Source organism: Emys orbicularis, chromosome 9 (genome assembly GCF_028017835.1).
Source record: "Emys orbicularis isolate rEmyOrb1 chromosome 9, rEmyOrb1.hap1, whole genome shotgun sequence".
In the NCBI taxonomy this organism is placed as follows: Eukaryota; Metazoa; Chordata; order Testudines; family Emydidae; genus Emys; species Emys orbicularis.
Window position 1 is genome coordinate 87,051,042 of NC_088691.1, and position 144,179 is coordinate 87,195,220.

Below are 144,179 nucleotides of genomic sequence, written 5' to 3' on the forward strand. Positions count from 1 at the left end.
ATTTTATCAATTTTGTCCATAGAGGGGTCATTATTTCATTTTTACATGGCACAAATCAGTCAATTACCCCTTGCTTGTATTATAACTATTTGCTAGTGGATCTTTTAGAGTTCGAGTTTTTCATGGCAAATCTGCATACAATTACTGTCATCCAAAAGACATAAATGGCAATGTAATTGTTCAGACAGCAATTAAATAGCTATTTATGCTTTTATAAAAACATTTTCATACCACTGCATAATTGTAGTTCTCTTGTATGGTGTGGTATGGTATGCTATTCAAAGGCAAACATGCTAACACAGTTCTGACATCGTGTGACCCAAAACTGAGTCATTATATATAGTAAGACTTTACACTACATTAGTACTGTTTCTGCCTATTAAATACTTTATTCAAGGAAAAGTTGCTGATGCCTATGAAGTTAGGAAGGAAAGGGTATATATCCTTGCCAGTAAATATTCTTGGTGCTCTGTGGCTAAATAGAATTATAACATTAGAGATGGAACAGATGGATTGATCTAGTTCATTCTCCTTTCACGGCAGTATTGTCTTTATATTATGCTATGCAGGGCTGAGTGGTGGAAAGATTTGTCAACTGTCCATTTATGCAAACATCATCAACCCCTGGTTGCTAGATGTTTTTGTGTGAAATGGACCATGGTTCACAAGTTCAATAATCTTTGACCCAGCAAATAAGGTGGTAGCACTACTCATTGGTTCCCTTCTGCTTTACACAATAATCTCTTAGCAGAGTTACTTTTCTGTCATGAATCAGGCACAGGAACTCTCCTCTAGACACCATTGTTGTACCCATCAATTGGTCTCTAGAAATAGACTTGGATTCAGTTAGACCTGCATACCAAAAGACTCAAATGGAGGAAAAAGAGAAATCCAAATTAGAATATTGGTATACCATAAAGAAAAAAACTAAGCACCTTGGAATCCGGACTAATTTCTTAGTCTGTAAAAATGTGTGCATGTTCTGAAAGAAGCCAGTCCAGAGCTACATCTACCAGAGCTGTCTCAGAGGAGAAATCCCAAAGGAAGGGATTGGAGCAGGGACAATAGCTGTACTACAATTTTATTGTAAGAAGTCCAAGAAACTGAGAAAGATACTCCAAACTGGTCATAGGATATGGTCTGATACAGGTTCCCATGTTTCAAACTAGATAGAATTATCAGTGTTTGTTTCTGAACACAAACTACATTAAGGATGAATTCACTTCATGTGGGGGGCAGTACAAAGACTAAGTCCTTCAAGAGCACAAAATAGGGCTGTAAGTGATGCACATGTCTTGCTCTGGCATGCTTCACAAGAGTAGACTTCATCCTATGTACATTTTAATAAAGTATAATTTCTGTTGAAAGAGGTTTATAAATAATTTCAGGTGTTATACATTTTTTTGTAGGCTAGTTCTCAATACGTCAGTGGTGTGTCTGCAGACAATTACGTTTTACCTGATGTGTAGTTGCCTTGGTAGGTTATGGTCATGGAGGACAAAGTTGCCCTTAGGTAACTCCGGTCCACCCCTTTCAAGGATTTGAAGATTGAGGTCAGGACCTTGAATTGGATTAAACAATTCCAAAGGGAGCTAGTGAAGTAACCAGAACACTGGGATAATGTATTAGACAATAATTCGGACATCACATCTTGAACTAGATGGAGCTTCTTCAAAGTTCCTGTTTTCAATTCCAGTCAAACTGCTGACTTGCATTCAGTATAAAGTTTTTAATATTTTCAAATTAGATTATGGTGCCCATGATCCCTCCTCCCCCCCGCCCCTGTCCAACCAAATATCTCCAAGGCATTCTTCTCTCCCATGTATTTCAGTCTCACTCTTTAAGGAAATATGTGGTTTGTTTTTTGAGAACTTCCCACCCAATGGTAGCTTCTAAGATACTAATCCATCTTGCCTTCTTTTGGGACATTAATTTGATTCCTGCCAGTGGTTGCGTCTGTTAATTGACAGGAGATGCCATGTCTGCTGATGAGGTGATCAGATGTGATAGGTAGGAGGACGAGTGCAGAAATAAAACTCAGAAAGCTCTCAACAAAAGATCTGCTGTATTTCAAAATTCAAGGTATGTGCAGTGAAGAAACAGTGGGATGCTCCTGTGTGCCGGTGGTTGATACTGTACTGGTTTAGAGGCAGATAGTGATTCAGTTCAACAAGCTACCTCATGAGTTCTATTTTCTAACTTTAAATTTTTGTTTAGACACCAAAATGTCAGTTCTTTGATTACCAAAAGGGTTCAAGCCTGCATAATTCTTTGACAACAGGACATTACTCATGCATTTGGAGTTTCCAGAAACAAAATTCAAGCTACATAGGTCCAGATATTCTTGCCTTCTGATGCAAAATGATCTATAGTTATAATCTTCTACCTTTATAGTTATGGTCAGTGTGATGGAGTTAGTTCAGAAATAGCAGTAACAGCTCACTTGGGATCTACAGACCTTTGAGTTTAAAGATTTTTCAGTTCATTAAGAAATCAAAGTAAGTAGAAGGTGACCAAGTAACCAGTAAATTTCAAAGACTTCTTTATCAAATTAAATCTGATCTTCAGAAGCGAAGGCACTTAAACCCCTGTAAAAGTGTATTTGATGCTCCTTTCTTCCTTCTGAACAAGTCATTGTTCTGATCTGTCCACATGATATTCTTATAGTGATATCTTGTCTTATGTCCCATGGTAATCTTGTAAATTTATTGTCCTATTTTGGGGGGCATGTAGGGAGTGTAAGACAGGTTATGAGCTTTTTTTATTATTTATGCTTGATGTAGGGGAGGGATTTTCAAAGACATAACTGGCATATTGGCACCCAAGACCCATTCAAATAGGAGTTGAGCTCTTAACTTTAAAAATCTCTCATCTTTAACTGACAAATGTGTTGGCCTTTTCAAAACTTTCAGAAAGTATGTGAGGAGGGGGTCTACTACAGAAGTATTTATTTTAAAGACTTATCCCCACATTTGTGGGCAGAGGCTAGCAGGTGAGTGCCAGTTCAGAAACTTCAGACTTTCTAGTCTGAGGGGTGTTGGGTGTGTTTTTGCTGGTAAGCTTTGGATGCAGTTATTTGGTATCCAAGACTGGAAGATTTTCATTCTCTTCCTCTGTTCTCTTCTTCCTTATTACTTAGTTACACTCTTTGTGGCTTGTTGGATTTTTCTTGTTTGAGGGTGACTGGTCAAGAAAGATTGACTGAGTTGCGTCACAGCTCTTTTTTTTTTTTTTTTTAAATAGCTTTTTCCTTTTGTACCATTAAATTTCCCTGAGTTTACTGGAAAATTATGGGGGTTATTTTCCTAAACCAATATGGTTTTATTCCTCTGATAGCATTTTTCTCTGTGGTTGTATCACTGGATGGTCTCTGATTATAATATATAATAATAATATAATATATTGAGATAGGTATATCTCAGAGCTGGAAGGGACAAAAGGTCATCGAGTCCAGCCCCCTGCCTTCACTAGCAGGACCAAGTACTGATTTTTGCCCCAGATCCCTAAGTGGCCCCCTGAAGGATTGAACTCACAACCCTGGGTTTAGCAGGCCAATGCTCAAACCACTGAGCTATCCCTCCCCCTGCGGGAGGCAATATTATGTATAGCAATCTATCTCTTTATTAACATTGTCCCTAATTGATGTCATGGTATTTCATATTATGGATTCTTGCTTGTTGATGTGCTGAAGTTATTTGACACACCTCACTTTTCTATTGCCTTTTCAACTTGGAGACTCCTCTTCCTCTCCTCCTTGTCCCTCACGCTTTTCCTTGAGAAATTCCACTTCCATATCAGTGCCTCCACTGCCTCTTTCTACCTCTTGCTGACCTACTTGGTCCACTTGCTTTTCCACATGCTGTGCATCTGTGCAGAGCTGCTTCTAGGCTCCCTGGAGCAGAGATTGTATCTTCTAATTAATATTCTGTAAAGTTTTAATGGAATTTAAGTGGTGAAAAGGTTGTGCTAACCCTCTGCAGAGGAGTGAATTTCATCCTCCAAGCACATATATAGGGGGGACATTTTGAGAACTACTTTCAGATATTATGATTATGAAAGGTAGTGTGTAGAATCAAGTTGGATTAGATTTTTGTTTTCCCTCTATCTCATAATTTTAGGTGTCCCTATTTATAGTTAAAGCAGTCAACCATTGACCCATGTCCACACAAATATAATAAATATATTATTTTTATATTTATATAGATAGTGAGTGACAGGCTAATATCACAGTAATTAGGATAATTAGTTTGTTTTGCAAAGCTCAGTGTTGCAAGTAACTTTTCCAGTACATGGCTGTTATCAGACAGATTATAAGAGACTGGTCATTGATCCCATTGTTTTGGCAATTTCCCTAAATTCTTTGTAGAATGAGGCAGTTCTTCCTATGAATCAAATTCCACTCCTCAGATATTTACAGTTGCACTTACTATGTGAGTTACTGAACTGTTACTGCCTGCACAGAATTAAATGTCAGATAAAATCAGTGCCAATGTTTAATGGCATGAAATAAACTTAACTGTGGCTCAGGGATTTCTTGGTATTAGTATTGCAGTTACAAGAGTGGGAGCTAGAATGGAATTTAAATCTAGGTTCCTGCAATTACACTAATTTTCCAAGACATTTATTGGTTAGTAGAGGCACACTGAGTTTAATAAAACCAAGTAAAGAATTGTATTTCGATATTTATTGAGCTTTAATGATATTTGTACTCCTTGATGATCTCTCTTGAACTTAAAGTAATTCAAAAATGATTTTTTCCTATTCTGCAATTTTGTACAGTATATTTTGTTTTAATCAATGAATAAATATTCAAATTTATAATTTGATAGGCCATTATTTTGTCATTTCTTTAAAGCACCTATTATTGGTCGGGTCGCATGAACTTCTACAAATACTTTAAAATATACAGCAGGGTTACAATGTCATATTTAAATAAACTGTCTAGGCACATTAGCCCAGACTGATTATTAATATTGATATGTAATATGTTAATACCCATAAAATAACCGCACATCAGGCATCCTCTTTCCCAACTCACATAAATAAAACCTATCCAAAAGTTTGAGAAAATAGATAAGCTTTTTGGTGTGCCTTACAAGAGAACCTAGATTTGTTTAATTTTAACAAGGGAGGAGGCAAATTCCCATGTCAAGGGTCCCTCATTGAAGAAACTTGTGATAGCAACTATCCCCTTTTGAAACTGGACAGCTGTCAGTTTGTGCCTCCACTGGTCACACCTGCAGCAGTATCACACTCAGAGAAGCAGACTATAGTAGCTAGGTAGCTAAGTAATATAAGTAGCTAGGTCCAAATCAATTAGAAACCAGTTTAAAACAAACAAAAAATAAAACTAGCCATGTCACCTAGAAACCAAGGCAGATTACAGAAAACTCATCTTAGTTGCTCTCTGTGCATAGCCCAATTTAATAAACAGGCAGAGGCATTCTGCACTACTTTATGGCTCTGCTCCTGCAAATATGAGTAACTTTGCTCATACAAATAATCTCTGTCAATGAGACTACTCTCATCAAGAAGATTACCTATTTACATTGGGCTTGCAAGACTGGGCCACAAAGTGAATTGACTTGCTCAACTATGCAGGTGCTCAAGTGCTCTGCTGGATAGGGGCCTGTTGGTACAGCTGAGCCTGCCATTGCTGCTTGTTCAGTCTTTGCTCAAGCTCAGTTCTGGCTGAGGGGTGATCCAGAGAGATGGGTTGTTTTGTGAAAAGGACAGTGTGAAGTTATTCCAATGATGGAGCCAAAAATGTGAAAAATTGTGAAAGCACAATGACAAATGTATGGCGTAGGATCGACTGATTTGGAAACCCCATGGAGAAACGTGTTCTGAAGGGCTGGCTGCCAAGAACATAAAGCCTTCAGTGCTGTTGTGACCTTTAGAAACACCAAGAAACCTGAAGGGTTTTTGGAGAAAATCTGTTGATTTTTCAGAGCTTCAATGCTTGATTATTTAGTCTGGCAACATCCACACACACACTTCAGTCGTCTCAGCTGGTATATATGAATTGCAGAACAGAATAAAGTGCATAGCACTGCAGAAGATCTTATTCTTTCCTGTACAGTAGATGTGGTTTGAAAAGTTATAAGGCTTGAACCAGTACTAAATAGAAAATAGTGCCTTTGTCACGTTGCGTTTTCACCCATTTCACTGACTTGGCTGAGGATGTACAAGAGCAACTACTGTCAAAACTCAGGAGAAGGGATTAGATGGGAATTGATGAGTCAACTTGCCTGTGTGGTTCTCTAGCACTGATGTTTGCAAAGTAGGATTCTGATAGTCCTATATATGATGATTTGCTCCCTTGTAATGCTGTGTCAGGACACAACAGGAGAATGATTATTCAAGATCTTTCATGAAAGAGTCTGATTCCTACTTTCAGTCATAGTGGTATGTTGTAATCTTAATGAGTGGTGCCAAAGAAATGACAGATCACAATAACATTGTTGCACAGATCCAAAATCACCAACAAGGTGACCAACAGCCAGTTATCTCTGCCCACTTGCTCAGAACTGAGCCACTCCAGTAGAGTGGCATTCCTATTTCTCACTGCGAAGAAGGCCAGCAGGGGGAAGCTAAAGGTGGCATTTCTTGCCAGCTTCCTAAACAGTTAAGATTCCAGATGTGGAAAGGCCAGCTCCTCCAACCCCTAACCAATCACGAGCGTGGAGCACACTTGGCCCCTTCCAACATACCAGCCTTCTCGATGTACCTGCACCTAGAGCTGAGGTGGCACAATGCATCCCTATCTGTTCATTCTTCATCTGGGCAAGCCCCTTTCTGGTCCAGACCCATTTCTGGTATGTTATAGTTACACAGGAGTTCCTTTTGTTTGATTTTTGTTTTTATTGTAAAAAGATATTTCTGTTGGAGCAATTAAACCGCTAAAGGGAATTCAGCTTCCATTTTCCCCTTTCCATCTTTCTTCTTACATTTTCTCTAATTGTCAGGGCTCTAGCCTTGTTCTGGCTAGGTGTCCCCCTGTAAGGACTTGAAGTAGTACTCGGATAAAAGTTCTGAATCCATGTATATGATTCCATAACACTGCTCTACAGCCAAAATGCTTCTGAAATAAATGCAGTCAAACTTTACTAATTCTGGGTCACTGAGAACGAAAATGATGCTTAAAATCGTTGATTGGCTCTAGTTTTCAAGATATGCTATTGGGTCAGTATATACGACCCTTGACTTGGGAATGGCAGAGGATAAGTGAGTTATAAAGGGAAGGGATCTCAATTTAAACCAGAAATGACTAAAATACATCTTTGACTGGATCTATGAATAAATCTGACTGTTTTTGGACAGTACTTGCTTTTTAGGCAAAACAATGAATGATGCAATCTGAAGCTGGTATTGCGTCATACATGATATGAATTGCATCATGTTATTCCTAGAAGTCATGGATGATGCAATCATAACGAAGCTTACATCACTCTGAACAAATTGCCCTATATCAGCTCTAGAAATCATACAGTGTCGTGCTCTCATTTGTCAGTGTTTGATTTTGCAAAGGGACACATTTCTGTTTAGCCAAAGTGAGCAGAGATGCCTCGTACTTGTGTGAACAGTGCAGATAACTTCTGCTATGTTTGTGGTGAAGTGACTTTTGCATCAGAAAAGCGCAGTATAACCACTATGGTTAAGAAAGCCGATCACCTTTATTTTGGCTGCAAAATTGGAGATCAGGACAAGAGGTGGGCCCCACACATATGCTGCAACACTTGTGCAACAAATCTTCGCCAGTGGTTGAACAGGAAAAGGAAATCTATGCCTTTTGCAGTGCCAATGATTTGGAGAGAGCCAACAGATCATACCAGCAATTGTTACTGCTGCATGGTGCCTCCAGTTGGGAAAGGTGTGTCAAAGAAGAAAAAGTGGACTGTGCATTATCCAAACATTCCATCAGCTATATGCCCAGTACCCCACGGAGAAGGACTGCCGGTTCCTGATGCACCAGAATCATTCTCACTTGAGTCAGATGAGGAAGAGGAACAGGATGAAACTTTTGGTCCTGAACCATCAATGTCACAGGACCCACATTTTCTCCCATCCTCCTCCTCTGAACCACACCTCATAACACAAGGTGAACTGAATGACCTTGTCAGGGATTTGGAACTACCCAAGAGAAAGGCAGAGCTGTTGGGCTCCAGACTACAGCAGTGGAATCTCCTGGCAGATGATGTTAGGGTTTCCATGTTCCGTGACCGTCAAAAGGATCTCGTCCCATTCTTCTTCATGGAAGGTGATCTTGTAGCCTGCAACAACATCGATGGTGTGATGGCAGCCCTCAACATCGTTCACGATCCAGATGAGTGGAGACTGTTCATTGATTCATTGAAGACGAGTCTTAAAGCTGTTTTACTGCATAATGGCAATGTTTTGCCATCAATTCCAGTTGGTCATGCCGTCCATATGAAGGAAACCTATGACAACATGAAACAACTTTTGAGGTGCATAAACTATGACCAACATCAGTGGCAGCTTTGTGGCAATTTGAAGGTTGTTGCTCTCTTGCTTGGTCTGCAGACTGGATACACAAAGTACTGCTGTTTTCTCTGCGAATGGGATAGTCGTGCAAGAGATTCCCACTACATCAAGAAAGATTGGCCACTCCGGCAGTCATTGGAGCCTGGGAGGAAAAGTGTTCAGCATCCACCACTTGTTGAATCAAGGAAGATTTTGTTACCACCCTTACACATCAAGCTGGGTCTGATGAAGAACTTTGTCAAGGCCATTGACAAAACACAAGCAGCTTTCAAGTACCTCCGTGGAAAATTTCCAAGGTTAAGTGAAGCTAAGATAAAGGAAGGTGTCTTTGTTGGTCCTCAGATTCGTGAACTTCTTCGAGATGGTGCGTTTGACCATGCACTGCGTGGCAAGGAAAAGACGGCATGAATAGCCTTCCAGTTAGTGGCAATAAATTTTCTCAGAAACAACAAGGCAGACAACTACAGGTTGTTGGTGGAAAACCTCCTCAAGGCATACAAAAGCCTTGGTTGCAACATGTCACTAAAGATACATTTTTTGCACTCTCATCTAGATTTTTTTCCACCGAACTGCGGAGCAGTGAGCGATGAGCACGGTGAGCGTTTTCACCAGGACATTGCAACAATGGAGAAACGCTATCAGGGCAAATGGAGCCCATCAATGCTTACACACTATTGCTGGACAGTGACAAGAGATGCTCCATTTAATGAATACAAGAGACAAGCCAAGAAGCGCCGAGTAGACACTGAATAGGACTAAACTATGTACATAATTGTTTTTTGCCTTGTTTCATAATACATTTTATTTATATAACCTTTTTGCTGATTTTTAAAGTGTTACATAAACCGGACAGGTGAAATATTATCATGTAAAGCAACCATAAACACATGAAAAGACCTAGGTTTACAATTTATGATTATGATTAAAAATCTATCTACACAATATACATAGACATAAAATGTAAAAACTTAAATATCTTAAACAGTAGCCAATCAGTTGTTTTAATTGTCATATTTGAATTCAGCACATCAAAATACATAATAAATAGCACATTTTCTCTGAAGCAGACGACTTCTGAAAAATTGTAGACCAGTGTAATCCATCTAATTGGATCCCCTTCCCCTTTCCCTCCCACCCAAGCTTTAGTGAACAAGTTTAGCCCCCCTCCCCCCCACCCCCCAGACTGGAATTTTGTGGTTCTTTCAGAAGATCGTTGGAACCAAGATCTTCTGACGATCTCTCCTGTTTTTATCTGTGATGGTCAGCCTTTCTCAAAGAAATGAGTCTTCTAGCTTCTGTAATCAAGTTTCTGTCTGTGCCAGATAAGAACTCCACCAAAGCTGAGTAGAAAATGTAATGTAAGATATTTTAAAGGGGATTGCACAACATGAAGGGGGAGAGGGAGAAAACCTGCCTAAACTCCAGTCACATGCTGAATTTTGGAACTCACTACATCCTAGCTTTCATGGAAAGATTTGGAGGGAAAACTGGAGAATTTTAGTGCACTTTATTGTCTTTGTGGTCTGAGTTTTCAGTGTTGTATATTAAATTAAGAACTACTGAAACCAAGGAAATGTTTGACATTGCAAATGCTGTCTCACATATTGAGACTATCTCATTATTGTTAATGGTTCAAACTAAAATCTAAAACATGTTTACAGAACAGCTTAGTATCATATATTTAACATGCTTGTTCTAACATAATGAAGATTATATTTTTTTTCTGTTTTTTACAATGCTACTGTGGCAAGATGAGTTTCTATCTTAACTGAAGTTTGCACATGTAGCTTATGCTCTGCAAACAAATCGAGAATCCTAGATACTCGCAATGGTATCCTCAGGTAGTGCAAAGATTTGTACATCTTTAGAAGGAGATGAAGGAAAGTTTCCTTCAAATCCGACAAAGCATCAAGTTATCTATGAACACCCTAGGATCAGGGCAGTGGGTGTTTAGATAGATAGAATAATATAGTGCTGGTTTTGAAACTCAAAGTGCTTACTGCTTTCCTTATTTCCAGTCTTGTTTGGAGTTTCATTCTTCTGGTCCTACTTCTTGCTGCCTCTCACTTGCTGAAGTATTAGTGGTATTCCATATGCTCTAAAAATACCATAGGTAGATCAGTGATTATTGTACGATGTTCTTCCCTGTAGCAATGTTTTTTACCTGAACAGAAGATTGCTTCTAAAAGATATGCTCTATGAATTATTTTGGAGAAGTCCAATGGCCTGAGTTTTATAGAGGAGGTCAGACTAGATGATCACAATGGCCCCTTCTGGCATCTGGAATTGTACTGTTGCTTTCCTGATTTGGGGTGTGAGTAAATGTATAGCAACGATGGAGGGTTCTTTATTGAGGATGTTTGACAGTGACTTCTATTGTCTTGCCAGTGCCTTCCTTTCTCACCTATCTATTCCTGCCTTGCATCTTTCACCCTTGTTTCTCTCAGTGAGCGCCAGTAAGATAAGGTAGTACATGTAGACATCCAAATGGGATAGTAATAAATTTCAAGTCCTAGGAACACCTGCTTCCTTACTCATGAGAGCACAGGATAAGATAGGTGAGGGCCTGGTCTAAGAATGGATATAGCGCCTGAGGGAAGATGTCCTTGTGTACCATGTTCAACATGCTAATGTGGTACTTAGCTATGTGTTACCTTTGCTGGCCTTTCACCTAGGCCTACTGAGCAGGAATAACTCTGTGGTCATGTTACAGCATTCATTGATGCAACATTGGGTTCCCCTTAGTCTCCTATCCTTCTCACTTTTTTTTTTACCTTTTATTATACTCACTGTAAGGGCTCAAACCTAGGTATAATATCTTCCTAGTGTATCCAAAGCAGTAAGCTTCTGATTCAGCAAAGCACCTAAATGTACTCGTATGTCAATCACATGCTTAAGTCTCATTGATTTCAGTGCCTAAAGAACATGTAACTAAAGAAAATGAATGGGGTGTAGCTCCTAAGTGACTTAGGAGCTATGTTTCAAAAATTTACCCTTAGTGCTTTGCTAAATCAGGACCTGATTGCTGTGGAATAGTTGTAGGGAATGAAAAGTGGTTTAGCACTAAATTTTGCTCTGTTACTAATCTATTTCCCATGGAAGTTATACATGAATATCTCAGAGTAGAATTTACACCCCCATAAACTACATCAGCTATACGAGAGCACAATTCTCTATATATAATTTAATGAGGTCATATGTAATTTAGATTCTAAGGTTATTTAAAATAAATAAAACCTACAGATTTACATATGGGCAAAATTCTTGCCCTTCAATATATTCATATACCCCATTGAAATGAAAAGTCACAGTACATGCATATCTGCAGAAAGATTTCCACCCACTGTAACAGTTTCCCTCCCCCCCCCCCCCCCCCAGTAGCCCTTTTAAGTCTAGAACTGAAGATAATGATTTTTCAGGAGTATACACATACTTACACACAAGGTAAAAAAGCTCAGTAATGACAGTCCCTTTTTTCTGGGCCAGGCACAGACTTCTGAATATATAATAGGAGATAACATTGGGAGATTTTGTATATAATATGGAACATTAATTTTTTAAAAGAAAAGAACCATGTTACATAAAATTATCATAATCTATATCTAGATATTGGCAAAACATTGAGTAACAATCACAATCCCTCCCCCCCCCCCAAAAAAGGGGCGGGGGAGAACAAAGTACCCTGTACATGCTTTCATAAAGATGTATGCTGCCACCTATTTATACCAATTTCCTGTGGAGTATTTTAATACATACTTCTAGAAACACTAATTACATTTCTTTAAAGGCAACAAAGCTTGGGTTCAGAGAGATGCTTTCAACACTTAAGAGACCTCAATCTTCTTCCATTGAATTCAATGGGACTGTTGCCATGGCCATTAATAGGAGCAAGATCAGGCCCTAGAAGAGTCCAGTTGTGATTTCAGTTTTTTCTCTTACCTTCAATTCTTCCCAAGATGATAATTCTGATTTTCATTGTACAAATCCTGATTTGATGCTTTGAGGTATAATTTCTACTGGATATCAGATAAGTCCCTTAGCTCCATTGTACACCAAGAAAAGTGGCAAAGGATAAGGTGGTAAATCTGCTCCCCAAAGATAATCCTTCAAAGTGAAATGTGCGCCTAGGTATAAGCATACACATATGAGCATCCTATTGCTCAGCAGGCCTAAATTAGTAATAACCTGTGGACCGAAGTATTAAACAACCAGCAATCCCAAAGAATGTCTTTGAATTATTTGGGTCCCTACATTTCCGTCACTGAGTTACTCTGCAGCTCACTTTCTCCCATCTTTTCTACAGACCAGTTTCTAGAAGTGCTATTTCTGCCCTGATCACCTGTGACATGAAATGTAATGTGGATTTAATTGTTTGAGCCAGGCAGATTCATGATGCTCTTTCCTCATGTACATATTCCAGAAAGACCCTTTGCTCTATCCCCATATAAACTGAGCTACTTTGTTGTGGATAATCCAAATGTTTATATAGAGAGAAGCCTTGCAGTGTATTTGAGCATCTCAGGTGTACAGGGCAAGTTGTTCCCATTTAACCTTAGGACCTGACCGTTTGTGTGTCTTAACTGCAAGTACTTCTACAGTTGAGTCCATTCTGTGTCCTATTGCTTTTGCAACTGCAAAATGCTGTATATCTGCCCTCAGAATAAACTTGCCCAATTTCTAAAATGTCCTTCTGGGTCCAGGCTACCCAGCAAATTTCCCCATCTTTAGGCTTAATCTCTGGATTATTTCAGATGGACGCACTACAGCTTTCATGCCTGTTGGCCCTTGATATTGAAAGGTAAACTTCTCATGTAAGCAATTGTTTGTTGATGTGGATATTCGTTACTGTTAGGGGCTAGCTTTCTAGGTACCAGGTAGAGATATTCTTGCTCCACATTTTTTCTATATTTTAAAACCTGATCCAGTTACCTACAAGTTTTGGTATCCTGACAAAATGGATTTGGGGACAGTCCTAGAATAATCTACTTATTACCCCCTTAACCAGGCCTTCCTGGGGTGCAAGTTTCTGCGGTTGTTGAAGCGCTTTGTTAGAAATGGCCAGTTTGTAACAAATCACTGACAGCAGTTCTTAAATTATACATTAAGTTTTACATAAGTAAAATACAATTAAAACACACCTTTCAAGCGCATACACATTAAATACTATGCTGCGCTACACTAAAATTGTATTTTAAAAAACTGGCAGGCTTTTACTTTATAAATCCATTGGTATCGCTTTTAAAAATTACTATTGCTGCTTTACAAATCCTTTGGTATTTTTCTTTAATCTCTGTTGCTGCTCAGCTCCTCTGCTCGATTACAGTTGTTACAGTTGCAGATTGTTTCCAGCAGCTTCTTTATCTCTGTCCTTTCATCTGTTAGTTATTTTGTTTCAATGTTGCTGATGTTGTGGCCACTGCTGCTGATTACTGTGGCTTTAGGTATTATTCAGAATTCTGAACTGTTTCTTTTACCCAGCCGTTCTTCTGTCCTCTCGATCACCCCCTCCAATCTCTCCCTCCAGCAGTTCTTTCAGCACTTCTTGCTAGCTCCCCTTGCTGGCTTCCAATTTGTGTCTTCTCCCGATCGACGCTCTTTCTCTAATTCAAATCCTGCGTCTTGGCAGCCGGCCTTTTATGCTGCCCTCTGGCTGTCTTCTAATATATCTTTTCTATTCTTAGAAGCAATTACCTCATTCGCACAGGCTCAGTATCAACCATTACTTCAGAGATATGATTGATGGCTCTGAACTATGGAACAAGTTGTAACCAGTATGGGTGGGCTTTGACTAGCCAACATCATCTGACTGACTTTTCTGATGCTTTGTACTGCACATGCTCAGTAGCCACAAATTTTGGACAGGGTCACTCCTGTTCTGCATCTTAAAGACATTGCTGCAGTTTAAGTAGGGTTCCTTGGACTAGGTTAATGGAGTTGAGAATCACTAATTGTGTTGCAGGAGAGTCAGTTCTTAAAAATTCCTGTTTAAAATGGATTGATAGTTTGACATTATTACTAAAGTTTTGTTCCTGCTTCCATTGAGGTCAATTGCAAATCTCCCTTTGGCTTCAAATATGAAGCCCTCTGTGTGATAGCAGTGTTTTGGGGGGCTGTTTCAAAGTCCACTGAAGCCAATGGGAGTCTTTCCATTGATTCGATTGGGTTTAGATTAAGGCCCTTCATGGGAATTTTGCTCTGTTAGCTGCGTGGAGATGTGGGTTGGTAATTTGTACATTATTCAAGGTGATCAAGTGAATCCTAATTTTGGGAGTTTAATATTTTTAAGGGCTGACTTGTAAATGACAAGCAATAAAAGGAGTAATTTGCTTTATTTATTCCTTTATAAAGCAAATATAGGGAAATCCTCTAATCCCAGGACTTTATTTTACATATTATGGGTTTAAAAGTGGCTCTTAGTTCCACAGAAAGTGCATCTTCCTCCAAATTAACAGTTATCCAGTTTTAGAAACTGGATATCTTTTCAAATAGTCTAGAAATGTCTACAAATTTGGAGTTATAATCCTGAATAAAGTTATGAAATATCTTTATTTCATTACCATACAGTGAGATTAACAATAATTGAATTGTTAATCTCACTGTTTGAGAATCTTTTTGACCCAATGTTGGAATAGTTTACTGCTTTCACGTCTGAATGTACATTTTGCATCTAACACTGGGTATTTTGTTGACCTAATAAACTCTATCAGTGTGATATGATTTGATTTATATACCTTATTGAGCTCTTTATGTTGATCATGAAGTGTAATCTAAAATTGAAACATGCCAGCCAACAGAACCATTAAAAAAGCTGGAACAGATTCATGTCTACAAGCCTATAAAATATATCAGAGCTATAGAGATGTTTACATAAGTAAGCAGGCAAATGCTTCCAAAGAAGTAGTCTTGCTAAACTAGGTTCATCTAATCAAGTTGTGCTCTATCTACATAGTATTTTTTCCCCATCTGGAGATTATAGATGTATTACTAAATAGCATGACTCTCTGTATGTTTCAAATTAAATTAATGTTCGAATGGTGGTTGTCATGGTATCTGGCGTGGCTCACACCCACAAGTGCCAATCTCAAGACAAATAGTCAAGAAGCCAGACAGGGACCCCAAACTGGTTGTATGTTCTATAATTAGATTTCACCAACCCAATAACAAGTGTCAACTCCTAAAACACTATAACAGTCTTAGCATGGAGTCAGACTGAAATGCCCAAGTAGACTGTCTATCTTTCAACCCCGGTAAGCTGGACCTAATGATAGATGGTTGCTATACACCAAAGATCACAAAATATTCAGGTTGCTCCAAATTCCAAGAGACCAGTCGTTACCTCAGTTAATTTGTACCTTAGATGTCAAACCAAAGACCATGCTTGTAGTCATCCTATAGTAAATTATCTAAGGATTTATTAACTAAGAAAAGAAATGAGTTATTACAAGGTTAAAGCAGAGAAATACATATATAAATGAGTTAATTTATGGTTTCAAAAGGTGACAGAGTTGTAGTAATCTGTCAGTTCTGAATGACTTTTAGGGCTAACACAGGTTGACCCTGGGGATCTCCTACTTTTGTTTTGTAGTTCTGGCCCTGAGAGTCCAAACAGTAAAATAGCTGACGGGAAATTTTTTCATCTTTTGATTTCCTGCTTCCAGAATTCAAATTGGTGGGAGAAGCCCTTTTCCGCCATGGTCTTTTCATCGGTGCAAAGGGCAATTAACAAAGTCTTTGTATCGTGGTGCCCCACAATGGCCCATTTCGTTTTGATGGGGAGGAGACTGGTTTCCAGCAATGAATTGGTCAGTGCTTGGCTGAGGCCTAAAGCCTTGGCCCTGGTTCACCAGCATAAATGATGACTATTCTACTTCAAAGTATTTGGGAGATTGACTATATTAGTCTTTTGTACTATAATTGGTAGCTTTATAAGATAGCGTAATTAAATTATCAAAATTTGAAATATCTGACTGCTACCAATGCAAACACCATAAAATATGACTACTTTGAAATGCTCAGTAGCTTAACTAACTCTAACATTAATTGTTCATATGCTTTGGTATTACCACTAGCTTGGGATGCTGTCTCTTCAATAAAGAGCCCACTTCTAAATAGCCAGTACTCAGCACCAGAGCCAGGATCCAGGCCCTACCCAGCCTGGTCCCCACCAAGTGGAATTCCATTGAGGGATACAGCTTGAGGATATAGTCCTCCTATCTCCACTGCCTGGCACTAGCAATGGTTCTGAGAGCTGTTGTTCCACTTTAGCTTGCCTCAGTCCAGCTTGCTGCCCACCAATGACCAACTGATTTCCAGGTTCAGTTTATTGGTTCTCAGCTATAAAAGCCCTACATGACTTGGGACTTGGCAGCCTCTCAGGTAGACTCCTTCCTCATGCATTATTGTTGACCTGTCAACTGAGTTGTGCAAGCTGTAGCCCAGTCTGTACAAGAGAGAGCTACTGGTGTGATGGCTGAACCAGAGACCACCAAAGCTGAAAGGATGAACTGCTGTTACTTGAGCTAAACAGCCAGGTTCTCTAGTTGAGAATTGTAATAGACTCTCATTCTCTGTAGCTTGGGCCCAGAGGGGGAGAGGCAGCACCCATTGACCACTGGATTACAATGGCAGTAGATTATTGGCTAGTGACCCTTAGCTGTGGAATTTGCTTTCTTCTTTTGTCTGATATAACCTGAATCTGCTGTTTTTAGGGCAAACTAGTACTCTTGGGGAGGGCCGTGGGGATTGGTGTGATGGAATTTGGGGTGGGATCTATTTTGTATTTGAATTACTGATTGGTTAGTTTAGTTGTGTTGTATTATGTTGCTGGGTAGTTTATCTTGTGTGGATTGTTAATCTAACAAATTGTTAAAGCACCTAGAACTATGGAAAGGAGTATGTTCTTTATAGCTAAATCAAAATAAATTCATAAAATAGATCAAGTGCTCTCAATAGAAATGGGCTCGAACTTAAGTTCTGGATGCAAATACCTCCCAATTTTGATAAACTTCAGATCCAAAACCAGACCCAAATCTGAATGTTATGGCTGTTTCCTACCTTGATAGTCAATTGAACCAAAACCCCACAACTGTGTTTCTCTTCTGAAACGCAGGGAAGTTTGAATCCAAATCCTATCCAAATTTTGCAGATGAGGCCTACCTCTCCTCTGAATTGGCTTAATTGTAATTAACCTAAATGACAGCTTAAAAGGACCAGACAGACTGGGAATTTAAAGGAAAGTATAGGTTAACACTAAAATATTTTAAATTACAATGGCATTGTATTTAGCAATGTCATGCCATTATCTAGAGTACGATCTCCAATTTTGGTTACCACACCTTGAGAAAAATATATCTGACACTGAAAAAGGTTCACATAAAGGCATATTTGATGGGTAGGAGGAGGATAGGACTTGCATGTAATAAAGTGCAAAAATACGATTAACTTTGATTGGGGGGAAAAAGTTAGAAGGGACTAAATTGGGTGTCCAGCATTGAAACGATGGTAAAAATAGGTCAGACTTTCCTTTCTATACATCTCATAATATGAGAAGAGGGGAACACTTAATAGAATTCATGATCTGTATGTTTATACAGATATATTCATTTATGATAATTACTTATTTTTTTTGTTTTATAGTGCCGGAAGGGTCTAACTGTGATTAGGTCTTCATTGTGCCAGGCACAGTACAATTGTTGGATTCAAAACTACTTTTTGTTTTGAAATTTCCTTAAATTTTAATTTTTTTTAAAAGTTAAAATGCTCAAAATCTAAACACAATGGTTTGACCTGAAATGAAAGGTTTTTTGATTCTCTTACCAAAAATTTTGAAAAAATCCATTTTTGGGTCAACCTGAAATGATTTTTTTGTATTTTTCAAAATTGCCAGTGAACTAAAAATTATTTGTACAGTTATACCTGACACTAGAAGTACAGCTTCCTAGATCTAGTTGTAGTATATGAAGAGTGCTGAGTAAGTGGCACTAAAAGTTGATTTGTTGGAAATTCCTGGGCTGGGTCTCCATGTTATCTATTTCTGTCTCTGATACCAAACTGAGCATCTTGCACATAGGGATAAATCAGCATAGGTTTTGACTCAAGTCAGCACACTTTCCTATGGATTGCTCCAGGATTCTTGCCAACATATGCTTTCTTAGTAAATCATTTTTAATATTTACATTTGCACACAAAACTATCCAGCTGGTCAGCACGTGTTAGTGTCACCCTTTGTGCAGAAGATATGGGTCTCTTTACATGGGTCGGCTTGAGCTTGGCTCAATACTTTTTTAGCGTGACTCGTACTCTGGAGGTCCCTGGCGTTAGTCAACATAGCAGCTATCACATACGTATTTGTGTACATAGTTACCAGGATCTAATTTGTCTTCCTTTAAACTTGTTTTATAAGAGTATAAATCTTTTGATGGAGTTGCTTCTGATTTTATGTATATGTAAGCTAGAGGAGGGTTTGTCCTCCAGTATCTAACTCATTGCTAACTTCTCTGGGATACCTTGCATATTAGAGGTGCTATAAAGTCTAAATTGATGCCATTCTAGTCTAATTCCATACATAGATAAGGTGTAAATAGGCTAGAGAGAGAAAATGACTTATCATTGGCAATTATAAAAAACACAATAAATCCAAGATGTAAACTTTTTCTTAAACAGAGTGGTGAATTATTATTTGAGATTTCATCTCATTCATTTTCAAAATGTGAATAAAACATTTCCCTTGCACAAATCATTTTCCTTTATGGAGGTTAATTGAAAGGTTGCTGAAATTACCAGCAAAGGTAAAGATCTTCATGACGTATCTTGCTGGTGAAAAGCCATCTTAAAAAGCAAGACTATGAAACAAAATCTGTGGAAAAATTCCATTACACCTTTTCGACCTGACTGGTTAGCCAAAATTCAGGGCCACTGAGGATCGTTTCTGTTAGGAGCAGAAACTATGATATGGTCATTTACTTTCATGCAATCTTGTTTATTAACAAAAGCTATACAATTCCTGTTTCTTTGAACACAGGATGAATCACGTAGGACACAGTTTCTTTGTGCACTACTCCAAGCTCCTTTCTAGACAGTACTCAGTCCAAACCTTCTCTCACTTTTTTAAATTCGGCATCATGCTACCAATGCTGTTGTACTTAGTACTTCCTTGCTGCCTTCTCTCTTACGATTCTCTGATATTTCTCTTTACAGACCCACCAACTTTCACAAAACATTACCAACAGGGGCAGCTCTTTTTTTTGCTGCCCCAAGCACGGCAGGCAGGCGGCTTTCGGCAGTGCTGGTCACGCAGTTTCAGCAGCATGCCTGCCGGAGGTCCGCCAGTGCCGCGCCATCAGCGTCCCCGCCGCGGGACCGGCAGACCTCCCGCAGGCATGCTGCCAAAAGTCACCTGCCTGCCGCCCTCACAGTGACCGGCAGGCCGCCCCCCGCGGCTTGCTGCCCCAGGCACACGCTTGTTGCGCTGGTGCCTGGAGCCGCCCCGATTACCAAGCACAACGTGTCCACCCAAATGTGCCTCTTGTCTTTGTTCTGGATCGTGACATGTGCCTGTGTTTTGGAGAGAGGCTATTGTAGTTTCATCTACCTAATTCCATAAAGAAATATAATGGTTTCTTACAACTACTTTAAAGGTGGTGGTTATGTGAAAAGAAAATCACAGAAACATACATAATTGAAAATGTACGAGCAGTATCAGAGACACCTATTACAAATCTGATTTTAAAAACAATTAGTCACAGATTTACTTGTTCAATAGAAACCATGGTGGAATAATTTGAGAACACAAAACTTTACTACAAAGCTCAGCCCTAGGTACATAAATTATTACATGCTATGGTATGAAATTCCTTTGTACTCAAAGATTTATCTTTGCATTATCAGAGACCCCCCCTCCTTTCCTTCCATTTAATAGGGCTACAGTAACGTTAGCAAGAGTTTATTCATTTCGCATTGAATCAAAGAAAAAATGCTCATGATCTGTTTAACATTCAGTAAAACAGTGACAAAGATTTAAGGAGAATAAAACACATATTACACCCTGGAGACAATACTCACAGAAACAAAAGGAGAACTCCATTTAGATTGACAGTAGCCTGCATTGTCATTGTTTATCTGTGCAGTAGTATATAATTATGAATGCAGATTTTCTTTACCATATGAATTTTGCAATATTAAATATTGGGGTTCCCATGCCAAACCAAAATAAAAAAAGCTAGCATTTGTCTTTAGGCCAAGTATGATGAAGACAGCAGATGTACAACTCTCGCATAGCTTTTTTTTCACCTTAATGTATTGCAAGTTCACTTTTGTTATCATTCAAATAAAGTCACCAAAAAGCCTCTAAAACTAGAAACTCAGGAAAAAAAAATTTGCTGCTGCTGAGGATCTGGCCCTTAATGTTAAAATTTTTTAAATATGTAAAACATTCATGAATAAAACTAAGTAGAAAAGAAAACAAAACAAAAACACTGCTGCAATGTCTGGAGGTATCAACGTGCAGTCAGCCACTCTGTATCTGTGAATGTAGATAAGCAGGATCAAGCCAATCATTTGGTTTATGAAATAACATGCTAACTGGGTAGGGGAGAGAATCTCCATCATCTTGTTCTGTTAACAAAAGCCCTCAATCCTGTTGTTCCTTCCTGATTTCCACTGGGGTACAGCTATGTTTCCCTGCCTTTCCATCAGATATCTTTCTCTTCTCTGTATGAATGAATCATATCAAAGGCCCAGTCTTGCACACCCTCTTCTACTGATCCTGGGCCAAATTCCACCCACTTTACATCTAACTGGCCCTAAGCACTAGAGAATCGGCCCACAAGGTAATGGTGTGCAGGTGAACTGGCCTCCTATGTATCACCTAAGTTTGGGGATGGACCCCTTTTTCATTGGTAACAAACCCAGCCTTCCTGATGGGATAGTGTAGGGGAACTGCCACTTGGGTTTTCACAATTTAAGGGACTGATTCAAAGCTTGTTGGAAGGCTCCCTGTCATAATTCACAACAACTGTACCTATCTCCAGGGTCCCATTTTTAGGCTCCTGGCTCCTCAGCTGTTACCTCTCTTGGGCCGAGATGCATATCTCTGTACCTCCTGACCAGGTTTTTTCCAGGTTGCACAGTTCCCTGGCTACACTGAGTTTCCCCAGCAAGCCAGACTGCCTAAATGGCTTGTGTCTGTATTCTCCTCAGAGCTTATAAACCGCATAATTGACAGCAGTTATAAGTTGCCACACAGTCCTCTCTAAGTGAGCACTTTTATTCTTAAGGTAAAAGCATTATAGAGAAAAGGTGAAAATCTAAAAGAATCTACACACATGCTAATAAGCTTTCCAGAGATCACCACTGAATTCCAGTGAGGGATATGGCTGTTGATCAGACTTCAAACCCCACCAAGAAGTTTTTTTTCTTGTTACAGAACAGCTGTTAACTCAGAAAAAGCACATCCATGAATGTCATTCTCTCCTTTCTATGACTTCATACTTTGATCTTTAAATTCCTGGAAGAGAGAGCAGACAAAGGTCCCCTCCTCAGGGCGTAGCTGCAAAAGTCTGGGTTTTTGCTTAAGCAGAAGTGATACCTTTGCATACATCTCCCTGCCTAGAGATTTCCTGGGAGACCCACTTAACTTTGTTTTGTCCCAAAAGTTCATTCTTGTCTGGCCCATTGTTTCAAATAGTCCTCTGAAGCTCATAACACTTCCCAGGGAGTACACTGGCCACATCTTCCCCACTGCCCCCCAGCTGAGTAATTACATACAATCCCACAATAAGGCATGAATTTTGCATTTATAATACAATGGACTCCAAGGCTACTTAATTCAATAAGCTCTCCCAAAGATATTGCAGGAAATAGCCATATCTGTCATACTCCCAATAACTTACATGGGCAATTCATCAGGTCCCGAAACATTATTTTTCATTTACAGTACTTTTGTATGGTATTTCACTAAGACAACGTATTGAAAAGACCCCTGTCAAGAGACTGAAAGAAGATACCAATAGAATAGTTTGAATAATAAAGAAATACATAATGAAAAATTGTTTCCTTGGGTTCTAACCAGAAGACAGTGCTATGTTTCCACAAAGAGAAAGCAATATACATTACTACTACTATTAACAGGCTTTATTATCCTTGTCAAATGAGAAATCTGATATTAAGTTCTTTTTTTAGTCCATTTCTTTGTAATATATTAAATTAAAACACATAGGGCCAAAGTCATTCTAAGTGTACACCCATTGAAATCTATCATTGCATCAGGGCTGAATTAGCCCATTATTAATTATATTTGACAATATTTATTCTAACCCTAAAATATTATATATTACTTTATTTTCACATTTTGCTGACAGGCTAGGTGGCTGAAAAAAGTATACAACTGCAGGTGCCACTGATTAGATATTCTGTGACATTTTACATAACCGTATCCTGGCTAAATTTGGACAAATATATTTCATCTTCCAATAATTCTCCCAGAAATTTCAGTTGGTTGTTATTCTTCTCTACATTCTCCACTGTATTACTGATTTTCTGATATCAAGGAAACTGTATTTCATCCTCAAGGTGGTTACATTTCAATGTAAATTTAAGGTCCAGTCAATGGGACTGCTTTTGTGAGTAAATCTGCAGGATCGTAATTTGTTGTTTCCATCATCACTGGATGGAACTGTTTAAAATAAAAACATTAATTGGCAAACAGCAAATATTGGACCAAATTCATTCTTTGTATAACTCCTTTGAAGTCAAGGGAGTTACTATGACAGGGAATTAAGTCGGGAATTTTTTCCCCAAGACTCAACATTTTCTGTGTCTAAAGTGTACAATGCATCAATTCTGTTTTTACTTACTCTTCATATGTGTATTTTGGTTTAATGCATATATTTTAATATTTCTGCTACTACTTTTCACCTAGCATATTTTGTTTCATTTGTACATTGAGATATCTCAATCATCTGTGTAAAATCTGGGAAACTATAGTCCATGTAAGACCATTAACACCACTTAACAGCTGTTAAAGAGGATAATTGCCTGCTGTTATCCTCACATATCACTCTAAATGCTAATTGCATACAATTTACTGTCCACAAACCCACCCTTATTTCCAGGTAAGTTGTCCTCACTGTGGATTGGAAACTGAAACTGTGGGTATGGATGTATGTGTGACATACGCTCTGTAGATGTGCAGCTTGGGGGTTCCATGACTGTCAGTAAATCAGAGCAGAGTTATAGTACTATAAGTATTATCCCAGAAGTTCCAGCAAGACATGGTATCAGCTTGCTTGTGGATTTCAGTGAAGAATTGAAAAGGGTGGGGGGGGGAATCCACCAATCGATAGGTACCTAAACCTTTGTGGACGTATTTCGGAGAAAGTTGTCATGATGGTAATTGTTACCTTCTTTGAGCCTCCTCTCTGCACTCACAGAACTCGTCTCGACTTCCCTGGGAGGTAGAGTTTATTGGTTTGGACCCTAGATCAGTTTTCAAAACCAGACACTTGATGGCCTCAGTGAATTCCACAGGGTTCATAAATATTTCCGTTTTAGTTCTATATCCACCTACTAACATCAATCTAAACTTTTCCAATTCATATGAATAATTTAGCTTCAGTTAGGGTTAGGGTGACCAGACGTCCTGATTTTATCGGGACTGTCCTGATATTTGCTTGTTTGTCCCGCGTCCCGACCAATGTTCGGTCGGGACACTGGACAAACAAGCAATTTTGCCCTCCGCTCCGGCGCACAGGCAGAGCCCGGAGGGGCTCTCGCCATCCCAGCCCTGGCCCCGCCTCTTCCCCAAGCACGCTGCATTCCTCCTCCCGCCCAGGCTTGCGCTGATCAGCTGTATGGCGGCGCAAGCCTGGAGGGAGGGTGTGGCCCCCAGCACTCACCCTGCGAACTGCTCCAGTCCAGCTTCTCCAGGAAGGTGAGCACAGCCCGGCGCAGATCCTGCAGCGGCTCCCTCCGCCTCAGCCCCCGGTAGAAGGCGAGGCAGGCCTGGGCCTCCTGCGCCGTCCCCTGGTGGGGAGGGCGGCCGGGAAGCGAGCCAGGCTGCCCCGGGGATCTAGCGCAGCACGTGGGCTTGGCAGCTCCGGGCCGGGGTGCGCTCAGCTGTTGCGGCCACCATAGAGTTGGGTGGAGACGGGGCTGTGCTGCGTGGCGGCGGCAGCGGGGGGCACACTCTGGCGGCTTTTTTGTTGCTCCGCTGCCACCTTTTTTTCCTCCGCCAGCCCCCCTCCCGATATTTCATCTTTGTCATCCTAGTTCAGGTGAGCAGACATCCTGATGTTATTGGTACCATCCCAATACTAGGGATTTTGTCTAATATATGTGCCACACCTCCCTTCTCCCCCGTACTGTTTTTTTCACACTTGCTATCTGGTCACCCTAGCTTCAGTACAGGATTATATATTGAATACAACAGCATGAATTACCAGTATAGCTGCAATCTATTGAATGTTAGCATTTTACATGCAATATCAAATTGAAATAATTGACTTAAAAGGCAGTACCTTCAACAAATCATGGCCACTGGAAAAGGGAATCATAATTTCATATAAAATTAGATGCAGAGTCCTTGATAAGACATGCTAAATGAATAACTGATGAATGGATGGTTTATTTTGTAAGTGGAAATCTTATTCGTTTGTGTAGATTATGATGGCTGATAGCTAGAAAAATAATTGGTCCCCTTTTGTGAAAAGCAGGTAATCCATTAAAGTGTTGCATGTGGAGATCAAAGGAATTGTATGTATTCTATTTTAGTTTTTCCATGACACTTTAACCCTCTAAACACTACCATTTTTCAGGCTACCAGCCAAGTGTGAAAGCTTAGGAAGGCATCAGTGATCTACATGCATACAAAAGGATACCAACATATAGATTTGTGTGTGTGTATAGAGAGAGGGATTCCGCTATTTTGGGCTGTGGTATGAAGGTAACACTGGCATTTATTTGGGATGGCCACATTCTTGGTGGAAATTCCACTACTAGCAACATTTGAACAGATAGTTTTGTCTTCTTTATTTGTTTTATTTTAATGCTGAGTGTTTAAGCTGGGAGGGGTATTGGGATGTCAGAATATGTCCAGAAAGAGGTGTGTGTGTTTTTTTTCCTATTGGTATCTTTACTGTGGGGGGGAAGAGGAGGAAGGAGGCAAGTATGCATTTGTGCGAGGTTGTTCCATTGTCTTGTACTGCGGTGTCTTGAAAACGGTTAATTGTAGGCTCTCAGGTTAAATTTCAGGGGATTTCCTGGTTTACAGGTTCGGGAGCTCTGTAGGGAAGTGTTATCTGCATCTAGCAGCAGCCAGTCAGACAAAGCCTAGGCTGGGAAAGGTTGAGTGAGTGGTGCCTCTCTGCTTCAGGGAGCAGCCTGCTTTTTGTGTGTGTGGTTTTGTATTCCTGTGTGGTGGTCTGAATTCTAAGAAATAAGTAGTGTTAGTGTAATCTTGCAGCAGGAGCATGTTCTTTTTTTAATCTAACTGCTGTGTGTGTATTCCATGAACATAACATGTATATCTGTGCAAGAACAGCCAATCTCTACAGTCCTTGCACTTGTGAAGTGAGAGTTTGTGTTGGGGAGGGAGATGGCATGACTGTGGGCACAGGAATCCCCAAAGTGGCATGGTTGAAGTAAGACAATGTCCTCCATACTGTCCAGGAGTTCATGGCTAAAATGGATGGTGAACACATGTGGCACCAATTAAAAGCATTACATTAGGTAGCCTAGAATTCCTTTAGGACCTGCCACTGCACTTTTTTTGAACTGCTTTGCACCCTACCTGCCAAAGCCTATGGTAATAAAAACCACAATAGAGCCCATAAGATGTAAAACTGATGTTTTCTGTTTCAAACATTAAGAACAGTAAAATATTCCTCAAAGCTAAAATTCTAGGAACTTTTGTTTCCCAATTGGAGGAACTATTTTTACACATGGTAGATTATATTTTGCTGCTAGTGGTCTCAGAGGTAGTTGACATTTGTTTTGTAATTCTCCAGTGGGTGTCGGGAGGGAAGAGAGGTTCCCTGAGTGTAAGGGCTGGTCTACACTGGGGGTGGGGGAGGATCGGTCTAAGATATGCAACTTCAGCTACGAGAATAGCGTAGCTGAAGTCGACTTATCTTAGATCAACTTACCTCACGGCACGGGATCGGTGGCCGCGGCTTCCCCGTCGACTCCGCTTCCACCTCTCACCCTGGTGGAGTTCCGGAGTCGACCGGGAGCATGTTCGGGGATCGATTTATCACATCTAGACGAGACACAATAGATCAATTTGCTACCCGCCGATCCGGTGGGTAGTGAAGACGTACCCTAAGAGAGCAGCATTTGGGGGAGGAGAGCAAGTGGAATCATTAGGGAAGGAACCAGTGACTGAGGGAAGAGAGTCTTAGTTTGAAGAGTTGCCTTTGAGGAAGGAGGGATGTATTTGGGAAGAAGGGCATGTTCAGTTTGAGGGCAGAGACCTCCTTTTCACACTAGGAGCCATAGACAACTTGTGCCTCTTGATACTGGGGGGGGGGGGGCAGCAATGTGACCACCCCACATGTCTCCTCGGGGAGCAACTTCCAGCGCTACCTTCCTGGGCCAGGACAGCCAATCTCACCCTCTCCTGGGGTAACATGAGTGAGGAACACATGTTTCTGGGCCCAACTACCCTCTGGTTGAGCAGTGGACAGGGAACCTGCTCCTGTCACCTTCCCCAGTGGACAACCCCCCTCAACCCTAAGCCCAGCCTGGGGCCGCTGCAGTCTCCTGGCCCCACCAAATTACCTGCAAGGGGGCACTCTGTCATTCTCCTGCTCACCTACTCACATTCGGCCTCGCAGCCGGCCCTGGGTGAGGAGCGGAAGGCCAAGCAGAAATCTGACGTAGGGCCACTTGACCCCATATGCCCCTGTATACACCAACTATGACAGGAGCAAACTTGGTGGATGGACATTGGGGATATCTTCTCTTGCCCCCACTCACCTCCCTGAAGAAATTGTCATTGGGAAGGAGAATCTCTCAGAATATTCCCTCCAGCAGCAGTCAGGCTGGATAGCTCTGGTTCCCAGTTGGGTGGTCTTTCCTCTACCCTATGTGAGGTCAGATTGTTAGCTCCTGTCCACAGATAAGGTTGAGGACCATCAGCTCTACTTAGCTTGCTTCTTTGAATCACTGGGATGGGATATACAGGGATGTATAATTTGCAGACAAACGCTGGTATTTAGATATTAATGTGTTCATATCTGTACTTACAATTGATTTCAGAAGCAAAATTGCACCAGCAAAAAGTGAGGCTGCCTTTCAGAACAGTCTTGTAGTATCTAGTGTATGTAGACATAGATGTATAATGCATACAGACTCCAAAGAGTTAAATTTGAGAGAGCCGAACAATTACGTATTTTTAACTACCTAGTACTTCACAGTGACAACCCAAGTGACATATTGAAGCAACATTTTTGTACCTTGTATTTATATATGTGAAAGGAATTCAGAGCAAGAACATGAATAAAATATGTTCAATTTCAGTACTGGAAATAGCCAAAGTAACTGCTAACTGATTATTTCTGTGGGAGAAAATTGGTTGGAGTGGAAATGTTTCACTGACAATAATATATTTGCTATAGTTTTGAAAGAAATACAAAGATGTATCTGATCTATTCAGATGCCCTCTCGTATTTGGAGCAATTTTCCATGTGTACAATTAATTGAGTATCATTTAATTTTAGTAATGAGATATGACCTCAGCTGAATCCTTTATTGACTGATTCTTTCAGGATTATGACTTTACAATTGTTTTCAGTGGAACACATGAACTATCATGGAGTTGTATCTATGAAAATGTGTTTTGTGTTATATGCCTATATAAACAACAATGGATTTGTATGTTTCATGCAAACAAACAGCCACCTCATATAAACATAGCTGGAATTATGCAGTGGTTTTGTAGCTGTGTCAGCCCCAGGATATTAGAGACACAAGGTGGGTGAGGTCTCTCTCAGCAACAGAAATTGGTCCAATAGAAGATATTACCTGATCCACCTTGTCTCTCATAGTTGGAATTGTCAGATACTCTTATAAAAGTAGATAATCATCATTCTCATTACATGAAGAATAATATTAAAGTATAGGGAAAATCAGAATTAGAAAATAGCATATGATGCCTGGAGCTAAAGGCTAAAATGTTTCAGATTTGGGTGCCTAAAGTTTAGGAACTGAAATCCATATTTAGGCACCTAACAGAATAACCTCTCAGATCAATTTTGTCCCGTCGCTTTCTCCTGTTCCCTGGCTTATGGAGGACTTTTCCATCAAGTATTTGGAATGGTTTAATTGTTTTTAAAGGAATGTTTTTGAGTGAGTGACTGACATATAAGGTGCTGACATCACGTTAGATGCAAATCAACAAACATTCTTAATTCACTGAAGTCCATGTACCAATGCTATCTGTGGGCTTGATCCTGAAAGTGCTGAGCACCCCATGTCCTGAGTTCAGTAAGTGTTAATGATGGTTAGAACTTTAAAGGCTTCAACCTTATTTATGGCTCTGATTTTGTTGTTGGTGGGTTTTTCCTCTCCTTTTTCTTTTTAGTTGTGTGCGTGTGTGCACACATGCAGACTTGAATCACATCTCAAGTTACAAGCATCATAAGGCAGATTCTCTTACCACTTCTGAGCAGTGCAAAGGCAGTGGAACCCATCCACAAGTCCCCTGCTGGAGAGTCATGTCCAGCTCCTACAGAGGGCAGGGAGAGGGAGTGGTGGGAATCTGGGAGATGCTGTGCTCTGACTGTCCCCAGCTGACCTCCTTTTTGACCATGGTTAGCTGGTACAAGTCAGAGCAGCCACAAGTTCCATCGATTCATTGGTCCATTGCCTTCAGTTGACTAGCATGGTGTATAAAATCTACCTGAGTTAGATGCCTCTTCAGAATAGAGGCCTACCACTAAATATTTGCATTCTGAAATTATTAAATCTTCTGTTTAATAATGAGTCTACAATTTTTGGCTCAATTGTGTTTTGCGTTTGCTTTTTCCTGTGCATATATAACAGCTTGATCAGTGTGTAAAGCTATCATCATATATAAGGTTTAATAGCCCTCTACCATATGATTTAAATGCTTGAAGCTCTTTTGTGTTATAGTTAGTTTGCTTGTAAAGGTTATTTATCTCTTCTTGCAGTAGGAGGAAAAACCTTCAGAAGTTTGTAAAGTGTGTTAAAATTACTTTTCAGGGAATGGAAACTGTTACGACTGGAATAAAAACAAATGATATATATATTTTTTAAAAATATGCATATGATTGATCACAGCTATAGTATCCATGGTATAAATCTATAGATACATGAATTGAATTTTCTGAGAAATATCTGCAATGTCATGTTTGTAAAAGTGAGATTTTCCTAATGCCAGACTTAATTTATTATTTTTCATGTTACAATTAAAATGACAAACTGTTCTGTTTTGTGGTATGGCATTTCTTTCTTATGGTAATCATAAGAGGCTGTACCCGTGCCTATAGGTAAGGTTACCCAAGTGTTCCATTCTGTGGCTTCATTTTCAATTGTTCACGTTTTTTGCCTTTGGGGTGGAAATTTAGCAGGTTCCTTATCAGCCCAGGAGTGATGGCTTACATCTTTAGGAAGAAAGGTATTCAGACATTTTCAAAAATGAAAAGATTGGAAAAAATATACACTTATTGCCTTATACATGGTTGTTTTTTTTAACAGCTGTAATACCTTAGTGGTTTCAAAGTAGTATCTTAACATTTGACAGGGAGGTAGTACCAAGGTGTCAGATGAATCTTTCAATGGTCAGATAACTATGGGTTGCAATTGGTCAAAATTGAGGTCTCTACATGCATGCATTGAATTTTATAATGAAAAGCTTAGTCTGCCATCATTCTACTGGTTCTGTATGTGCGTTCCTAGATAGAATCCTATCACTTTTCTGTTGATGATGAGGAAGGTATGCAGGGAAGGATGGCAAATGGAAGTCACTCACAAAGGAAGTAAAGATGGGATCCTGAAGGAAATCTTGCCTGTAACGTAGAATGGCTTGCATGGAAAGAAGCCAGCACTCATGCTTCACTGGTTGCACATATTCCTCTCTGCAGAGTATTCTACTGTTGTCTTTATAAAAGCAGGAAGTGACCAAGTTAAAATTCATGTGCAACCTTAGGTTTGCCCCCTTGTGCATCTTTATGAAGATACAGTACTCGTACGTGATGAGAGAATGTTTTCCATGGGTTCCCTACCTCACGCCATACACACATTGGCCAGAGCAGGTATGTGTAATGGATTGGACTGGAATCCACAGCACCCTACTTCATTTCTTGCTGTTGTGCTATGATGTCTTGGGAGTGAGGCTATCATCTCCTCCCTCATTCACTGCAGAAGCTGTATGCTGTGTCATGAATGGGGGGAGGATGTTGGAAGAAGAATGGTTTAGTGGTTAAAAGACTGAAATGGGGTCCTCTGCCATTGACTTCCTGTGTGATCTTGAACAGGTCATTGAAACACTCTGTGCCTTAAATCTGCCTTTGTAAAATAAGGATATTAACATAAGGGCATTGTGAGAATAAATTAATATTTTATGAAAATACTACTGTAATGAGAGCCAGAGACAAGCCTTTAAAAGAGAGTAAAGTCCACTCTCAGTGCAGAGTTTGGAAAGTGTGCAGCACATGTCCCAGGAACTACATTGAATGGTGAGAATGAAAAAGCAACATAAACATCTGTTTTGTTCACTGTGCACTGTCTATCCTGGGCACAGAATGAGGTCATGGTCCTATTAAAAAATAGTGATTGTATAATAAAAGGCACGTTTATACTAGAAAATCACAAACAATCAGAGCCAAGTTGTACACTGACCTTTATTTTTGTAATTTTCTGTCTTTTCATTGTATTTAGAATCCTTAATTTAAAAATTGTTTATTGAATATGATGTATCATTTATCATTGTAGCAGTATATTATCTATTAAAATTCAAGGGTGACTAGCACGTGCAAAAAAATAAGGCCCAGATTCTCTCCTGTACTTGACACATGCTGAGCACAGGAGAGGGGAGTAAGCAGTCAGGGAATAAATTGCATCTTTGTGTTTCATGATGCATTTGCATTAACCCCCAGCCATTGTTGTAAATTATAGCATTGTAGGGGTGAATCTAATTTACAAAAACTGGCTATGGAATTTGACCATACACCAGTTTAGAACTGGCATGATGCAGGTGCACTCTGGCCACCTTCAACATGCTGCAGTTCGATCCCTATACCACAATAGGGGTTGAACTGCTGGTGCATGAACGGACTATATCACTTTGTACCAACTGAGACCTTCCCTGTGCTTCAGGACTTCTCAATGAGCCTTGTTAGAGCCAGTTTCTGCAACCTGGGGCCACCTGAGTGATGCAGAGTGGCTAGAATAGGAGGAGAAAATTTGGGCTGTCTTTACTCTGGGCAAAAGTCTTTGAAATTATCAACTGTCTAAAATACACCTCTACCCCAATGTAACGCTGTCCTCAGGAGCCAAAAAATCTTACCGTGTTATAGGTGAAACTGCGTTACATCTAACTTGCTTTGATCCACTGGAGCGTGTAGCCCTGCCCCCCCCATTGTGAGTCCTGAGTCTGACTTCGACAATTTGGAGGTCCCACCAAGATGGCAACCGTCTTCACTGGGGCCGTGTGATTCCTGACTGTTTTTGTAGGTCGACCGTGGCAGCCAGCACCTGGGCATTTGGCCTGTGCAGTGGTCCTCTTGAACGGAAGGGCGCACAACCACAGTGAAGACTACGCTATAGAACCTGTTGGTTCCCACTCTGTTCTTGTAGGGATCCCGGGATCTGACATCAGGAATCTGGTCAGGTAATTATTTCTGTGTTTTGTCCGGACTGAGGACTGTCCTGTCTGTCTATCCATACTCCCTGTGGAATGTTTGAGTCTGGGTACCATCTCGGTCCGGGGATCGGCCGACCAAAGGGTTCCTGTCCCCGCGGTCTGAGTGAGTGAAATCTGCACAATCGCAGCCACACTGTGCCTTGGGTAAAACCCTTGGTGTGAAAGCAAGGGCGATTGAGGCAGTAGCCTGTGGGCTCCTTTTGTGTGTTGCACCGGGCATCGCTCTGACGAACCCGAATTTCCTTCTTGTGCGATTGGTGTGAAGCCCTCCTGTATGGGTAACCAGATGTCTAAGTTGGGCCTCTGGTAAACGTGTCAAATTGTGAGTCCTGAGTCTGACAACTGCAAATGAACTGTATGGTATACAGAGACCTCAGATAATACAAACACAATCTGAGTGCAGTGTGGAGAGCCAGGAGAGAGAACTGCTGTATGAAGTTGAAGATATGAAGGGACCCTTTAATGAGGCAGAGGGAGAAACCTTTATTCCTATAAATATTTGAAATGATAGAACAGTCCATAATTTACATAAATTAGTTCAACTCAGATATTTAGAAGGCATAAAGTGACAGAAAACTGTTGGCTACATATTATGGCTACATTTACCAATGGAACCAAAACCCCCCAAAAGTGGCGCATACCTTACTGAAATTGTACATAAAGAACCAAATCTTGCTCACTGTGGTTAATTTTTTCCAAAGTCCGCATGATGCATTTGTAGGTGCAGTATAAATCCAAGGGTAATTGCTTTAAATACCACACACAAGGTGGCATATTTAATTCATGTTGTGATAGGCTGAATTTTGGGAAACTTTCATGCAGTCTGACAGGTTATATTTTTCAAAGGACGCCCTTGACTTGACTTCAGCCACTTAGATTGGATGCCTTTGTTCCTTAATTACATGCTTTGTGTGGTTCTTCCACAATCAGATGTCTAGAGCTTCATTTCAATGGGACAAGAATATCTTCCCTCTTTCTTGGCTTAGTCTGAGCAGAAGAGGAGGAAAACACAAATGTCACTAGCTCATATGGATAAAAGATGAGGAATCCCTGCCTCCTCTTTGCAGCTGGAAAGGAGAATGTCTGGTCTTGCTACAACTATTCCCCTCTGGGAAGGGAGATGGGATAGTCCAAAGATCCAATGCCCCTTGCACCTTCAAGGGCTGAAGAGAATTCTTACCATGCTCTCAGGCCGAAGAGCGAGGGGAGCTATTGTCCTGTTTGAGTAAAGCTCAATTTAAGGAGTGAAATTCTCAAGTTCTGCACAAAACCCAAGTAATCTGTTCAGGGGTTGAGGGACCAAAATCTACCCTCATAATCTTGAGGCAGGCCACATGGTCTCCTGCACAGCCATATACAGAAGTTACTTATGGCTATGCAATGAAGTAGTGGTGGTTTCTGCCCCTCAAAATCTTCCATTCTACTGGTTGTTTCTGGCTAAGTGAGTGTTCTGTAACCCCTCCGTAAATGGCTTTCTGTACCAGCCTATAGGAAGCTTGTTAGGGATCCCTGCTGGAGGGCACACAGGGTGTATGATTCCTTCATGTCATGAAGACTGCTCCTGTTCCACCCACCCTCTAGCAAGTCAGTTCTGCATGGGTTCACTGGGGGTAGAATGCCTTGGGCTGGCCCTCCACATTTGGGTGAATTATATCGGGTCTCTACTGAATATTACCCATCTACTTAAATACACTCACACTCACACTCTCTCACCTAGACATCTATGCCAGACTGTCTGCTTAAATCCTATAGTACATCTAATGAGAGCAGCAAGTTTTTAGCGTTAAATTTCTATTCAAAATGGTGGTAGTACCTAACAATTTCCCACCTTGCTAATTTGCAAATGTGGTACTTTATGCTAAAGCCAGCAATCTCTCCCAACATTCTCAGCAAACCTGTAAAAGCTAAGTGCTGTAGTGTTCATATACTATTAAGTCCTCTTTACTTTTGCAAAGTACACTACATTTACACCCCAATTTACCATCACATTAGGAAATATTGGCATAAGTAATTAAAACTAGAATAGAATTGCCCAAAGAAATGAATAAAGGCGCAGCATCCATGCTTGCTTTATAGTCAGGTTTGCAAAAATCTTATCTGCAGTTAGCTGGACTTTCAGAAGAGCTCAATTCCCATTTATGAAACAAACTGGCTGGATTTTCAGAAGAGCTCAGCACACTGGGTGCCAAGCTAATTTGCAAATCTGTCCATAAGTGCCACAATGGGAGCTGCTGAGTATTGAGCACTTTTGGAAATCTGCTCCCCACCCTGTCCAAATGGGTCTAGTCATTAGTGTAATTTAGAAAATGTCTCCTCTGTTTCATTTTGGCAGATCAAAACATATTCTTCCTCAGAATTAAAAAAAAAAAAAAGTATGCAAAATAAAAGCAGTTGCTTCACAGCTTGGGAATGATTACAATGAAAAATGTAGTCGTTTTTTTTAAAGTATACCCACTCAGTCTAGCTGTATATAGCCATCAGAGCCAAGAAGCCTTTTACATTTGTACTAGGGAGAAATTCTTGTGTGGGTAAAATTATCTTTGAACTTGTCAAATGATCACTTTTTGCTAAAAGAAAATGCTATGAACACATTGGGTGGTATTTTTTACCCCCTTTTCAAAAGCACCTAGGTGATTTTGAAGAATAAGTTGCATTGACTTTTGATGGGACTTGTGCTCCTAAGTCACTTGGTTGTCTTGAAAAATCTGTCATGACTGAAGCATCAGTTTCTCCATATGTGGCTCTTCGATCCTGGCGTTCATATTTGCAGTGACCTGCAGCTTAACAAAAAATGGCTTCTATACACCCTGCCAATAATTGTACTGTGTGTTTTTTTGGAAGTTTTTTTTTTCAGAACACTTTGGAGAAGATGGTCATGTTTCCCTCACTTCCAGCTGCTTTACCCCGGGCATTTCCCTTTCATATGGCAGTGTAAAGCCAGAGTAGCTGCTTCTGTGCTACCTAGTTTGTTCCCCATCCCTAGAAAAGGGGGTGGGCTGGGAATAGAAACAAATTCTTGACTTTAAAGTTCTTAACTGTCATTAAAAAGAGGAACAGAGGGGACCTGGGGAATTAGACCACTGAGCCTAACTTTGATACTTGGAAAGATACTGTAACAAATTATTTAACACTTTGTAAGCATCTAGAGGACAATAGGGTTATAAGTAATAGCCAACATGGTTTGTCAAGAGCAGATTGTGCCACACCAACCTAATTTCCTTCTTTGACATCACATTAGGAAATATTGGCATAAGTAATTAAAACTAGAATAGAATTGCTCAAAGAAATGAATAAAAGTGCAGCATCCATGCTTGCTTTAAACTGATTTAGTGGATAATGGGGAAGCCATGGATGTGATCTGTCTTGATTTTAGTAAGGCTTTTTGACATAGTCCCACATGATATTCTCACAAGCGAATTAGGGAAATGTGCTCTAGAAGAGTCTAGATTAAATTACTATAAAGAGTATGGTCTTGCATGCAATGCAATTATCAATGGTTCACTGTCAAACTGGGAGGACATATCACTTGGGATCCTGCAGGGGTCTGTCTTGGGTCCAGTACTATTCAATATTTTCATTAATGATTTGGATAATGGAGTGGATAGTATGCTTATTAAATTTGTAATGACACTAAGACGAGAAGGATTGCTAGCACTTTTGAGGACAAGATTAGAATTCAAAATGACTTTGACAAATTGAAGAATCTGTCTGAAATCATCATGATGACATTCAATAGACAAGTGCAAGTACTACACTTAGGAAAAACAAATCAAACACACAACTACAAAATGGGGGAATAACTGCCTAGGCAGTGGTATTGTTGAAAAGGATTTAGGGGTTAGAGAGAATCACAAATCTAATGATGCAATTGCAAAAACTACAATTCTGGAGTCTACTACTAGGAGTGTCATGTAAGACATGGGGACGTAATTGTCCCACTCTACTCTTCACTAGTGAAGTCTCAGGTGGAGTATTGTTAGATTCTGGGCTCCATACTAGAATATATATGTGCACAAACTGGAGAAAGTCCAGAGGAGAACAAAAAAATTGATAAGTTTTAGAAAACCAGATCTATGAGGAAAGGTTAAAAACTAGTTATGCTTAGCTTTGAGAAAAGAAGACTGAGGGTGCACTTCATACGTTATATCAAATATGTTAAGGGCTGTTGTAAAGATGAGATGAACAATTCTACTTTCAGTGGACCTGGAGAATGACAGGAAGTAATGGGTTTAATCTGCAGCAAAGGAGATTTAGGTTAGATATAGGGATAAACTTTCTAGCTATATGGATAGTTAGGCATTCAAATAGGCTTCTAAGGGAGATTGTGGAATCCCCGTCATTGGAAGTTTTTAAAAACAGGTTAAAAAACACCTGTTGCAGATGGTCTAGATATATGTGGTCCGCCTCAGCACGAGCGATTGGACTAGATGTCCTCTCAAGGACCCTTCCAGCTGCACATTTGTATGATTCTATCATTGTTGAGGAAAATCCCATGGGGGGGGGGGGGATGAAAATGTCCACATGGATGAGTAATATGTGTAATTGTACCTTGAGACAAATGTGCTTTAAGTGTATGTTTCAGCAGTGAGAAACAGTTCCACAACTTTTAAAGAATATAAGGCTGATTTTAAAAACGTGTATATGTGTAACTGCCTATGACAGTGTGGTAATAAGATCTTGTGTAATTTCATTACCATCAATGAAAAAAGTAAATGGCAGTTGTCATGATCATTTTTCACAATCTTACTTTATATATATATATATATATATATATATATATATATATATATATATATATATATATATATATCCTGAAAAGCAGAACACAGTCCTGCAAGCTCTGTGTTTCCACAAGACATTAATATGGGCAACCTTTCTCTTTGAAGCAGATCATTACCATATACTAAGATGTTTCAAGGTATTCTCATTTTAGTACAGAGGTTTCAGTCTTGTGACCTATTGGATTGGGACATTACCTTTTAAGGAATTGTACTGATGGTGAGGTTGTTCTGTCTGAATCTTGTTGATGTATTGCACTCAGTAATACTTTGCATTTATGCTCTTCCTCTGTGGATCTTAAACTGCTTTACAAATGGACTCTTAAAGTTAGGCAACTAAGTCTAGACTAGGATCTCCAAGACCGTCGTTTAGGAACAAATTTCAGTTGTCCTATTAAGGTCAATATCTTTAATATCATTTAATTAGCCTGGCGTGCCTGCCTAACTTAAGAGTTTGTTATATAAGAGGAACCTTCCAAAATCATTAAGTTTAGTTCAGTTCCCCAGAACTGTGGACACCTGAAATGCTCTTATCTGTTCTGGCAACCATGCAAACCTAGCTTGCTTTCCAAAATGCTTGTAGCAACTCAATTTGTCACCGAAGCAAACTGGTAGAATTAGTTGACAGGCAAGGGGGAAAGGATTTAGATTAAGGAGGTTGTCCCTTAACTTAAAAATAACTCTCTGCTAGAAATAACTAAGGATCCTGCTAGCTGCTCAGCATCCTCAACTGCCATTGCCTTCATCCTTTCAGAACTGTATCCTAGGGGAAAACCCACAGAGGTTCAGTAATCAGATCATCAAGTAGGCCCTCCATATTCCCTAAAGACAAATCTCTCTTGTGAGAAAAAATACTCTACAGCAAATGCTGATCTCAGATTCCTTGTTAAACATGGGCACTTGGGACAAATGTCAGGAATATTACAAATGCCATTATATCCTTTCTAAACTGAATTGATCAGTGTAATTTTTTAACCACTTTCAGTTCATGCTGAAAAGACGATTCACTTTGTGGCACTTTTGCCTGTTCAGATTCCTTAATTTGTTGCCATACCGTATCAATCACAATATGTCCTTATCAACTGGATCTTTCTAGTCATTGTCCAGAGAAGTAAACAAGTGCAAGGCAGGCATAATGTTTCTAATAGCTCAGAACCATTTAATAATGAACTATTGGACTGCAAGAATTTTTCACCCCCACACACAATCATGTACATAGTGCAGAGGTCAAATATATTCTAAAACAGATGCTTCCCTGTGTGTAATATTCATTATGCTTAAACATATTTAAATTTCAGCATTAAAATAAAATAAAAGTCCCTAAAAACCTTCTGAATACTTAATACTGGTGTGGGAAAACTTGTTATGTTCAACTGTTTTGTAAATTTTCTCTCTCAGATGGAATTGTGATACATGCTAGAAGCAATGATCTAGGCAAATTGAAACACATTGGAACTGATGAGACAGATGGATGGTGGGGGACGGAATATATCTACAAAATGCAAGAGACATAACCAAACCTGTTGTAAAAATATTCTCCGGCATTAGCCATTGAAGAAACTGGGGAAAATATGGAAACTTCTAGATGAATAGAGCATGTAACTTTTGAAGTGGACAAATATAGAACTTGCTGCATTTCTAAAGGCCCAAGAAACAATGTAATTAGGCATTTTGAAATGATATATGAAGAAGGTTGTGTGGGGAGAGTGTTGATGTGTAAAAAAGATAGTATGTATCAGGGTTTTCCAGTGTCAAAAGATCGAAGGTGTGTGTGTGGGGGGGGAGAAATCAAGTTAATTCAGCATACAAACCAGCATGTTTTCAATATTTGCTTTAATTTTGTTTGTGTATTTTTCTAGAAAACCTTTTAGACGCTTTAAATAATGAAATTATTAAAATTGTAAATTAAAGTAAGCAATGCCACCAGATAGTACAGTAGTACAATAGCTCTTTTGGATGGCTCCATCTATCCTATGAAAACTGATTAAAACTCACTTAAACTACTGTATTGTATATTGTAACCCGACGGCCACCAAATTCTGGGTCTGATAAACTATAGAAGAATTCCCTAAATGAATGTCCTTTACTTAAAACTCCCTGCAGATTGTCAAGGGACTGAGAGGTGCTTCTCCTATTACGGGTAATTATTTCTCTTTCAGAACATAGGGGTAGAAGTTGTTTCTGAGATAACTGGGCCCCAAAACATAACAACCATAGTGCATTTCATTTCAGTGCACCATAACACAGAAGGCTTGCTCTACTCAGAACCTCTTTGTCTACTCCCCTCCCAGCTCTTTTTCTCCATAAACATTCCTCTAACAATTGGCTTCACTTCAGTCTTATTTGTATTGAGTCCCTGACAGTTCATTTGCATTTAGTTCTCCATTTCAAACCCCAGGGAAGCAGAAAAACCACAGAATTTGGGTTTACTGGCAGAGTCAGAAAGATTATTAGTATTAGCATACTGATGGGACCACAGCCTAAAACATCTTCCAGTGGCTTTATTTGAATATTGAACAGACGTCAAGATATTCCCTTTCAGATTAAAAAAACCTGCATTTTGGAGGGGGGGAAAACCCATCAAGAAGCTCTGATTCCCTTAGTCTTAATCAAATTCAGCATGCTACAAACCTCTTGATGGGACAAAACCTGTATTTTGTGTCTCTGATAGTGCAAGAAAACGAATATTAAACTCACTCTACCCATTACCTTGACAGATGTCTTGTCTGGGATTCTATTAATTGCTAACTGTTTTTGCTGTCTTACAGTTGGGAATTTCAGGCTTCAGAGGCAAATAGGTTTTGAAGCAATACAGTAATAGGTTTAAAAGTATGAGAGGCAACAGAGCTGAAAAGACTGGACTGTTAATACTGTCTAGAAAAGGTATTCAATCAATTTATGGCAACAAAGGAATCAAAATATTAGCTCTGAAGACTGATCAAATTAATAACATACATTACTTCAGACATTCTCACATACTTACTGTTAAATAATCTGTGGGCATGATAATCCAAATGTTGCATGCCCTGTGCTAACCTGTATGGGAAGGCTGTTGTCTGATGTCCCATAATGCTAGAGAAAACATGTTCTTCTGTAGGTTCAGATAAATAGAAGGATTTTACTGAATTCAACACACAGCTCAGTGATATAATCAATGCAGCACTACTTGTGTTATTTGCTCTGATATTAAAATGAAGTTACCTTACTCCATGCATCTGAAGAAGTGGGGTTTTTACCCACGAAAGCTTATGCTCACATAAATCTGTCAGTCTGTAGGGTGCCAGCAGACTCCTCATTATTTTTGTGGATACAGACTAACCCTCTGATACTTGAAATGTTCAGTTAGCCTGCAGAAATTTGCATATTTAAATAAACAACGGAATTGCAGAAGTTGCCAAGGGAGAATATGGAGGTTTTGGCAGTTTGATAAAGGACAATTGAGGCTATTGGTATCTAGGATATGTGTGGTATGAATATTGTTTTTGGCACTCAGATGCCAATTGAGGCTTTTGACAAGAGGCAGGGACATGTATCCCTTCTGTACCTCTCCCGTGTTGGCAGGGTCAGAGGTAATCAACTTTTTTTTTGGGGGGGGGGGGGGGGGAGGCCAGGACAGTTTGCCACTCTAGCAGCCTTTTGTGATTCACATCAACCACCTCTGCTGTACTGTGGGTCATTACATTCAAATACCAGAATGAGCATGTTACCTATTTGTCTCTTCAAAGGTGATCAGAAAGGAAAGACTATTGTCAATGGAAATTAACATGACTGATTTACAGAATAACATCCCTGGAAACGAATGGGGCAGTTTACATGTCTGTTAAAACCATTGTTTTAGGCCATTTGTAGGCTCAAGAACATAGTCGCTATTTTTAGGATGACTGCAAAAACATGAGGACAAATATTCATGTTACATTTTCAACTTGGGAGGAGTTTGCAACTGATATATTTCACATTGTATTAATAAATTCCACTGCATTGGTTCTGGTTCACTGATTGGCCAAGTCTATCTGATACTCATCCAGGTTAACAGATACATTTGCCTAAGTTTCTCTGAAGAATGGGCAGTAGAAAGATTTATTTCTGCAAGAGAAAAATAAAATGAAAATAAACAGCTTTTTTTATAATAAAGCAGAGCGCTGATTACTGACTTTTCACAATTCATATTTCTTTTTCAACTTTGATGTTCTCCTGTGGTCCTATTTATTGGACTTTGCCTGAGTAAAGTAAGTCTTAGCTTCCCCTTAGTTGTATAAAGGCACCATGACTCCCTTTGTTTTGCTACAATTTATTTTTATTTTTCATCACATTCATAAAGCACACTGTCCTTGTGGGGGGGTGTTTGTAGCTGCATGCTATTTCCAAAGGGTAACTGCCTTTTCAGTTAGATTCCTTTGCTTGGCTGGGCCATTACTTCAGTTCTCATTCATGGAAATAAAACAGGAGTACTTGTGGCACCTTAGAGACTAACAAATTTATTTGAGCATAAGCTTTCGTGGGCTACAGCGCACTTCTTCGGATGCATAGAATGGAACATATATTGAGGAAGTGAGCTGTAGCCCACGAAAGCTTATGCTCAAATTTTAGTCTCTAAGGTGCCACAAGTACTCCTGTTCTTTTTGCGGATACAGACTAACACGGCTGCTACTCTGAAACCATTCATGGAAATATTAGTTAGACCATTCTATCATGTTGAATTCCTTCTGATCAGCCGGGAAACTGACAGAAGTTTCTTGGCTTGCTTTTCTCCAGTTTTACACCCCTCTGTCTGCTAATTGACTGTTGTGTTTTTTCTGTCCTTCACTCCACTTACTTCAGCAGAGTTCCACCACATTTACAGCAGTGCAAGCGCAAAGGGAATCAGGCTTGCTGTCTTTATCTGCTTATACATTGGCCAAAATAAACATTACCTAACTTCTTATCCATATGAAGAGGCTTCATTCACATTATTTGATGCATAGAGATGAAAACTGTCACTGTTGTGACATTTTCTAACTGATTCCTTCGGTTCCATTGGCTGTGCATCATTACACCTTGTTGGGTGTAAGTGCACATTGCTTATTAACCAGAATTCTTGTGTTTTACATGCTGAACAGTGAAACAGGAAAAAAAATGCATTTAGCTATAGTTATAAATTATTGCTGCTGCTGCTCCTGCCTTAAACTTGTGTTAGAAATAATATTCAGATAATGGTAGCGATGTTAGTTATTTTCCAAGTTGCTTCACAATATATTGTAAGATTTTATATAGTAACACTTTTTTTACTTGAAAGACTTCCCATTCAGATTCTCTAATTTCACTGTACATTATGCATTTACATAGAAAATTTTAGAGAACAGCCCTGGAAGCTGGAAAAGAGTTAGCAAAACCCTTATTAATGTACTAGTCGAAGATGGGTCTGATCCTGGCTTCGGGGCAAAATACATCCCAGGGTAATTTGTTGTTTAACATTAGCTTTTAAAACACACTGACCATTTCTATGCATAAAAAATAGCAGAAATGAAGGAATTCTTCCTTTTATGATTTTATCAATAATTTGCAACACTATGCTTAATGCAGTCAGCCAATATAAATGTGATGAGTATGCTCTTGAGAGATGCATAAGAATTCTGATTAATGCAATGTGCATCTCTATCCCAAAAAGATGCGGTGAATCTGAAGGAAATCCTCACTTAGAAAATGTCATAAGGATGGTGGTCTGCACTGCAAGTTGTGTGGTCTCCAGATCAGGCTTTATATTCTGCAATAAGGAAAATGAATTCAGAGTCATAGGTTATGCAGTCTGCTGGGCAGTTTAAAGTCTACGTATATCTGTGTCAACCTACATATATTCAGTAGGTGTGTGTCTGCATTGCAGTAAAGTTAAAGGGCCACATTCCCAGCTTGTGTAAATTGGTGTAGTTCACCTGGAGAAAATGGAGCTATTCCAATTTACACCAGCTAAGACACTTCAATTTACTTGATGAAAAAATTGCCATCATTCCTTCATTAACACCACAAATGTCCTAATCTTGCCCTGTCATTTTAAAAAAAACATTTAATTTGAAAGAAAACAAGCTTTTTTTTGCAGTGTAATCCATTTTTGCAGCTGTAGAAACTATATTTTTTAAAGGAATGCAAGGAGTTTTTATGAAACTACAAAATGTGGTTTCCTCTTCCCATTAAAAAGAACAGGAGTACTTGTGGCACCTTGGAGACTAACAAATTTATTAGAGCATAAGCTTTCGTGGGCTACAGCCGGTAAGGGGTGGCCAATCTTGGGGTGGCGGGGGGGGGCGCTCAGGAGTGGGGTTTTTTTGGGTTCGGTCGGTCGGCGCTGGGGGTGGGGTGGGTTGTTTTTGTTTCGTCGGCTGGGCGTGCGGGGGGCGCTGTGGGGTGGGATTCGGCAGCGGCGCTCCGCGGGGGGGAGTGGCGGCGGCAGGGCGCTCGGTGAGAGGTGTGTGTGGCGGCGGGGGGGTTCGGCAGCGTGGCACAGCACTCTGTGGGGGGGGTTCGGCGGCGCTCCACGGGGGGCTGGGAGGGTCGGCGTCGTGGCGTGGGGGGTGGCATCACGGTGCTGAGGGTGTGTGTTATGGCGGTGCTATGGAGGGCGGCACTTTTTTTTTTTTTTTTTGCTTGTGGCAGCAAAAAAGTTAGAGCCGGCCCTGGTCAGAGGCATCTTTAATCTGTGAAAAATAGCAGGTGCTCTTTTACCTCCATAGTTTAGAACAAACTTTTTGATTGTCAGTGGCTGATTATAACTTTGTAGTTGTTAGGAGAGAAGACTGGCAAGGATTTGTTGACAATTCAGCTAGACAAATTCACCCTGGAAATAAGGAGTAAATGTTTAACAGTGGAGAGTAATTAACCATTGGAACAACGTGTGTTGGATTCTCTATCACTGTCCATTTTTAAATCAAGACTGGATTTTTTTTTTTCTAAAATAACATGCCTTCAATCCTTGAGGGGGCCACTTAGGGATCTGGGGCAAAATCAGTACTTGGTCCTGCTAGTGAAGGCAGGGGGCTGGGCTCGATGACCTTTCAAGGTCCCTTCCAGCTCTAGGAGATAGGATATCTCCATTAGTTAGTTTTTATTATTTTAGGGAAGTTCTCTGGCCTGTTATGCAGGAGTTCAGACTAAGGCCTTGGCTACACTTGCAGCTGTACAGTGCTGTGAGTTAAACCTGTCTTCGTACAGCTGAGTAGGGAAAGCGCTGCAGTCTGTCCACACTGACAGCTGACAGCGCACTGTCGTGGCTACATTTGCAGCGATATTGGGAGCGGTGCATTATGGGCAGCTATCCCAGCGTTCAAGTGGCTGCAAAGTGCTTTTCAAACGGGGGGGGCTGCGGTGAAGTGTGACGGAGCGTGGGGGGGAGAGAGTGGGTTTTTGGAGTGCGGACACGCACCCTGCCTTGCAAGTTCCGACCCCTCTCCCTCCTCCACCCCTCTCTCACTCACTGAAAGCAAACAGAGCTGTTTGTTTTTTTCCTCACAGACCAGATAAGCAGCCACTCCCTGAAACGGACTCTCCCCCTCCCCCCCGCGCACCGCCTCTCTCTTCAAGCAAACATTAGCTGTGGGCGTTCCAAAGGGAGCCCCCCTGCCTGCCTCTACTCATTCACAGCAAACAGTAGCTGTGTTTGATTTTTTTTTTTTTTTTTTGATAAGCAGCTCCGGGAGCCCGGAGTTCACAACAAAACAAAGAGAGGAAGCTTCACTTAAAAGGATTATGGGGAGTTCCCGGAGGTCAATCACTGCGTAATAAGGTTACTCCCCGTTTACACTGGAGCACCAGCGTCTCAGCCACTCCACAGCAGCTGTTATTCCTCTCGGGGAGGTGGAGTACCTGCAGTGCTGTAGCCACGGAGATACAGCGCTGCAAATGCCTTGCCAGTGTGGACGGGGAGTGATTTAGAGCGCTGGGGGCGGCTTTATTGCGCTGTAACTCTCAAGTGTAGCCAAGGCCTAAATGATCACAATGGTCCCTTCTGGCATTAGAATCTGAGAGTCTCTTCTATCCCTTCTAGTCAGCTTTCTTTTTTAGCACATTTCCCATTCATCTCAGCTCTTGTTATTGGACACTCACTCACTCTAGGAACAAACTGCATCAGGTGCATGGCACATATTGGGCAGCCACTACTTACTCTGCTTCCCAGGACAGTGGCAGCCTCTGCCTTTTTTCTGAGACCTACATATGACATGAAAGACCATAGTTATGAACTGAAAAACATTTTAAAATGGGATATGAAGCATGAATTACCTATTAAAAAAATCTTTCCACACAGTACAGTACTTTTTTGTACTCGCGTAAAGATGCATGTCTCAAAGCCAAGGGCCATATCATATTGAGCACCTATTCCACATGCTCACTGACCTGATTGTGAGGCTTAAATAACCCTTCAGTCTTTTAAAGACACAGGGTGGGTGAGGTAATATAGTTTACTGGAACAACTTGTCTTGGTGAAAGACAAGCTTTTGAGGTTATACAGAGATCTTGTTCAGGTCTTGTAAATTACTCAGTGTCACTACTAAATACAAGGTGGAATAGATTGTTTAGCTTAAGTAGTTAACACACATTTTAAGGGACCATTCCAATCATAGGGAGGAAAGAAAGGGGCTGGGAGGCAGCTGGAGGGGGAGGTCTTAGTAGATTATAGATTGTTGCAATGCGCCACAAATCCAGTGTGTCTATTGTCAGTGTCTGGCAAAGTTACAAATTTAAGCTCCCAGGCACATCTTTTGGAAGCATTGTGCAGCTTTCCTTTGATGATGAGGACTGATAGGTCAGATATAGAATGATTGCTCTGTGAAAAATGTTCACCCACAGCTGATATGCTGTTTCTTTTATCGTTTTCCTCAGTGAGCTCATTCGGGAGCAATAGTGGTTGTTTGGTTTCACCCACATAGTTGTTGAGACATTTAGTGCACTGAATGAGGTAAAGCACATGTTGTGATAAGCATGTGTAGGACCCATGGATCTTGAAATGTGCATTGTAGGGGATGTCGATCATTGTAGCAGTGGAGATATGTTTGCAAGGTTTTGCATGTGTTACTTTGGCAAGATCTGATGCCACTTTGAGTTGGTGTGACCTGGTCTGTGGAGGCTTCAGAAAAAAGGTACAAAGTATATGTACAAAACATGAAATTTGGACCAAATGCTGCCTTCTGTTACAACTGTGAAGTCATTTGGGATTTACATATGCAACTGAGGACAGAACTTGGGCTGATAAGGGACAGGTTTTTAAAGGCATTTATGCCTAGAGATGCAGATAGGGAATAGGATTTTCAATAAAACCTTGGTGCCAAATTTCCATTGATTTCAATGGGAGTTAGGCACTTTTCAAAAGCCCAATAGATGCCTATCTGCATCTTTAGGCACCTAAATGCCTTTAATCACCTGTCCTTAAGTTGAGTATAAACTGTACTTAACCAGCTGTGTTGAATTTTTAACATATTTTCCTTCTTTAATAGAAAAATAATCCTTTAAAAGAATGGCAGCGTGTTTTATTTTCTTTTGTTATAATGTTCATTTGGACTGGTACTTTATTTTCAACATTTTTAAGTTCTATTAGCATCATAATGTATTTCTGAAGATGAAGCTGATTATTTAGAACTGATTTTCTATTGTTCACCAGACTTTCTTATAAAGCTTTGATATGACTCAGGGGAGACCTGTAAGACAGTAGAAAGTGTTTGCCTTCTTTCTACAACAGAGTTGAGTATAATTAGCTTCACTCAGGAAGTGCACAGCACCTCACAGAGTGGAGTTCCTATTTGCTAACCAATCCTTTATATAGAAATATAGAGTGAATGTGAGTATCTTAAAGTTGGGGATGTGGATTTTATACCTATAAAAGCAGGGTATATAAAGTAGTGTTATCATACAGAATTTGAAGTACAGGTAATTGTTTAACACAGTTCTCTTATCACTTAAGAGTCTCTATCATTATTATAAGCCTTTGATTAGTATATCCTGCTATTTCCAATCTTTTGCAAATTAACAGTTTCTCTGTTTGTGGAGGAAGCACCGTTGAGGTGGAATTCATCCATGATGTTCTGGGTAATATCGATTGAGCCCTGTATAACGTTTGTGCAGGGGGAATGCAGTGAAGCAGCTACATACAGTACTGGTGTGTGTGGGTGTGGGTGTGTGTGCATCATAGAAAACGTCTCTGCATTGGCCCCATAAGGGCAAGCATGGAAGTTTGAAATGGGGGTGGTCTGTGGGCAGAGGAGGATTCACATGGTGTTCATATTCAACTGTATCCAAGTGACCCCAACACTGCCACAGAAGAGCTGCTGGGCCAAGGAATGGGGATGGTGCAGAAAAACCTCACTAGCCCTCGCTCTGCCAATTGCATAGTCTGAATACTCTGACTTTATGCAGATTGAGTGGATTTCACCCTTAAGAGAACATATGTAAAGCATATCCATTAAGGAGACCTGCTGCTCCAGCCTAAAGATCATATAGTATACAATGAAATAGATACTTCAGTCTAAAACCTATTACTGTGTGGTTCAAATTCAGACTTAGTTTCCATCAGGTGCAAAATATTTTCAGTAGGTTTCCCACATCTAAACACAACTACATTTTGACAAAAGTAGTCTGGAACTCAATTTAATTTGTTTTTACCATGAGAAATGATTGAACACTTAACTTTCTTACAGAAAAATCTACAACATTTTCAACTTTCTCTTGTTTCCTATAAGTTGTTGCTCTGGACACTTAATTTTATTATCTTGATTTTTTAAAAAAAATTCTTATAAGTCAAGGGTAGTAGTGAAAACGAGCTGCTTCGTGTACTACAACTCCTAACAGTCAGGTCAGGACTACAAAAGTCTCTGCACCAGTATCTGGAAGTATAGGTGGTGACTATTCTATTTTCTTTTGTTACATTGGGCCCAAGCCACAGCCCATTGAGATCAATGCAAGTCTTTCCTTGGGCTTCAATAGCCTTTGCATCAGGGCCATAATGCAACATCTAGAGATGGAATAACACATCTTCAGACAGAATATGAAATCTTGGCTCCATTTTAAGTTACTGGCAAAGCTCCTGTTAACTTCACTGGGCCAGGATTTCACCATGTCTATTAGTGCAAGTGACAACAGTGACTCAGGCCAGCGCTCGCTCTCTCTCTCTTATTTATCTAGCCTTCCCCCTGCCAGCAGTTCACATGCCTCCCATTCTTAGCACTGTCTACACCTGGGGTTAGATCAGTATAACTACATTACTCAGGGATGTGGATTTTTCACATGCCTAAGCAATATAGTTATACTGTGTGTGTGTGTGTGTGTGTGTGTGTGTGTGTGTAACTATGTTACTTAGGCATGTGAAAAATCCACATCCCTGAGTAATGTAGTTATACTGATCTAACCCCAGGTGTAGACAGTGCTAAGTATGGGAGGCATGTGAACTGCTGGCAGGGGGGAGGCTAGCCCCCAGCCCTGCCTGCCATAGGCCTCACCCCTTCTGTGCCCCTTGCCGGAGCCCAGAGCCCCCCCCACCCCAGAGCACCAGGAGGGCGGGCGGCATATAACTGCAGCCCCCCCATCCCTGGAGTGCCGGGAGGGCAGGCGGCGTGGCCCCAGCCCAAGCTGGGGCCACCACCAGGGCCGGCTCCAGGCCCCAGCCTGGCAAGCAGGTGCTTGGGGCAGCCGCTCTGGAGAGGGGTGGCACGTCCAGCTATTCGGCAGTAATTCGGCAGACGGTTCCTCACTCCCGCTCGGAGCGAAGGACCTCCCGCCGAATTGCCGCCGCAGATTGTGATCGCGTTTTTTTTTTATTTGTTTGTTTTTTGGCTGCTTGGGGTGGCCAAAACCCTGGAGCTGGCCCTGGCCACCACACAGGGGCACTGGAGCTGCATGCAGAGCAGGAAGGAGGAGTGGGGAGCCTGGGGGTGGAGCATGGGCGGGGCCACCCCTGGCTGTTTGGGGGAGACAGCCTCCCCCAGCCTATGGTATCCACCGCCCATGGTGCTAAATTGACAGGAGAGCTTCTCTTGTCTACAGAGCTATTGCCTCTTGGGGAGGTGGATTAATTACACTGATGGGAGAAGCTCTCTCATCAGCATAGTAGCATCTTCATTAAACTGCTAGAGGGGTGCAGTTGTGCTGCTGTATGTATAGACAAGCCCTCTGTGTCACTGCTAACTACAAGGTGGAACAGGTTGTTTAGCATAAATAGTTAACACATTGCAAGGGACCATTCAAGGTGAAGTGGCCCCATGGTATATGCAGTGTTGAGGATGCTTTCCATCATATCTTGGGTGCTTGCTGGTTTGTCTGGTGTTTCATTCTTTGGTGCAGTGGTGGCATCACTTGCAAAAATTCAGACCAGTTGATCATAGTATGGGCAGGTAGTGGGTATGTTACCAGAGGTCAAATTCTTGTCCCTTGCCTTCTGCTTGGGCTGCTTTGTTTTGACTCAGCACTGGGACCACCTTTAAGTGTGCCCCCCCTCGTCATTTCCTCGGATGGTGTCTTGTAGATGTCTGCATTCATATGGCTTTTCTCCAGGTGGGACTGGACATGCAACTCTCCAAAGAGGGCAGCCAAGTCCAGAGCCCTGCAGGGATCCATATGGAAGCTTTGGGAGGGCATAACTACTAAAATGCGTATGTATCTCTGGATATGTGAACTCCCCACTACCTGGTATCAAAACAGGCCACACCTGGCTGTGTGCCAGCATGTAAACACAGAAGTGACTGACCTCTGGTCAAGATGACCCCGGAGCAATGGAGGCCACAAAGATAGGAAATCCAGACGTGAAGCAGTGCAATCTGGGATAGAAGAGGGAGGACAGCCGGAAGAACATTACTTAGGAATGCAGCCACACAAACTTTAAAATGAAGAAACTCTGCATATGTTTCATGTTCCAAGGAGGATCCATTACTGTGACCTAAGACACCAAATCATTCACTGGAAAAATGTTTGTGAACACAAGGCACTTTGGTGTGAACGCTAACATTAATCTGATGTAACATGCTTGTGTGGACAAGTCCTGAATGCCTCCATTATACACAAGAAAGACACTACAGAAAAATGAGATGTATAATCCCTTCCAGTTGAAAGAGTAACATTTTAGTTGTACGTTGATAGGTTCAGGGGCATTAAGACATTAATATTTGGTTCCCCCTGCAAATATTCTTAAATCCTACAACTTTTATTCATGCAAGTAGTCCTATTGGCTTCAGTGGAACAGCCTGTAGATTACAGGGTTGGGGCATGGTTTGTTTCCTAAACATTAACAACATGTTTTATACAAAAATGGACATTCACCCAAGAAAGACAAGCCATTTCTTTTTCATAACTATAAAAGGTATGCATATGGCTGATGAAATATGAAAGATGGTATGTCTTATTCACGAGCACAGAAAATTGCTCAGCAGTGCACATCAAATACACCTTCTGCAAGAATCAAACCGTGACAAGTAATGACATGCTAACATCTTTGAAAGTTAAGTATCTGTTAATTTTTAAACACACTTCAAGTGACACTGAATGAGTATTCTTCCAAAATGCTATCTATCGTTAACAAAAAAAGCAAAAATATGGGAAGATCTGTTGTGAATGTAGCTATTTAATTATGGTTTTGTTCCTGTGTACTACAGATTTAAACACATAGAAATCTGGTGTCTACAGAAGGCATCTGCCATTTTTGGAGGCAAAGTTCATGCATCATATTGCAGAGGAGATATACCTTGTGGTCTTTCTGGAGGTTCTTTACTTTTACATAAGGAAAAACAACCAGGAAATAAAAAAGAATCCTTCAAAATGAAAGGTTCTGGTTCTTTTCTCACACATGCAAGTTACTCATTTCCCCCAGCATGAGCAGAGAATCGGGTCCAAAAGATATAGATGGCTTTTGTGTATGGAAAACACATAACAAAAAGAGAAAAGGAAGTAAAATTAGCGATGGGCAAACCTCAAAAATGTGGAGGTTCAATTCAATTTGGACAGGCACTCAGAAATTCAAATAGTTACCTGAACTTCATTGGAAGTGTTTGGGTCTACAAAAGCAGGCCATTGTCTCATGAGAACTAGCTTTCTTGTGATTCCATTATTGGCCAGGAAGGAAATATGCTAAAATGTTGCTTTTCCCATAGTAATTGGGAACACACACTCTGGGTTGCATCCTGTAGCTATAAAGATATGTGATAATGAAATACAGTGAGGGGGGGGGAGGGTTATCAGGACTTTTTTACAACCTTACAAAATGTGATTCAGGTTCATTCTGAATTTTAGCAAAAATTAGGGTCCATTTCTAGTCTCTCAATTTATTTCATCTAATCGGTTTCCTCAGTTCTGTTGGATTTTTGATAACACTATTTAAGCACCAAACTAGTTCCCCACATCCTGAACACAATAGGAAAATATTCTTGTATGTAGTTCATTGCGGTTAGACAAACTGATCACATGGAGTCAACCTATACAATTGTTCAATACAGATCTTGTAGAATTATGCTGATAAAACTCTTTTCACAATTATATGTCAAGTACTGCTCTAGATTGTTGTCTTACAACTCCCATTAGGGTCAGTCTTTCTACCTTACGGGTTTCTTCTGTAGTGCCTAACAAGATAGTATTTTAATATTAATGGGAGTTGTACTCTTGTTTTAGTACTTCTGATATATAGTGCTGAATAGTTCCCTCATTTCAAACCCTTATGGGAAAGTAGAATAGACTAGATTTCTATAGGATGGTTAAAATTTTCAAAAGAAAATTCCATAGCAGGGATATAATTTTCTATTAAATGCTAGAAGATAGTTTGTAGAAAGAATTATATTGTCTTATAGTCTGTAGGTTTCATCTCTATTCAGTTCAACAGGGTCTTCCATGAGGAACTGTTCAGAGAAATAATATAATGGAGGAGCAGAAAGAAGACTTTGAATAGCAAATATTCAGAATCTTGCTGTTAAAATTTTAAACCCGTTTCAAAGTGTCATATTGCCTAGAACAGTGACGTGTAATCAATGTTCCTTGATGTGTTCTTTCAGGGGGTCTCTACTGCTCCCTGACTGGCTTTCTTTGGCTATCCCCTGGTCAGGACAGTTCTTGGCCCCTAGCCTCTAATTAGGCCTACTGCCTGCTTCAGTCCCTTTGGGCTGTGTTTCTGGAGGCAAGTTGGTGCAGGAGTGTTACCCCTTTCTGCTTCCTTTCCCTGTCTGAGCTCCCCTTTTATAGTAGGCCTGTTTCCACTATTGGTTTCAGCTGAGGGTACCAGCCTCTGATTGGCAGCTGTGTAGGCGTGTGGTCAGGCTGCTTGCTTGTAGGCAGGACAAGCTTCACTGGCCCTTCTGCCTCTAAGTATGGGGTTTGTAGATTCCAATACACATATATTATTACCTACTAAGACGTTGCATAGCATGTTTTGGAGCACGTTCTATAGTGCTGGTTCACCATAATAAGAAGGTACTGTTGTCCAGGAGACAGTGACCACCAGCTGTGACAACTTGTGCTTGCCTGTAGGAATATAACATTGAATATAGCATGTGACCACTGAAGGTGCCAGAGTGCACATGATTTTAAAACCAAACTTTGCTCCACATCTGTGTGCGTAACGCATTTGTTATCCTAATCTGATTTGTATGCTCAGTGACTCGCCATCAGCCTTGCTCTGTACAGTGCATGATCAAATTATATAAACATTATGCCAATGTCAAGTCCTTTTCTGCCCTCAATTAAAAATATGAATTATCTTATTCTCCTCTTTGTGCTTAGTTGTAAATGTTATCTTCACAACCAGCACTGCTCTTAAGTTGAATTCTTACACAATGTGACAAAGGACTTTGTACCACCACAAGTGTGAAGAGCTGATTGGTATATAACTAGGCTTGGGAGGATTAGATTTTTATCAGTAAATGTTGATTTCCCCATATACCCACAGACAGACAAAATATTTCCATCAATAATATTTGAAATTTCAGATCGATCACTACCTGCCGATCCGGCGGGTAGTGTAGACATGCCCTTAATTTATCTATTGGGGATCGATTTATCGCGTCTAGTGTAGACGCAATAAAATCGATCCCCGATCGCTCTGCCGTCAACTCCGGAACTCCCACCGCAACGAGAGGTGGAAGCTGAGTAAAAGGGGGAGCGGCAGCAGTCGACTCGCCGCCGTCCTCACGGCCAGGTAAATTGACCTAAGATACGCCAACTTCAGCTACGCGAATAGCGTAGTATAAGTTGCGTATCTTAGGTCAACCCCCCCCACTAGTGTAGACCTAGCCTAAGAAAAATACTGCTTGAGAACTTATAAGAATTTGATTTAGAGATATTTGCTTTGTATATTTTAACATGTGATGACAATTTGCATGTTAAGTTATAAAGCTTTAACTTTTTGAATCTCAGTGACTACTGTCATTAGATAATTTTCTGACCCTTCCCCCATAATTTCCTAGACCTGTGACAATGTAGATAGATAAAAATGAGGGAAAATGCTTAAAACCCATAATTTTGCAGGATTGTGAAAATTTAAATCAGTATAAGTGAGAAAAAAAAAAGCTTAATTGAAATTATTGAAAAAATAAAAATAAAATTCTGCCTTGTAACCTTGTACAGATTTCTGCCTTCCTTTATTCTTTCTCTGTGCCTTCTCAATCTGGCTAGTTATCTTCCTCAGTTAATGAGAGAGGCCAAATTCTGCCCTCTGACACCCATGGAACCTCATTGATTTTGAAGGGGATTATATTGGAGATCTGAATTGGGACCAATCACTTTTATTCTGTAATAAGTTTAGTCCATTTGATCTATACCATGATTAATGAAGTAGTCTTTGCAATAGTGTAGCAGTTTTTCATGGAATCAAACTTGTCAACTTGCTCTGATATGAAGGCATTTTTAAAGTTGGCAAAGGAAAACCATGAACCCAAATCAAGGGATTTCTCTCCTTACAGGGCAAGAATGTACAAGCCTTCTTTATAAATATATTAGTTTTAATGCAGCATACATTTTTTTTTTTAAAGTAATATCTAACAATTTTGCCTGAGAGTGAAGTGAATAATAACTGAATGAAGGCATCAGGACTTGGTCCACTGTTTGTACGAATGGAAGAATGGTTTGGTTTTTTATATAATATATGACCATTTCCTCAGTTTCTTCTCAGAATTAAGGCAAAAAGTCGGACTTCAATGAGAGTTTTACTATAAGGAGACACCAAGGGCTTTGTGATTAGCACACCTATATTCCCCAAATGCTTTTTAAACTTTACCCAGGAAATCCCATCAATAAACCCATTGGAGGGTATTCATATGGAGCCATGCAAAGAATCTGGTTATGAATGTTCATATCTGGAATATTCTAATGGCTTTGTGCCACTGAAAATCTTACAGATTCTCTTCCTAAAGAATTGTGTTGAGTCCTCAAGGAAACCGGAGGGTTTAGTGACTGTGATACCCATGTTCTAAGATACCGATACCCCTTTTGACCCAAGCAGTTAGTCAAAGTCCAGGACACTCTGTGGTATTTCCATTAGGAAGAGAAATTGATGATGGGGTTCAGGTATCTTGATGAAATTCTGTGATTTACAGAGAACGTATAAAGTTCTGTTTCTCTGAACACAGCAGGGATCAACTGCAGGAGACTTGCTTTTTGCATAGCTCCAAGCTCCTTTTAGTCCCAAGGGTTTCTCTTTATGCTTTTCTCGGGTCTCACACTCAGTGCTTTTTGGGGCTGTATCTGGCTTTCTTCTTCTCTGTATCTTTTCCTGTGGTGTTCCTCATGCTTTTCTCTCTCACTCACATATTCACACCCCTCTCCACTAAAAACAATATCCAGCAAATCCCCTCTGCCACATGTGACTTTGATTGGCTTTAGGTTCCATAAAGGAGCTCAATGGTTTCTTAGAACTTTTATCAAATGCAATGCCTGTACCTACTTGCTTCAATGACATTTTGCTGAACCCACAATAACACTACCCTACATGAGTTTTAATATGGTTTGCTCTTGGTTTTTTGTTAGTCTTAGAACCAGTATTTTTTTCCCTAAAAGGTCTCAAGGGAGAGACATCAAATAAATTGCTGATTTTCTGAGAATTATCAGTCATGATTAAATCTCCCCAATGTCCTTCATCATGATGTTGATTTACAGCTGTCCAGGAAAATATGGTGGTGCATGGTTTCAGGTTGCTTAATTTCTCCTATATATTTGAATAATCAGGATCTAAATTGAGCATTTGAGGAAATACATATGACAAAAGAGAGCAAACTGTTTGCTCCTTGAACCACAGCTTGTTTTAGCAAGTGAAAATGAAAAGATTTATTGTTGTCATTGCAATCTTCTCAACTTGTAAGAATTATTAATTTGTTTTACTGAATTTGGAGCTTGTCAAAGGCTCCTGTTTGACTGCCCCAGAGAATGAAGTACTGTATTTATTCCAGCAACCACACAACAAAAACACTAATCCAGGAACCTATCCTTGCAACAAAGCCCATTGCCAACTCTGTCCACGTATCTATTCAGGGGACACCATCATAGGACCTAATCACATCAGCCACACTATCGGAGGCTCGTTCACCTGCACATCTACCAATGTGATATATGCCATCATGTGCCAGCAATGCCCCTCTGCCATGTACATTGGCCAAACCGGACAGTCTCTACGTAAAAGAATAAATGGACACAAATCAGACGTCAAGAATTACAACATTCAAAAACCAGTTGGAGAACACTTCAATCTCCCTGGCCACTCGATTACAGACCTAAAAGTCACAATATTACAGCAAAAAACTTCAAAAACAGACTCCGAGACTGCTGAATTGGAATTAATTTGCAAATTGGACACCATTAAATTAGGCTTGAACAAAGTCTGGGAGTGGATGGGCCATTACACAAAGTAAAACTATTTCCCCATGCTTATTTTCCCCCCTTCCCCCCCACAGTTCCTCATATCTCCTTGTCAATTGCTGGAAATGGGCCATTTTCATTACCACTACAAACAGTTGTTGTTTTTCTCTACTGCTGATAAAAGCTTAACTTAACTGATCACTCTCCTTATAGTGTGTATAGTAACACCCATTGTTTCATGTTCTCTGTATGTATATCTTCCTATTGTATTTTCCAGTACATGCATCCGATGAAGTAGGCTGTAGCCCACGAAAGCTTACGCTCAAATAAATTTTAGCCTCTAAGGTGCCACAAGTACTCCTGATCTTTTTGCGGATACAGACTAACACGGCTGCTACTCTGAAACCTGTATTTAGTGATGAGCACACACAGCATCAGTACAAGCTTCTCCATATTATTCTGCTCCCATCCTAGGGAGGAGAGGACAGTTGGTTTTCTCAATCTCTGTTCTTTCCAAGAAATACCCCAATTCGTGCCAGTTGTGGAAGTGGTTTTATACTATAGACTACTAGAACTGATTGAGACAACCAATTAATTTCACATAAACTAATTAGCTACTATCAGAGGGTAACAGCTTTCAGTCACTGCTAATATAGTTGGATTTCAATCAGCAACCTAGAGCGAAAAGGCTCCATATGCCACCATCCAATTCCTGCAATAATCTACTTCCCTTTGAGACTTCATTTTTCAATTCAATTTTTGTAAATCTCTTGACTTTTAAACCTTTGGTCCAGTCAAATTAAAATGACAGTTCTTGGTTGAATAACTTCATCTGGGAGAGTGGTGTTGAGGGGCTTGATTCATCCCAACTGGTATGAAGAGGAGTCTGATGGCTCCAAAATCATACAAGCCGCTTGTGAGAGTTTTTTTTGGCATCCTTTTATGCAGCAACCTGCATGGAATTTGGAGGGAAGAGATGGAAGAAGGCACTAGTCCGTGTACATACGGCTAGGAATCTAGAGGCAGTTGCAGAACCTCTGCAAATAATTAACTTAATAAAAAGGCAGTTATTACTCAACACATGGTATATGAAAGATCCTGAATGGTGGATATCTTGCAAAATAAACTGGACTCCTGCCAACTTGGGTCACATCCAGGCCCTTTCCAGTTTGGGAAATGATTAGGATTATTGGATGACTTAAGTATTAGTGGCATTCATGATGTTGATTTATAGCCATCTAGAAAAGTAATTACTTTTACAAGGCTAGTTCAGATGTTGTTTGAATCAACCTCTCTCCCCACATACACCGAAATCAGGGGCTCATACTTGTTTTCCTGGGTTGGGTTTATCTTTAGTTGTGAGCAATTTGTTTGAAAGTCATTTTGAGGGATTAATGTTTTCAGTCATAGTTCATAACATTTGAATATCCCCACAAATATTTCTTGTATTTCAAGATATTCATTCAGATTTTGACCATTTTTTATTTGTTTACTCTCATTGGCTTAAGTTTTGAAACAAAGTTGTTTCAAACCAGAAAACCAGATTTTGTTTCCGGTTAAAAATATTCAAGTGGGATGTTTCAACAATTTAAAAAAAAAATCATTCTAGTTGACAAATTTACTGAAAACTCCACTTTTTCCTTGAAGTGTTTTGTTTTCGATGTATCAGCTTTTTTAATTCTATAAGCACTGAAAAATTCCTGACCACCTCTAGGTAACTTTACAACTCTAGATTTAGGGACAAGGAACCCTATACTCTGGCCACTGCATTCATGCAACTGCTATTGCTTTAATAGGAGTTGGTGGTATGTAGTGGCTAGAAAACTGGGTCCCTAGTGCATGGCTTTTACACACCTGACTGAGCAATGTAACTTCTAATCCAAAGCTCTGTTGATCCAGATGTACCTACAGGCTTTCAGATCTATACTTGGAATGCATGGAAATGAATGGAGAGATTGTGCACATCTGTGGGAAATTTGTGGCATGGCTCCATGATCAAATATATTATGCGGGTCAAAAACATTGAAGTCAATGGAGAGAATAGAAAATCAAGCAATGGTAAATCACAATGTGTGTGTGCCTGGAACCGATTTAGAGATGGTGTTTGAGGGCAAACATTTCTGTGCAAGAATTTTGTGTTTTTTGTAACTGAAAGTTTACTGTGAAAGAGGGCTTTTTCAAACTTTTTTTCAATTCACTGTGTATCAATATGAAGAACTTATAGTTCTGATTAGAGCCAAAGTATGTGTGTACTATGCAGCAGTTCTTGCCACTCTTTTGAAAGTGTAGCACAACTTACCACTACAAAGTATTTCAGAAAGGGTTGCAGAACGAGTAGCAGGATCTCTATAAACTTCAAAATCGTGGATGCTGTGGGATATAATTTTCTTGATCATTGCCCGTCACGGTAAACTACTTTCGGGGCAGCTTTATTATGACACTTACTGAACAGCACAAAATACTTATCTCTTTCTGAACTAGTCTTTTCAACTTGTATATATTTCATGGGCCATACCTTCTAATGGCTTGAGTTTTTTAACACTTCTCTCTCCCGCTCATTCACTTTCTCTTTTTTGCGTTTGTGCTGCAAAAGTGGAGGTTGTGACACAAGATCAATATCTTTAGTGCACATCATTCAGAAGGTGTGCCATTCTTGACTTGGATTCAGTACTAAACAAATGTGTCAGCATGGTATTTTGAGACTGTGTGCTGCTGGAGGTCCTTTTTTATGTGAGAAATAACATCGAGAACCTGACTATGGATCACTAAAGATTCTATAGAACTCTTTGTAAATTAGGGCGTTGACCCTTATATCTTGGTTAAAATCTAAATTACTCATGTAATTTTAATTGCATAGTCCCTGGATCCCTTACTGATGGGACACAGAAAGCCAGCTGGTTACATAATGTTGGCATTTTTCAGCTGCTAAGCAGTGTCAAAAGAAAGCAAAGAAGTACATTTGATATAAAGAAAATGCTGTCGTTTATACAGGTGGTGGTTTTATTTGTGAGTGTGGATGAGAAGGAAGTGCTCTCCCATCATGAAATCATGGATTGTCCATGAGAATTTTTTTTTACTGTGTTGTGTTCCACACTATGGAAGTCTGAGAACCCACGGAATTATTCTTCATTTGCTTTCCAGAACTGATCTATAGTTTTGCTGTGCATTATTAAACAGCTACTGTGTTATGTTCCCAGCTTTCAATAGTAGATGAAGCAATAGTTGCCCGTGAATACTGATATATCAATTTAAGTATTTGGCTATTAATTAAACCCCTTTGCATGCAAATAGACTTTTCTTCAGGGAGTTAATTACAAAACACATTTTAAGCTCACCTATCCTTGCAGTTCAATGTAATGTTAAGCAATATAACCTATTTTTAAAATGTAGTTGCCACAACCATTTCATGAATTCCTCGTCAATATTTTAAAATCATTTTAACTTTTTCCAAATTGGGTAGGGGAGGGGGAAGGGAACAGGCCAAAGTTTACTCGCTTATATCATGCAATTCCACGGAGGTCAATAAGTGAGAACAAGAGTTGGCCCATTCAGTGTGGGTCTCATGTCCGATAGTCTGAAACAAGCATCTGGTTCTACTCCCACTGAAGTCAATAGCAAACTTCCCATTGTCTTCAATGAGAGCAAGTTAAAACCCTATGCTCAAAAGTACATTTTTTATAAGTTTAGCACATCAGATACCACTTTATTTATTTGTTTTAAAGAATCCTGTAAACCAAAATGTCCATGTAAGCCAGCTCTGTTATGACAAACTTGGAGGAACTGATTGAGAATGTGAAGGTGGAAGGCAGCTTGTGTGAAAGTGATCATGAAATGATAGCACTCATGACTGTAAGGAATGGCAGAAGGGGATACAGCAAAATAAAGACAATGGACTTCAAGATGGCAGACTTTAGTAAACTCAGAGTATTACTAGGTAAGATCCCGTGGGAAGCAAGTCTAAGGGCATATCTAGAGAACTGGTTAAAAGACAGGGAACAAAGGGTAGGAATAAATGGTAAATTTTCAAAATGGAGAGCAGTAACTAGTGGTGTTCCCCAAGGGTCCGTCCTACGACCAATCCTATTCAACTTATTCATAAATGATCTGGAGAAAGGGGTAAACAGTGAAGTGGCAAAGTTTGCAGATGATACTAAACTGCTCAAGATAGTTAAGACCAAAGCAGACTGTGAAGAACTTCAAAAAGATCTCACAAAGCTAAGTGATTGGGCAACAAAATGGCAAATGAAATTTAATGTGGATAAATGTAAAGTAATGCACATTGGAAAAAATAACCCCATACAATATGATGGGGGGCTAATTTAGCTACAACTAATCAGGAAAGAGATCTCGGAGGCATTGTGGATAGTTCTCTGAAGATGTCCACACAGTGCGCAGTGACAGTCAAAAAAGCAAACAAGATGTTAGGAATCATTAAAGGGATAGAGAATAAGACTGAATATCTTATTGTCCTTATATAAATCCATGGTACACCCACATCTTGAATACTGCGTACAGATGTGGTCTCCTTTCAAAAAAGAGATACTGGCATTAGTAAAGGTTCAGAGAGGCAACTAAAATGATTAGGGGTTTGGAACTGGTCCCATATGAGGAGAGATTAAAGAGGCTAGGACTTTACAGCTTGGAAAAGAGAAGACTAAGGGGTGATCTGATAGAGGTATATAAAATCATGAGTGGTGTGGAGAAAGTGAATAAGGAAAAGTTATTTACTTGTTCCCATAATATAAGAACTAGGGGGCCACCAAATGAAATTAATGGGCAGCAAGTTTAAAACAAATAAAAGGAACTTCTTCACACAGCGCACAGTCAATCTGTGGAACTCCTTGTCTGAGGAGGTTGTGAAGGCTAGGACTATAACAGGGTTTAAAAGAGAACTAGATAAATTCATGGAGGTTAAGTCCATTAATGGCTATTAGCCAGGATGGGTAAAGAATGGTGTCCCTAGCCTCTGTTTGTCAGAGGGTGGAGATGGATGGCAGGACAGAGATCACTTGATCATTACCTGTTAGGTTCACTCCCTCTGGGGCATTGGCCACTGTCGGTAGACAGGATACTGGGCTGGATGGACCTTTGGTCTGACCCAGTATGACCATTCTTGTGTTCTACACTTCAAAGTTAAGTCAATGTCAGGCAGCTCACATTGACATAACTAAGTAAACATAAACACTGCAGTGTTCTTCCTGCTGTGGTAACTCAGCCACTACGCTGACAAGAGGCATAAGGCTTAGATCGACATAGTTTGGGTGACAGTCTCCGAATAGACACTGCATTGCCTGTTGGTGTCAGGGTCACTGACAGCGGGAGCTGTCAATTTCACTGCTGGGAAGATCCCTGTTTTGAAATTGTGTGGGGGGGTTCCCAGCAGAGAGTCCCAATAGTGCTGAAAGCTGGACCCTCATTGCCCAGCGCTGAGAGCCTCGACTGTGGGCTCCCCTTAGAGCTCCCAGCTGGAGCCTGGCTGTTGCCCAGGCTCCCGGTTCCCTGCTCCTCATGGAGTTTCCTCACTCTCTCAGCTCCAAAAATTGGTCAAATTATGAAGGATGAATATTTAAAACAAAGCACAAGCATGTAGGGACAAAATTAGAAAGGCAAAGTCACAAAATGAGATTAAATTAGCAAGGGCAATGGTCCCCAAACATTTTTGGTCATGACCTCCCCGCCCCCCTTACCTGGTTCATGCCTACCTGGGAGCCGCAGAGCTGGGAGGGGGGGCTACAGGAGCTGGGGGCAGAGTGGGGCTGGGTAGTGCTTCCACCCCACCTCTCCATGGGGGCTAGCCCCGGTCCGCCATCCCCTCCGAACATTCCTCAGTGGCCCCCTAGGGGGGATGCACCCCCCAGTTTGAGGACTATTGAGCTAGGGACATAAAGGGTAACAAGAAAACATTTTACAAATACATTAGAAGCAGGAGGAAGACCAAGGGCAAGGTAGGCCCATTACTTAATGAGAAGGGAAAGACCATAACAAGAACAGCAATGGCTGAAGTTTTAAATGCCTTTTTTGTTTCAGATTGCACCAAAAAAAGTTAGCGGTGATCAGATGACTAATATAGTGAACATCAGTGTAAATGAGATAGGATCTGAAGCAAAAATAGGGAAAGAACAAGTTAAGAATTACTTGGACAAGTTGGATGTCTTCAGGTCAGCAGGACCTCATGAAATACATCCTAGGATATTTAAGCAACTGGCTGAAGAGTTCTGAGCTATTAGTGATTAACGGAGAACTTCTGGAGGAGGAGAGAGATCCCAGAGGACTGGAAAAATAGCAAATATAATTATCTGTAAATAGGGGAATAATGACAACCCAGGGATTTATAGACCAGTCAGTAACTTTGGAACCTGGAAAGATAATGGAGCAAATAGTGAAACATTCAATTCATAAGCACCTATAAGATAGTAAGGTGATAAGTAACAGTCAACATAGATTTGTCAAGAACAAATCATGTCAGACCAACCTAATATCCTTCTTTGACAGGGTAACGAGTCTTATTGATGTGATGAAGCAGTACATTGTGATTTATCTTGACATTAGTAATGCTTTTGATACAGTCTCACATGACCTTCTCATAAGAGAAGTAGGGAAATAGCCTAAATGAACCTTCTGTAAGGTGGGTGCACAACTCATTGGAAAATAATACTCAGGGTAGTTATCAATGGTCCATTGTAAGCTGGAAGAGCATATCAATTCAGATCCCATGGGGATCTGTCCTGGATCCAGTTCTATTCAAGATCTTCCCAAAAGATTTGGATAATAGCATAGAGGGTATTGTGACAGTTTATGGACGATACCAAGCTGGGAGGTGTTGCAAGCACTTTGGAGGACAGGATTAGAATTCAAAATTATTTTGAGAAACTGGACGAATAGACTGAATTAAATAGGATGAAATTCAGTAAGGACAAATGCAAAGTAATACACTTAGAAAGGAATACTCAATTGCACAAATACAAAATGGGAAATGACTGCCTACGAAGGAGTACTCCAGAAAAGGATCTGGGGGTTATAGTGTACCACAAACTAAATATGAATCAACATTTCAATACTATTGCAAAAATGCAAATATTATTCTGGGATGTATTAGCAGGAGGGTTGTAAGCAAGACACAAGAAGTAATTCTTCCACTCTAATAAGCAATGATAAGGCTGCAACTGGAGTATTGTATTCAGTTCTAAGCACGACACTTTGGGAAAGATGTGGACAAATTGGAGAAAGCCCAGAGGAGAGCAACAAAAATGATTAAAGGTCTAGAAAACATGACCTATGAGGAAAGATTGAAAAAAATGGGTTTGTTTACTTTGGAGAAGAGAAGACGGGGCGGGAGGAGGGAGGGAGGAGGGCTAAGACCTGAGAACAGTCTTCAAATACATAAAAGCTTGTTATAAAGAGTAGAGTGATAAATTGTTCTCCTTATCCACTGAGGACAGGACAAGAAGTAATGGACTTAAATTGCAGCAAAGGAGGTTTAGGTTGGACATTAGGAAAAACTTTCTAACTGTCGGTGGTTAAGCACTGGAATAAATTACCTAGGGAGGCTTGGGGAATCTTTCTCATTAGAGGTTTTTAAGAGCAGCTTAGACAAACACCTGTCAGGGATGGTCTGAGCTCTAGATAATACTTAGCTGTGCTGCAGTGCAGGGGACTGGACTAGATGTCCTATCGTGGTCCCTTCTAGTTATACATTTCTGTGATTCTGATACACTCTAGAAGCTCACCCAGAAGTCGCCTGCTATAGGACAGGCCCAACAAAGAAAAGTAATAGACCGCCACTAGCCGTCATCTACAGCTCCCAACTAAAACCTCTCCAGTGCATCATCAAGGATCTACAACCTATCCTGAAGGATGATCCCTCACTCTCTGACCTTGAGAGACAGCCCAGTCTGAAGCAAATACTCACCAGCAACTACACACGGCACAACAAAAACACTAACCCAGGAACCAATCCCTGCAACGAACCCTGTTGCCAACTCTGTCTGCATATCTATTCAAGGGACATCATCATAGGACTTAACCACATCAGCCACACCATCAGGGGCTCGTTCACCTGCACATCTACCAATTGATATATGCCATCATGTGCCAGCAATGCCCCTCTGCCATGTACGTTGGCCAAACCAGACAATCTATGCAAAAGAATAAATGGACACAAATCAGACATCAAGAATTGTAACGTTCAAAAACCAGTAGGAGAGCACTTCAATCTCCTGGACACTCAATAACAGACTTAAAAGTGGCAGTTCTTCAACAAAAAACTTCAAAAACAGACTCCAACGAGAAACTGCAGAACTGGAATTAATTTGCAAACTGGACACCATCAGATTAGGCCTGAATAAAGACTGGGAGTTGATGGGTCACTACAAAAAGTAACTTTCCCCCTGCTGATACACACAACTTCTTGTCAACTGTTAGAAATGGGCGATGTCCACCTTGATTGCGTTGGCCTCATTAGCACTGACCCCCCCCCCCCCCACTTGGTAAGGCAACTCCCATAGTTTCACGTGCTGTAATATTTATACTGCTTTCTGTATTTTTCACTCCATACATCTGATGAAGTGGTTTTAGCCCACGAAAGCTTATGCCCAAATAAATTTTAGTCTCAAAGGTGCCACAATGACTCCTAGCTTTTTCTAGAAGCTCAGTTACCTTTCTATTGAGAATTACTTGTATCCTGGAGAGTGAGACTAATACCCCAGAGCATTAAGGTCTCAAGCCTGAGAACCCTTACTTATGATTATTTTACTACCATGCATAGTCCCATTGAGCATTTGAAGACAAGAAGACTACTCTTGCATACTTTGGCTTCAATTGATATTGCCTGAATATTTGCTTTTTGCTTCCAATCTAATTTTGCTGTAAGCTTAGGCACCTTTATTAATCTGTCACCTTTTTTTGGTGTTGGGGGGGGGGGTGTTTTTTATCAGGTTTCTATTTTACCTGCATTCTTTCACAGCAAATGTCCAGTAGAGCTGATCTGTCACATTTCCCTTCTTCCTCTCCTCCCAACTAAACTCCAGCATGCCTACTTCACCAGGTTGGGAGTAACTATTTGAGATCTTAGAGCCTCAGAGGAGAACTGGCAATAAATGTGAATTTATATAAGGGCTGTCGATTAATCACAGTTAACTCACGCAATTAAGTAAAAAAAAAAAATCACAGATAATCTTAATCACAATTAATTGCATTGTTAAACAATAGAATACCAATTGAAAGGCATTAAACGTTTTTGGATATTTTTCTACATTTCAAATATATCTATTTCAATTACAACACAGAATACAAACTGTACTGTGTTCACTTTATATTTTTATTACAAATATTTGCACTGTAAAAATAATAAAATTCGTATTTTTCAATTCATCTCATACAAGTACTATAGTACAATCTTTTTATCGTGAAAGTGCAAAAATAACTAAAGTGAGCACTGTACACTTTGTAGTCTACGTTGTAATTAAATATATTGATTTCAATGTAGAAAATATCAAAAATGTTTAAATTGTATTCTATTGTTTAGTGTGATTAATCACAATTATTTTTATCACGCGATTAATTTTTAATCGCTTAACAGCCCTAATTTATATCACTGCTGATCTCGTTTAGTATGTAATGAGTTTACACTTCCTTAGATTGTATACTTCATCTGAGTAGCTCAAAACACCTCACAAACTTCAGTTCATTAAGCTTCTGAAGTATGTAACTAGTTATAGTTCACCTTTTTTGAGCTGTTTGAATAATGGGAAGATCTGTGTGCAAGCATGTTTGCTAAATATGAATCACGACTCTTAATTCACACGTATCCTCTTTCATTGAATCTTTTGTGACAAATTTCTTTTACATGAATATTGGTGGAGGCGCTTTTCATTTGAATGTGAGTACTCCTAGATGCATATGGGCCATTCGCACCAAATTTTCCCCCCACCTATATCCTCTGGCATTGTGATTAGAAGTTTAGCAGTTAGGTGGCAGGGGGACACACAATGAGGAAGCCAGTGCTAATAAAATCACGTGTTCTAATAGTTAGCATGAGAAGCAAAAGGGAAGAGAGTGTAGTGTGCGACAGCATAGCTCATTAGGAGAACAATCTCTTCTTCTGAGACACTATATCATAGTGTGACGAGGATCCTAGGGGAGCCAACTGAAGTCATTCAATTAGGGTGATCTGCAAAGAATGGGGCAGACACTCCCCAAAGATGGTGGAGATTCCAATACTTAAGATTTACCAAGCCAGCACAAAACAGCTTCTGTAATACCTCACTGGTTACCCAGAAGCCAACAACACAGTTCCCTTAAAGTAACCCAGCCTTAGGCCTCCACCCAGACACCCAAGTCAAATATGATGAGGATTACTGAAAATCTTATTTGTCATATAAAAAAGTTCTACCAATCCTAAAGGATCAGACACATTAACTCCCAGGTTAATGAATACCTCAGATCTTACCCAAATACATGCTTACAGTCAATCCTTATTAACTAAACTCAAATTTATTAACAAAGAAAAGAGAGTATTGGTTAAAAGATCAGTATACATACAGAGATGGTGAGCTTCGTAGTTGCAAAGAGTTCTTTTTGGAATTGGTCCATAGGTTATAATCCAATGTTCATGTTCAGGGTGAATCCAGATTAGACTGGAGAGCTCAGCCTTACGATTTAAACTTCCTCTGCATGAAGCATCAAGCTGATCTGCGATAAAAAGGATCGGGACCCAAGGCATCTTTATACAGTTCCAGGCCTCCTTTGACAGGTTGGAGTCCTTTGGAGAACAATAAGCAATTATGGAGCCTTTGAAGTAGACCTATTTCCTAAGCATCACTGGTAATTAGCTACACAAATTAACATGAAGCAATTTATCCATTAGGCCATCTATCACAAACTTTAGAGACACCTAGACAATGACATTATTTCACCCAAGATTAATCTAAATGTTAATATTCCCTTTTGATCTCTGAATCAATAGCTATAGTGACAGACAGGAGCTGTCTGTTTACATGTCTAACATTTAACAAGATAGGAGTACACACATACAATTAGTATCACCTCTAATTTCTACCAATATAGGTTTGCATTTCAAAGTTCTAGACTATCTACCATGGAATGGCCCTAATTACCATTTACATACTTTTCTAACATGTCTCTAAAGGTTGAATCTGGGTCATTTTATCCTTTCTGGCCATGTCACACGTAGCCTCCTAAAATATAGCAAGTTGTCTGGAATGTGGTCAGACGAGATACAAAAGCAGTGTACAGAGACAATGTTCTACAGGAGCCATCCCTACATGTGACAGGGCCACATAAAAATGATTGCTTTGCTGGTGAGTGTGTGTATGGAGTTAGTGACTGTGGTGAGTGGTTGGTGAATGATGTGAAGCAAAATGGAGGCCAGTGGATCAATCCATACACTCATCAGATGTATGAAAGAATATAGTGTTGTATAGGTGATGAGGGAATGTATAGCAGCCTCTCAAAAAATCCGGGCCGGTGCTCTGATAGGCAGTTAAATGAATCTGAAAAATGTGTCTTCAACCTTTGTGAACTGGACTTCCGATGAATGCACACAATGACTTTGTCAATATAGCAAGGAAAGTGAATGTAAAATCTGCTAGGCAGCCCATAAATCTGACCTCTGTCTTTCTCTGTGACTCTGAAGAAAGAACTCGGATATTTTAAAATTATGTATCCACATGTACCCAAATATAATTCTTTCTTTTATAAAAGGAAAAACAGAAAAAATGAGAAGTGTCATAACATTGCATTGGCTTTACCTCTCCCTCAAATACGCGTTAACATCTACCTATCTGAAAAACTCCGTGCTTACGTTCAAATCAAATGCAAAACTGTCATCAGTGGTCAGAGCAGGAGCAGGCCTGAAGGAGAGAAATTCAATAAAGGTTTTAAAGCTCCCCTCCCTTCCCCCCACACACTTTTTTCCTTTTAGCAGTTTGACAGACCCATTGCTTTTTGCCCCTTTCCTGTAAATATTGAAGCATTTTTGTCTGCCCTGAAGGGAGTAAGAAACTGAAATGGTTTCTTTATTTCTGGCAAACAGCTTGAGCATGGAAGTCAAACAAAGCAGAGGGTCACAATATTCAAAGTATATAAATATGAATATTCAAAGAATAATTGACTAAGAATGACCATCAGCTAATCAGAGCACAGAGATTTGCATAATACAGCATGCTGTATTTAAAAAAATCTATACTGATTATGTAAATGAGACAGAACCCGAGTTCAGGAAATTTCCTAGCTGTGAAATAAACTGTTTAGTCTTCGGAAACTGCACAGCATTCTTGCATTCTGATTGGTTGGGAAACTACCATCCTAGTATAATTTGAAATGGAATTCATCTTGTATTTTTAAACAGAATAATGGATTTCTGCATCTCCAAAATTATGAAAATTACATCTTGATGGATAACAGAGTGGTCTAAATAAGAATAATTTGGGAAACCGTACAAGTTCTGATTAAGGCTGCTTGCAGCTGACAGTTTTTAAGGGGATTATGGCTATAATTCTGAATATGCACATTGTGTATAAATGATAGCATCTTTACCTAGATATTGAAGGGAATTTTGGATGTACTCTTTGCTTCCAGAACTAAATTGGACTGATGGATCACAATATCTGTTGTTTCTTTCATGCACTGGAGAGATTTATGTTCACACTACTTAGATTTGCTAAATTCATTTTACATCAAATTATTCTGTAGAGTGAGCATCCAATTAATAAACCAGCTTGGGTGCCATTTACATGTTTTCAGTGCATCTTTTTTACATTATAACTTGCATTGTATGATGTATTATTTTGTAAGTAAAAACTTAATATACGATATACCAACATTTAAAAATAGATATCATTTTTTGGTTGTACATTTGCATTCTAAGCGCTAATATCAATTCTCAGAGTTTAGCAGGCATTATTTAGCAAATTGAGCTTCTGATAAGAGGGTTTGTTTGAAATGTGTCCTGGAACTTTCAGTGACTGGAAAAAGGTCCAAAATCCTTGTTACATGCTCCCACTGAGTTTGTCTTGATCCATATTGAACCAGTGAGAATCTTTGGAGGTTTGGCCATCTCTGATAATACAGATTGTTCTGAATGCCCATCAGAATTGAGTTGAGTATTGTGCACCCATCCACAGGCAGAATTTGTGCCAATGTTTGCTAATAACTTGGGATTCAGAAATGGTGTAGGGAGGGAAACATGCTATTTTCAAGCTACAGCTTTTCATACAGACTAGAAAAGCTAAACATGTGGTTCTCTTCTGACTCAAGAACATTAAGAAGCCTAAGAGCATTTGTATCCCAACCAGCCTTACAAAAGGTACCCAGCAACCAAACAGTGAGCACACTTAACGTTTTTCCCAAATGATATTTTTTTTATTCTGTGCTTATCTTTATTTTATTGATTTAAAAGAGGCTATCAAGTTTTCGATAGTTTACATCAGAGGAACTGCTATAATGATATACCAGAAGCAGCAAGACTTCTCTATAGTTCCTAGTGTTTTAAACAGGGGAGGCTCTGTTTTTTGCTGCCCCAAGCACGGCAGTCAGGTGGCCTTCGGTGGCACGCCTGCAGGCGGTCAGATTCGGCAGCGTTTCTGCGGGTGATCTGCAGGTCCCACGGCTTTGGCGTACCTGCCCCCAAAACCGCAGGACTGGCGGACCTCCTGCAGGCACGTTGCTGAAGGCCACCTGACTGCCGCCCTCCCAGCGACCGGCAGGCTGCCCCCCACAGCTTGCTGCCCCAGGCACGCGCTTGCTGCGCTGGTGCCTGGAGCCGCCTCTGGTTTTAAACATAATAGACATCTCAAGAAACCATATCTAAAATTTCTGTGGGGAAGAGGCTGCTATATGAATGTATATCCTGTTGAATTTTCTTAGGACAAAACAAGTTCCCACTTGTAATATAGAACAGCAGATTGCATGACAGCTGAGTCAACCTCATGAAATTTGGCGTTCCAATGTGTATGAGCATAAAGGAGCTCAGATGCCTAATTTGTCTGTTTCCTATATTACAAGAGGAGACTAAAAGCACTTGGCTTATTTAGCCTAGCAGAATGAATGCTGAGAGGAGGGATATGGTTGCTCTCTATAAATACACCAAGTGGAAAACATTAGGGACAGAGACAAGATATTTAAGGACAATGTTGGCCCAAGAAAAAACTGGCATGAATGTTTTAGACTGGAGAGTGAGTGAGGTTCTGGAACAGCCTTCCAAAAGGAGTAGTGGAGGCAAAAAAAACTAAGTAGTTTTTAAGATGGCACTTCATAAATTTATGAACTGGATTCTGAGACAATAGTAGGAGACTGGATTCAATGACCTGGGAGGTCCCTTCCAGTCTTATGTTCCTATATGGAAGGGGATGTGAGAACCCATAGAGTACGTCCAGACTACCCGCCGATTTGGTGGGTAGTAATCGATCTATCGGGGATCGATATATCGCGTCTAGATGAGACGCGATATATCAATCCCCGAATGAACTCCCGTTGACTCCGGAACTCCACCAGGACGAGTGGTGGTAGCCCCGGCTGTCGATCCTGTGCCGTGAGGACCTGAGGTAAGTCGAAATAAGATACGTCGACTTCAGCGACGCTATTCCCATAGCTGAAGTTGCGTATCTTACATCGATCCCACCCCCTAGTGTAGACCAGCCCATAGATTGCTCAAAATACCGCTTGCCAGCCTCTTGTTTTTCTAATTGTCACTGTTCCTTGTCCCATTATGTTTTATTGCTTTGTAGCTTTCATCAGCATATACACTGGCAGATTGCAATATCCTCTTCACAATGAGTAATGATTTAGGGTCAGATTTTTCAAAGAGATTTATGCATCTAAAGATGCGGATAGGCACTTGCTGCATTTTTCAAAAGTATCTAAGCAGTTTAGGTACGTAACTGCTATAGCTTCAAGTCCACAAACCCATCAACCATGGTGGTTATGTACGGGGAATAACCCCCCACAAGTTATTAGATTTCATGCTATTTCCCTTAATCAGAAATGAGGTTTCACTTTCTAGTTTTGGATTTGTCATTTAGGTTTCTTCAGTATGAAACTGAATGGTGTGATTTTTGTCTCTGCAATTCTGTATTAATCATTAGTGGTTGGCTCATTCAGGGGCTGACCCGCAATGCACTTTTTATATATCCGAGATACAGAGAGAAAACGGGAAAAAAATAGCAATCCGCTCTTTATTTTTGGTGGAAGGAATCCAGGTTCCTTAGGGTAATCAGTGAATGCAGAGAACCACCCCTGCCTTTCTGTTCTCCTTCAATGGTTATCAAATTGATCACTTCATTATAACAAAGGGAATGACATTCCCACCATCCCTTCTCAACTGATGCCCTGCAGGCAGCCTCAAGGCAACCTGAGCTTGGGTTCTCTAATTTGAGCTGCCTTTTGGCTTCATTTAACTACCTATGTCTAGAAGGTTGGACTTCTGTAACATCTTTAACCAAGAAGGGCTGTTTTCACAATGCTATTGCTTCATCTAGCCCCTGGATCAATGTTTTGTATGGCCTGCCCCCTCTCTTCAAGACAGCAACAAATTTAATTCATCCTTGTGGGTACAAATAGTTGGAACATGTAAAGTGTTATACTAGGGCACATTAATTATTGTGGCTGAAAAACATCTAGCATGCTGTTGGTGTTATATAATTATTCCTAATACTACTAGTAAATTAGTTTCATTAATATATTTTTATAGCCTGATTAGCACTGGTTGTAGGTTTAACAATCCAAGAATTCAAGCCTCTAATGCACTGCATGTTAAGCATCTTAGATCTTCTCCTCTCTTGAATTCTGATCTCCTGCAAAGCAACCTGAGAAGTCTCATACTTCCAAGGGAAAAACAGCAATACATTTCTCTCTGCCTCTCCCATATTAACTACTTCAATCTATATCTGACTTGCTAATCAGAACAAGGGATTTTATCTTTATTTAACTGAATCTTTCTGCTTCCCCAGCCCTTCCAAATGAAGTTGATTTTTGACACTGATGCATCTCAAATGCTGGATTTAAGAATGTGGAAGCTACAGAATTTGTGTAATTTCAGATTATTAGTTCTTTTGTGCTGATTGCACCTTCATTTTGCATACAAGGGAATCCAAGGAGCATGTTATTTTTTTAAGTAATGCCCTTGGCTCTGAAATAAGACTATAATTTCTTAATGTTCATTCTGCTGCTAATAATCAAAAATGGGTAGACTTTAATTGTTTTATTACATTTGGTTTTTATTTTTTTCAAATAATTAAGGAATAGGTTTATTATTCTTTCCTGCTTGCCTAATTTTTTGAAGCCTTTTTTTCCATATTAGATGCTTCTTGCTTCCTTCCAGTGATCCAGATTCTTCAGGCATAATAATTGAATATCATTGTGCTCTAACAACAAGGGATTTGCATTAGAGAAAAATAATTAAAACAGTTTAGAATTTCAGACTTTATATAAACTATAAAGTGCATTAATGTGCTGAGTTTAGAAATCTTCCTTTACCACAGTCCATTTATACCGTGTAAACCAATTCTTCAATTCATCCCTCATGAGAGCATGTTCCATTCTGGGAAATACATTAGAAAAGTCTAAATTATTCAGTGTACATTGCTTTGAATGTTCTGAAATCAAATTGAAGTGTGGCAAATCTCTAGTTATGTATTAATATTGAAATAAATGTGAGTATTCTGCCAATTGCCAGTGAATTTAATCTAGGTTTCCATTTACGCTTTCCTTTTTCCCCCCCCTGTCATTGTCAGTTTCATGTTCTTCAGATTTAGTTGGATAGGTGTTATCCTGTTGAGAGAACACTATGTTCCTGAGTCTTCCCTGCACTGAATTGGTGCAGCTTCATTGGCTTGAGTGAAATTGCTCCTGAGTTACGCTGGTGGAAGAGAGAGATCAGGCTCCAGGGCTCGTGTGCTTGTGACAGATATGGCAATTTTCTGCAATATCTTTGGTAGAGCTTACTGTATCAACTTTATCATTGGGGGCCAGGGATTGTATGTAGCTCCCTGGTGAAAGATTGCCACAGCTTTTCCAGGAACCAAGACCAGCCGATGGGTGGGTGGTGGGTAATTAGGCAAGTTAACTCAGGTTGTAAATCCTCCATAGAGAGGCTCACATATGAGTTCAAACTGGATCATCCAAAGTGAACTTTCTGATAAAAAGCCCAAATTTCTGTCCAAGGAGGGGCCCAATTCTTCCTGGGAAGGGTCGGTAGGACTTTGGCCTACTGAGACCCCATGAGACTGATGGGTGACCTCCAGTAAGCTTTTAGTATGTGTAAATGAACTTTTGTTGTTTTTAATGTTTTTTCTCTCTAATGCAATCGCCTTAAGAATATACGTGCTTGCTTATAAGAAGTTGAGATAATTAATAACTGCTGGTAATTACATTGTTCATAGCCTTCAAGGAGAAAGTTAAGTATAGAAGCTGGACAGTTGAGGCAGTCTGGCTTGCTGGGAATATCACTGTGTGGGCAGGGAACTGTGCAGCCTGGAAAAACCCTGCATTTAGATCTGTGGGAAAAGTAACAGATTTTGGAACCTTCTCTCTTTCCTGCACCACAGTATGGCTCAGTCATTACCTACGTTGCCACCGATAGTACAGCCAAAGCTGCAAACTATTGCATTCTCTGAGTCAAGTAGAACAACAGTATAGAAGCTAAACTGTTTAGTACCGGTCATCTCTCTGATGGATTTGCCAATTGAAAATCTCCCATGTTTAGAGTGGGGAAAATACTGCAGAACAGCTGCCTTCCCTGAGCAAGAAAGAAGGATGATGGCTAAAGGCTAAGAACAGAGTTCAAGATGATACCTCTGATATTGCAATACCCATCCTGGGACTATGTCCATAATGCTCTGTTATTCAGAGGATTCAGTTTGGGGCTGTGGTTTTTTTAGAAGTGAGATTTTCAACAAGGTTCTAGTCTTCATGAAATAACGACAATTTTTGAATGAATTGGGAGATAATGTGAATTCTTCATTGCAACTCTGTGGCTGAGACCTGTGAACCTGAGATAGGAGTTATAGGAGCATTATCCTCTCTTTAGCCAAGTCACATAAATCATAAGGAAGCCTTGACATGCGAAATAAGGGATTGTTTCCTTATACATAGGAGATAAGGTCCTTTCCTTTTCAGTGAACTTGCATTAAGGCTATACAAGTTCTTATTTTGTAGATAGGAATAAGAGAGTCCTCAGATAAAGGTAACTGTTTGGCACGCTCTGCTTATTGCTGAGATTTTAAAAAATTTCTGTAATTACTATTGTTAGTGCTAGTTCCTTGTGTTTTCCTCTATTCTTTTAATGTAAATAAACTTCCAGTCCTGGATTTACAAAATTGATGGTTTTTTTCTGGTACAGGTTTAATATACACAGTAGGGAAAATATGAGGTTGCTAGTGGCTCATGTTGGAGTGATGTTGTACACGCCATTCACTGAGACTTGCTGTCAATGCAGTTTGTCCTTCTTTGACCTTTTGAGATACTTATGCATGGCTTCTAAGTTAACTACTGCTAAAGCAGGCTACTCCCAGAAATCAGGTGCTGTCTACAAATCACTGTAGAACACCTCTGAACTTAGCTGGAAAACCAAGGAAACACTTTTAACTTTATACAACATATTAACTGCCTACTACAAGAATAAAGAATGTTAATTTTATAGAACTGGTTAATGGTCACCTTGCAAGATAAGAGAGCAGAGTACACAATATTGGCAACCAGATTTCTCAGCTCTCTCCAAAACATAGAGAAAATACCACGTAAAAACATGGAATCGCAGTGTTGTCATAGAGAATCAATGGTTTTGAAAAATCTATTTACTGATTTTTAAACACAAATACATAGAGGCCCTGGAGCTAAACTGATTTACACCAGCTGAGAATCTGGCACATAGTTGCCACCTGCTCTCATAAGCAAACTTTACATTGATTTAGGGATATAAAAGGGCATTCACTAGCTTTAGATTAGACTTGTGCAGGACCTCAGGTCAATATTTTTTTGGTAAGAATGAAGTGAAATGGCTGTTTAGGTTCAGTTATTTGTTTTCAAACGTGTAAATAATATCTAAATCCAAATTCAGATGTCTTCCTCTCACTGATTTCCATGTTGTATTTTAAGGGTGATAACTCTGCACAAGCACAGAAAAAGCAATTTTTTCCTTGTGCAGAAGCTACTGAGAAATAGAGGTAAGGAAGAGAAATGTCAGGTGGACCAGCTGCAGGACTTAGCCATTTCCCCGCTCCAATCTTTCTATTTTGAGAATTGGGAGGGGGAGAATGATTTTGTGACCGAGGGGGAGAATGATTTTGTGACCACTTGGAAGAATGGTAATTTCTGCAGGAATGGAAAGATGATGTATCTATTATCCTACCCTCTGTTTCTGTCTGCAAAAGGAATACCTGGCATTAGTACAATTGCATTCAAATAAGATGACTGTGAGTTGTGGTTAAAGTATCTGTAAATTGACCTTCTAGATAAGGCACCATTTCATGAGGGGCCTTAGCTTGCAAACACTTTTCAACTTGCTTGACTTTACTCACTTCGGCTTCGTCTTGGGTAGGGGGAAAAAAGTGTTGCCTCATGCTAATTAACAAGTGGTAACTAACATGAGGTAAAATTCTCATGAAGATAAGGCAATTGTAGGGCTAATAAGCATAGGAGGTTAATAAATCCCTAGGATCTGCCTTAGGCCTTGTCTACACTAACACTGAGAGGCTAGGTCTACACTACAGCGGGGGTCCGACCTAAGATACGCAACTTCAGCTACGTGAATACCGTAGCTGAAGTTGCGTATTTTAGGTCGGCTTACCTAGCGGTGAGGACGCGGGAAAGTCGACCGCTGCCGCGCTGCCGCCGACTCCGCTGCCGCCTCCTGCCGAGGTGGATTTCCGGAGTCGACGGCAGAGCGATCAGGGATCGATTTTACCGCGTCTTCACTAGACGCGGTAAGCCGATCCCCGATAAACCGATTGCTACCCGCCGGATCGGCGGGTAGTGAAGACAAAGCCTAAGTCACTAAGTTACACTAGTTACGTTACGCAAGTCACATAACTTAAGTCGACGTAGTTTACATCGACTTAAAGCAGTGTCGACGCCGCACTGTATTGGTGGGAGATGCTCTCCCATGGACATAGCTTCCACCTCTCACTGAAGTAGATTAATTAAGTCGACGGGAGAGCGCTCTCCCGTTGACTTACCGCATCTTCACCAGGCCCGCCAAGGAGCATTGATCGCAGTGATGCCGATTTAGCCTGTAGTGAAGACAAGCCCATGGTCTCTTATCTCAACCTGCTAACTTGTATGAGAACTGTCTTTGCTTTCTTCACTAGGATTTTACCACCTGTTATCATTTGTCAGCTAATGTGAGGCAAGAATATACTTTTTGTTTAGTGTGGATACACCCTTTGAACTCAAAGGGACTGCACATTTTAAAAGTTAAGTTTGTGTGTAACCAAGGCCTAAGTATGGAACCACAGAGTGACTGTAGCAGAACCAATGCATTGTAATAATTTCAATCCACTCTGCAACTCTTTTAAGAAGCTTTAGTAGTATCTTCAGGTCTGTGGTGTACCTGTATATATCTGATAAGTGGAAGTGAATCATTTAAAAATTAAAGACAGGCTGTATATAAGGAATAATAAACTCAGGAGTGCATTGCTTGAAAAATTCAGTTTGGATCTACCATCGATCACATGCTTCAATATTAATAGTGGCTAGTGTGCATGTGGCAGTCTATTATTGCATAATCAATGAAGGTAGGTAAGGCGGTAGTGCCAGACTTACAGTAGAAAGCTTCCTTTCTGTTTAGTTAATCTACTGGAAAGACTCTTTTGGAATGATGGTCTCCTTTAACATTTTTAGCAGCTTAACTTTTTGCAATCAGTCTCTCAACTATAGCTAATAAAACTCAGGTGACTCGTCCCCCAGCTCCACCTCCTTTTGAATGAATAAATTGTTACTTTAGAAAAATGAGTTAGGCTGTTCCATGTAAGTTTCTATATTTTAGGATAGACTCTGCTGTCCTTTAGAGTGATATAAATCCAGAGTAACACCTATATCTTCACTGGAGTTACTCTAGTTTTACATCACTGTGGCAGACAGCAAAATCTGTTCCTTTTCCTTGAATTATGTCCTTAGCCTGACACTGATGTATTAATGTGAGGGACTCATCATATGGACTGGATGTGGCCAGCATATGGACTGGATGCAAAAAAGGGGCCTGTACTCCCCCTGCATTCCAGAAAGCTGTACTCCTTGTCAGCTCCAGGTTTGCTAGTGCGAAATGGTGTTGATGTTGGCAAAGGGAGGGGTCATTGGATCTATGTAGTCGATAAGGAAACCCAACATAGGGGTGCAGATGTAGAAAAGCCCCTATTCTAGGTTTATGGCTGGCACACCAGCCACAGGGAACAACAAAGCTGTGGCAAACCCAGCCTGGCTGGAGGGTGAACTCAAGTGAAGAACCCAGTGATGTACTGCAACTTTAAATAAGGTCTTTCCATAAAAATGTTTACCCTACAAACTGTGATTAAACTCCATGTATCTGGGATGTGTGTTCTCCAAGAGCACAAGGTCAGGCACTGGTATATCTAGTCAATTGTTCCATTTAAATTAAAATAAATCTTCTAACCGTAATTTGGTTAAGGCAATATCTTGAGGGAGAAAACTTCAATATGTCGCATAGTAACAGTAGATGACACTCACATAGAGAAGATTTAATGTTATGTGAATTGCGAAGAACCAGCTCTAATTTGGATCCATGTCCCTCCTAGCTTTTGAAGAGCAGTGGGAAAGTACTAGTTTCAGAGCTGGTGTAGACTGTCTGTATATAATTTATATATATAAAATAGCCTCAGCCTACTAGCTCTTTTCCATGCACCAATCACCACCAGGTACTGGACATGTATCTATATCTGTTGGTGATTGGTGCATGGAAAAGAGCTAGTAGGTTTAGGCTAGCTATTGACTAGTCTTGAAACTTCCCTTTTAGGATAAGATTGAGGAGGTTTTGCTGAGACATCCAGACACAGAGAACTGTCTCACATTTCCTTGGCCTTTGTTACCCTTGTCTCAGATAAGGGGATGTGATGTCAGAGAAACATCCCATGTTGCTTCAGTCACTCATCTCCTCGTAGATGGGTAATGATCAGATTTCCATGCTGATATTAGATGTGGCAGGCTGCAGATGTTCACACTGGCCATAAAGTGGTGTTGACTCTCCTGTGCGCACATGTGGATTGAACAGGGCTATTCTTGAGTGGTTTTATTTTGTCCTGTTTGAGAGATCTCACAGGGTTGTACTGGGGAATCAGAATCTGTTGTAAGGATCTCTCTTGTGGGGTGCTTAGTCTCTTTGTGATTAGACTTCTGCACTTGGTGAAGCTACATCTTCAATCCATTTGGAAACTGAACCTGGTGCAGAATTCAGAATCCTGGTTCTTAAATGGTATATCCCTAAATGGCTTGAGATACACCTATGGCATCTCCTCCCTGTGCAACACTGGGTGCAGTCATGGTCAGTGTTCCAGCCAGTGCACCTTGATTTAAGAAAGTGGAGGCTGCAGGAAATCTTCATCCAAGAAGGCCCTTCTGCTCAACAATTCACTTCCTCAGTTTCATCCAAAATAGCTCATATCTATTGGCCTTCAGAGCATGCTGTTAGTCCATTTGTTTATCTGGTATTTGGGAGTGAATGTGGATATGAGCTATGACAGAGGACTTGTTTACTCTATTATTCTGATTGTTTTGCTGCGGGGTTGAGCTGACTGGATGTGACTGGTTTTTTTTATATTTTATTGAAAATTCCTATGATTATGATCTTGTAGTTGCTGTCATGGTACCCATAGCTGCTAGGGATAGGCACTTTACATAATTAGAAAACTAAATAAATAACGCAACCAAGAAGGAAAGTGGTGAAAGTATTTGGCAAAGAAACACATGAACTGCCACATGCAGGAAATCTATATTCTGTTCTTGACAAATGTACTGCATCACAATTGAAAGTCTAACACTATGATCAACTTGTGTGATAAGGAAAAAGTAGGCTGAAGATTTGCTGTGGGGCTGACAGGGGTATCCTCCTCCCTGCATGAAGCCAGCTGGGGCTTCGCACCTCCCCATTCCCTGCTGGTTTCTAAATGGGATTTCTTTTTTATTTTCCCCTTTTTTGCATTACTCATCTAACAATTTCTAATTTGTTTTCCTCCTCTTCAGCCAGACTCAGCAAATCCTGTTTCACAATGAGATCCATTTTCAGTGTTACCCATAAGGAATAGAAAGGGGCCGGAAGAAATACTCCAGGAGGATGAGGGTCAGAAGAAGAAACTAGATCTTGGATTCGGATTTCACAAAAACATTCCTGTTTCTATAATGGGCTGAACTAAACTCCCAGATCCAAACAATGCTCTAACCACTAGAGCACAAAGATGCCCTGTGCCAAATAATGGCCACATCGTTCTCACTGAAGTGAAGGGGGAGTTTTGCTATTGACTTTACTTGGAGATTATCTATATTCAGTGACAGGAGAATAGACTATTTATTATGGTCTAGATTGTCAGTAGTCCTAATATAGGTCTGCAGAGGAATTAGAATATCCTCTCCTGTCCCTCTGAATGGCCATATTAGGACTATGCAGATTGCTTCCCTGGTCCTCAAGAATGCAAGTGGACAGCAAGGGTCATCAACTGGATACATCTTGAAAAGGGCTGAAGTAAATCAAACCCCTTATTCCTCCCCACAAAGTTGACAGATTTTAAAAGTGATTAATGATTTGGAGTTCCTTCGTTTTTGTTGCCCAACCTGAGAGACTTTAAAGGTGCCTGATTTTCAGAAAGTCCAGAGCACCTGCCCTCTGAAACCCATGCTCCATTAATCAGAGCACACAAAAATTGTGACATCCAAAATAGCTAATTGCTTTTGAAAATCTTGGGTGACCCAGCTGAGTTCTGCCCTTACTAAGTAGACCTAAATACACCATCTAGTCCTTTTGGGAAGTGTTTTTGGTCATAACTTTTGGCAATAGTCAGGAACAGCAGCAAAAAGCTCAAGCTGAAATATTGCACAGTTATTTTTGTTATGATACATTTTCATTAAGATGTTTTAAAGTTTCTGTATTGATTGGTTCAATGTCTGGTGTACAGCAACTCCAATTTCTTCTCTGTAATTTACTCTGATGGCTCTGTGGGGAAAGTCCCTCCAGCACACATTTCGTACAATTGTAGCCTTGCTTGTGGTGTATATTCTTCAATTGATGCATCTCTGTCCAGTTAGGACTCTGAAATTATATTTCTGAATAAAAACTTTGCCAGAACCTGTGTCAAGTCCAAGCAGAGTGAAGCAGCTCATGGATTTCTCTGTGAATCTGCAGGAATTAGGCCTGCTGCAATTCCTTTTGTTGCAACACCATTTGTACAGGTTTGGTAATCTGAGTGTTGTCTCTTTGCCTCTGGATTGCCTCCTGTCCCCTGTCTGGCTCTGTAGCAGCACAGCCCTTGCAAGAAACAAAGTTTCCTGAGCTCCCCCTTTACTCCATTCAGACTTGGGAATAGGGAATTGTTCATTTGACAGAGAACCAGCATAGTTTAATACGGATAGTGTCAGCATTAATTTGTGATCTATGGGGGCAGAATGTGGGTTTTCCCCTCCTCTCATGGATGATCTATGAAAAGAGGCTTATGCGTCTGCTACTTCCACCAAATTAATAGATTAGATCATTTAGCTGAAGAAATAGAGGCTCATCTTTTTAGATAAAAATAGTCTCCGGTTCAGTACTCTGTAAGGGACCCTAAACAATGGCATCATTGAAAATAATTTGCAAGTCCTCTCAGGGTTGGGGGTTTCTACACTCTAGCCAGGCCCCCATCCGGTTAGCCATATCCAAAATCCATTCAGAGCCCTATAGTTACTTTTTTCATATAGAAGTTCTGCCAGCATCTCAGGGATGAGGGATCAGCTTAGTTTCTAAGTTCTACACAGCAAGCCCCATTTTTCTATGATTGATGGGAGCTGATTGCCTTATGGAGGAGCATTTATAGTCTGTCTATTGTAGGAGACCGTAAAAGACACACACGGTTAATTGAGCCCAACAAGTCTAACTGTGCCCAACAAATGCTTAAACTGGTAATGTATTAAATGCCCCCTGAATAGACTATAGGGCCAGAATTTTGTATGTTACTACTGAAGCTGCAGGTCAGTAGAGATGAACTTTTTAGTTTCCAATCCATCAGAGTGCAATGGAGTGGTGGCCTTCGTGGCCAAAAATGAATTATGGAGCAGAGCTAGGGGCAGGAAAATGGGCTACATCACAGGGATGATGTTGCAGTGCCCATCAACTGATGGTAGCCCTTCTTTAGTCAACCCCAGAGCCTCAGTCAGCATTAGCCAGAAATATGGGTCTCCGTGTTCTAGACATACCTCTACAAATACCTCATCAACTCTGCTTTAGAGGGTAATAACTGCACATGCAATGCCAAGTTCAATTGTTATTTCTGTGTGTTTGTGGGGTTGTGTTGTTTACAAGGATGTCATGGAGTTTATTGGCACATGGAGGTACCTTTTTGGACTTGGAAGCAATTGTACAGTTTGTGCTGCATGACATGAGCTACTCAATGCAAAATATTCATGTGTTTTTTCATAGTTGAAATCAATGAAAGTATGTTTTTCACACTGACACTTCTGGTGCTTTGTTCTGACAGCAGGGGATTGATTCTCTGTGTGGTTAGAATTCTTGTGGGGGGTGAAGGTTGGGGGATAAAATAAATTTGAAAAGGGCTCTTTTCTGCAAATTAATCCTTACCCCATCTTCTGTGTTCAGAACATTGGACTCGTAGAAAAGCCTGAGGCTTCATGATGAGATTTTGTTGAGCAGCAACCTGCATAGGGCTGGGTGTTCTGTACCTGAACAGGTTCATCAGGGTTTCTAGAGGTGTTGTACACATACAATTACTGTAGGTTCTTTATTATGGTAACTCTGTGGCTAGTGAAAATTGCACACAGCTGAGGGTTCTAGAAAATTAAAAGGGTAAAGGGGGACAAAAATAAGACTTTGTGTGTATATGTGTACACATATATTCAGCGTTTATGTATATATGCATGTATGTATTTTTTCTCCTGTTTCATGTGAAGGAACATAGCTGTGACTTGGAACAAGCTTACGGGAATCCGTCATGGATTATTTGTAATAGGAAAAATCTGAAACAAATGAAATTCAATTTCATTTTCCACAAGTATTGAATAAAATGGGTTTCCATGTTTCAATCTCTTATCAGATTATTTTACTCTCAGAATTTGTAGGGAAGAAATTAATGTTTGTTTAATTTATGTGAGAAGTAATTTCTTCTTCTGTTACCTTTTTCTTTACAATCCATGTATTTGGTATGTAAAAGATAAAACCTCATTCTTGGTCACAATAGAAAATCTTGATCATATGTGTTTTCCATTAAATGTAAACATGACTAGTATAGCACCTGGCATTGTGTTTTTGCTAATATTTAATGTGATAAGACAGGCTACATTTGAATTGCAGTATTCCCTGTCTCATACATATTTTGTATTTCTTTCTAAAAACATTTTTAACTGGAAAGCTTAAGATGTGCTTGTTCTCTAATTACCTGAAAATTTCTCTCTCGTGTCTCTCTCAAAAGTATTCTATAATCCTATAGAATTTAATAGACAATGATGCCCTTTCTGTAGGTTTTATGGACCATTCTATACAGCAGGGATAGGATTCTTAATTTAATTTTATAGATAGTTCAAGAACATCTGTAGAACAGTTATTTTCTATGGAATTGCATAGGACTTCTCCATAAGGATAAAATGGATTCCATAAACTTTTTAGATGAGATTAGAAATCTTTAAAAAAAAAAAAAAAAAAAAAAAAAGTCCCCTTGGGGCCCTATTCTCTCCCCAAATGCCAATGTAGGATACTTGTAGCTCCTGGTGTTAAATAGCAGCAACAATGTGTCAATTGTTTTTGTATTGTTATGGTTTATACATAACAACCCTTCTGGCAGGCAGTTAGCATCAGTCAGGGCCGGGTTCAATGTATCTAGGGTCCCTCTTGACAAATAACTAAACCATGCCTAGCCCCCACCCCAGAAACTAAGCACTCCCTTCCAGGTTCTCTTAACAGGCAGCATTTCTCTACTCCCAAGCACTCAGTGTACAAGGATATCTTTGTTAGGGGAAACAGAATTTGGGGAAATCTAACAGAATAGATATGCAGATAAAGAGTAAAATAAACTTCTACACTCCCAGGCCCGTGACCACACCCCACTCGCCACACCCCACACACAGTTTTCATCAGTGAGTAGCACTAGTCCAAGTGTCTCTACAGATTTGTTTAAGGGAGCTATTGCCTGGAGTTGCTGCTGCCTAATCCAGTGGAGGGATTCAGTGTTATGGTGCTGGGTAGGTGGAAGCTCACCAGAGTCCACTCAACTCCTGTCTTCTGCATCATCTCTTGAAGCAAAGTTCCTATGGGAAGGAAGCCAAGAGTCCTTAAGACCCTTGAGCAGAATCCTGGCTGCTTGGAAATAGGTCAGGAAATGGGGGGGGGGGGAGGAAATAAGAACTCTTTCCTTTAGAGCCTCTCTGGGAACCCACAAACCTCCCCATCTAAGTTCATATATAGTTATGGTGACTCACTGTGTCACTATAGGAATTGTGAGTAAGTCAACTATGCAAATGAAGCTCTCTGTTGCAGCACTTTCCCTGTTAATTTAGCTAGCTTGCTAAAAACAGGTGGGGGATGTGGTGGCATGGGCTACTCAAGCCTGCCACACGCACACGTGGGTACATACTTGCTTGTGTAGCCTGAGTTGCAAATCACGCCACCGACGGCAGTGTAGGTGCACTTCAAAAGTGAAAGAATAGAGAGAGATTCCACCCTGAGGGTATGTCTACACTACGGGATTAATCCGAATTTATATAATTCGAATTTGGGAAACATATTGTATAAATTCGATTGTATGCGGCCACACTAAGCACATTAATTCGGCGGTGTGCGTCCATGTACCGGGGCTAGCGTCGATTTCTGGAGCGTTGCACTGTGGGTAGCTATCCCATAGCTATCCCATAGTTCCCGCAGTCTCCTCCGCCCATTGGAATTCTGGGTTGAGATCCCAATGCCTGATGGGGCCAAAAACATTGTCGCGGGTGGTTCTGGGTATATCCTCCCCCCTCTCCAGGAAGCAATGGCAGACAACCGTTTCGCGCCTTTTTCCTGGGTGAACAGTGCAGACGCCATACCACGGCAAGCATGGAGCCTGCTCAGCTCAAGACAGCAGTCATGAACATTGTAAATACCTCGCGCCTTATCGTGCAGTTTATGCTGAACAAGAACCTGGAAAACCAGGCGGCGAGGAGCAGGCTACAGCAGCGCGGCGACGAGAGTGATGAGGATATAGACATGGAATTCTATCAAAGCGTGGGACCCGGTGCTTTGGAGATCATGCTGTTAATGGGGCAGGTTATAGGCATGGAACGCCGATTCTGGGCCCGGGAAACCAGCACAGACTGGTGGGACCGCATAGTGTTGCAGGTGTGGGACGATTCCCAGTGGCTGCGGAACTTTCGCATGTGTAAGGGCACTTTCATGGAACTTTGTGACTTGCTTTCCCCTGCCCTGAAGCGCCAGAATACCAAGATGAGAGCAGCCCTCACAGTTGAGAAGCGAGTGGCAATAGCCCTGTGGAAGCTTGCAACGCCAGACAGCTACCGGTCAGTCGGGAATCAATTTGGAGTGGGCAAATCTACTGTGGGGGCTGCTGTGATGCAAGTAGCCAAAGCAATCACTGAGGTGCTGCTACAAAAGCTAGTGACTCTGGGAGATGTGCAGGTCATAGTGGATGGCTTTGCTGCAATGGGATTCCCTAACTGTGGTGGGGCGATAGATGGAACCCACATCCCTATCTTGGCACCGGAGCACCAGGGTACCCAGTACATAAACCGCAAGGGGTACTTTTCAATGGTGCTGCAAGCACTTGTGGATCACAAGGGACGTTTCACCAACATCAACGCGGGCTGGCCGGGAAGGGTTCATCATGCTCGCGTCTTCAGGAACACTACTCTGTTTAAAGGGCTGCAGCAAGGGACTTACTTCCCGGACCAGAAAATGACCGTTGGGGATGTTGAAATGCCAATAGTTATTCTTGGAGACCCAGCCTATCCCTTAATGCCATGGCTCATGAAGCCATACACAGGCAGCCTGGACAGGAGTCAGGAGCGGTTTAACTACAGGCTGAGCAAGTGCAGAATGGTGGTAGAATGTGCATTTGGCCGTTTAAAAGGTCGCTGGCGATCGCTACTGACTCGCTCTGACCTCAGCCAAAGAAATCTCCCCATTGTTATTTCTGCTTGCTGTGTGCTCCACAATCTCTGTGAAAGTAAGGGGGAGACCTTTATGGCAGGGTGGGAGGCTGAGGCAAATCGCCTGGCTGCTGATTACGCGCAGCCAGACACCAGGGCGATTAGAAGAGCACACCAGGAAGCAGTGTGCATCAGAGAAGCTTTGAAAACCAGTTTCATGACTGGCCAAGCTACAGTGTGAAATTTCTGTTTGTTTCTCCTTCATGAAAACCCGCCCCCTTTATTGACTCATTCTCTGTAAGGAACCCACCCTCCCCCTTCCCCCAGCTTGCTTTCAAACCAAATAAAGTCACTATCATTTAAAAATCATTTATTCTTTATTCATAGATTATAAAAAGAGGGAGGGAACCCGGGTGGGGTTTGGGAGGAGGGAAGGAAAAGGCCATTAAAAAATGGTTAAAAAAATGACAGCCTTTTGCTTGGGCTGTCCACTGGGGTGGAATGGGAAGGTGTACAGAGCCTCCCCCCCCCCCCCCCCGCGTTCTTACACGTCTGGGTGAGGAAGCTATGGAACATAGTGAGGGGGGAGAGGGGTTATACAGGGGCTGTAGCGGCACTCTGTTATGAAAACCAGCCCCCTTTATTGACTCATTCATTCTCTGTAAGGAACCCACCCTCCCCGTTCCCCCAGCTTTCTTTCAAAGGAAATAAAGTCACTATCGTTTAAAAATCATGTATTCTTTATTAAGTGATTATAAACATAGGGAGAGAACCAAGAAGGTAATCTGGGTGAGGTTTGGGAGGAGGATAGGAGGGAAGTAAAAGGCCACTGAACAAATTCAATATAATGACAGCCTTTTGGTTGGGCTGTCCACTGGGGTGGAGTGGGAGGGTGCACGGAGCCTCCCCCCCCCCCGCGTTCTTACACGTCTGGGTGAGGGGGATATGGAACATGGTGAGGGGGGAGGGAGGTTATACAGCGGCTGCAGCGGCACTCTGTCATCCTGCTGCCGTTCCTGAAGCTCCACCAGACGCCGGAGCATGTCTGTTTGCTCACACAGCAGCCCCAGCGTTGCAGCCTGCCACCTCTCATCTCGAGCGTCCCTCAAGACCTCACATTCACTGGCATCTTTCCTAAATTTAGATACAGTGTCCTTCCACTCATTCAAATGAGCTCTTTCATTGTGGGTGGATTCCATTATTTCTGTGAACATGTCGTCTCGTGTCCTCTTTCTATGCCGCCTTATCTGAGATAGCCTTCGGGACGGAGGAGGGAGGCTTGAAAAATTTGCAGCTGCTGGAGGGAGGGTTGAAAGAAAGGAGAGAAGTTTTTAAAATGATACATTTTACAGAACAATGCTTATACTCTTTCATGGTGAAAAACACTATTCACATTACATAGCACATGTGATTTCAGTACAAGGTCGCATTTTCCATCTTAATATTGAGTGCCTGTGGCTTTGGTGTTAGAGATCACAGACGCAGGTCCGGGCAACAGAATTCAGCTTGCAGGCAGCCATGGTAAGCCATTGTCTTTCGGCTTCTGCGCCCTCCTTTCCCACATACCAAGCAAAGCCTGTTGACTGCTGCGGTTTTCCTGTTAACCTTCAGCAGCAGAAAACAAACTAACCACCCCCCCCATCCAATTCTCTGGGATGATCGCTTTATCCCTCCCCCCACCGCGTGGCAGGTATCAGGGAAAATCCCTGCAGAAACCAAACTAACCCCCCCGCCCCCTCCTCCCGCCATGAATTCCCTGGGATGATCAATGTACCCCTCCCCCGACCGCGTGGCTGGTAACAGGGAAGATCCCTGCTAGCCAAACGCGAAAAGCTCAGGGCCAATTCCCCACCCTGTGCTTGGCTAACTGCAGGGAAGGATTTCTTTTCAGCCACAGGCAAACAGCCCAGTAGGAACGGCCACCTCTGTCCCCTTAATTAAGTTCCCGTATTTCAACCAGGTTACCATGAGCGATATCACTCTCCTGAGGATTACACAGCAAGATAAAGAATGGATGTTGCTTGAATGCCAGCAAACACCGGGACCATACGCTGCCAGGCTTTGTCAGGCAATGATACCAGATTACTTGCTGCAAGCATGGCGTGGTCAAGTGTCCTACCATGGAGGATGGAATAAGGCTGCACTGCCCAGAAACCTTGTGGCAAGGCTTTTGGAGTACCTCCAGGAGAGCTTCATGGAGATGTCCCTGGAGGATTTCCGCTCCATCCCCAGACACGTTAACAGACTTTTCCAGTAGCTGTACTGGCCGCGAATGCATCCCAAGTCCTCAGGGCAAATTAATCATTAAAAAACGCTTGCTTTTAAACCATGTTTTATATTTTAAAAGGTAAACTCACCTGAGGTCCCTTCCATGGGGTCATGGTCTTGGCTACTGGCTTGGGAGGCTTGGGAGGGTACTTCAGTCAGGCTGAGAAAAAGATCCTGGCTGTTGGGGAGAACGGAGTGCTGGGTGCTCTCTGCAAGATCGTCCTCCTCCTCCTCCTCTTCCCCATCCGCAGAATCCTCAGGTGTAGCTGATGAGACTATCCCCGACCCGGAATCCACGGTCACAGGTGGGGTAGTGGTGGCGGCCCCCCCCTAGAATTGCATGCAGCTCGGCGTAGAAGCGGCATGTCCGCGGCTCTGACCCGGAGCGACCGTTTGCCTCCTTTGTTTTTTGATAGGCTTGTCTGAGCTCCTTGATTTTCACGCGGCACTGATCTGAGTCCCTATTGTGGCCTCTCTCCATCATGCCCTTGGAGATTTTTTCAAAAGTTTTGGCATTTCGTCTTTTCGAACGAAGTTCTGCTAGCACTGAATCCTCTCCCCATATAGCGATCAGATCCAGTACCTCCCGTACGGTCCATGCTGGTGCTCTTTTTCGATTATCAGCCTGCATGGTTACCTGTGCTGATGAGCTGAGTTATCTGTGGTCACCTGTGCTCTCCACGCTGGGCAAACAGGAAATGAAATTCAAATTTTCCTGGGGCTTTTCCTGTCTACCTGGCCAGTGCATGCGAGTTCAGATTGCTGTCCAGAGCGGTCACAATGGTGCACTCTGGGACAGCTCCCGGAGGCCAATACCATCGAATTGCGGCCACACTAACCCTAATTCGAAATGACAAAATCGATTTTGGCGCTACTCCGCTCGTCGGGGTGGAGTACAGAAATCGATTTTAAGAGCCCTTTATTTCGAAATAAATGGCTCCGTTGTGTGGACGGGTGCACGGTTAATTCGATTTAATGCGGCTAAATCCGATTTAAAGTCATAGTGTAGACCAGGCATGAGACAGATACAGGCTAGAGGACCAAGACCTGAGGAGGGGGCACTCAGAGAAAGGGGTGGAGCTAGCCCAGTAACTAGGATGCTGCATTTTCACTGAAAAGTTGTGTATGCGGTAGAACCTTGTGATATTGATCGCAGCTCAAATGGAGTTTGTTGCTGTAGTTATATGAAAAGTTGGTTTTCTGAAAATGTGCTAAGAACCTGTGCTATTGATTGCAGGATGATTGGTGTGTTGCTGAAGTTTAACAGTGAGTTGTTACTGTAAATGTTCTTGCAGACCCTCTGGTATCTGGCTGTCACTCAAGCAAAATTTGATATGAAGTTTTTACTGCACACATCCTAAAACACTTTGGCACCTTTTTACTGACATTTAGTGCTCCAGCTTGCAGCAGCAACCTGGACAGGAAGATTGGTCTAAGATGTTTTCAATAGCAAAGGCTGGCAATACTGCCTCTGAATGTTCTTGTTAACATGGAGCTATGCTTTCTTTGCTTGTTTTCAGGCTGATTGTCACTGACTCTGTCAGTCAATTGTTTGTCAGTGTTTTTCTTTGTCACAGTAGAGATGCATTTTTTTCAGTGCAATCACCATATGAGCAGCTAAATTGCTTTTGGCAGGGTGATATGGAGCTGGGTGCTAAAATCTCTCAAAGAAACATTACAAGAAGAGGGGAATGCTGTGGCATTAGCACTTAGACAAACATCCCCACCAGGAAGAAAAAAGCATTGTGGGGGGTAGGGAGTGTGAAGGAGAAAAGTAATATGAAACTTTGTGCGAAAATCAACGACTGAGTGTTGAGTAGATATAGCTGGTGAATAGAGCTAGATAAGAGCTACTGCTGCAAGTAAGACAATCCATGATCTTAATTTATCAATGCTTTCCACCGGTGAGAACAGTTTATTTACAGTTGGTGTGTGAGACCTATTGTCCCTCTGTGTATGAAAGATGCCATTCTACAGGCATGAAAATTACTTCTTCCAGGAGGAGATGCTGTTCTTCAGGGGTGTGAATGATTACTCCTTGGGATTAAGGGAAGCCACAGCTGCTGCTATTTGACTTCAGCATTATTATTGGAAATAAACACTTGTTTCTTCTGATTAATTGTATAGCGATTTTGCTTCAATTGTTCATTTTAGTTTTATATACTCTTGCTATGCTATTTTATAATATTTTTTTCTTCCCGATTAGTGCATGCCACTGATCAAGCCCTGTTTGTACCTTTCTACCTTTCCTGATGCTTCCAGTCTTTTGTTCTATTTTCATTCCCTTTATTGTGGATTGGGGAGTTACTTCTTACCCACCTCTTAGAGAGCAATAATAAGAAAATCAGAACATCCATAGTGAGTTCCACCAATGGTCTATCTAGCCCAGTATCCTGTCTTCCACCAGTGCCAGGTGCCTCCGAGGGAATGAACAGAACACATCATTTGACTGATCCAGGCCCTGTCGTCCAGCCCCAGCTTCTGGCAGTCAGAGGTTTAGGGACACCCAGAGCATAGGGTTGCATCCCTGGCAGTCTTAGTGAATAGCCATTGATGGACTTTTTTTTTTTTTTTTTTAAACCTAGTTCTACTTTGGACCTTTACAACATCCCCTGGTAATAAATTCCACAGATTGACTGTGTCTTGTGTGAAGAAACACTTCCTTACGTTTGTTTTAAACCTGCGGCCTATTTATTGCATTGGGTGACCCCTGGTTCTTATGTTTGAAGAGGTAACTAGCACTTCCTTGTTCACTTTCTCTGCACCATACATGGTTTTTATAAACCTCTATCATATTTCCCCTTAGTAGTCGTCGTCTTAGCTGAACAGTGCCTAAATTTTCATCTCCCCTCATATGGAAGTTGTTCTATACCACTAATAATTTTTGTTGTCTGTGTCTGTATCTTTTCCGTTTCTAATGTATCTTTTTTTGAGATGAGGAAACTGGAACTGCATGCAGTATTCAAGGTATGGGCATAAGATGGTGGCATTATGATACTTACTGTTACCTTATCTATCCCATTCCTAACATTCTGTTACTTTTTTGATTGCCACTGCATGTTAAGCAGATGTTTTCAGAGAACTATCCAAGATCTCTTGAGTTGTAACTGCTAATTTAGACCCTATAATTTTCTTTCTATCTATAGCTGGGATTATGTTTTCCAATGTGCATTACTTTGCGCTTGTCAACACTGAATTTTGTCTGCCATTTTGTCACCCAGTTTAGTGAGATCCCTCTGCGCTGGACTTAACTATCTTGAGTAATTTTGTATCATCTGCACATTTTATGACCTCACTGTTCACCCTGTTTTTCTGATCATTTATGAATATGTTGAACAGTACAGATCCTTGGGGAACCCCGCTATTTACCTCTCTCCATTGTGAACACTGACCATTTATTTCTACCCTTTGTTTCCTATCTTTTAACCAGCTACTGATCCATTAGATGACCTTCCCTTTGATTCCTTGACTACTTATTTTGCTTAAGAACCTTTGGTGTGGGACCTTGTCAAAAACTTTCTGAAAGTCCAAATATAGTAATAGCAACTGGCTCACCCGTGTACATATGTTTGTTGACACCCTCAAAGAATTTGAATAGATTTGTGAGGCATGATTTCCCTTTACAAAAACTGTGTTGACTCTTCCCCAATATATTGTGTTTGTCTGTGTCTGATAATTCTACTCTTTCCTGGGACTGAAGTTAGGTTAACCGCCTGTAATGTAGGAGGCACCACAAATGTACGTTGGTAGAAACAGAACTGATGGAGGGACATATTTGTTTATCACCCTAGTTCTAAAACACTGCCCCCACCATGTACCTACACAAATAAGGTGAGAATTTTGTCTTAAAGCTGGTTCTAGTGCAAAGTTAATTTTAGCATGAGGCAAAACCAGTAAGTAGTCCTTGGGAAATGTCCATATTGGAAATCTTTCTTAGGGCTAGTCTGACTGGCAGTGTTAAAGTGCTGCCGTGTGGCTTGTGTAGTCACAGCAGAGCGCTGTGAGAGAGCTCTCCCAGCACTAGAAAAAAAACACCTCCATAGGGGGCGTAGCTACCAGCGCTGGGAGCTGTGCGCTCTTGCTCTGTCTACACTGGCGCTTTATAGCATTGAAACTTGCTGCATTCGGGGGGCGGGTGGGTGTTTTCACACCCCTGAGCGAGAAAGTTGCAGCGCTGTAAAGTGCCAGTGTAGACAAGTCCTTAGTTAGCTGGGGTGGGCAGGGATGGTGTCTCTAGCCGCTGTTTCCCAGAAGCTGGGAATGGGCGAAAGGGGGTGGATCACTTGATTACCTGTTTGGTTCATTCCCTCTGGGGCACCTGGCACTGGCCACTGTTGGAAGACAGGATACTGGGCTAGATGGACCTTTGGTCTGACCCAGTATGTCTGTTCTTTTGATCTTAAAATGGTGTTAGGGCACTAGTCTAGGATTTAGGGATTTTAATCTGGGTCTCCGATTCTGCCAGACTTCCTATATGACTTTGGGTAAGTCACTTAGCCTCTCAGTGCCTCAGTCCCCATCTGTAAAATGGGATGAATAACAATGTCCTACGTTGCAGAGGTGTATTGAGGATAAATACAAAATAAAAATGTTAAATGCTTGGACACTACAGTAATAGGGTCTCTATAAGTACCGAAGATAGATTTCTAGACATTTTGTCTTGAAATTTGCCTCACGGGGAATTTATAACAGATTTCCTATTAATTAGGTTTTCGTGTTATATTCTGTTCAGCTTCTTGTTTGTTACGGTTATTACAACTGTCCATTTTTGTCTTTGACAGACTTTTTATCTCTCTCTTTTTAACACCCTGTCTTCTCATGTCATTTCCTTTAGTCTTCCTACTCTCACTTATTAATCACCCATTTAAAATTATGTATTAATTTACTGAAATCCACTGGGAATTCTTTGAACTTATTTCAGATTTGGTTACCTACTGTGCATATGTTCTTTTCACTGACTTTCATCATGTTGATTCTTTGATCATTTGCTAATGAATTACACTTAAGAGCATTTAGATTATATTTAAAAAAAAACTCAACATGTTAACCATCAGATCCCTATCAAGTCCCCTTTTTCTGACAGGGTTATCTCCTTGGATCTTCTCCTTTCACTAGCACCCTCTTCTCTGTCTCATCATTTTTAATTTTGTTCTGTCTTATTTATTGTCCTTTTTCCTCAGTTACAATTTGAAAATATTCTACTATAGTTGTCTGATTCTGACACTCTGAATCAGACTGAGTAGCAGTTTCTTCCATAAGTAGTTTCACGGACTTCAATGGGACCATATCTGATGTAAAGTACTATTCAGCCTGAATAAGGATATCAGAATCTGACCCATTATGACCTGTCTTCTGCAAAGGACTTACCCCATTTCTGCACCTGGTTTATATCCATTAGATCAAAACCATCTTATTGATGGCATTGTCATGTATGATGGCCAGTGCATAGTGGAGATGGTAAGAACACAGCTGAAGGTCAATGGACTTATCTCTTTAGTTTACAATTGAAGGAACGAAGGATAAGGATGAACTAAGTGGAATACAGTGTAAGCATTATAGTTAAGGATATGAGCTGAAGCCAGCAGAGATGCTATGTTTAGAACCATTCATTTTCTTCTTATCTTGAGTGCCACTCACCTGATAGAAATTAATTTGCTCTTCAAACAGCATTTGGTTGCTTCTGCAAAATAGAAAACAGTAAATATCTATAGCCAACACTTGGCCATTAACCCAAAGCACTCCTTTCCATCCTGCCCTGCTTCTACTTTGCCTCACTGACAATAAATAGCCTACATACACTCACACTCAACAAAGAAAAACCTTCATCGTGCACTGTTTCCTAAGTCTGCCATGTTTACTTTCAGAATAATCATGAGGGAAAAACTATGGAGCCACGGGTTCTTTGTTGCGTATGCTCTGTAGCCCCTCTTGCCTTCTTTCCCTCTGGAGTTCAACCCCTGGGGGTTTATCTTGTTACCCACACACTTTTTTTTTAAAATAAGAATTTGTCTTGGATATTGTTGATCAGATGGATTAAATAAATGCTCAGGTTTAATACCACAAACCTAAGCATGGATTCACTGGCAAACCTGGTTGCTTTAGGTCAGCTTGAGCTCCTTAAATTCTCATCACCTTTTCCTGAAGTCTCTCTGTTGTGAAAGGGTCTTAAATGGTATTTAAGAAATCTTGATCATCATTCTCTCATTTTTAGTGTTCTGTTTATAGAGTTCAATGCTGCTGAAAGTGTCTGCTGTCTGTCTTTAGGGGCATCTGATCAGTTCACAAGTAGTAGAATTGGTAGCATGCTCTGGTGGACAGAGCAGCAGGTTAAGAGCCAGACATTTCTGACTTCCAGTGAAGCTTCACAATCTTGAGTAAGCAACATAACCTCTTGGTCTCGGGGGGGGGGAGGAAAAAAGGTGAAACACCTGTTTCCTTCACTAGGGAGTGTGGGAATTTGTTGTACAGCCTTGAAAATCTAAAGAAATAGATGTGCTGAATATATGGCCTGCTAATAAACAATGCTGTGCTTACTCAACTATGTGATAACCTGTCCATAGTTCAATATGTTGTGTCGGTGAATTGGGGCTTTTATATATGTATTTTTTCCCGTTCATTTTGTTCTGTTGTCCATGAGGTGGTTACATTGTTTGAGATTTTGTATTAAGTCTGGTAATACATTGGCCTGCTTGAGATGCTAATTCTTACTATGCAATATTTGTCCTTATGCTTCTAGTGTGTCCCAAATTGCTCATAGTCACACGGGGATCTTTTGGTTTCCATTCTATTCCGTATTTATATGCTTCTTTAGGGCACTATTATTCATGCTCATAGGCTTTAGTGTTCCATTTATGCTGACAACTCCCACATCTATTTTTTAGTACCTACTGACCGAGTGCTGACTCTCCCTTCGCTGCATGATTGTCTTTGACATTATAGTTTGGAATGGATGTCATCTAACTTTCTATATGCAGAAAAGAATGAATTGTAGCTCACAGGACTAACTCAATACCATTCTCTATATTCCTTGTTTGTCATTGACTTTGATGGATGCATTATGGTATCCAACCTTAGATTCAAACTGCATAAACTTAGAAATAGCTTTGGTTGATCTTAGTGTGACATTTGCTATTGTTACTATTTATGTTTCTGTAATGAATAGAGGACCCAATTATGAACAGGGTGGCATATGTTAGATGCTGTACAAATATATATAAAAGATGATCTGTGCCCCAAAGATCTTGCAATCTAAATAAGGGATGGAAAGGGATACAACATACAAGCAGAGTGACCATGTTAGTTCTTGTTTGTTTGTGTTTTGGTGGATGGGGGGGGTGGGTCATTTTTTCTTTGCATGTACCTTCTCTCCCTTTCCTCTTTCACATATATACACATTAAGAGTCACATCTTTGGCTGGTTTAAATCAGGATAGCTCTATTAACTTCAAGAGCCCTCTGAAAAATCAGTCCATAGGTGTCTCAATTTGAGCACCCAAAATTAGAAGACTCTTTTTTGACAATTTCAGCCTTAATATCTCTGTCTGTTTCCCAGCTGTAAAATAGGAGTAATAATCACCTTTTGTCAGAAAGGTGTGGTGAAGATAAATTAATTCATGTGCATGAGACACAAGGTGGGTGAGGTAATATCTTTTATTGCGGTGGTTCTCAAAGCTGGTCTGCCGCTTGTCTGCAGGCCAATGGGGTCTGCGGGAAGGGCGGCCAGCACATCCCTCGGCCTGCGCCGCTTCCCGCAGCCCCCATTGGCCTGGAGTGGCGAACCGCGGCCAGTGGGAGCCGCGATTGGCCGAACCTGCGGACGTGGCAGGTAAACAGACCAACCCGCCCCGCCAGGGGTTTTCCCTGAACAAGCGGCAGACGGGCTTTGAGAACCACTGTTTTATTGGACCAATTTCTGTTGGTGAAAGAGACAAGCTTTTGAGACGCACAGAGTGTGGGAAGCATTCGGATACTGTGTTGTGAGTACCGTAGAAACAACATGAGGAAATTCATAATTTTGCATTGAATGCAAGGTTTCCAGATAAATTAGAGTCTGGGGCCTTATATTGCATCAGGTAGATAAAAAGAAATTTTATTCGATAACTATGCATTCACTGAATGAGGTAGCAGTGTTATGGGAAAAATAGTATGTGCTCACATACTTAAAGACTCTATCATAATCCAGACACACACATGGGCCAAATCAAGGTTCAACAGGCAAAGAGAATTCTGGCATTTAACTTTTGAGTGCTTGGTTTTGCAACCTTAACATTCTTTTAATGCAGTTTTTGAGTGTAATATGATAGAATAGAATCATAGAAATGTGGGATTGGAAGGGACCTCGGTAAGTTATCTAGTCCAGCCCACTGCACTGAGGCAGGACTAAGTATTATCTCTAGACCATCCCTGACAGGCGTTTGTCAAACCTGTTCTTAAAAACCTCCAATGACAGAGATTCCCCAACCACCCCAGATAATTTGTTCCACTGCTTAACTACCCTTACAGCTAGGAAGTTTTTCCTAGTGTCTAATCTAAAACTCACTTGCTGCAATTTAAGCCCATTACTTCATGTCATATCTTCAGTGGATAAGGAGAACAATTTATCACCGTCCTCTTTATAACAAGTTGTATGTACTTGAAAACTGTTATCAGGTCCCCACCTCAGTCTTCTGTTCTCCAGACTAAACAAACCATTTTTTTTTTCCAGTCTTTCTTCACAGGTCATATTTTCTAGACCTTTAATCATTCTTGTTGCTCTCCTCTGGACTTTCTACAATTTGTCCACATCTTTCTTGAAGTGTGGTGCCTAGAACTAAACACAATACTACAGTTGCAGCCTTATCATTGCTGATTAGAGTGGAAGAATTACTACTTGTGTCTTGCTTACAACCCTCCTGCTTATACATCCCAGAATGATGTTCACTTTTTTTGCAAAAGTATTGAATCGTTGATTCATATTTAGTTTGTGGTACACTATACACCCCAGATAGTTTTCTGCACTACTCCTTCCTAGGCAATCATTTCCCATTTTGTATTTGTGCAAATGATTATTCCTTTCTAAGTGTATTACTTTGCATTTGTCCTTATTGAATTTCATCCTGTTTATTTCAGTTTCTCCAGTTTGTCCAGATTAAGGAAGATGTTGTTCTCATGCAATTAATATTATATTATGGGGAGAAAACCTATTCAGTATAATAGTTTCATCCAAAACTTTAAAACTTAATCGGAAATATCTGTCACATAGGGTATTGGAAAAATGTCAAATCTGCAGCTTCAGAGGTCTCCAGAAACAACGTGGGAGGTCTCCTCATCCTAGAGTCAGCAGTTAGACTCTCCTGTGAAGCTACCAGATTGGTGACTCACTACAGCTAATGCAGTGTTTCTGAAACTGGGGTCGCCGCTTGTGTAGGGAAAGCCCCTGGCGGGCCGGGCCGGTTTGTTTACCTGACCTGTCCGTGGGTCCGGCCGATCATGGCTCCCACTGGCCGTGGTTCGCTGCTGCAGGCCAATGGGGGCTGCTGGAAGCGGTGGCCAGTAACTCCCTCGGCCCGCGCCGCTTCCAGCAGCTCCCATTGGCCTGGAGCAGCGAACCGCGGCCAGTGGGAGCCGCGATCGGCCGGATCTGCGGATGGGGCAGGTAAACAAACCGGGCTGGCCCACCAGGGGCTTTCCCTACACAAGCGGCGACCCCAGTTTGAGAAACACTGAGCTAAGGTAACAGTTTCATCCTGTTTGATTACATGCACTTCCCTACCATCCTGTTAGGTCCAAGGTTGCTATGGAGTTGGCAGTTTTTGTTAGCCATTCTTTGGTGAATATAGGCATTGTGATGCTTTTAAACTCTGGCAGAAGTAATTGTAAAGGCAGTAGACTCAAAAGCCCACTGAAATCAATGGAAGCGATGTTGATTTAAATCAGCTTAGGTACTGGCCATTTCTTTGGCAACCACAGAGCTCCTTTGTTGGTCTATTAATAAAATAGAAACATTGAAAATACTTTTTAATTAATTTTCAACATTAATAAAAACTTTATAAAGTGCTGAGAAAGTACGCTCCTTAGGGCAGGTAGATCATTGTGATGCAGGGCTGAGTGACTCTACATTGCTTCCTCCACAGAAATTTTTGGAAAGACAGTGTGACAGATTTGTTACCAATCTGCCTGGAGGGTCAGGTGATCAGGCTGAGGCGGCAGAATTTTTGGGGGAGGAGATGAAGGAGCACACCAAGTGACTAGGTTTAAAGCTTTATTAATAAAATAACAGCGGTGAGTGCTGGGTGCTCCCCATGTCACTCAAAGGAAGGAAGAAAGTGTTAGTGCCTGAGCCCTAACCCAGTTTCATACTCACACCCAGGCTTGGCCAGTCTTGTATTGTGCATGTGAAACATAAGAAGAAGAGGGGGAAGGGTAGATGAGAGTTCTGTCCTGTGCACAGGCCGTCTAGGGGCCGCTGTTGATCTCCGACTTGCTTCAGCTCTCGGGAGGGCTTTAAGCCCTGGGTTCTTCTGGGGGCATTTTCATCCAGGGATCCTAGTCTTTAGTGCTCTCTGTACCAGTCCCAACCGGCTTTCCGCGGCTTCATCAACTTTCCCAAAACACACGGGCTTCAGGGATGCGAGACTCTCTTGTTTTTCAATTCACTGGTCTTCGCAATCTCTCATTTTGCAACCCCTTCAGGTCAATCTGGTTCAGTTCTCCTTTCCCACAGGCTTTGGCTGTTTGGCAGCAGGGAGTGAGTTTGTGGGCGTTGGCCTTGAGCGGCAGTTATGCTCCTTATCTGCGAACCTACCTGGAGCATCGAGTTAACCCATTCCTTTCTCCCTTCCTCCCCCTTTGGCCTCTCGCAACCTGCAAAGGAATCTTTCACCCGACACACTCACTTTCAACCATTAGCAATGTACAATGCTGGTGCTTACCCAGGGGACCCCCTGGGGGGCAATTTTACTTTGACATTCCCCCCCCTTGACCCTGAATCAACATTCCGTTGTGAGGGGTCACCGCTTAGGTTTTTACCCTCCCTCCGACACTGTGGCCAGTGTTACCGTTGGCCTCCTACACAAATGGCAATAATGCAAAATCAAAATTATTAGGGCAGCAACAAGAGCATACACAAGCCAGTAGTGGCTTTTGGCTTTATTAGTAACCTAGGATAACGCATTTTCTTGTTGACATAAATGCCCCATTTGGATGGCTGTGGCAAAGGCAGCTTTTTTTTAAAGTGAATGTGTGCTGCCACACTGTAAAGGAGGAGGCATTTGTTTGTAATACGGCGAGTTGCTTCTGGACGTGCGTTAATGGGAGTAACACATTGGGTGCAATTTATGAAAAATTAAACATGATATAGGTAGAAATATTAACTGTACTTCGCACAACCGTGGGCCAATGCACCGAAAAATTTTGCACCTGAGTGAAACAGCAAATTGAGGGGCACCCTGGGGTAGGTAGTCCTCCAAACACACGCAGAGGTATTGGTGAACACGTGCCTTAGTGGGGACATATTTCAATGCCTTCCCTTTCCAGCAGATGTGTTGACCCACCTTATAAAAGCAGCCTGGCATTGCCTTTTTTAACACATTATTTGAGGGGGGTTCATAGGCCATACTTGCCAGGTGTTGCCCTTTGTAATTCATATGTTCTGATAGTTGGAGGATGCAGTTAGCACATACCGCTTAGCCATGTTATTGGGGGGGGGTGCCACCTTTCACACGTCGCGATGGACCACCCAGTTTTAGAGGCCTGGTTGGATTTTTATAGCGGGGGCCCACACTTCTTTTATGGGACCAAAGGCCATGAAGGAGCAGGCTATGCCTGTGCACTTCGTTAGTGAGTCTTTAGGAATAGCGAAAAGGCCATTGCTTCCGGGGAATTCCTGAGTGGGAATGGATTTTCCCAGGCCAGGCTTTATGGAGCGCACTTTTTTTGGATGCTACGGACTTGTTGGGACAAATATTGTTGGAGCTGAGAGCACACCAAATTTCACGCTAGTTGGTCCCCAGCCTTAATTATGGTTGCAACTGGGAAGGAAGGCTGCTAAAATCTGCCACCACCGCTGGTGGGAGGAGATGTGGAGGTGCTTTTTTAAAGTTATTTTCTGAAGACTAGGGGCTAAGTGAAAGAGGTTACAATTTTAAAGGGATGCTGGAAATTGGGGCATGTAATATTTACTTCCCCACACTGGCGGAACGTGTGTGTGGATCCGTGGGTGATATACCAACATTTGGAACTGCGGGGGTTAGGTTGAACCCTACACCACCTGGGGACCAATACTGCAACCACATTTCAATGCCAGCTGTCAACGTGGAACATTGACTTGGATGGTATATTGAACTTTTTTGTGACATTGAAAACCTTTCCATATACCTTTTTATTGGTGGTTTACTTGAGCCATTGCTTCCAGATTTTTTTTTTTTTTTAGTGGAACCATAAACGCTGGCAGTATGGATAGAGATTTTTTTTTTCTTTAAAGGTAGGGGGGCATTGTTTCCAGGTGGAAACAAATTTTCTGGGGGCTTAAAGGGAGGTGGGACGCAATATTGGCCCGGGCAGTGCCGTTTTGCCAGTTATGGAGTTTTTCAGGGTTAACCCCATCTGGGACCCAAGTGGGGAGGGATATGCAGGGCCAGGGGACCTGGGGCTTTTGGCAGGGGGCTGCCCCTGGAAAAATACCCAGGTAATACACGGTGCCACATTCCCAGGATGACACGCCGCAACTGCCCCCTCGCCAATGGACAATAAACCTTTTCTTTCACCATGGCCAATTTTGGATAATGGTAAAATTAATAAAGGAGGACAAAAACATTGGAAACCCAAGGAGTCCTGTAAAAATATTGCACCATACATACATTGTACTAAATAAAGGATTTTGCAGTCTTGAGGCAACAAGAGCAGTTCCACCACTTCTGTTTGGAGTGTTCCTGGGGTTTTGCTATTACTGCCTTTTCTGTTAAAGCAAAAGGGAAAGAAAAAGAACAACGTAAATGCACCTATTGGGGAAACTGAGGCACATGCAAAAACTCTAAGTTATTAGCCGTTCCGTTACAGCTCTTTTTGGCTTTCATTATGGATGTTGTTTGCCTGGTTTAGGAGGTCACAAAAACAATATTGCATCCAGGGATCAGGGACTGCTATTGCTTGCCAAAGGGTTTCCCATTCCACCCCAGGTCACCACATGAGGACCAAGGTTTGTTCCTCTGGGATTTATGGAAGGTCCAGGGCCACCCACCAGGTATTTTGCTGTGGCCCTACTGTGTTTATTCGGACTATGCATTGCCTCCACGGCTCCTCCCCTCCAGCCTTACACCACATTGTGGCTCAGGCCCCATCCGCAGTTCGAACCAGGGAGAGCCTTTGGAGGTATTTTTCCTCCTCATAATTATAATTATCCACATAATTCCATGAACAAATGGAAACCCGGATAGTTCAGGCAGATGGCAGGTGCACAACTGAGGCCCACAACGCCATGACCTAGGGAAAAACATATGTTTCGAGCTGATTGGCATGCGCCCATTTTAGTGTGCCTGGTAGCTGGAACACTACCGGGGAGATGCAATTTACAATGGGGTACAGACCCAACCACTTTTCATCTGGAGTGTGGGCCCCTTTCCCCAGCTTTTGCAACATTACCTTGTTTCCAATTTGCCATCCTGGATGTCTTCAATGACGATTCCCTTACACTTGTCCTTTTCTTATTTAAAGCTTTACAGGTTTTACATAGTGGTGTTTTTTGTTTGTTTGTTTGTTTGTTTTGTTTTTTTAAACTGGGCAAAGCTGAGACTTTTTTGGTTGTGGCAAACAGTAAATGTGATTATTGGTAAACACAGTACTTGCATTACGTTTACATTTATTTACTAGCGGGTTGCTAACACTTTTATTCTTCCCAGCCCACTGGCTTGAGGTCTGGGGTAGCCAACAGTGCTAGCAACAAGACAAACACAAGGCAAAACATAGAACACAACACAATTTTTATTGTGACAATAAATTTATGGTATTTTGGGTTGCTTTTTAGCTGCTATTAGCTTTTTTATTTTTTGAGAGACAAACATGTTTTTACCCTTTTGGGGGTGGCAGATTATTGCTTAAAATATTTGTTTTTTACCCCTTTTACAATATACACTGCACATGTTCTGGGGGAGATGCACATTTCTTTTACACTCTTTGTTTTTACACAGCTATATATAAATTACACTTCCTTTATACATTTGGGGCAGTTAAGTTTTTCAATAGAACCCGCTTATATTCTTTTAGCAAATTTGACTAAATTGTTCATAAATAAATGATTTCAATTAGGTTTTTTGCCTGGATTATTTAGACTTTTTTTGGAAAAGGGCCCTTTTTTTCTTTAGAATGGCTGCAAAGAAAGCAAGAATTTTTTATAACACTTTTTCTTTTTGACATTTTTACGAAGTTTAACTGCTTAATTTTTTAGCCTCTGCAGCGTTAACTTTTTACTTTCTTTTCTTAAATTACTTGCTTATTTTCCAAAATGACACCTTTATTAACTCAGATTTTACCATTTTAAGTACTATTTTAGGGATCTGAATTTCCCACGTCTGTACTTCTTTCCTTACTTCTGCCACTATGCTCTTAGGGCTTCCAACCTGTTTTTCAATTTCTTTATCTGTTGCCTGCCTGCTTGTTTGGGCCCGATTCTGTTTTTTGTTGTTGAATCGTCCCTTTTCATAGGCACAGGCTTTGTTCCACTACCAATTTAGCAAGGAGGGTGGGCTCCTCAGCTAGCCCCCACCTCTCCTGGTCCCTTTCCTCTTCATAATCACCCCACAGGGTGCTCTCTTCGTAATTGGGGGTGCCGTACCTACGACCTTCTCCCTTTCACCCGCTGTAAAGACTGCCACCTGTCCAGTGGCAGAGCCCAATTTTTGTTTCAGACTTTTACTTAGTGGTTCGCAACTATTATGATTTGCAGATACTTTGCCCTGTTTTGGAGCACATGATTTTCTTTAATTTTTTCAGAGGCTTTAGCCTGATTTGCCATGGGTTTTTTTTTTGCATTCCCGAAGCACCTTTGTTACTGTAACTGTAACAAAAGAAGTTTCTTATATTTTGATTATAAATGTTTCCCTAAAGAAGGCAGCATTTTACAATGAGGCTTATTCAAAAGAATAAAGTTCCAGTGCTTGGAAGTGCCAGGATAATAGTGCACTTCTATTTTAAATTTTGCTTGGGTCTCTACCCTGACTTTCTTTTTTACTGATTGCCCTGCTGTATCTCTCAATTCCTTATTGTTCATGAGAAACACAATTCCTGATCATGTTACTCCTCTATTGAGAGATCTCTTGGCTGGTTTTGTGCAAAGAAAAAGATTGAGTTAAAGATTGTACCACTTGCTTACATGGTATTGCTCTGACTGTGGGATCGCCTCTGCTTCTGAAGCCCGGATTTTATAGATAGGTCCATTTGAAAAGGAGCTGTTACGTTTGTATATTTAATTATCTAGATATTCTTTTTATTCAAAGACTGTGCCTGTCTTCAAACTGTAGGTGCGGGAATCATTCACATTTTAAAAAACAAAAACAAAACAAACAAAAAAAGCCAAACACATTGTATAAAACAAAGTCAATCCAATATCAGATCAAAAATACCATGGGCCCAACATGCAATCCTAAAACTTAAACCAATAGGCATCCTTGCATGAGAAAGGGCAGTGGGATTGGGGTGTAGAATACATCGGCCTATCGGGCAGTAAAACACATGTGAGGAGGCTCAGCTGGTGGGAAACTTGAAGACTATCTCCATAATGTTCTGATGGGTTAGGTATGTGGTGGGATGGAGTTAGCACCTTCACATAACAAGGCTTTGGTATCTACCTCCAAATGCTCAGAGCTCCTGGTATGCGTGTGGATCCTGGGGCAGCAGTGGGAGGTCGTGATATCTGTGGAGGCACAGGGTTCCTCATCTAGAAGTCCTGTCCTCCTATAGCACAACTCCACTGGATCTGTGGTATCAGGACTGGCCAGAGCTGCCCTGGGAACCCTGTTAAAAGGGGATCCTCACTGTGGAAGGTTGTTTGTGGAAAAAGATGATACAGCCATGTAAACTCTGTGAAGCCATACGGTGGATAATATGCATTCCTCCATTCCCCCACCTTCATCCACCTCTGCCTATCCCTATGCAGAAGCTTACACTAACAGAGGCCTTTGCAAGGTCCACAAGAAGGGGGATAGTGGGCACAGAAGAGGCTGAGCCCTGTTTCTGCATGGAAGGAGATACAGGCCCAGGTTTGAAGAGTACTGTCTGCCCTTCCAGGATTTGGTTGTTGGATTTAATGTGCACATGCTGGCATTGGTGGTCTGCGATATACAAAAGGTTAGACTAGATGTTCTATGACATTATGAAAACTTCCATGTTTAGAGGGGGGAAGAGGTAAATTGGATATGGCTTTGTTGATTCTCTTCCTCCTCAGTCTTTGATTTCAGTCTTTGGATATATTTAAGTCTGGTCTTCAGGCCTGCTTGTTTAGTTTTGAGTTTTCACTGTATGTTCCCGAATTGGATTTGATTTTACAGGCTATCTACAGCTTCACAATGTTGACAAAGAGGATGCTGAGCTGTGAGCAATGAATGTTTTACCTTCTTAATCTTGATTTGTCATGACTGTTTGCATTGTTTGTTCCGTAGTTAGATTCATTTTCACTTTAATGGGAGAGTCTCAACCATATTCATGAACTTCTGCAAATGTTCCTTAATGCTGTAAATTTTTACCATGTTCAAAACTGAATATAGTCTTAAAAACTAACTTTGTTTTTAACCATTTATGATCAAATGTGAGGTCCCCCCCAAAGAAAGGAGTCTTGTTCTGGGAACTTTCACAATAGCTGCAGGGGAATGAAATCTCCCCAACAAGCAACAAACTGCACACCTGTTCCATCGCTTCTCCTAAACTCTAATGGGGTTAAGGATCACAGAGAGCTACCATACAGCAGTGCTTTCTGGTACACAGAGGATATACAATCTCAAAGCCTGGACCCTTCAGTTCAATACAACTTTGTCTGTTCCACTTTAGTTTGGGCTTTGCATCTCCACAAGGTGGGAATAACTGAGCTAGTGTTTACCTTTTATTATTGTATTTGAAATTAGACCAAATCAGTTTTACTTTTATTTAGTCAGCTCTTTGTGATGGTAATGAACTGTCACAGCATTGTGTTTGAATCCTAGAAGATAGGAATGGATAACACTTGTTGTGACTGCTCCATCTCATTGCCATTGTACGATAGTACACTGTACTACATTTTTCTAGTGTTTTATCTGCTGTAATTTTCAGTATCCAGATGATGGAATGCCCTTGGGAAGTTATTCTACAACCTACTATATCTCAGTGCTAAATTCACAGCAGTACATAAAGTGTGAGTAGCAAAAATTGCTTTCATTTACATCAGAATAAAATATACATAAATGACCATTACTTAATTGCCTTCAGTTTGGCCTAAACTAACGTGTTAGTGTATTTTTATTAACACCCTTGCTCTGAGGTAAGTTTAAACCACTATAACTTCTCTCCCAATTACTTTGCACTTTGTTATAATTACCTGAAATTATAACACACCAAACATTTTGCCATTAAAATTATTATAAAGCGAGCAGAAGGTAATTGTTTTTAAGTTGATGGATTTTAATTAACTCCATTTAAAAGTCTTAGAAACTGATTCTGAAGACTGAAAATCAATTAAATAAAATGTTTACAAATGGATACTGAAATATATCTACAATACTAGGAAACGGACTGTTTGCAATGCTGGGCACATATATTTGCAAAGACAAAATCCAGTACAGCATGTCTTTGATAATTACATTTTGGCTTCATATACAGAAAAAAGAGGGATGCTTATTTTTACTTTTAATTAAATTAACTTTTCTTTTTCTTTGCATCCAACTTAGTGCAGTCCATTGCATATGAAATACTATGTTTATTTCATACATTTTAGTGTAAAAGTAAAACTACATTTTTAGAAATGTAGGTGAGGGTTGAAAAAAGGGGGCAATAGTCAATCTGTAATATTCCCCTGAATTTTGGTGTAGCTATCAGTCAGATTTCCAGAAACTTTTAGGCATGTAATTGCTATACTTGAACGTACACATTAGGCATGCGGTTGTACACTTAAAATCTGCCCCATCTCCATCTTGCTCAGCTGTCATGTTGAATTAGATGATCTTTAAAATACCATATCTTGCATTTATACAGCATTTTTAATCCTGTACAATTTTGCATTATGCTCATGCAAGGCCTCCCTGAAGTGAAGCCACTTCTCGATTAGTCTTTCTTAAGTGGTTGATCTAGAACTCTTCGTTGGTCTAGAGGTTGTGTGCTCAACTCTAAATTTGAGTAGGGTACAAAAGTAATTTCATCCCACTTTTCAGACTCTCCCCTGAGCATAGGGCTGACTGGGGACTTATGTGGCAAGTTAGAGAAGTATCAAGGAGTTGGATGGTAATGGTGGCCCAGGGCAACAGTTAGAATGAAGCAAGATGCCAGCAACACACTAACCCTCATGTCCTGACACATACATATCCCTGGGGGGTGTCTTAGAACCGACTATGAGGACTATGCAGAAATTCTCCCTTGCCAGGGGAAACCTAAGGTGGCTGTTTGTCAGTTTTACAGCCCCTTTGCACTGTTCAGCCTTCACAAAGGGAGGTAGCGTGGGGTGAGCAAGGGCTGAGATCTGGCCCATAATTTTCCTCTCCTTTACAAATTTTTGTTCTTTGATGCACTAAAAAGGGGAGGTTTTATGTACCACTTTTAGCCATTGGGTTTTTGACAGTTTCTAAAATGCTTTGCTGCAAAACATAACATTAGATTGCCAGTCACTTATTCATGTAAATAGGCTTTCCAGGCACAAGTTAACTTTTCAAAAAATGTGACAAAACAGTCTCAAACCAAATTGCATGCAGTTTTATTTTGATTGTACAGAATTTGCTCCTTGTTCTCTCGTTTCAGAAAAAGCCATTTAAGTTGATTTATTTCAAGAAACAAATACAGTACAAGACACTTTCACAGTAAAAAGTGTGTTTCAAAATAGTCATGTAAATTTGCCATACCTTTACATTCTATATTCTAAAAGAGAAATATTAAGTACTAGCTGCTTCCAGAAGGTTGAGGTAGAACATATTGTATGACACAGGGTCAAATCCTGGCCCAGATTGCTTGGCAGCACAAGGAAATACGGGGGGCACGAGAGGCCCTAAAACTCCATTGCAATGGCTACTTTTAACATGCAGATTTTCTGAGGATTTCAGGCTAACAGAGTAACTTAAAATAATTGTTTTGTATGCAATCAAATGTTTTACTTGGGTCCGATTCTGCAAGGTTCAGCATCTCCTGAGAGGAGCAGAGGGCTCTCCATTCCCATTGGAAGCAATGGGAGTTGACAGTGCTTACTATCAAACTGCACTGAGCCCATTTTATTTGTCCCATGTCTAGGGATGAAGAAAAATCTGCTGACAGAACTTCTCATTCAGCTACCAAGTTTTTATCCTGTTTCCACTAGTGACAATGTATTCCATAGCTAATATAGCTGTCCTGGTATTAAGTTGTGGTCTGCGTAATACAGCTAGTGTAATTGTGTCCCAAGTTTGGACACGGAGGTAAGTTTGAATCTTTTGGCTGGCTAATAAAAATATATTCACCAAGGAGGTGAATGTTAAATGCAGTCTAGCTACAGTTACTGTGGCTGGTTATATATATGCCTTAATATATCTAGAGGATGATGCAAGATATCTTTTTTTACATCAAGAAAATCTTTATCTTTTGACAACTCATAGCTGTAAGCTAGAAACGTCGTAAACAGAGAACTTCAAACAGCCCAATTCCCCTTCCTGTTGCTATTTCACTCATTAACAATATATCAATAGTGGGGATGAATGCAAGAGAACAAATATTTTATCTTGTTCTATTGCTGAAGAAAGCAACATGCTAATTGGCTATCAGCAATAAACATTAGTTTTATTAATTTCCCAATGTAAGGCTTCTTAAAATAGCCCTTGCATATAATGCCTTAAGCATTTTAGAATATTTGCACAATCTCTAATCAAACAATATTAAGAGAACTTCTTTATTGAGCACAGAAGCAAAGTTACCAGAAGCATGTACAGTAATGTACTTTAACACTTGCATATTTTCAAAGGGCCATGCTTACTCACATTCATCATGGCTTACTCTGCATGTTGTGCCATTGAAGTATGAATTAGGGTGGTAGAGTTAGTCCCAAGACTTTCTGATAACTGGATGGCTCAAGGACTGAGGGCCAATTCTAGTGGTATTTGCATGTAGAGGTATGAGTATATTTGAGGAATGCACTTGTACTGTAACCACACAACTGAGAGTCTACCCATTGAAATCCTGTGTACACAGATAAATGAATGCTCAGCACTTCACTGGTTCTATCAGAGACAGAACTTCCCCTATAGAAATGAGAATATAGTTATTGTTACCATAGATCTGTAACAATCTGTGAACCCTCAGTTGATTGTTTTTCCATGGAATCGAGCAAGAGTTTCAGAATTGGGCCTGTTAATCTTCCCAATGCCCAATATACAATACTTACAAATACTTTGCTATACAATAATTAACCACTGGAAACCATTTAATTTCTTACTGATCAGCTAGCCACCATGCTAGTTCCATATCAAACATACATGCTGAAACTGAAAAAAAAAAATGTAAATCTACAACTCTTCTCTGATTCCTGTGCTTTTCTCGTGCAAGAGGGTGATGTCTTTTTAAAGAACAATTCAAAATGTTTCTCTTTCACTTGTATAGCTGCTTTTATCTAAACAAAGTAAAGACAAGGTGCTTGTCTGTCTGTCTTGCATGCAGCAGAGAATCAATTTATCCTACTATCTTCCCCCCTGCCCCATTCTTCACAGTGTGTTAATGTATGGTTGACTTCTGCATCTGAATCACAACTAACAGACACAGGGAACAAAATACTGATAAAAATACTACATATATATGTAAAATAAAATAAACGTGCACAAGGATTTCACTATTGGTCCTTTTGGATAAGGGTTGTACACTGCAACTGTAAGTTATTGACTTTCAGGGTTTTTTGTATTCTGTGTTCATGTTGGTTACTGTCAGATGTGCAGCTCAAATTTATAAAAGTCCTTGAAAGCAGCTTTGGTTCAAGTTTGACTTGCATTTGTGAAGCTGCCAGGGTTTTCTGAAAATCTTGTATTCTCAAAATGTCCATCAAAGCTTTTTGCACATTTGTAGTTGACCTACCTGGAATATCATACATATTTTGACACTGCATTTCACTGGTGAATTTGGAGTTTGAACCACGTTTTGTGTGAAAAGCTTTCCATATGGCTCGTAGAACTACTACTAGGTCAACTAAACCTGATGAGAATTAGTAGGAATCTATTAATCTCTATGCAAATGTAATCAACTGTGTAAATATATCTGAACATGTCTTCATCTACTTACCTGGAGTAAAATAACCTGCTATTGAGTCCTAACTACAATTGCTAGTCCTTTAGCTCAAGTGGTCTGGGTTTGAATACCATCGATGCCTATAGGGTTTATATAAAGCTGCTGCAATTCAGTGAAGAAACGCATGTGTGAGCTCATTTTACCTCAGCCCTATCGGCTCACAATTAGATTGAGTCAAAGAAAACCATTTCCCCTCCAATTTGAAACTCGGGGCCTACTACAAGCCTGTGTGAATTGGTTCTGACATGCAAAATTTGCATGCACATTTCAAACCAAGCTCAGCAGAGCTCTGCATTTCTCTTTTCCAGCCATTGCGTGGTTTGTATCTGTCTTGCTGACTACAGATAATAAGGTGCCAGTTACGTTGTACGAAGACTTTAAAATTCAACTGCCTTTCATCTTCCCATGATTAAACAAATTTTGACCAGTTTCCAGAGCTTTGGTTTATAAGATAAGAATACGTTCCATTTTTATAGCACTTCTGAGGAGCTCAGAATGCATACAGTGCAATTTGTCTGCTATTACTTCTATAATACCAAGGATCCCAAAGTATTTTAAAACTGCATACAGGATAGAATTACTTCACTTTTCACTGAAATGCAGCCACCTCAGAGGTAGAGACACCGCAATGAGACAAACTGACTCCCAGAATATTGTAATAGCCTGGGGGAAACTTTGGCCAAGAACAGGAATCTCAGGGGAGCTCAATCTTGCCTTAACAAGAGTGCTGCGGTGTGCTGGCTGAGTAAATCCTTCCTAGTAGCAAGACCCTAGTGTAATGCCTCATTTGTATGTTGGAGATTGCATTAAACACATATTTCCACTGACCATGTATTTCTTCAGGTATGCCTGTTCTCTGACCATGTCTGCCCCACCATCCCGAGAGTGAAACAGTGGGTGAAAGAGGGGCTTGAGGCTCTCTGCCACTCAGCTTATGGAACTGTGCTTATTCTTTCACTTGCAGCCACTCACAGCCTCATGCTGAGCATAGGTCTTGTTCTCTTTGTTCCATATGCTGCAGGGGCTTGCAGAATTAAGACCCTACTTGTATAAAAAATGCAATGCCTCCTCACTCCGCTTGTTCCCCTTGTAGCCGGTCCCCCTGACCGGGCTGTCCCTTATTTTGTCTCTAGAATAGGGAAACTCCAGAGTGTTCTGGAATTAAGGGAAAAATTGTATTGTGCTGGAGATCTTTCCTAAAATGGGTGGGATGGTGGGCATACTTCTTTCCCTCCAAAGAAGGGGATTCAGTCATCTTTGTAAGAGCCTTCAAGATCGAGGATACCAGCCATCCAGCTCAGACATCACAGAGGCAGGTGATGTTCTGTTGTGAGGCCTTGGGCAGGATCATCTAGGTAAGTCTCACTTAACCAATTTCTTGCCTCTGCAGAGGCCTGTGGGATTGGTGAACCTTGGTCCCTCCTGTTCTCTGCGTGTGGCACATAAGTCTCCTGTAAGATGTAATACTTTGATTTAATTTCAGTTGCTGGGTTTAGTGTGCGGATGATAGGTGGTGGTGGTAGTCTGTGATACACAGGAGGTTAGACTAGATGATCTAGTGGTCCCTTATGGCATTAAACTCTGACTCTATGAAGAAGGGGATGAAGGGTCACTGTCTCTACCCCCAAAAATAAGGTACGTTGATAAGTTCGGAGAAGCAGACAAGGAGCTGGGGCAGGCTGGAAGGGCAGTTTAGGGGACAGCCTCAGAAAGAGTGGAAGAGTGGGCTTCCCTGGCACCCCCATCCCCTCTGAGATGGGTTCCCCAAGCAGGGTGGAGAAGGGCAAACAGGATGATATTTGTATTCTGGGGTCAACCATTTTCTATCTCAGAACCCTTTAATATAAATGAGAGTTCATCTGTGCTGACTAGAGTCACAATGTAAATGGATGTGAGCACCATTAACACCTGCATTTAATCATTTATCGTGATGCGTAGGGACTCATCAATAGAATCATTCACCGATTCACTTGTACTGCTACTGCAGATCAGACAGCATATCACCTACATGAATACAGGAGAAATGTGTTAAGTTAGATCCTCTGACAGATTTACCCTTTCAAATATATCCGACTACTAGCATGTGCTACATGTAACATTTACGTAAAGAAATAAAAAGGATGTTGAACCTGAGCATGATATGGGTACCTTCTCCGATCATAACATTGATAACAGATCAGATTAGAATAGAATATTATTAAAACTTTGTACTATTATGTAAATAATGCACTGAAGGGGGGGAAAAAAGTGGACCAGATCATCAGCTGTTGTAAATTGGTTATGCTAATTTATGCCAATTGAGGATCTAGCTTACTGTTAATTATCACAAACCTATCTGCTATTAAGCATGTGTGAAGTTGAGTGCACATAGTGAAGGCATAGTTTGCACACGGAAAAGCCTGCAAAACAGAACAGAGCAAGCAACCTAGTTAGTCAAACACCACTGGGAATGTTCCTGCAATTTAAGGCTGTCATATATTCTCTCAGGAATCCCATTGATATATAATTAAAGTAAGATAATAAATGATAATGACAACATGATGAATTACAGAACCTTTCTGACTTATTGTAACGCTTCCTGCTGTGAATCAAGATGTGTAGGTAAAATGTTAGGGTGTCTGTGCGTGGCATTTGCTAATATGTTCAATGATGCATTTTGAGGAGACTGATAGAATTGTGTACTATGATTTAAATGGGAATGATTTAAATCGGTTTTCTATTTTGTCATAAACCTGGAGCTAAGAATATCCCACTATTGAATGACTTTCTACTCCTTTTATCACCTTTCTCAAGGGCATGTCGCTGAATTTTTATGTCCAAGAAGGTTTTGTTCTGGTTTTTTACATTTTGAAAGTTTGTGATACTTTGTGACCTGTTCTGTATGCTCTAATAGAATTAGCTGACCTTGACACTATATACTACAGATGAATAAAATTAAGTAATCACAGAAACAAGTAGAATACAGTCAAAGTACTGAACATTAAAAAGGTCAAAGTTACAGCGCATAGCACTACTGCTGCACTGCATGCTACTACATCTCAGTTAGATTGCACTGCTGCCATATATTGTAATACTGTTTGAATGATAAAGACTATGGATGAAATCCAGGCCCCATTGATAAGAACTACAGATGAAATCTTGTCTACATTGGCAAAAATTCCTTTGATTTTATTTAGGCCAGGATTTCACCCTACAAGCCTGATTCTTTAAATCCTTTCACCTTATATAGTGAATTATACATGTGCAAAATGCTTCCAATGTGACTTAGCAACATTTTACACTCAGTTTGCATGGATGTATGTGACTGAAAAAGATGCAAGGCAGTTGGGAATCAGGCCTGTTTGCTACAGCTCTAGATATTGTGCCAATTTATTTGCTGGAGTAAATGGATGCAGCTCTATTGTAGCCAGTGAAGGTAATTCTCCATTAACACAGAGCCAATGCATTGGTTGCCATTGCTACTGCTGGTGTATAGGCCCAGATGGGGGAAGGAAGTCCCAGCTAGTGCTTCCCTCCCCAGCTCCTTGGGGTATGGGAAGCTGATGTAACTGGGGCCAGACCAGCAACAGCCAGACCAGAATCAAAAGTACATGCATGCCTCCCCTTAGCTATGCTGTGCTGAGCATCTGGGCTCTAGATCTGCACCAGCGTTAGTGAGAGTTTTCCCACATACAACTGGAAATTCTACACACAATTACTTACCCATCCTGTACACACACAACTGACTGACTTTGGATGTGAAAATACAGATCTCTATGCAACTGCAGAGTCATATGAGACCTCAACTTCAGTGCCTTTTTAAAGGCTTGTAAACAGGCCTGAGTATTCATATATAGCTATTTTGCATTGCTGTTTACTGTATATCTCATACATATGGAATATTTAAAACTGTGTAATTATGATTAGAATGAGTGAATACATAATACATTACCTCTTAAAATGCAGTTGACCTAAAAGGCTATGACTTGTGATTTTGAATGCCTCAGAACTTGGGTGCCCAATTTGAAGGGGCTGCATTTCACAGGGCAGGCGGTGGTAGCACGTTCTGCAAATCAAGCCCCTTTGAAAATGTAGGCCTACATCCTCTGTATTGCTAGTGCCGTTAAGCCATTCAGCCAGTATTGTTAGGATTGAAAGTGCCATTCTGAAGCCCTAGAATGAGCCAATATGTTTAATACTAAAACATGTAAATTTCCAGTGGTATGTTTTCGAAGGAGATAATTAAATATACAAATTATTTAACACACTGAGGAAAGCAGAACATTTTTTCTTATTATAAAGTTGTCATATCACAATACACCATTGTTCCACCAAAAATACTGTATTGTAATAAAACTGATCTCTAACAATATAATAGTTATCAAGGACAGTATGTGTTGCAATCAAAGAAAGAGCTAACTTAATGCACAATAAAAGAGCAGCTGTGAAAGCAAACACATTTTTACTGGAGTTCTTAGAGGCAAACTGGTTTTAAAATGACTTGGAGAAGAGATTTCATAAAACTGAAATATTATGTCTAAATACAAGGAGAAAGGGACAAGAAAGGTGATGAAGGGGAGGGGAAGAACAGAGTAAACAAATTTCTATTCAAGGAGACCTCCCTCTCATGTATTCCATTTAAAAATGTCAGTACAACACAATATAGTCCTACCCACATGAGTAAGAAAAAAAATGTCACCAGTACCAAATTTAAGGTCCAAGATCATGTTAATTTTAATTGGAATGCAAGGCTAGAGGAAAAATACTTAACTGAGTACAACTGTGTATAAGGAGAACCAAGATCCATTCTTTTCTAGCAGAGTGAGCTGAAAATGTTTGTTTTCCCTCCTCTGGAAAATTTTGATTTTTGTTTGAGAAAATGAAAATCTGAAAAGCTTTTTTTTGAGGAAAAGTCAATATTTTTTTTTCATAGAAAGCAGATAATTTCTGTGAAAACTTCTGTTTTATCCATGAAACAATTTCAATTAAAATATTTCAACCAACTCTACCTTTTACTGTGTTGGATTTTCCCAAAAAAAGATCACATTAACATATTGTAACAAATCTAACAAGAACTTCAATATTGTCATGCCTGAAAATATATTAGAAATACACTATATATACATATAGCCAATCCCTTGTAATATATTTTATTACATGTGGCCAATTTCTGCATAGGGTTGCCCACCCTCCAGGATTAAAGATTAATCTTTAATTATTGTCATGTGATGAAATCTCCAGGAATACGTCCAACCAGCATTGGCAGCCCTATTTCTGCAGCCCTTTCTGCAGGACATGACTGCCATGGAAACCAGTGAGAATTCATGTGTGTAATGGTAAATGATCATACTTACACTCGTGAGATGCTCAGTTGTATAGTCTTCCCTTGACACTGGAGGGTGACAAGCCCCTGTCATGCAGTTAGTATTACGCTGCATACTTTTGCACTAGGTAAACTACCTTTGTGATTGTGTAATACTAAAGTGAGCAGATTAAATGGAATGAGCAGAGGAGAGGGATTGCAAAACATTATATTTAACATACCAGAGCTCCTCTGCCCTGTAACAATATTGTCTAGGCATGGAAAACCAAGATTCAGTTACTCTCTGATAAGCTTCAAAATGTGATAAGCAAAAATGGGCCATATGGGCCCTCACCGGGGGATGGCATATAGTACAAAAGAGAATACTAGATATTAAGGCCACAAGGGACCGTTATGATAGTCTGACGTCCTGTGTAACTCAGGCCAAAGAAACTCCTATCTTTCAGAAAGACTTGATTTAAAGACTGCAAGTGATGGACAGTCCACCACATCCCTAGGTAATTTTTTTAATGGCTAATTATCTTCACTGTTAAAATTTTTCACCTTAATTCTAGACTCAATTTGTTTAGCTTCCTTTTCCAACTACTGGATTTTGTTATGCCTTTTTCAGCTAAATAAAAGTACTTTGTTATCAGAAATCTCTTCCCCACATAGGTACTTGTAGACTGTAGTCAAGTCACTTCTTAACCTTGCCTTTAATAAACTAAAGCGATTGAGCTTCTTTAGTCTCTCACTTTAAAGTATGTTTTTCAGATCTCAAATCCTAATTGTAGTTCTCTTCTGAACCTTCTCCACATGGGATTAGCTTGAATATATGCTGACACATAAAACTGAGCTAGATTATGCTACTTTATGTTCAGTGGTATTTTACTTTTCCAATGATTCTTAACCTGGGGTGCACCCCCCCCCCCAGGGGTGCAAGACATGCCAGATTTTTTTAGAAGGTAAATCATCGAAAACACAAATTAAGCACAGACTCGTAAGTACAACTACTTTGTTTCATCAAACCTATGTATTCATTAACATTAGACAATTTTTAACGATTACTGTAATATACAAACAATATAATACACAAACAAATTTACTTTCAAGTTTTTAAGCTAATTGTAGGGGTGTGAGAACATATTTAAACTAATTGTAGGTGTGCAGGAACATATTTTGAGAACCAAAGGGGTGCAGGCTGCAATAAAGATTAAGAAACACTGCAGTAAGACTACTCAGAGTAAGGTGCTGCTCAGTGAGAGTGTAGCAGAATGTGGGCTTGAGTTTGAATGGCATTGCAATCGTGAGTCCTTCATTAGATGTAACCTGTACAATGATATATTGCTGGCTGACACATAATTGCTACGAGGATTTTTTAGGTATGTTCTTCACATTTCTGTCTAAAAATTCACTGACTTCATTGGAAATATTTGATTGCTGTGTTGTCTTCCTTTGTAGCTATCAAAAGCTTAATCAATGTTTTGCTATTTCCTTTTCATTGCCACGGTAATTGTTAACCAGAAAAAAGGGGGGAGAGGAAGGCATTAAGTAGACAGTTTAGCCTCATTTACCTTACCTTTTTAAAGGTTTTTTAATTAATCAAAAGAATCTGCCAAGACGTAGTCACCATTTAAATACACAGATTATGTTTGAAAGATTAATTTCCTCAGGATCACCTCATAATGAACCAGCTTGTGAAGAAGTGAAATCATCTCCTAAAGGGAATGAATACATCAGGCTAAAAAAGCAAGTAAAGTAACACACTATTCACCAACCTAGCATGTTGCTAATCTCAATACCTCTAATTTACATCACAGTGTGCTGCCACCATAGTAATTAAACTGGATGACATTATATGACTGTTTATTTTCAGCAAATGTAATTTTTTCCTCAGAAAGCAAATAATTAAAACAAAGCTTAGAGTTTATTCACAGGCATGGGAGCCTTTGGTCAACAGTGAGCCTGGTTTCAAAGAAAACAGGAATCTTCAAAGTTGTTTGCTTGTCAGGCAGAGGGGCAGGAGTAAAGTGTGTGTGTGTGTGTGTGTGTGTGCGTGCAAGAGGTTACATTATCAGAAAAAAAGGAAAGGGCATGAAGGAAAAAAATAGCAAGAAATCTGGAGCTGTAGAGGTTTGGAAAGTCAGCAAGAAAATCAACCTAAAATTAGAAAACCATGTGTAGACAGAAAAGGGTCTCAAGGTGTATCATTAGATGAAATGTTACTATGTGGATGTTTGTATAAAAAGCCTTGTTTTGAACTCCAGCTGGCAAAATTCAGTGCAATTATGTGTGTGTGTGTGTGTGTATGTATGTATGTAAAAATAAAATATTTTGCATATGTTAAATAAGTGCTAAACATTGAATGATCTGATACAGATACATATAATAAGTGTATCCAGAGTTATAACAGTTGATGCTAACACGATTGCTGTAAGGGATGTTAAACTGTGTATTTCGGGGTTGAGGCAACCACTATTAGAGATCAGGATAAGACATAAAGTGGGAGGCAGATTATCCTACTTTTTACTACTAACACCTCCTTCAGAAGCACCTGGTGCTGCCATTGTGGGAAACAAGGTACTGGACTAGATAGACCTTAAGTCTGATCCAATGTGGCTATTCCTCCATTGCTACATATCAGCTGGTCTCTGTTCATATTCTTTGTTCCTTTGCATGATCCTGCCATCTTGTTGAGGTGATTGGGTTCCTGTAGTGCCAAAGACTGAATAGTCATATTAAGAGAACTGCCTTTTCACTCCTAGAGGTGACCTTTTTAAGTTAAATTTTAGCCATGGGCCAGTTTCCTTAAGGAGAAATCCTAAATAATTAAATAGAAAATGATCATCTTTCTCTAGATATTTTGTACCATTCTACAGAATTTGAGTTATATCCCTGCTTTAGAATTTCATAGAATAGTTTTAAAAACACAGAAAATAAATCGTGTTTACTGATTACTCTAAAACAGATACATGTTTAGAATCTTATAAAATTTCTATAGCCTCTATTTAGATATGTACTTAGTTCCCATCACTGTAGTTGGGGGGGATAAATCCTGGCCCCCTGAAATAAACAGCAAAACTCCCATTGACTTCAGTGAGATCAGGATTTCACCTGAAGTGTCGGTTTCACTTCTACTAAATTTGATAGGATTTTAGGGGCTAATTTGAAATAAATAAATGTATGCTATGTATTATGGGGTCCCAGTCAATGACTAGGGCTCCACCATTCTATAATACAAATAATAAATTATATATATCTGATGGATTGGAAAAGGAATGGTTCCTAGAATCCTGTTTTGATCTCTGATGGAGGGACAATAAGAAAAAGTAAAGAGATGATTAGCATCAGTTTTCTTTTTAATTGTTTTTATCCTAATACTTCTGCAAAACTAGTTTAGTAATTAAAATGATACTCCTCTTGCACAATGTATGTCTGAACCAAAATATATATATTAACATATACAGGGACCTATGCGTATAAATGGCCTGAGAATATAATATCTTTGGTGCCTTAGTCATAAGCTTACTTATGCTATAAAATATGGATCGATTTATCAAGAGGACCTGAATAGGAGAATTCCAGTGGCATGATTTGTTTACTGTAATAGAGGATGGTCTAGAAGTTCATAGCTCATGGGATTACTGAAATCTCTGCAGCTTGTTTCTGCAGTCTGTTTAAAAAAAAAAAATTGCCAAGCCTTTGTACAAGATCTTTTTCAACTCCTCCCCCCCCCCCCCACTACTTTTCTTCTGGGAACTTCCCAGCTCTTACAGTGGTTAAGAAGACAATTCTAAATGACTGCACTGAAAACATTATACCTTATTTTGAGCTGGAAAATTGAACCAGCGTGTGATCACAGGTAGAGAACAGTTTTATGGCAACTGCAAATAGTTGCATGATTACTGAAGTATAGCTGCCACTGGAAACAAAAAGCTGCAAGAAGCCAGTCATAAGCTGTACCAATTTCAAGCTTGTAACATTTTAAAATTAGAATTCAGTAATTTATTGTGGATATATTTTCTGATTGGCTGTGATCAAATTTCTTATTTTTACTTAACCATTCTAATGGTCTGATGCATTGTATGAAAAGAAATCTTGAATAAATTGCATGGTTCCTTTGTTACGCAGTATGTCACCTGTCATATCCCCCTAACAATTTAGTATGGATTAATTGGAGCCGCAGATAGGAAAGAGGAGACTTATTTGTTCTGCACAATTTTGCAAAACTACCTTTTTCTGCCCACAGCTGGGGGAGATGGAATCATTAATCTTATGTTACTAGAGGTCAGATATAGCCTAAAATCAATTGTAAGTGTCTTTTGGCATATTAAAGATTAGAAGAGCTAAATAAGCAGTGTAATGTTTTATTATAGCCTTGATTTGAAAGGTTAATTTGGAGATCACTCTCCCATCATTCTAATAATTAGGGTTTTTTCTATTTATGGGGATTTTTAAATAGTTTGTTTACCAACCCAATCACTAACAGATGGCAATGCTGCTACTGCTTTTTTTTTTCCTGTTGTGTTCTCTCCCATCTGACCTCATTCACTCTACAGCAGAGAATTTCTAGTCAGCTTTTTGCTAGCTAGTTGGATAATAGTTTTATAGATTCAATTTAGGACTTAGAACTGTTTTGATTCCGATTAATAAAATGCAATAGCATTACTACATAGTCAGATAAGTTGTTAAAATGTTGGTTTATTAATAAAAATAAACATTCTTTTATGACCCTAGAAAAGTTTTCATCTGTAAAAGTATATCATCTGCGGAAAAAAGTTTGAGGAATGATCTAGTCAGGGTGAAGCCTCAACAAAATTAAGGGTAGCAAACAGACACATTGTGATTCTTTTGAATTTTCCATTTGGGTATGGTATAAAAAGATCTACTTACTCTGCATAAATCTTACCATTTATATAGTCCTTAACCCCTAAGATGTATATTCAGCAACATGGATACATCATTCTTGATTGCTAGCAAATATTCATCAGACTTGATTGCTAGCAAATATTCTTAAATAAAACGGAGGCAAGATAATTAAGATTTCCTTCATACGATGATTCAAATGGTAACTTGGATTAAGCAATATTAGAAGCGCCAAATAAGAGTTTTGGAAGCAGTGCTACACCCAGGGGGTTCTATGCTTGCCTACAACTCTAGGCAAAAGACTCTGTCCTGACCTATGATAGCCAGTGGTGCAAGTAGCTTGCAACTGTTACCGATACGGTACTTACCCCTAACCCTGCCCCCCTCACAAAAAATGTTGCATGACTAGACCCCTGCGCGGATACAAATTTATATGCGTGGATGCAGATATCCGCAGATAGAAATCAGTATCCGCTGAACCGCAGTGGTGAAAGGAGCAGAACATGGGGCTGCCACTCCCAGGAGCCAGCACCCCGTGCCGGCAGCTCCTCCGGCACGGTTGTACCGCCCCAGCCCCGTTCTCTGGCAGGGCTGTACAGACCTCCAGATAGGAGGTGCAGCTGTTTGGAAGGGCTGAGGGCAGTACAGCCATGCCGGAGGAGCTGCCGGCGCAGACTCCTGGGAGCAGTGGCCCAAGGTTCTGTTACTTTCGCCGCTGCGGTGCCTAGGAGAACATTGTGGTTCAGCAGATACTGATTTCTATCCACGGATATCCGCATCCACAGGTATAAATTTGAATCTGCGCAGGGCTCTACAGTTCATTCTTGAAAATGTGCCTTTCCGGTACAGTGTGCCCACAATAAATGGTACTGTGTACCTGGCCGTACCCGCTTACTTGCACCACTGATGATAGCAAATACTACTCTTTATCACCTGCTACCTTTTGTTCGGGTTTTTGTTTACAGATGGTGAAACTGATCCTTATGAAAAGAACTGAGAAGGCTCTCTGTATCATTTAAAGCACACCTAAACCCTACAATAAGGGATTAAATGTTGCACAAGGCTTTTTGCAGCATTTCTGACCTGGGGTTAATTTCTCCATTCATTCTTTGGTGAAATCCTGGCCCCATAGAAGTAAATGGGAGTTTTGCCATTGGCTTATATGGACCCAGGATTTCATCCCTTGTGCCAATTTTTTTCTTAGGGTATTTGTCCAATCAAAATTTATATTTGTAATAACTTAACTTTTACCAGGCTGTCTCTCACTACGTGGTTATTCAATTCCAAGGGCAATGATTTCAGTTGAAGCCTCTACATATTACTTTCATACAAATAAATAACAAAAATGGTGAGTAATTTGTGGATTTAGCAGGACCAGGCTTTTAGGATCATTTAATTTTTAGGGCATTGGAAACCTTTTCTTTTTTCTAATGAGTCTGGGCCTGCTTGAGTCACTACTACTAGAAAATCTAGGCCATTGTAATATGATACGATGAGGTGACATTTAAAAAAAAAATCTTGTCATATTCACATAAGTAATTGTGAGTAGCATTTCTGTGCATGATGCTAGGCAGAGAAGATGGGGCCAGTTACAAGCTGTCTGGCTTACATAAATGTGGGTGTCCCAGGGCTCTGGCCAGCAGTGTTGGAGCATTGTAGCTTGGACCGTTTCAATTGCATATCTTCATTAAGTGGATAGAAGTGGTATCTATGCCAGTGGACACAAGGAGAGTTTGGAGAGGTGCTACAGGTGAATGCATTTATGTGAATTCAGTAACTCTAACACATCTCACAGCTGGTACAAAGGGACTGCAGCTGAAATTCTAGCCCAAAGAGGAAATACTCTTAGGCCATCAGAGGGTGAAATAGAAGCTGTGCAGTTGCTGTATACAATCGGTTTGGGAGGTGGAGTTCATCTCCTTTGTCTCTTCACACTCTGAATCCTCTGCCTTTATGTGGGTGGAGTGAATTTAACACCAGAAAATAAAGCAATGCAGAATTCACAGCTACCTTTTACATACTTTTGGTTTTGCTCTTTTCTCAGAAAGTTGGCATTTTTTTGTATTTTTACACATTGCTATGTTTAAAGACAATTACTGTAGTCACAATGATGATTTTGTTGCATCTACCAGGTAATCGGTCAATGAATATAGTTACCTTGTTGATTTATACTTACTTTTTTCTCCTAACCCCCCAACAGTGCTATTGGAGTATATCCTGAGTTTAATTTCTTAAAGAATCCAATGCCACCGTGATTCTGATAAACAAGAAATATGAGATCGGGGAGGCCACACAGACTTTATGCATGAAGCTGCTGAGAGGGGTTTTGATAGTGGGCTGGCTTGGCAGAAAGATCTGTCTATCTCAGGGGTTTCTGTAGCACTGATCACCAAAGACCTTCCCCATAGACTTCCATCGATCACCCCAGTGCACAGCTCAGTTGCTCAGACTATTTTGTCTTTGGTGCACCGGAGTGGATAATATGCATCCTCACTGACTTCTTCCTCAGCCCACCCAGTTTGCATATTCTCCCCCCCCCACACACACACACACAAACCAACCAACTGTTAGTACAGAGCTATTTTTGCAAGGTCAGTAGGATGGGGAGATTCCCAGAAGGCTGGCTGGCCCTTTCTCCCCTTCTATTCTGGGAGTTGGGGAGAGATCTATGCACAGAGGTTCTTCTGTGCACATGGATCTGAGAGAAACAGTCTCACACCTTTGGGTTTGACAGACCGTGTTTTCCAGTCAGTATCTAGTGTTCCTGTTCTGAAATACAGTAGCTTTGTTTCATTTGTCAGCCTTTTTAAAGGCTGGAGTCATCGTATGGTGGTATTCTCCCATAAATATAATTTACTACATTCACTGACAACCTACAGTAGATTTCCAAGAAGAAGGCTAATGCGACCTCAGCCAGTTTGCATAGAATATGTCACTGGCCATTATGGGTGGTTTATGATTTAATCCTTTTTAAATTCTTCCTGTAACTACTTAGTTTTTTCACTTAATTATATCAGTAGTCCTTCGTGAGAGACAGTTTTTAGAGCATTATCCAATCATGAAGCATTGATTGTACTATATAAAGCTCTTGCTCTTTTAAAGTGTGAGAATCTTTGTATTTAGTCTTGTAAATGGGATAATACTTTCCTGTAGTAAACTTTAGGTTGAACTTTATCACAGATCATCATGGTATTTCTATTTGGCAATACTCTGTTTTAACTCTTCTGTGGTATATTACTAAACATTTTCTACACACTTTTTGAATTCTGAAATGTATAGTCCAGTGATATGACATACTTAAAGCAGTAGGTTTTTTTTAAGAGAAATGCTCTCTAAAAGCATTGTGATACATATTTGGTTATAGCTCAGAAAGCCATTTTATTTAATCCAACAGATTTGCCAGATGAAATCAACTAGTGAATTGGCACAACAACCAACAGGGTACAAATTTGTGAAGGTCATTGATAGCAAATAGGTTCTATTCACCATGCTCAGAATCAGCAGTGAACCATATACCCATCTCTACTGCAGAATATCTCTGGAGGGAATTTTGAGAACTATGACATACTCATGGTTAAGTGATTCAGATCACAGTTCAGATAAATCTACCACTGTTACATTCACTGCAAGATGCATTTCCCACAGCCCAACATATCGCAACATCTTTTTTGTGCAGTTAAGCTATAGGTAAGAAAGCACAGACAAATGTAGAACATGTTTTGTCACACAGTGGTTTGGGGATTCTGTCATAGATTTCAGGGGATGGACTCAAAGCTCTGTAGAGCTCATTCTACAGATATCTATGATTTGGGCCAAATCCTGGTCCCATTGAAGGTCTCTCCATAAAAATCTGCAAGACCACCTCGCTGTTCTCCTGCTTAAATCTCACCTGTCATGGTGCTTACAGGCAGCTGGTACACTGATCCCTGCTTATGTTGATCACACTCACCTCCATGTTACTTTGTGCCACCCACGACCATTTTTGTAGCCACCTGTTGTATGTCTCTCTGTACTATTCAGTCAATTACATCCTAAAGTGCCCTGCTGGATGTTTAACAGCTAACAATGTTAAGACAATTGAACTTTGTCAGTCGTGAGCATAACAGGTGATAATTTATGTAGTTTTGTGTGAAGTATGCAAATATCAGTGTGTCTGACAAATTTTTGTCCAAAAATGTGTGGTGTTTAAAATGCCATCAGATCATTAAGTATAGGCTTAGGGCTAGATCATGCCTTTTAGGCAAAATCCTGCATTGACAGCAATGTGAGAAACACATTGCTCCAGGGGGAGCTTTGAAGGGGGATGCAATGCAGGAACATACAACCCTTCAGCAGTGTGGATGGGGGGTGTCCAGGCTTCCTCTCTAGGATGGTGTAACCTATCCCCCAAGTGTATCATGATTGCTCTGTGGCTTGGACAGAGGAGGAGCTGTGGTGAGGGTCCTGAGCCTGAATGTACACAGGACAAACCTGAGTCGGAGGGTCCTGAGCCAGTCTTAGCCATGCCACAGGGGGTTTATCCCCATGTAGACATACCCAAAGGGTTGGATCTTCAAGGCACTAAAATCAATGGGAGATTTGACATTGACTTCAATTATTATCATTGTCAGTTGTATTATGGTAGAGCCTAGAGGCCCAAATCCCATTTTATTGGGCACTGTACAAAAATCTGGACCCTGTCCCAAACAGATTACATTCTAAGTATATGGTGTGAATCTAGAGTCACGTCCTCCATAGTAGTTAGCAGTTCTATGGGTCCAGTTCTGTTCACATTAAAGGCATTGACTTCAGTGGGAATAAGCTTGGGCCAAATGCTGGTCATATTATTCAAGTATGTAGTGCATTTCACATCAATGAGACTACTTGTAGGAGTACAATGAGCAGGATTTGACTGTAAATCCTCTGTACTTGGGGTTCTTATTGCTTTCCTTTTGTCATGTTTAGAAACCAGCATATTTAATGCTTATGGGATGCCCTTTTGGCTGCCTATAGGCATGCCCTTGTTCAGGTACTGGACATAAAAAGACCTGGTTTTGTGACCAGTCGCTAATTCACTGGTCATTTTCAGTGACGCCAAGAGATGCCTAGCTGGAAAGTTTGGTGCTCTATAAGCAAAAGTGACATCTGCTCTGCTGGAAGTTTTTCATGCGCTGCAGAACTGACACACTAATATCTCATGCCTCTTTATTAGATATCTGTTAATATCGGTGTTTCAAAAAGTATGATGTATACAATGAAGGAAGGGAAGGCATAGACTTCAGTGCTCTTATGACTTGCCTTATGGCTTTACTCAGGGTAGTTTGTATTGAAGAATACATGTTGGAAACATCGGAAGACAATTAAATTTAATCCAAACAACGCTAAATCCTTCCATTCCTCCAGTATTATTTTACTCAGCTCTAACTAAGGCAAACTCCCACTGAAGGGAATTGGAGTTTGCCCCAGTAAAGACAGAGTAAGAGTTTCAGGAGTTGGCCCATGGTGAGAAAACATTAAAAGATAATGATTCATAAAAATTGAGGACCCTTTTAATCTTGACCTAAATTTAGTTCCCTTTAATAGCCATTTGAGATAATAGCCTAACAAAGACTTTGCCGCTAAACTCATGGAATATTGGTCTTTTTAGGAGTCTTTAGCACTCACAGAAACTCTTTAACTTGCACCATAGTACAATGGGACTTTGTGGCAAACACACACTAATGATACACCAGTGACAGGGGTGCTGGAACAATTCGTATAGTGGAGGTACTGAGCCATTGAACTGTAAACCCTGAATATGATAGAAACCACTTCAAGCCAGGGGGTGCGTCAGCAACCCCCAGCACCCCTAGTTCTAGCACATGTGACCAATGATTGAGATGAATGAATTATCAGCACAGAACTCAAACCAAAATCCTAATCCTATATCCATGTGCTTTCACTGGGTGCGCCTGCTGTCTGCAACGTACTCATTTGAAATATGAGGGAATCACTCACTGAACGTTTTGAAGCTGTGTTCCACTTAAATATTTCTCTAGCATGCATCTTTTGTTTCCTTTTAAATAGTACCAAATATGGAGCAAATTCAAACGACAAAGCTATGCTTGCTGTTTTAGACATGTTGTAATAGGGTTAATCCCTGCAGGTAGCAGTACCAAATATTAAGGCATCTGCTGCTTTAGTGTTGTATAGATGCTTGGTTGAGCCTAACTGTGTCAGGCTTTCCCGAGAAGCACTAAAGTCACATTCACAAAGGCAGTGAGGCAGAAACATTGGCATTTGAGACTGATGAATAAACAAAGTAAATTGTTCCTTTAAAATTTATCAGTGCAGTTTAGTTACATAAATTCATAAGCGGGTCTGGAGCAAATAAAGTTTGGTCACTGCTTCTTGATGGCCACATTAAACAATATACATGAAAGTAGAATGAGAACAGGAGGGGGATGGTCAGGCCACCCAGGACTTGCATATGTTCTCTAGGTCTAGAGTTCTTCTGCCAATATGTGGCTGCAGGGTCAAGTAATGTGTTTGTGTGTGCCAATACTAGCAAAATCACTAAAGTTTTAAGTTGGCTTAATTGTAGGCAATACTATTCTTGTTTATATTGTGGTAGCACCTAGGAGCCCCAGTCATGGACCCCATCGTGCTAGGAAATGTACAGCACAGAAATCGTGTTACTGATTTACATCATTTGTACACAAAGAACCTAATGTGCTTTGCAGACTGTTGTTAGGATAAAATTCAGGTTAAACATGGGCCCTATTTCAAACTAAGGCTGTGGTCAAGTTTGAGTGCATGAATACGATCCCCTGTTGGTAGTATGTACCACACTTATCTAGGGGATAGGGCAATAGAGAGAACAAGAGTGAGCACAAAGGAAACAGCTGCTCAGTGGTTGTCATATTATTCCTCTAGAGCATTAGCTGTAAAGTGGGATTTTTCCAAGCTGTGTTTAGATTGCCAGTTGTCCACGAGAGGAGACAGGTTAGTGGGCAAGAACTCTGACTGCCTGTTGCTTAGGCCAAAACGGGTGGGTGGGAAATGAACCCCAGTAAGTTGTAATAATCATGTGTTTATTGATTTGGCCACCGATTCATTGCACGTGCAGCAACAATACAGCTGGGCATGTGCTATTTTGGGACTGCCTATTCCACGAGTTCCTAAAAATCATTCAGATCTGCAGGTAAACAAGGCCTCTTGGTTTGCTACAAACATTTTTCATTGTGTGTGGGTGGGTGGGTGCGCTGCTTCTGCTGTATTGTCAGGTTTAGCACAGTCCAATTTCCATATACAACCTGTTTGTATGTAGCTTTGCTGTGTTTAGCCATTTTTGGCTGAGTGATTGGTGGGTAGATTCTCTAAGTATCCTGGTCAGCTGCATTGTGCTCCTCTGTACAGTAGCGAGGGGATTATTCAAAGAATCTTCAGGCAGATTTGATCAATTTGATTATTTTAAAAGGTCTCTTTCGTTCTTGATTCTTTACAGCTAATGACAGGACTTTTTTTTAAAAAGCCAAATTATACTATGATGTGCGTGTGATAACCTTGAACTAATTTTTGTGAGTGATTATGACTTTCTTTCATTCTTAGACATAGATTGAATTTAAAGACAATGCCCCATTGAATTTTCTGAAGGAGTGGTTCTTATTTCTGTATACAAATGTGCTCCCACTATCCTCTTCTCAGTTGCTTTTAGAATGAGTTTCTTGTAGCTCCTTTCATATTCAGAAGTGTGTGTGTGTGTGTGTGTGTGTGTGTGTTTGTAATTTTAACAGGGAGAGACAGTTGCTTCATTCTTATGTGTTTTTGCCAGCAAATAACTCACACCTATCTTGTTCTATTAGGATGGTTCATATAATAAGGCTTAATATGAAATTAATTTTTATATAAATAGCTTTCTCGGAATGCACATTTTTCAGTTCTGATAAATTAATCACTAATTAATGTGCTAAATTAAATCATCTAGCACCACTGGTATAGGCACATCAGTAAATTAAATCATCTATTGCTTGGGAAAAGAAGAAAAATGCAGAAATGGTAGCACCTTTAACACACCTTTTTGGGTATCCTGCTCTTAACTCAAATTTTAACTAAGCCATCTGAGGTTACTACAGGCGTCAGACAAGCTTGTCTTATGTCACCCAAGTTCTTTTTACTGGTAGTGGACTTGGTAAAGAAGAAACTTCAGAACAATCAAGGGGTATATAATGGACTTTCCAACAGACATTAGAAGACCTTGCCTTTGCCGATGATGGCAACTTGCTGTTCCAAACTCATCAAGCCATTCAAGCCAAAGCAAATGTCCTCCAGGCCTGTGCACAATTAGTAGGTTTGAAAATCAACACAAAGAAAACTAAAACCACGAGAATCAACCACATGAAGAAACATTAATAACACTTTCTGGGACTGAAACAGAAGATGTCTGATATTTCACATATCTTGGCAGCATTGTAAGTACAACAGGTGGAATGGACAAAGACATTCAAACCAGAATAGTGAAAGCCAGACATGTCTTTGCAACTCTAAAGCCAATCTGAAGAAACCGAATGCTATCCCTCCAAACTTAACTTCAAATATTTAACACAATTTTAAAGTTGGTCTTAGTATATGGTGCTTAAACTTGGAGACTTACTAAGACCTTACTATCTAAACGCCAAGTTTTCATAAACAGCAGCTTTAGACAAATCTTCAATATCAGATGGCCAGAAAAAAATCACAAACAAAACTCCAGAGGAGGACAAAACATAAACTGATAGGATGATATTATGGAATGGAGATGGTTGGCACATACATGGAGGTAAGAACTAAATAACATAACAAGACAAGCATTGGACTGGAGCCCCCATGGCAAGAGGTGATGAGTTAGACCAAGGATAACAGAAACACACAATAGAAATAAAACTGAAAACTAAGACTGCAGCAGGAGACTGGTAAAGATGGAAGTCAGTGGTGAAGGCACTATATTCCACATGGAATAGAGAGGCATAAAAAAAGAGATGAAATCTTTTTATACATGTTAATAAATTTTTAACTATTTTTACTAGTGTATTTTTAAAGCTACACACAGTGCAGTTTGATTTTCTAATTGTAGCTAAATTATCATGGATAGTATGTTATGATAAGAGGTGGCAAGCAATAAGGCATTGTGGATGTTCAGTGCCAAAACCATGTTTTTCCGCAAAAAACGTGAAAAAGACAAATCCCATATTATAAAAGCAATAAGACACAATGTGGAGGATTTCATAAGGCAGTAAAACATGCCTTGTGCAGTTAACCCCACAACACACTTGAAGCATGAGTAAATGATCCCATAAAATAAGTCTTGACATGCTTTAATTGCTTCAATTATTAAAGCATTTTAAAAAGGAACTGTAATAGAAGGTGTTGCCAAGCACTGGAGAAGTTCACATTCAATAAAAACTTATTTTAGTAAAATAATTTCTAAGTAGGTTTGATTTTAACCTTTTCCTACAGTCATTATTTATTGGGCCAGATTCAGCCAGGATTACACCAGCTTCAGCCCAGGAGTGGGGACACAGCTATGTGGCACAGGCCAGAATGTGGACAGATAGCTAGAAAGGGAAATTCAGCAGACCACCTCAGCAGCCTGTGGAGCCCAGTGGCAAATGAAGTCGACTCTCCCTATCAAAACTTCCCAAGGAAGAACAAGATCAGCCCTAGGTGTTTCGTCGCCTAGGGTGGAAAATATTTTCAGCGCCTTCCCCACTGTCAAAAGGCACAAGCAATATAAGGGGGATTTGGCATCCCCAAATGTGTTTCGTTGCCCCGAAATGATGGCACTGAGGGTGGCCACCCTGGTCGCCCATCTTTAAGGCTGGCCCTGAGAAGAACAAAGGCAGAAACACTTCCCATTCTCCCTCTTGGAGATCATCCCTGTGCCACAAGTGGGCTAACTGGGCCAGGAAGGTGCCACTGATACTTTCCTAGACCAACGTCACTGGCTTTACTCCATTTTCTTTGCAATCTGCGCTGGGTGAGAGCATAACTGCACTGCCCTAGGAGCACCCAGAAAATGAATAGTGACTCAGTCACTGTTCCTCTCCCCTGTCCCAGAGGAGGGAGGTAGTTACTTCATCCCTCTTCCATAACCGTAAAGGCACTGTCACTCAGCTGAGCTGTAAATGTGCTGATCAATTAAGTGCACTTTTGAATGTCACCCTCAGTGCTGTTTTGTTCCTACCAGACTGAGAAGAAATCTTTTATTTTTGGTATTGAAGCCCCTAGTATAATGTGCTGTATAGAATCTCAGGCATGAGAACTCCTGCCATACCTAGATCACTCATCTGGAAGAGCCATTTTGTCACATTGACAACTAGGAATGGCTCATAAAATTTTAGTGAAGGTACATTTATGTATTTTTTTTTTTCCTCTGTGGGACAGTGCCTAACCCAATGACAGAGCCACTAGCGCATAAGCAAATGAACACAGATTCAATGGACAAGTTATAGTCAGGGACAGAGCTGTGTGCTTTGAAACTCAATTAATATCTGTAAAGTGCTCTGAGATCCTCTGATGCAAGGAGCTGTATAGAGTCAGTCTGCAGTTTTATTAATATAACCCTGCAGTGAGGTTAGTAATTAACTTACCGTATTTTGTCAGTAAACTAGACTCAGCACTATAACTCAGAGGGAACAGGCCAAGTATATAAATACATAAACAAGTTTGTGTGTGTGTGTGTGTGTGTGTGTTTGGCAGAGTAGACTTCATCTCTTATCTTAGACAATATAGTTTGCAGGGGGCTCCAATGAACTGTGGAGCATTAAGATGATTTTGTGAAAAGGAACATCTCTTTTAAAAATGAATGCATTTTATGATCCCATTCACCAAATACAATTCCCCATTGACAGCTAATCATTCATCACTTTCATTAATTTACATGGCATACTAGTTATAATCTATAGATTTATAGGCAAAATGTTCAACATTTTGAAACATTTTTTTGATTGTTTTAATACTATTTTGCCATTTGAAATTAAGCAAATTGCTTAATTTATTTTTATAAATGTGATATGAAAGTGAAATGAAACTGTACTAGAAGCAGGATATGCACACACAGACACATGTAGAGCCCACAAAAATAATAGAGTTAATGGATAGAGTATCCTGGTTGAATATATAATTTTTACTGATTACCCAATGTCAGGCCAGATCATGCGATTCCTATTAATTGAATTAAAATGTGTAATAATGACTCCATTAGGGCTAAGGATTTCAGCAATGGACCCATTTTTATTTGCCATCTGATACATAAAACAACAGGAAGGACAAGATCAGACACATGCAAAGTAATTGATGCTGAATTGGCTTAATTCTCGTTAATGTATGATGATCCCAGCACAATGAGAACCCACCATTCTCAGGTCCATCTATGGAGAGCCATATGGTTGTACTTTGATTTATTTACCTAGAAAAGAGACTCTCCTGAAATTTATCTGAGAAGTAGACTTTTTTTTATTTCAGGAACAATTTAATCTTTTAAAAGGCTTTTGGGAAAATAAACAAACCAGACCTTGCAGTTTGACCTCTGTAAGCCATCGTCTGAAACGTTTGCAAGGCAGGAGGATTGTGTTCCCTCTCTTAACTGTTAGTTTGGTTCTATTATAATTGCTGGAGCAGGGTTTAGCATTGTGGGTAAGCAAAACAATGTGAAAAGAAATGAGAAGGCAGGAAAAACCAAGGAGTGCAGCTTTTGGAAATCATACAAGCAAGGCAGTAAATACAAGAGCCAAAATCTTCATAGAGCTTCATAGGCTTGCATAGTGCATTTACTTTCCTTCGTTCTGGAAACTACCATTATAAGCATGTCACTTTGTTTCCCGGTAACTACTATTATAGATTCCTCACCATCTTTAATGCATTTATCCTCACAATACCCCTTTGAGTTAGGGGAGGGCTATTATCCCCATTGTATGCATGGATAAGGAGGCACAGAGAGATAAGTGACTTGCTCAAGTTCACAAAGGAAGTGTGTGGCAGAGAAGGATTGAACCTAGGACTCCCGGGGCCCTAAGCACTGGCCCATCTTTCCTCTCTGTGAGAATCCTGTTGTGCTAAGCACTATACAATACGTGTCTTTTGAAATAATATTTCAAGACATTTGTAGGACTCCTGTCTGGATTGTAACTGAAGATTTAAATCAGGAATATTGTTACTCTGGGTTATATTTTATCTTTTCTAAAGGAACAAAAGGAAGCTAAATTGGGGGAATGTTAGTGTCACCCCGAACTTTCTTCTTTTTATGGTTTTTTACACCAGGTGTTGCAACCTTGAAGAAAAGTCTGTCTTCTCTATTTAGTAGAAAAAAGGAACTATGTCAAGATTGAACGACCTGTGCATGCCAGAAGCTGCTAGAAACTTATTTTTCGAGATGAAACAAATCAGTAATGAAGGCAGCATATAGTCTCAAAAAAGAATTCACAAACCAGTGCAATGAAAAAGGATAAGGCAGTAAGATATTAGATGTTACCATAACTTGACGATAAAATCTCTGGACCAAGGACTGTTATCTGATATATTTGTCCAGTGCCTAGCACAATGGGACATAGTCCTAAGTGGAGTCTTTGGGTATTACTGTAAGAATAATTATAATAAAATAAAGCCAGCGAAAAGGAAACAGGAAGCCTGTGAGACATGCTCTGTTTAAAATCTTTTGAAAACTATTTCTTTTAAGGAGATTAAACTAAAAAAATAGGGAGTCCATAGACAGATACTGCTACTCCCCAGGTGAAACCTTTCTGCCCTCCTGGCCTACTGCCCTGGTAGCACTGGTCTTGCTTGATAATTTTTGTGTTTAGAATAAATCATCACCTGAAAATCATGGAACAGGATGTAGTTGAAACAACTACATGGAACTTGAAGGAGGAGCATAGGATGCAGGAGGGAAGAGTTTGGGGAAGGCACCAGTTAGTCAGTCTGTATGCACATGGCTAGAATACTAGCTGCAGTTGCAGCATCTCTGTTAATAGTTCTCTTATTAAAGAGCCGGTTAGTTTTCAAAACATATAGCCCTCCCATGTTATTACCCAGCATGTGGTACACAAAACAGTAGTAAAGCAGTGAGTCTGAGGATTAGTAAAGGCAGCAGTAAGACTGGCTTCAGTGTCTGTCTGTGTCCGTCTCTCACACACTTTCACACTCACCTCCCAATACATACTTATCATTTGTATTATTATTAAGTCTTGATACTTCCTGCAATGCACACATTCTCTAATTTTATTCTTTCAAAGTGCTGTAATTTGAGGCTTTTGACTGGTGTATGCATTTCATAATTTTTATTTCTCTTGCGCTTAAATTTAATTCTTTGTGTAGTGAGCTCTAAAATGCCTAACCTGTCCTGGCTGAAGTAATTATCCCTATAACTTTTTAAAAATACATATGTCTAGATTTTTTGTTTTACTGGTGGCGCACATCACCTCGATAATTGGTGCACATAACAAAATTCATTCTGCACATGGATGGAAAAAATTAGAGGGAACATTGGCCCCACTCCTCACGTGTGCCACCAACAGGCAAAGTTGGCTTTGTCATTTTCTCACTCCCCTAATCCCAAGAGAGTTCTGAATTTAGGGTTACCATACGTCCGGATTTCCCCGGACATGTCCGCCTTTTTGGTGCTCAAATCCCCGTCCGGGGGGAATTTCCAAAGAGCCGGACATGTCCGGGGAAATAGGGAGGCATAAGCCAGGGTCTGCCCAGCACGATCCGCCGGGTCCGCAGCGCAGCCCAGCTGCCCCAGCTACAATGCTCAGGCGGGGAACGGGGGGGGGGGGGGGTCGGGCTTCCCTTGCGGGCGGGGACCCCCCCGGCCACTGGGGGACCCTTCCTGTGGCCCCGTTGCCCCACGCAGCTTGGAACCCGGCGCCGCGGGAGCTGTTTCCGGCGGGGACAGACAGGCCGGGGAACGTGCTTGGCGGCAGGAAGGAAGCTGCGGCCGGGGCTGCAGGGACCCGCGCTGCCAAGCGTCTGAAGCCCCCAGCAGGCAGAGGCTGCCAGGTGAGCGGGGGAGCAGGGCAGGCGGGGGCATAGAGGTTGCAGGGGCAGGGGGCTGCAGGGCGAGTGGAGAGCAGGGGTCTCAGAGGCTGCAGGGGCGGGGGGTGCAGGGGCTGCAGGGCGAGTGAGGAGCAGGGGTCACAGAGGCTGCAGGAGCAGGGCAGGCGGGGGGCGCAGAGGCTGTAGGGCGAGTGGGGAGCAGGGGTCACAGAGGCTGCAGGGGCGGGGGGTGCAGGGGCTGCAGGGCGAGTCGGGAGCAGGGGTCACAGAGGCGGCAGGGCAGGCGGGGGGCGCAGAGGCTGCAGGGGCGGGGGGGTGCAGGGGCTGCAGGGCGAGTGGGGAACATGGGTCACAGAGGGTGCAGGGGCTGCAGGGCGAGTGGGGAGCACGGGTCACAGAGGCTGCAGGGGCAGGGGGTGCAGGGGCTGCAGGGCGAGTCGGGAGCAGGGGTCACAGAGGCTGCAAGGGCTGCAGGGCGAGTCGGGAGCAGGGGTCACAGAGGCTGCAGGGGCGGGGAGGTGCAGGGGCTGCAGGGCGAGTGAGGAGCAGGGGTCACAGAGGCTGCAGGAGCAGGGCAGGCGGGGGGCGCAGAGGCTGTAGGGCGAGTGGAGAGCAGGGGGTCTCAGAGGCTGCAGGGGCGGGGGGGTGCAGGGGCTGCAGGGCGAGTGGGGAGCAGGGGTCACAGAGGCTGCAGGGGCGGAGGGGCTGCAGGGCGAGTGGGGAGCAGGGAAGCACTTAGCAACCCCCAACCAAGATCAGAGCGGGAGGGAAGAGGGGGAATGCAGGGTGCTCAGAGGAGGGGGCAGAGTTGGGGCAGGGGCTTTGGGGAAGGGGCGGGGTTGGGGCAGGGCTGGGGCGGGGCCGGGGGTGGGGAAGGGGCGGAGTTGGGGCAGGGCCAGGCCCCCGTGGAGTGTCCTCTTTTTTCAGTGTTGAAATATGGTAACCCTATCTGAATTGGAACAATTCACTGGTGCAAATCAGAGCAGTCCTCAGGCTGATCGAGCTTATGCATAGTGCCACTATGGTAGCTTGAGATCCCTGAGGTGTAGGAGAGGTCCAATCACACATCACTGAAGATGTCCCCTATGGTGGCCTCAAGGAGGGGGAATGCGGCAAGAACCATTACACGGCTTTCTGCTTCTTCAGGCTCTGGCATTTTTAAGGCCAATCTGTCCTACAGGAGCAGCATAGAGTGGTAATAATGGAACCAAGAATCGGGGCCAATGCTCCTACAGCAGCATGAACCAGGCAGAGTTGTTTGGTGCTGACCTTAGGTGCTTTTCTTTATCTGTGTTCGTAGTGGATTGACCTGGATTTCTTTGGTGCATCTACTGTTTCAGTACCTGAATGTGCCCTTTCTGAGGAGCTGCAGATTTGGGTGTGTTGTACTGAGTGCACAAATGGAACACAGAGCCTGTTGTGCCATCTCCATCAATGAAAGTGCCGAGATCTGGAGACGGGGACTCTCTAGTGGAAAAGAGTGCCTTAAGAAGGAGCTTGCTTTGGAGAGTAACTGCTTACTCCTGAGACTAAGTCTCAGAGGGATTTAAAAACAGCCACCACAGATGATTGTATGCTGTTACCAGAGGCTGAGAGCCTGCTGTTGCTGGTAATAAGAGCTGCTGTCCTCAATATGCGAGTTGCTGTTCCTTGGCACTGAGAATCCCTGTTGTCAAGGAGAATTGCTGCTGTTCAAGAATGAAAATCACTATTCTATAGGATTAAGCATTGCCACCGCTGCTGCTGCTTCTGTTATGTGACTTTCCTGTTGTTGCCAATGAGCGGTGCAACTTGGTTTGACTCACTCTGCACACTTCAGTTTTACTCAGTTGATCTTGGAAATATTTCAAGCTGTGAAGTTGCTAATTTTCCAAAACTGAGGGCTCGTTCCCTTCACTTTCCCATAACATTCAATAGGGATTTTTATTTTGTTTTTGAGGTTGAATAATTTGTGTGCATTTATTCTGAGCATATCCATAAATAGTTAGATTGTGACTAGCCCCATATTGCATGCAAAGGAGTAGGCAGAACAAAGGATCTCCCCATGGGTGGTGGGTGGACCGACCCTTCAGGGAGGCTAGTCCCCCAAGCACACTATTTTGCCCAAGGCCCTTGGCTGGCCGAAGCCCCGAGCACACACCCCCACCTCCCCTGCAGCTGGAGGAGGCCCGGCCTGAGCCTCCCCAGCAGTTCTGTGCCTCCCCTCCTGAGACCCCGAGCCGCCCCGTGGGAAAAGCAAACGCTCTTCCCGAAGAACCTGAGCTTTTTATGTGTCATGCAGGTTCCAGGGCGGCTGAGGAGGTGGGATTTGCTAGTCAGCTTCCTGGGTTCATCAGTAAACTCTGGAGTCCTCGAGCCTATTGTACCCACCAACCTTCACCTGGCTACATTAGAGCTACCTGGGGAGAGCTCAGGGGGACTGAATGCCAGATGTTCCCATGAAGGGGGCGAGGAGGCACGGGGAGCAAGTGAAGGGGGCTGAGCCAGCTCTCTGCCTACTATCTCCACCTCCCATGCATTGGCCAGAAGAGCTGGTCTGACCTATGGGGAGAATATTCTCAACCCTAGAAGGGGTGGAGTTTGAGAGGAATGGTGCCCCGACACACTGCCTATTGGTGCCTCCCCAGGGGCTCGAGTGTCTGTGTCCCACCCCTTATGCACAGCTCTGTCTACGGATACAATCTAGCCCTAGATGAGGGGAAATGTAAATGTAAAGATATTAATGGGCACACGCATCAGCCCAGCACAATAGAACTCTAACTACTGACCGTTTGGTGAACAGCTTTTCTACAGATGTTCGTTGCTACTAATCAACCAAATAAAAAAATTGGAGAGTCCTAAAAGCATTTTTAAACTAAATGATAGATGTGTAAATTAGCTGGAGTCTGGTGTTAATAGGATTTTCCTTACAGTTAAATAAATAACTTGCTCATATTGCTCTTGAGAACACATTCAAAGGGAAAATGTTTGGATGGGAGATTGTACAAATAATTATTTGTTTTTCTGAAAGACAGACTTTGCAATCTAAGCAAACAGAAATAACAATCTTAAAATAGCAAACACTGTTTCTATTTGTATTGCTTCATCAGCTAAACTGCTTTATGACACTTTCTTTATCAAAAAGACATTTAAATCAAGGAAATGATTTTTAATACTAGGGCAGAAATTAATTTCATGCATCCGCTAGCAAATGCCTACTATCTAGAACTGAGTAAACAAACATTTGCACATCTGCTACTGTTATATGAAAACAGAATACAAAATTATAAAGGGAGCTGGATCTTCCTTTTTATTTTTTTAACAGTGTATTATACTGTTTGGAAGATGTTGAATTAAATATAGAGTTTGTTAGGATAGAGCCACATATTCCTGTCTTGGGGAATAAGGGAGGAAAAGGTTACAGGAAATTTCACTGGGCACCTAATGCTAAATTTCATCCACATGTTTTCTGAATGGGCAAAGCTTGGGGAACCATAGAGGGCAAGGCTTGAAAATCCCATAAAGCCTGTTTGCATTGCACACGTGGCTTCCTGGGCAGGTGCAGTTAAGGATCGGTCCCTTCAGTGTGTTCCCCAGCTTCTACTTTGATAGCATTGTGCCCATATGAGCCATGTTCCCATTGGTTTTTTTTCTCCGTCTGCTGCTTACTCCACAGACAGATGGTGTGGTGGGAAGGGAAGTTAATGTTGATGAGCCCATCATTAACTACAGTGCTGTTTGGAAAGGGTACCATGTCTGACCATGACATGTTCCTTCTAGACAAATCCATGGAGCTTTTACCATGTGGAGGGGCTTCTGTTGGCTTCCAAGGAGGGAAGGGCACATAGAGCAGAACCCCTACTCTTTCTCCTCTGACCTGGGGCCTTTCCATCCTTTCTTGTGGCCTTAGATCCTTTTTGTGTGGAATGGAAGGGAGCATATAGTGCATTATGATCTCTTGAGTACTTGAGAACTATTAATACAGTCCAATCGGCCAGGCACAATGTCTATTGAAATCAATGGGAGTCCTTTCATTCACCTCCATGGGCATTGGATCAGACTAATGATGGGTCACTTCTGCAACCCCAAGAGGCTTTTGCTACATGTCGCAGTGTTTCATTCCTGAGGAAAAGAATGGCTTTTAAAATAGCAATAGTTAAGAAGTGGTAGATCGAATTCTTATTTATAAATATTATGTATACCTCAGGAACATGAAAGTTTTGCTTCGTTTATTTTATATTCTGTGGTAAAATGTAGAATGCTGACAGTAAGCTTTGAATGGATCAGTCCTCCCCGACAGACATGCATAACTCACAAGTGTTAACAAGAGTTGCAAATAAAACTCAGTGAGAACCAACCCTGAAGTTATTGTCTTTAACTTATCTGTTTACTCCAAGAAAGTTCAGTACATTGTAATGTTTACAGAACTGCCTGAAGTGGGAAAATGATAAAATGTCAACTTCGTGCATTCCCACCCTAAATCCAAACTCCTAATATACACACTCCCCTGGAACCTGTAGCCTCTTGAGCTAACCAGCTGAAGCTCCCAACAGCCAGTCCAGTGCAGTTCATATACTGGACCAAAGCGTCCTTTCCCGGTGTATCACCTCTCCAACTCTTTCCCACACTTCAACTACTCCAGTTTCTGGCTGGCACCTCTGGCAAAGCTCGGCCCTCATTTAAAAGAAGGGAACCATGTTAGAAAAGACAAGGAGTGCTGCACTGCAGAGCAGATAGGGAGCTACCTGGACAGAGCTACATGTGACCAGAAAAAAATCCACAAGAGACGACACTGGTAGGTTTTCAACGAGCTCAGTGGCTGCTTGAAGCCAGTGTAGAAGCCACCATTAAGAGCAGGAAATTCAACATGTCCTTTAGCTCAGGAGCTCTTTGATAGGTAAATACAGCTATATACTAGTGGGAATTCCCATCAGACTGGATGAAGGAAAACATGAGGCCAGGAGGATGTCTGCTGCCAGGGCTGGGTCTGAAACCTGTAATAATCTGGACACAGGCAAGATTTCTTTCAGACCAGACAAACTAAATCCAGCAAGTCATCACTCAGTAGAGGACCAAGTGCTGCTGGCAGAAAAGATCCAGTGTTTCTCTTTGCTAGTAAAGCAGAAATGTTGATTTTGGACTCGCAGCCACTCCTTGAGGTTTCTGAAAATTCAGATTATACATGGCCACATGATAGTCAAGGAAATGGTCTCTAGGGAAGCTGTTTTGTATATATGTGTGTGCTAAAACAATGGAGAGTAAATGTCCTACTGCAACTCTATATTGTGATGCAGGGTTATATGAATATGTACTGTAGAAGAATCAGAAAATGTGTGAAAGTCTATACAGGAAGGATTTCATTGGTCATCTTATTTCCCAATAGCTGTTATTGAAGTGACTTTAAATATCTTTCAAGTGCTATTTAAAAGGCATTCTTTACATTAAAGGTAAACATTTGTAATATGTAATGCTTCTGTTGTATTTCTCTGACAGTGACTGGAAACTAATTGATAAGAACTAAGATTTAATAAGAAATAAGATTTAAACTCAGTTACCCTGGGTAAGATTCTGTAGTCAATTAGTTCATTTTATCATTCATTTATCATTGTGTTATGTCATGTTATGGTCAATTCATATGCTATTTCTTATATAATCAAAGTATGCTAAATAGATTTAAATTGTAAGATTATAAAAGTATAATTTTGACAAGGATTTAAGAGTAATGAGTGTGTATTGGGTATACAAGTAAAGCATGGCTGAAACACAAGACCTTCAGGCAGAGACCTGTAAGATTTTAGCTTAGCCATACTAGGTTATTGGCTTAAGAATGCTTGACATGAGTGGGTGACTAAGGAATAACACGAAGCCAGTAAGGTCATAAGATTACTCTAAAGATGTGCCAATAGGTGAGGTTACAAAAAGTGGATCACAGTAGACCACACTGCATTGTCCAAAACCACAAGACACCTGATTGTAACATTTTTAAATGTCTCTCCTGACCTCAGGGTAGATGTGGTGCATAAATGCTAATGAGATTAAGAGAAATTACAAACAACCTATGAAAAATTGGGCACCCCAATATTCATGGGGTGTGGAAGTACAGATAAGGAAAAGAGTTCACACCGTCATCAAATGAATACGGTGATAGTTGTGGTCAGAATTGCAATATAAAAAGAGGGTTCCATGGTTGGGTAAACATGGGAAGATGTAAGGGACAACGCCATGGGAAACCCCAGCAGGAACCATCCATCTAGAAATGATCATCTATTGAGCGGTTCATTGAACCCTAGAATACCTTTGAGAATGAGGATGACTACAATTATAACTCTTGCATGGGTTTTTGGAGGATTTCTATGTGCATGGGTAATTGTAACTTTACTTATTGTTTTATTAAAACTTGTAGCATGGATAAGACTTTGTACTTGTGATTGTGTCTGTGGTCACTATCCTTAAACAGTGTTTCCTGAAGTCTCCAAATTTGAGGTGATTTTCACTCTGTTGTGCTTGAAACTGTAGCAACCAGAGCCAAACCCAAGGTGGGCTAATATAACATCACTAAATTCATTATAAACAAAAAAAAAAGGCTACAACTCTGTATAATGCTTCCTGGAAAGAGAAAAATCTGGCATGTACTCCAGCAAAACGTTAAGTTAAAGTGCAAGTAGAAGTATTGTAATAGCAGTAGTACATAATTAGCTCTGATGACCTGGATATATTTTTACCCCTCATGAGAACTGGTGTAACATAACTTATGTAAGGAAAAGAAAGGGGACGGGGGGAAGCAATGAAACACAGGGTAATGTAAAGCATGAATGGTAATGGTGTGTGTACAGGGACGCTGGAACAATTTTTATAGTGGGGGTGCTAAGAACCATTGAACCAAATTGTAAACTCTGTATAAAATGGAATCCACTTCAAGCCAGGGGTGTGGCAGCACTCTTAGCTTTAGCACCTATAGTGTATATATTTAATATGTATAGGGAGAGAAGGTGAGATAATCTGTAATGTAACAAAAAATAGAAACTGATACTGATAACTTACTCAGCAATCTTATTCCATTTTAGTTTGGTTTTGTGTTAATATGTCTTAAACTGTAACAATGCTTGGAATTGATGGTCCCTCTGATTTATAATTATTCTATATTTTTATAAAATATTGCTATTATCTATTTTACTGCTATTTGTTCTATTATACCTATTGATAGCAATGGATAAAAATCTGGTCCCTTTGAAGTCAGAGTTTTGCCATTAAACTTCAGTCAGGCCAGGATTTCACCCTATACATTGCTGGCATAGAGCCTGATCTAAAGCCAAGTGAAGTCAATGGAAGGCCTTTTGATTTTAGTGTAATGTATATGATAACTCTCGATGCTGAGTTCTCATCTAGATATTTAAAAAAGGAGTCTAATGGTTTGAGGTGCTGAACATCTTCAGCTCTGATTGACAGAGGGAGATAAAGGTGCTGGGCTCCTCGGAGGATAAGGCTCCAGATTTTAAAAGTAACACTAAATAAACTTGTTAGGTGCTACAGCATGGAACATATTTGTGTTTAAACTATGACTATGCAGAGCTCACAGAAGACAATAAAAGAAGAAATAAGCCACAGCAGAACAAATCTTCAGAATTAAAGGACCCAAATCTTAATAGGGAGAAAAAGTGTAAGACACAAATCTCTTGAATTAAAATAACTGACTCTCAAGAGGGGTGAAACAGAGCATGGAGTAAATCTCCTCAAATGAAATACCAGCACTCTAGAGGATTAGTTGCATGCTCTATTTCCTTCCTATAAATGTGCCTCAGGGTGATGGGCAATCACCCTTATTCAGTGTTAGGGAAGGTGTGCTATCACTGTGATGCAGAGATAGTCAATCATCATAAACCTGTTGAACTAGGTACTTAAATTCTAGTTGCCTGTTAAAGATTTCAAAATGATCCGCTTGCGGAAAATAATGAATTTCTCATGCACATTTCAAACCCCTCTGCTGGACTAAACAGCAATGTTTCAATTAATCGGAGTCCATCATGCTCAAGCAGTACAGGGTAGTTTCAGATCTCTGTTAAGGAGATTGCATCTTGTTACTAGCAATGTGTTTAGGAAGAGAATGTGCTCTTACAGCCTGCCCTGAGTAAGGGTACGTCTATACTTACCTCCGGGTCCGGCGATAAGCAATCGATCTTCTGGGATCGATTTATCGCGTCTTGTCTAAATGCGATAAATCGATCCCGGATCGATCCCGGAAGTGCTCGCCGTCGACGCCGGTACTCCTGCTCCGTGAGAGGAGTACGCGGAGTCGATGGGGGAGCCTGCCTGCCGCGTCTGGACCCGCGGTAAGTTCGAACTAAGGTACTTCGACTTCAGCTACGTTATTAACGTAGCTAAAGTTGCGTATCTTAGTTCGAAGTGGGGGGTTAGTGTGGACCAGGCCTAAGGGAGTGGTCCTAGTAGTTTTGCTCGCTAAGAGGGAAGGCATTCTTTCTCCCTCACTTCTCTCCCCCCCCACCCCAAACCCTGAGTGGCCAAGCCAAAAAAAACAAAACAAACACAAAAACAAATAAATGAGCAGCATAGCAATTCCGCACCTCCTAGAAGCTGGCCCCCAGGTTGACTGCCATGCTCGCCTGCCCCTAGAACCAGCCCAAGGCATTGCAGTGCTATCTGAAAGGAGGGCAGGGACCAAACCATGATTTAGAGCAGGGGTCTCAAACTCAAATGACCACGAGGGCTGCATGAGGACTAGTGCATTGGCCCGAGGGCTGCATCACTGACACCCAACCCTTGCTGCCCCCGGCCCTGCCCCCACTCCACCCCTTTGGCCCCGGCCCTGCCCCACCTCTTCCCTGCCCCCCTTCCCCGAAGTCCTCACCCCAACTCTGCCCCCAGGCGGTGCAGGAGGGGTACGGGGTGTGAGGGGGGGCTCAGGGCAGGGAGTTGAGGTGCAGGAGGTGTGTAGGGTATGGCGGGGACTCAGGGCAGGGAATTGGGGTGTGGGGTGCAGGAGGGGTGAGGGGTGCAGCAGGGAGTTGGGGTGCGGGAGGGTGTGGGATGTGGCAGGGGCTCCAGATGGGGTTAGGGTGCAGGAGGGGTGCGGGGTGTGATGGGGGCTCAGGGCAGGGAGTTGAAGTGCAGGAGGTGTGCAGCAGAGGGCTCAGGGCAGGGAATTGGGGTGTGGGGTGCAGGAGGGGTGCGGGCTGCAGCAGGGGGTTGGGGTGCAGGGTGTGGCAGGGGGCTCAGGACAGGGAGTTTGGGTGCGGGAGGATGTGGGATGTGGTAGGGGCCTCCGGACAGGGGGTTGGGGTGCGGGCTCTGGCCTGGTGCCGCTTACCTAGAGCGACTCCAGGGTGGCAGCACCTCACTGAAGAGAGAGGCTCAGGACTAGGGCGGAAGGGCAGCCTGCTCTAGCCCTAGTGCAGAGGGACACTAGGACCTGCCAGAAGCCGGCAGCCTGCAGAGCGGAGCAGATTCAACATGTGCTGCAGGCTCCAGGCTCCAGGGCAGTAAGGAGGCAGCAAGTGGGTGCCGGGAGACACTCCGGGGGGAAGGGGCGTGCGTGGGGGTGGCAGGTGCCCCAAACATTGGGGAGCAGCGCACGGTGAGCTTAACAGGCACAGAAAATAACTCGGGGGGGCGGGGGTGAGGGGAGTTTGGCGGCGACAGGAAGTAATGGGGGGGGGTGGGGAGCTCCACGGGCCGCAGGGAAGAGCTCTGCGGGCCGCATGCGGCCCGTGGGCCGCGTGTTTGAGACCCCTGATTTAGAGGGTATGCCTATACTCCAGGTGAGTGGTGTGATTAGGGTGACCAGACAGCAAGTGTGAAAAATCAGGACGGGGGTGGGGGGTAATAGGAGCCAATATAAGAAAGACCCAAAAATCGGGACTGTCCCTATAAAATCGGGACATCTGGTCACCCTAGGTGTGATTGCAGCACATGTAGACATGTGATTTTAGTCAATTAGTCATTAACGTGCCATCGCGGGTAAAATGAGGGTCCGGCTGTAGACTCTTGCCTGTATGCTCGGGGTACTGCTGATCGCCATATTTGGGGTCGGGAAGGAATTTTCCTCCAGGGTAGATTGGCAGAGGCCCTGGAGGTTTTTCGCCTTCCTCCGCAGCATAGGGCAGGAGTCGCAGGCTGGAAGATTCTGTTGTGGGTGGGTCAGCTTTTGTGGCCTGCATCATGCGGGAGGTCAGACTAGATGACCATATTGGTCCCTTCTGACCTTAAAGTCTATGAGTCTATGAGACTCAAGCAGCAGTACTGGGCAGGAGGGACTAGCATGTGCTGCAGCCTATTCTACCACCGCGTCACTGCTATTGTTGGAGCTAGCTTTGATCATGGCTCTGTCCTCATCGCAGTGCAGAAATAGCCAGACTCACCATGCAGTCCCTATTTTCCCCTTGCCCTGGGAGAGAAGTAACCTGGGCCACCTCTTTTCTGGGTGCAGCTTACTGCTAACTCAGTTGTGCTAGCTGAAGATGGGGAGGATGGGAAGGGCCAAGGCTCTGCTTACTTCCTGAGCCCTTCATCCCCAGCCCCACTCTCCATCCACCTGCTCAGGAAGAAAACGAATGGTTCAGTAGGAGCAGCTGCCTTCCCTCCTGCTTTACTAGTTACAGTACATGTAGAAAGTGCAGGGGAGTAAGAGAGCACCTTTAGTTTCCTGTATGAGTGCACAGCACGGGATCACAATCAGGCTCTGTTTTTTTAAATATGGGAATAAATATTAACTTAAAATGGAATTTTGGCTGAGAGTAGCTTATGGGTCAAGATGTCGCATTTATCTTAGAATGAAGTGCTACTATCCCAGGAAATTCAGAGTTGTTTATGATTAAAAGAATTGTACATATGTTAAGGTGAACCTAGGCCAGTCGAACAACCTCAACCCTCCTCTGTAGTGATACCCTACAAAAACTGATTCTGATTAAGGCATTTGATTTTGTTTAAAAAAAGTAAAAAAAAAAAAAAAAAGTTTAAGACCATTTAGATTTTGTTCATGTGTTCCTTATCCTTACCTGTGGACACCATACACTATAGACACCATCCCTGTCTTGAAGACCTTGCAATTTTAAGACAAATAACATTTGAGGTGTGTCTCTGTGGGCCCGGGGGGAGGGGTGGAGAGAGCG